Below are 144179 nucleotides of genomic sequence, written 5' to 3'. Positions count from 1 at the left end.
GTAAACAGGGGTTAACTAATTCAGATCTACTGATAGTGTCCATGAGAAATGCCACAGCTGCCTCCTCATTGAGGTTGTTCAGAGGGAGAAAAAACATGTCTCTTAACGTTAGACACTAATATTTGTTGAACATACTATTTTTTACATGGTACGGGCAAAGCATCACATAGATAACATAATACAACATATGGGCAGCACACCAGAAAGTAATGGACCAGCTTGCATTTAATTAAAACCTCTACAGGATTGGTGGGTCCCCCACGGGACACTTGAGCTAATGTAGGCTAATGCGATTAGCATGAGGTTGTAAGTAACAAGAACATTTCCCAGGACATAGACATATCTGATATTCGCAGAAAGCTTAAATTCTTGTTAATCTAACTGCACTGTCCAATTTACAGTAGCTATTACGGTGAAATAATACCATGCTATTGTTTGAGGAGAATGCAAAGTTAGGAACTTAAAGTTATAAATAAACCAATTAGACACATTTGAGCATTCTTGATACAAAATTTTGAACAGAAATGCAATGGTTCATTGGATGAGTCTAAAACTTTGCACATACACTGCTGCCCTCTTGTGATCAAAATCTAAATTGTGCCTGGGCTGGAATAATACATTATGGTGTTTCTGTTGCATTTCAAAGATGATGGTACAAAAAAAACACAAACAACTGTTGATTTTTTCTTTCTAAACTCAGCTACAAAGGACATCCCTTTTTCAGGACCCTGTCTTTCAAAGATAATTTGTAAAAATTCACAGATCTTCATTGCAAAGGGTTTAAACATGGTTTCCCATGCTTGTTCAATGAACCATAAACAATTAATGAACATGCACCTTTAGAACGGTCGTTAAGATACTAACAGCTTACAGACCATAGGCAATTAAGGTCACAGTTATGAAAACTTAGGACACTAAAGAGGCCTTTCTAGTGACTCTCAAAAAAACTAAAAGAAAGATGCACAGGGTCCTTGCTCATCTGCATGAACGTGCCTTAGGCATGCTGTAAGGAGGCATGAGGACTGCAGATGTGGCCAGGGCAATAAATTGCAATGTCCGTATTGTAGACGCCTAAGGCAGCGCTACAGGGAGACAGGACGGACAGCTGATCATCCTCCCTGTTGTAAGGCAGGTCCTCACCAGATATCACCAGCAACAACGCCGCCTATGGGCACAAACCCATCGTCGCTGGACCAGACAGGACTGGCAATAAGTGCTCTTCACGAACTATTTACGTTTTTGTCTCACCAGGGGTGATGGTCGGGTTCGTGTTTATCGTCGAAGGAATGCCCATTACACCGAGGCCTGTACTCTGGAGAGGGATTGATTTGGAGGTGAAGGGTCTGTCATGCTCTGGGGCGGTGTGTCACAGCATCATCGGACTGAGCTTGTTGTCATTGCAGGCATTCTCAACGCTGTGCGTTACAGGGAAGACATCCTCCTCCCTCATGTGGTACCCTTCCTGCAGGCTCATCCTGATATAACCCTCCAGCATGACAATGCCACGTGTGATTTCCTGCAAGACAGGAATGTCAGTGTACTTCCATGGCCAGCGAAGAGCCCGGATCTCAATCCCATTGAGCACGTCTGGGACCTGTTGGATGAGGGCTAGGGCCATTCCCCCCAGAAATGTCCAGGAACTTGGCAGAGTGGGGTAACATCTCACAGCAAGAACTGGCAAATCTGGTGCAGTCCATTCCCCTTTATTCAGGAATACATTTCTGTTAGTCACATGTCTGTGGAACTTGTTCAGTTTATGTCTCAGTTGTTGAGTATTATTATGTTCATACAGATGTTACGTTTGCTGAAAATAAACGCAATTGACAGTGAGAGGACGTTTGTTTTTTTGCTGAGTTTATTATCTTTTACCAGATCTAATATGTTATATTCTTCTACATTAATTTCACATTTCCACAAACTTCAAAGTGTTTTATTTCAAATGGTATCAAGAATATGCATTTCCTTGCTTCAGGTCCTGAGCTACAGGCAGTTAGATTTGGGTATGTCATTTTGGTCTAAAATGTAAAAAAAGGGGCGGATCCTTAAGAAGTTTTTAAGCTAGCTAGCTACTTATCCCGCCTGCTGTGTACCTGAGTCCTATCTTGCTCACTAGCTAGGCAGAACCCAGTGTCCTAAAAGCCTGCCAAACTACTGCCCTCACCAACAGCGGGAGCGAAGAACACTGTTTACCGTTGTCCTAGCTAGCTAGTTATCGTTGTCACCCCGCCTCTTCTTGTGTGGGATTTATCATGGTTGGTATCCAATGTTATGGTGCATTACCGCCACCTACTGTACTTGAGCACCCCTGCCTCTAGCCTGTGTACCAGAGTCATAGCTTAAAAATGGACCAATAGAGTATAAAGAGGGGCTCCTGCAGATGCAGGAATGCCCGAAATTGCTGGAGGCAATTGCACACTTCTCAAATTTCTAGGCAGGACGTCAAAATTGGCATATCCCAATCCCATGTATCCTTTGCCGATTAGGCTATCCCATAACACCTGGCGGCGCAGCAAAAATGTGGAAATATTTTCCAGGAGAATAAGGAATAACGTATTTGCGTATTTGTTCACCAAATTATGTTCAAATTACTTTTGTATGAAATTTGAATTCAAATGTTGAGGAAATGGTGTTAATCAGCCCGTTCCCAAGCTAGCTAGCTAAGGCAATCTCATCGTGAAAATTGGCTTTTTACAGATGAACAACTAAACTAACTAATCAGAGTTTCTGCAATGTGTCAATTGTCAAGACCCGGACAGTTTTTAAATCATGAATCAGTGAACTTGCTAGCCAGCTAAAGACATATAGCAAATTGTTTTTTCCCCATTTGTTTTCGGGGGCTAAAGTCGGCACCTGATCGCCTTTCACACTATTGCATTTGGTAATGCATTTAAACAACATCTGATGAAAAGCTTAGGAAATGCAGGCAGCTGTGTTCTGTTCAATCTAGGCTTACTAGCCAAGTTATTATTTTGTGCATTCTGTTGATGTGTCTGTTTTACTAGCTGCATGCAGTGTCTGTTTACCTAGCTAACATTAGCTAACTTTCTCTTGCCACTTTCCCTTCCCCTATTGTGTTGCAAATCAAATCAAACTTTATTTGCCACATGCGCCGAATACAAGTGTAGACTTTACCGTGAAGTACTTACTTACAAGCCCTTAACCAACAGTGCAGTTAAAGAAGAAGAAAATATTTACCAAGTAGGCTAAAATAAGTAATAATAAAAAGTAACACAATAAAAGTAACAATAACGAGGCTAAATACAGGGGGGCACCGGTACTGAGTCAATGTGCAGGGGTACAGGCTAGTTGAGGTAATCTGTACATGTACAGTAGGTGGGGGGGGGGACAAAGTGACCATGCATAGGTAACAAACAAACAGCGAGTAGCAGCAGTGTACAAGAGGGGGAGGGGGTGTCAATGTAAATGATCAGGTGGCGATTTTTATGAATTGTTCAGCAGTCTAATGGCTTGGGTGTAGAAGCTGTTGAGAAGCTTTTTGGTCCTAGACTTGGCGCTCCTGTACCGCTTGCCTTGTGGTAGCAGAGAAAACAATCTATAAATTCTGTGACTGGAGTCTCTGACAATTTTATGGGCTTTCCTCTTACACTGCCTATTACATAGATCCTGGATGGCAGGAAGCTTGGCCCCAGTGATGTACTGGACCATTCGCACTACCCTCTGTAGCGCCTTACGGTCAGATGCCGAGCGCAGTTGCCATACCAGGCAGTGATGCAACCGGGTAGGATGCTCTCCTTGGTGCAGCTGTAGAATCTTTTGAGTGTCTGGGGACCCATGACAAATATTTTCAGTCTCCTGAGGGGGAAAAGGTTTTGAGGTGCCCTTTTCACGACTGTTTTGGTATGTTTCAACCATGGATAGTTCGTTGGTGATGTGGACACCAAGGAACTTGAAACTCACGACCTGCTCCACTACAGCACCGTCAATGTTAATGGGGGCCTGTTCGGCCCGCCTTTTCCTGAAGTCCACGATCAGCTCCTTTGTCTTGCTCACATTGAGGGAGAGGTTGTCGTCCTGGCATCACACAGTTCTCTGACCTCCTCCCTATAGGCCGTCTCATCGCTGTCGATGATCAGGCCTACCACTGTTGCGTCATCAGCAAACTTAATAATGCTAAGGATCAGCATGGCAGATGTATTGTTGCCTACTCTTTCTTACCAACTGGGGGTGGCCCATCAGGAAGTCCAGGATCCAGTTTCAGAGGGAGGTGTTTAGTCCCTGAGTCTTTAGCTTATTGATGAGCTTCGTGGGCACTATGCTGTTGATCGCTGAGCTGTAGTCAATGAACAGCATTCTCACATAGGTGTTCCTTTTGTCCATGTGAGAAAGGGCAGTGTAGAATGAGATTGAGATTGAGATTGCGTCATCTGTGGATCTGTTGGGGCGGTATGCAAATTGGAGTAGGTCTAGGGTTTCCAGGAGGATGCTGTTGATGTGAGCCATGACCAGCCTTTCAAAGCACTTCATGGCTACTGACGTGAGTGCCACAGGGGGGGTAATGATTTAGGTAGGTTACCTTCGCTTTCTTGGGCACAGGGACTACGGGTGTCTGCTTGAAACATGTATGTATTTCAGACTCAGTCAGGGAGAGGTTGAAAATGTCAGTGAAGACACTTGACAGTTGGTCTGCGCATGCTTTGAGGACATGTCCTGGTAATCCGTCTGGCCCAGCGGATTTGTGAATGTTGACCTGTTAAAAGGTTTTGTTCACATCGGCTACCAAGAGCGTTATAACACAGTCATCCAGAACAGCTGGTGCTCTCATGCATGTTTCAGTGTTGCTTGCCTTGAAGCGAGCATAAAAGGCATTCAGCTCATCTGGTAGGCTCCCGTCACTGGGCAGCTTGCGTCTGGGTTTCCCTTTGTAGCCTGTAATAGTTTTCAAGCCCTGCCACATCCAACGAGCGTCAGAGCCGGTGTAGTAGGATTCAATCTTTATCCTGTATTGAGACTTTGCTTGCTTGATGGTTCGTCTAAAGGCATAGCAGGATTTCTTATAAGCGTCCGGATTAGTCTCCCGCTCCTTGAAAGCGGCAGCTCTAGCCTTTAGCTCGATGCGGATGTTGCATGTAATCCATGGCTTCTTGTTGGGATATGTACGTACAATCACTGTGGGGATTTTTTATTTGTATTTATTTCACCTTTATTTAAACAGGTAGGCTAGTTGAGAACAAGTTCTCATTTGCAACTGCGACCTGGCCAAGATAAAGCATAGCAGTGTGAGCATACAACACAGAGTTACACATGGAGTAAACAATTAACAAGTCAATAACACAGTAGAAAACAAAGGGGGGGTCTATATACAATGTGTGCAAAAGGCATGAGGAGGTAGGCAAATAATTACAATTTTGCAGATTAACACTGGAGTGATAAATGATCAGATGGTCATGTACAGGTAGAGATATTGGTGTGCAGAAGAGCAGAAAAGTAAATAAATAAAAACAGTATGGGGATGAGGTAGGTGAAAAGGGTGGGCTATTTACCAATAGACTATGTACAGCTGCAGCGATCGGTTAGCTGCTCAGATAGCTGATGTTTGAAGTTGGTGAGGGAGATAAAAGTCTCCAACTTCAGCGATTTTTGCAATTCGTTCCAGTCACAGGCAGCAGAGTACTGGAACGAAAGGCGGCCAAATGAGGTGTTGGCTTTAGGGATGATCACTGAGATACACCTGCTGGAGCGCGTGCTACGGATGGGTGTTGCCATCGTGACTAGTGAGCTGAGATAAGGCGGAGCTTTACCTAGCATGGACTTGTAGATGACCTGGAGCCAGTGGGTCTGGCGACGAATATGTAGCGAGGGCCAGCCGACTAGAGCATACAAGTCGCAGTGGTGGGTGGTATAAGGTGCTTTAGTGACAAAACGGATGGCACTGTGATAGACTGCATCCAGTTTGCTGAGTAGAGTGTTGGAAGCCATTTTGTAGATGACATCGCCGAAGTCGAGGATCGGTAGGATAGTCAGTTTTACTAGGGTAAGCTTGGCGGCGTGAGTGAAGGAGGCTTTGTTGCGGAATAGAAAGCCGACTCTTGATTTGATTTTCGATTGGAGATGTTTGATATGAGTCTGGAAGGAGAGTTTGCAGTCTAGCCAGACACCTAGGTACTTATAGACGTCCACATATTCTAGGTCGGAACCATCCAGGGTGGTGATGCTAGTCGGGCATGCGGGTGCAGGCAGCGACCGGTTGAAAAGCATGCATTTGGTTTTACTAGCGTTTTAGAGCAGTTGGAGGCCAAGGAAGGAGTGTTGTATGGCATTGAAGCTTGTTTGGAGGTTAGATAGCACAGTGTCCAAAGACGGGCCGAAAGTATATAGAATGGTGTCGTCTGCGGTGGATCAGGGAATCGTCTGAGGTGGATCAGGGAATCGCCCGCAGCAAGAGCAACATCATTGATATACACAGAGAAAAGAGTCGGCCTGAGAATTGAACCCTGTGGCACCCCCATAGAGACTGCCAGAGGACCGGACAGCATGCCCTCCGATTTGACACACTGAACTCTGTCTGCAAAGTAATTGGTGAACCAGGCAAGGCAGTCATCCGAAAAACCGAGGCTACTGCGTCTACCGATAAGAATATGGTGATTGACAGAGTCGAAAGCCTTGGCAAGGTCGATGAAGACGGCTGCACAGTACTGTCTTTTATCGATGGCGGTTATGATATCGTTTAGTACCTTGAGTGTGGCTGAGGTGCACCCATGACCGGCTCGGAAACCAGATTGCACAGCGGAGAAGGTACGGTGGGATTCGAGATGGTCAGTGACCTGTTTGTTGACTTGGCTTTCGAAGACCTTAGATAGGCAGGGCAGGATGGATATAGGTCTGTAACAGTTTGGGTCCAGGGTGTCTCCCCCTTTGAAGAGGGGGATGACTGCGGCAGCTTTCCAATCCTTGGGGATCTCAGACGAGATGAAACAGAGGTTGAACAGGCTGGTAATAGGGGTTGCGACAATGGTGGCAGATAGTTTCAGAAATAGAGGGTCCAGATTGTCAAGCCCAGCTGATTTGTACGAGTCCAGGTTTTGCAGCTGACATCATCGATGCACTTATTGATGAAGCCAATGACTGAGGTGATGTATTCCTCAATGCCATTGGATAAATACCGGAGCATATTCCAGTCTGTGCTAGCAAAACATCATCTGACCACTTCCGTATTGAGCGAGTCACGGATACTTCCTACTTTAATTTTTGCTTGTAAGCAGGAATCAGGAGGATAGAATTATGGTCAGATTTGCCAAATCGAGGTCGGGGGAAAGCTTTCTTTGCATCTCTTTGCGTGGAGTAAAGGTGGTCTATGATTTTTTCCCCCCTGGTTGCACATGTGACATGCTGGTAAAAATTTGGTAAAACTGATTTAAGTTTGTCTGCATTAAAGTCCCCGGCCACTAAGAGAGCCGCTTCTGGATGAGCATTGTCTTCTTTACTTATGGTCTTATAGAGTTGGTTGAGAGTGGTCTTAGTGCCAGCTTCGCTTTGTGGTGGTAAATAGATGGCTACGAATAATACAGATCAGAACTCTCTTGGTAGATAGTGTGGTCGACAGCTTATCATAAGGTACTCTACCTCAGGCGAGCAATACCTTGACACTTCTTTAATATTAGACATCGCGCACCAGCTGTTATTCACAAAATAACACACCCCCACCCTTCGTCTTACCAGGGGTAGCGTCTCTGTTCTGCCGGTGCTGGAAAATCCAGCCAGGTCTATATTGTCGATATTGCACCAGTCGAGTTGGTGTTACTAGTTCAAATTAGAGGCTAAATTATTTTACTCTTACTGTAAACAACTTGACCAAGCCTAAAAATATGCAAAACTGTTAACAAAACGATTGAAACTTAGTATAGGTAGTTGTGACTTCAGCAACTTTAACCAGCACTGAAATTTGAGCAGTGAAGTGAATTTCTCTCCCCTTGTCTCTGCTTGTTCCAGGTTGAAGGAAGTCCCACCCTGACACCCTGTAGATGTAAACAACTTGTTGTGAATCTCGCCACCACCAGGATAATCCCAGGATATTATTCAGGAATGTGCACCAACATCACAAAGTTAGATAGAAATAGATTCACCCATGTTATTGTTTATCATGCAGATTTGTCAGGACATTGTAACTTATTAAACTCATTCTAAAATACTGACATTATTTCTGTCCCAGGGATTGCACGGTGTGCAAGTCTTCAATTTTAACCACAATTAGTTGAATTGGGTGTTAGTGAAGGGCTAGAACAAATACCTGTTAACTCCTGTCCTGTCTATTAAAAGAAAACTGCTGGTCATGATCAAATTGTGCCTCATGTACCGAACAAGCTTATGAATGTTCGAGGTTGATCTCCTTGATGTACCTCACTTGGGAATTACTTATTTTGTGCAATGGACTGTGTTTTAAGGACTAATGCACAGATACAGGAAAATCAGTTCAAATATTTTAATTTCTAAAATAGATGATGTCTCCACATTTTTCTGGTTTTGAGGCTTGGGTATCTGGTGACTGCAGTTCCGAAGCGTGCTGCTCAGACCAATGCACTATGGCAGTTCACAATGCTCTTGCAAGCCGTGAGAATACTTGATGACACCCGATGGTATGAGGTCGGTTGGTTTGCAGAGCCTTCCCCAAACCATAGCCCCCTAAGGACGATACTGCACTGTATAGCCCACAAACACTGCTTCAAGCTGCACCCTGGCAGCGATTCTAAATATTAAAAATGAATTCTCCTGCTGCAGGACTATTTTCCTCCTGCAATGAAATGGGTCATATTAAGATCCAACATCTGTAATGCGTGACTCATGCCTCTTTGATGTCTATTTATGCAGATCGTGATCTGGTCTTGCCAGTCTGTGTGATCTATATTTCCATGCCTAGAATTGTATAATTGCAGGCTATGCTGTTTCTATTTTAGATGCCTCTTTAAGCCGTGATGGCCCTGGGAGAACAAATGTAGACCATGCTGTAAAGAACCACCCAAACTGACTGAATAGGGAATATACTGAAATTACTGTACATCAAAACACAGCTTCAACATAGAAATGTGAGAGTGCTTTATAGTGATTGAAATCTTTGTTGGCTGCCATACATTCTAAATCCTTTCAGTATTGCCATTCAACCTTGGATGTGCCTCAGCACGATGTTTGTTTGGACTACAGGGGAGAGCATTTTTAATGGTTTACCCACTTGGCACAGACATAATTTCCATATCTAGTTTTGATTTATATTTGGTTGAGTTGTCAGCTAACATGAATTCAAATACTTATGGTAATATATATATATATTTTATATACATGTAAATAGAAGGTTACATGTATATAAAGTAGCTATAACTATATGTCAAGAATCAACGAACATCAGTGTAGTGGTAGTAATACATTTAATCTATAATCATTTTAGCAACAGCATATGTGTGTGGGGGAGCAGTAGTTCTTAGCCAACAGTCTTATGGCCAGGGTTAAGAGTGTGTTGGTCTGAGCCTTGATGCACCGGTACCGCCTGCTGGATGGGAGCATGGAGAGCAATCCATGTCTCGGATGGCTGGAAATGTTGTGATTTTTTGTGTGTCTTTCTCAGACACGGCCATCCGCACCACCCTCTGTAAGACCATCGAGGGCTGTGCAGTTGCCATACTAGGCGGTGATACAACCAGTTAGGATGCTCTCCATGGTGCAGTTGTAAAAGTTCCTAAGGATCTGACAGGACATGCCAAATTGTTTCAGCCTTCTGAGGGAGAAGAGGCACTGCTGTGCCTTCCTCACGAGTGTGCTGGTGTGAGAAGACCATGTTAAGTCCTCAGTGATTTAGACACTAAGGAACTTGAAGTGCTTGATCCTCTCCACTGCAGCCCTGTCAATGTGGATGATGGTGTGCACCTGCCCCTGTTTCCAGTGGTCCACGATCAGCTCCTTGATCAGCTCCATGGTCTTGAGGGAGAGGTTGTTGTCCTGGCACCACACTGCCAGGTCTCTGACCTCCCCCTGTCTCATCGCCGTTGTCATGTCATCAATAAACTTGATGATGGATTTGAAGTTGTGCATGGCACGTCATCTTATGTGAATAGGGAGTACAGGAGGGTGCTAAGCACACACCCCTGGGGGGGCCCGTTAGGAAGTCCAGGATCCAGTTGCAGAGGGAGGTGTTCAGTTCCAGGGTCGTAGCGGGACTTCTTGTACACTTTTGTGTCCACAGCCGTAGCCCAGGGGTTGGCTGCGATTGCCCTGTGATTGGTATATCTGTCCTTCAGCTAAGCGTGTACCTCTGACTTCAACTGTATATGAACACATGTCTACAGCCAATTGCTGGCTTCCAATACAGGACGTTAGTATGAGCCTCCATATCAACATTGCCTCCGGTTGTACTCTATATAGAGAATAAAACGTTGGCAGTATCCAGGTTTTTCTTCAGACACCCTGCTATAACTCTTGTTATGATAAACAGTCTTGGTGTGTCATTGTCAGGGAAGATTTCGTTCAGCTCAATCTCCCCTGGGACCAAAACAAATCTTCATCTTTAGATTTCTACTATTCAGCAAGTTGTTTGTGTTTTCCACCACAAACGGATCCAATTCTTCTCAGAAAACCGCTCCAGGGCATTTGTCAGATGAACATTCAGGAATCCCATTGTTGCAATGACATAAAACAAAATTCAAATGCCCTAATGTAAATACATGGCACTTTATCTATGTATTATGTATTATTCCCCGTTATAATGAGCCATAAAGTCAACAGCATCTAGTGAAAAGCCATTGGAATACTAAGGGAACAGGGTTTGTATTCTAGAGCCTACACCTGCTGCTCTTTGCTGAGCTCCATCATGAATGAGCCGGACTCAGACACCACAGGACCAGGCACGTACTGTAGAGATGAATGTACATCTCACACAGTGCATTATCAAGGCCAGACCTCACTCGATTGAATTTCAACTCGGCACTCGCTGATAGCGTCTGTCAGTTTTAATTGAGTTGTTTAGTATCTTCAAAATGGCAATTTAATCCTGGTCTGGATGTGAAAGGCTCGAAATGAGGAGCCTGGCCTAACTCACCGATTAGGAAATGAGGTATCTCAGCTATGTTTTAATTGGATATAATTATAATTACGGGCTGAACTCTTAGGGGGGTCAGGGGATTAACATTTTTGTTGAGCATTTAATTGAAATGGTCACTCTTTGTACGTTCACACAGAGAATAAGTCTAAATTGATTGTGGAAAACAAACAGAACCTTAATCCTTCTTAATTATACAATACTTCTAAATAAGATATTGGCCAGTCAATTTGATTCAGGGCAGTTGCTTCATGCGGTGTTATTCTCTGCGACAGAACCACAAGGCTTTTCCTTTCAAACTGGATTGCTGGTGCAGGATGTTAGCCATCTTATTAACGTGGCGTGTCCAAGCAAACAGTGAATTGATCCCACCACTGCAACCTCCCCAACACCCCACCGACACCCTCTCCCTCACCTCTGGGAAATGTAATTGGCTGGGTGTCAGGTTTGCTTACACTCCTCTGTGGGCTGTGGTAGGTGTATATCAGCTGAGAATTAATAGCACACGGAGGTCAACCCATAATCACCCTGATGAATATGGAAGAGGACCCTTTGGGTTTACACGGGATGGCTGCCAAAAATGATAATGACCCCCTTTGTGCCTCTTCTGGGGTCTATATGTCCTCATCTCAAGGTTGGGACTGACACACAGCCACTGGCTTAAGGGGAATGGACACTGTTGCCTTTTTAGTAATCTGTTGGTGGCCATTTTGTTAATTTGCTAAGAAAATTAAAGATGTAACCTGTAACAGAATGTGTTCATAAAAGTATTAGCCATGCAAATCTAATGACTATCTCATGGTTGGATGAGCGAAGTGTAACAGTCTATACATCTCTCATCACAGGTTGCGAGGAAAACTGTAGCATACCAAAGAGGTGTGATCAGGGGTCATCCATTTTTCGGTTGATTTTGCCAAGCTACCGGTAAAGTAGGCGGCTGTGCCAGATCAACTGTGAGTTATACGGGCTAATTAATGTGGGCGGCGTGCTGTGACAGGCTGAGCGATGGTGTCTCTGGGCCCAGCCATTCCCCCTTATCTCCATCAGCCACTCCTGGCCACTCATCAACTTCAGCCTGCTTATTCATGCACCCAGATGAGATATATATTAGGCTGGGTGAAAGCGGTCACAGCTGTCCCAAATAGCTCCATGAAGATACTACTTAGCTGCTACCATGCCGTCCTTCTGTCAGCCATTTTGAGACGTTGACTTGTTGGAAACTAGAGGGCTGGTAAAACTGGCTAGACTCCTCCTGACCGGGTAAACGGTTAATTTCCTTCCAATTCTGCAACTTCATGAGGTGAATTAGAATTCAGTTTGCTTGCCAGCCATATTCACATATTAAATTGCCTTCACTCTGCTCCAGACTATCAAGAGAAACATTAAAGATGTCGAGGTCAGCACCTGCATGACCCACGTCGCTTTCCATTTGAAAAGTATTCTCAAGGAGAATATACCAAGCTTCAAAGTCCTACAGATGAGACTCTGATGGGAGAACTCATCACCTTCCTGATTAGGGAATGAACTTTATGAAGTATATGGCTGCCAATGTCAATAAATGATGCACCGAGGAACATGACTATAATCAATATTATCAGCTGATGGAAATGGGGCGTTTGAAGGGCTAAGGTAGCACAGTATGTGCACCAGTGGATTTACACTAGGATAACTTCAAGCCAATATTGTGCCAGGGAGGAAGGTTATAGACACAGGAGAATCATTTTGCAGTAGTTGACATAACGTCAAAGCAGTTCGGTTACATGCTGCAAAAGTCCCCATGCTCTTTTGTCTAAGAAAAACATGCATTGGGACCATCTTCTTTTTTTGTGTCTGGTCGGAACATATTCTTACTGTGCTTTCGGGGGTGTCCCATCTGACTACTATCACATGGCTTGGTATGTAATTAGCTCTGAGGAAATGAAAAGGCCTGGCCCCCATCAACAGATGAGATGCCCTGTCAGGGTCGACCACACACAGGCCTCCACCACCCCACCCAAAACAAGCCCTAGTCACACTAAACATGGTTGCTTTTTTGCTTATGTCTCCCTGTTGTGATATTTCAAAACACTTACTCTGTCAATTATTAACTGAAGTGTCCTTGTTGCTGACTATACTGAACAAAAATATAAACTCAACATGTAATGTGTTGGTCCCATGTTTCATGAGCTGAAATAAAAGATCCCCAAAATGATCCATATACACAAAAAGCTTACTCTAAAACTGTTAGTGAGCATTTCTCCTTTTCCAAGATAAACAGTCCACCTGAGAGGTGTGGCACATCAAGAAGCTGATTAAACAGCATGATCATTACACAGGTGCACCTTGTGCTGGGGACAATAAATGTGCAGTTTTGTCACACAACACGATGCCACAGATGTCTCAACATTTGTGGGAGCGCACAATCGGCATGCTGACTGCCAGAGAATTGAATGTTATTTCATAAGCCTCCTCCAATGTTTTTTTTGAGAATGTGTACGTCGAACTGGCCTCACAACCGCAGACCAAGACATCCGCAGCCCAAGACATCCGGCTTCTTCACCTGCGGGATCGTCTGAGACAGCTGATGAAACTGTGGGTTTGCACAACCAAGGAATTTCTGCACAAACAGAAAACATCTCAGGGAAGCACATCTGCGTGCTCGTCATCCTCACCCGGGTCTTGACCTGACTGCAGTTCGGCATCATAACCAACTTCAGTGGGCAAATGCTCACCTTCGTTGGCCACTGGCATGCTGGAGAAGTGTGCTCTTCACGGATGAATCGCGGTTTCAACTCTACCGGGCAGATGGCAGATGTCGTGTGGGCTGATGTCAACATTGTGAAGAGAGTGCCCCGTGGTGGCGACGAGGTTACGGTATGGGCAGGCATAAGCTAAGGACAGCGAACACAATTGCATTTAATCGATGTCAATTTGAATGCACAGAGAGATCGTGACGAGATCCTGAGGTCCATTGTCGTGCCATTCATCCGCCACCATCCTCTCATGTTTCAGCATGTACACATTTCCTGGAAGCTGAAAATGTCCCAGATCTTGCCTGCATACACACCAGACATGTCACTGGATCCATGCGCTAGACTGATGTGTGTGACAGCGTGTTCAAGTTCCCGCCAATATCCAGCAACTTCGCACAGCCATTGAAAAGGAATGGGACAACATTCCACAAGCCACAATCAACAGCCTGATCAACTCTATGCGAAGGAGATGGGTCATACTGCATGAGGCAAATGGTGGTCGCACCCGATACTGACTGTTTTTCTTATCCACGCCCCTACCTTTTTTCTAAGGTACTGTATCTGTGACCAACAGATGCATATCTGTATTCCCAAATCAAATCAAATCTTATTGGTCACATACACGTGATTAGCAGATGTTACTGCGAGTGTAGCGAAATGCTTGTGCTTCTTGCTCTGACAGTGCAGTAATATCTAACAAATTAAACAACATATACCCAATACACACAAATCTAAGAAGGAATGAATTAAGACTATATGCATATGGACGAGCGATGTCAGAGCGGAACGGACATAGATGCAGTAGAATAGTATAGAAAACAGTACATACATATGAGATGAGTAATGCCAGATACTGTATGTAAACATTATTAAAGTGACTAGTGTTCAGTCCCTTAAAGTGGCCAGTGATTCCTAGTCTATGCCTATAGGCAGTAGCCTCTAATGTGCTAGTGATGGCTGTTTAGCAGTCTGACGGCATTGAGATAGTAGCTGTTTTTCAGTCTCTCGGCCCCTGCTTTGATGCACCTGTACTGACCTCACCTTCTGGGTAATGAGTTGTGCAGACCGCACCACCCTCTGGAGAGACTTGCGGTTGCGGGTGGTGCAGTTGCCATACCAGGCGGTTATACCTGTAAAAGTTTGTGAGGGTTTTAGTTAGCCTCCTGATGTTGAAGAAGCTCTGTTGCGTCTTCTGCACCGCACTGTCTGTGTGGGTGGTCCATTTCAGTTTGCCAGTGATTGTGTACGCCAAGGAACTTGAAGTTTTCCACCTTCTCCACTGTTGTCCCGTCAATGTAGATAGGGGGGTGCACCCTCTACGGTTTCCTGAAGTCCCCGATCATCTCCTTTGTTTTGTCGACGTTGAGTGAGAGGTTGTTTTCCCAGGCACCACAATCCCAGAGCCCTCACCTCCTCCCTGTAGACTGTCTCATCATCGTTGGTAATCAAGCCTATGTGACTTCCCAGGCATGTGAAACCCGTAGATCAGGGCCCAATACGTTTATTTCAATTGATGTATTTCCTATGAACTGTAACTCAGTCACATCTTTGAAATTGTTGCACGTTGCGTTCATAGTTTTGCTCAGTGTAAATTATCATCTGTTTATTTTCACAGCAACGAAACAACCCACGAAGCCAACTGATCCTGAGAGCACAGGAAATGAATCTGACATCCGTAAATGATCAAATAAAAGTTCAACATATGATAACCATGTCATGTCTCCATGTTTGATTATGCAATATTCATGTTACAGGGTGGCTCTTTATTCAGCTACTCCAGTAACAACCAGGTCGGCACAGCTGTCCTTTTCACGCAATTATCTATTCGACCGCTGTTCAACTGTTCGAAGTCTCACCTGCTCTCCAGTGGCTACAGCACCTGGTATTTTCTTTCATCATGCTACACAACTTGGTTTACCCCTCCAACTCACCTTCGTTGTGTTGTACAGGAACAATTCAACTTGAACGCAAAACCGCCTTTTTCCAAACAAGCCCATTTTAGGGCTCGAAAAATGCCTTAATTCTTTGTGTCATTAATTACTATTTCATCAACTTATGGATCAAATATATTTTACAAGCAGTTCTCTTTGCTCTAAGAAGTAATGTGTCCTCAACAAAATGTATTTATTCAAGTATCTAGAGTCAAAATCCTTTAGCGTGTTTAGTAGGCTGAACGTAAACATATCAGACATACAGCTCCTTTGAGATAGGAAAAAGAGCCATTCCAATAAATCACTCATCTGTATCCTCTCCTCGTCCCTACCCCCATATGCACAGAGCACACAGTAGCCTTCCTCTGGGAAATAAAGGAAATGCTAAGAAAATGAAGACGTCATCAGGTGTGCTCTCTGTAGATCAGGCCAGTACCATTGCTTTGGCATTATTTGTACAAATATGTATCTTTCTTTTATGAACCCCCCCCCCAGCTCATTCTACAGTGCCCTCAGAAAGTATTCATACCCCTGGATTTGTTACACATTTAGTTGACATACAGCCTGAATCAAAAATAAATAAATAGATTTTCTATGATTTTTTATGAACAAGTGAAAACATGTTTATAGAAATATTTACGAATGTATTGAAAATGACATACAGAAATATCTAATTTACATACAGTAAATGGACACACCTACTAATCTTTATTTTTAACATGTTCTACATTGTAGAATAATAGTGAAGACATCAAAACTATGAAATATGGAATCATGTAGTATCCAAAAAAGGGTTAAACAAATCAAAATCTATGTTATATTTGAGATTCTTCAAAGTAGACACCATTTGCCTTGGTGAAAGCTTTGCACACTCTTCGCATCCTCTCAACCAGCTTCATGATGTAGTCACCTGGAATGCATTTCAATTAACAGGTTTGTCCTGTAAAAAGTTCATATGTGGAATGTCTTTCCTTCTTAATGCATTTGAGCCAATCAATTGTGTTGTGACAAAGTAGGGGTGGTGTACAGAAGATAGCCCTATTTGGTAAAAGACCAAGTCCATATTATGCCAAGAACAGCTCAAATAAGCGAAGAGAACAGGCAGTCCATCATTAATTTAAGACATGAAGGTCAGAAAATAGGGAACATTTCAAGAACTTTTAAAGTTTCTTGAAGTGCAGTCGCAAAAAACATCAAGTGCCATTATGAAACTGTCTCTCATGAGGATCACCACAGGAAGGGAAGACCCAGAGTTAACTTTGTTGCAGGGGATAAGTTCATTAGAGTTACCAGCCTCTGAAATTGCAGAAATTGCAGCCCAAATAGATGCTTCACAGAGTTCAAGTAACAGACACATCTCAACATCAACTGTTGAGACTGTGTGAATCAGGCCTTCATGGTCGAATTTATGCAAAGAAACCACTACTAAAGGACACCAAAAATAAGAAGAGACTTGCTTGGGCCAAGAAACATGAGCAATGGAAATCTGTCCTTCGGTCTGATGAGACAAAATATGAAATGTTTGCTTCCAATCGCAGTGCCTTTGATAGACACAGACTTGGTGAACAGATGATCTCTGTATGTGTGGTTCCTACCGTGAAGCATAGAGGAAGTGTGATGGTGTGCTTTGCTGGTGACACTGTCTGTGATTTATTTCAAATTCAAGGCACACTTAACCAACATGGCTACCACAGCATTTTTCATTGATATGCCATCCCATCTGGTTTGCTTTTTATTTATCTATTTAACCTTTATTTAACTAGGCAAGTTAGTTAAGAACAAATTCTTATTCACAATGACGGCCTACACCGGCCCAACCCGGATGATGCTGGGCCAATTGAGCGCCGCCCTATGGGAATCCCAATCACGGCTGGTTGTGATACAGCCTGGAAAAAAGCATTCCAGGTGAAGCTGGTTGAGAGAATGCCAAGAGTGTGCAACGCTTTCATCAAGGCAAATGGTGTCTACTTTGAAGAATCTCAAATATAAAATACATTTTGATTTGTTTAACACTTCTTTGGTTACTACGTGATTCCATGTGTGTTATTTAATATTTTTGATGTCTTCACTATTATTCTACATTGTAGAAAACAGTAAATAAAATACAAATAAAAATAAACTTTGAATGAAAAAGTCTCTAAGAGATTCCCACACCTGGATTGTGCAACATTTGCACATTATTTTCTTCAAAATCCTTCAAGCTCTGTCAAATTGGTTGTTGATCATTGCTAGACAACCATTTTCAGGTCTTGCCATGTATTTTCAAGTAGATTTTTGTCAAAACTGTATTTTTGTTAAGCAACTCCAGTGTACATTTGGCCTTATGTTTTTTAAGGTTATTGTCCTACTGAAAGGTGAATTCATCTTCCATTGTCAAGTGGAAAGCAAACTGAACCAGATTTTCCTCTAGGACTTTGTCTGTACTTAGCTCCATTCTGTTTCTTTTTTATCCTGAAAAACTCCCCAGTCCTTAACAATTGCAAGCATACCCATATAATGATGCAGCCACTACTATGCTTGAAAATATGGAGAGTGGTACTCAGAAATGTGTTGTATTGGATTTGCCCGAAACATAAAACTTTGTATTCAGGACAAAAATGTTAATTGCTTGTCCAATTTTTATTGTAGCATTACTTAAGTTCCTTGTTGCAAACAGGATGCATGTTTTGGAATATTTTTTATTCTGCATAGTCTTCCTCTTTTACACTCTGTCAATTTGGGTTAGTATGGTGGAGTAATTATACCTAACTATGCCTAGTTAAATAAAGGTTACAAAACAAATACAAAAACAATACAACTAAAATTTTGTTGATCCATCCTCAGTTTTCTCCTATCACAGTCTTTAAACTCTAACTCACGTAAATGTGAAAGTCACCCAGTAAAATGACCTGGGATGCCCAGGAATATTCTCTTGATAAGTGCGTGAATTCGACAATTTTCTTGTCCTGCTAAGCATTCGAAATGTAACGAGTACTTTTGGGTGTCAGGGAAAATGTATGGAGTAAAAAGTACATTATTTTCATTAGGAATGTAGAGGCGTAAAAGTAAAAGTTGTCATAAATAGTAAGTACAGATATCCCCCCAAAAAACAACTTAAGTAGTACATTACAGTACTTTTACTTACGTACCTTACACCCCTCCATCTACCAATAGGCGTCCTTCTTTGAGAGACATTGGAAAACCTCCCTGGTCTTTGTGATTGAATCTGTGTTTGAGGTACAGAGATGAGGTAGTCATTAAAATATCAAGGGAAATAATATTATTGCACACAGAGTGAGTCCATGCAACTTATTATGTGACTTGTTAAGAACATTTCTACTCCTGAACTTATTTAGGCTTACCAAAACAACGGGGTTGAATACTTACTGACTCAAAACATTTCAGCTTTTCATTTTCAATTAATTTGTAAAAATTCCAGTTTGACATTATGGGGTATTGTGTGTATTATTTCGACGTTCTGATTTCCTCCCTCTATGAGTTAACGAGGAGGGCGGTCTATCGAGGCAGTTTCTACTACTGCACTTACGTATTGATCCTCTTCAATAAGTACTTAAAGATGTGTCTTTGAGTCAAGATGGACTCAGGAAGCTGTGGGTTTGACATGGACGGGTGGAACTATTTGCTGTGACTGATGAGACATGTTAGCGAATTAAATAACTGCTGGGAGAGATTCGATAGATTGGTGGCAGCTAGGTCAGATGAGAGTAAAACAACATGTCTGTCCGTATTAATGTCTTATAGGATGTGTGTATAGGTGTGTGTGAGAGAAGCATAGCTGGTGACATTAGCAAACGTGATTTCACTGACAAGTGTATTAACTGGAATATTGCAGAATTGATCAAAGGAGACATTCATTATTGGTAAAGAGGCAAGAGAAGGCCTTTACATCATAGGAGCATGTACAGCATCCTTAGTCATTTTATTCCCTGTGAATCGACTCCTTGACAAGACAGTTGGTGTTATAGCTGAGTGTCAGTTATAAAATGGGCTCTGTTCTGATCAAATCCAGCTGTTTGCTCGTCTCTACTAACAGGCGTGCGACATCAATCTTGCGAAAGGACTGAAAAATCGGATGCCGTTAGGGGCTGATTTAAGAAGGGAAGTCTTTGAGCAGCTGTCTTGCCCGAGGTACGTGCTGCTGAGTACTGGATGGGCAATCCTTGACAAATGAATAAATTATTTGTGCATCTCTCTGTACGCAGCAGTCGGGAAGCCTTTGCATATACAAACTGTCCACAATGAAGCACCGCAAGAGAGAAATTGTGGATGCTGTGTTGTCCTAGTCAACCACCACACACACACACACACACACACACACACACACACACACACACACACACACACACACACACACACACACACACACACACACACACACACACACACACATCATCCACTTCATTTAGACCACTCTCCATCACTCTGAAAGAGGAATGCTTTTGGCAGCTGTTTGAGTAGGCTTGAATCTGAACATTCGACATTTAGTGAGATAAGAGACAAAGGGAATGTATGTGCTGTTGTTTTGAAATGAGCACTTTGTGTTTGCTCTGCCATTGAGTAGATTATTGCTAACACTCTACAATGTAGTCCTGTAGTGTGGGCATGCACAATGCATATGTGAAATTGTTCTCTTCAGATAAGGAACAAAAGAACACATTCTGTGTGAAACAGAAGGGAGTTTGCTAATATGGTAGTCCAGTCCAAATGTATGTCCCTTTGAATCAAGACACATAGCCCACCTATAGCGCAGAAGGAATATCAATGGTGCCTTCCCCCTACACCTGTTAACTGTGTTTGATTCCTCCAATGTTTGAGGATGTTAAAAAGGAACAGGAGCAGGATAAAAGGTGCACTGTTCGATATCTGAATAGTTACCTCTGTTCACGCTGCCTCCGGACATATGCACCTGGCATTTCATTACACTCTTTTAATAGATGGGCTGCGTTTTCTCTCTCAACCTTAGGTGTTGCTGCCATGCTAGCAGAAGTGCAGAGGTGTCACATTGTTGCGCTGAGGGCAGAAATGATCTCTACACCGGGTTCCAGAGACCACACAGTCTTGTTCACCACATTCCACTTGCAGCGAAGCTGGTTTTGATTGACACCTGAACCTTGTGAGTCACAGGTAGCCCGGGTCTCCCTTGGTCGTCCACACAAAGACAGCCTCAGACTGCGGTAAGGTAATCCGACAGCCATCTACCCAGCCTCCCCTTCTCTCCTCCTTGCGTCACCACCACCCCGCTCACCTGGGCTGCCAGCTGACCTCAGGCTATCTTAGTCACGGAGGGCTGACAAACACACACACACACACACACACACACACACACACACACACACACACACACACACACACACACACACACACACACAGAGGCAACTGCGAGTCATACACTTCAGCCAACGCGTGTATCTCATCGCTCCTCTTGACAACACGAGAGATGCAGGTGACTTGTCTTTCTGAGTCCTCAATCAAAAAGCTCTCACAAATGTTGATGCCTAAGGACCCGCACAACGGCCTTAGGGATGAAAGAACACTTTCCTGCTGTTCACAGGGGCCACTGTTACTGAATACTTTATCATGTTTTGTGTAAACAATGGGAAAATCTCTCCTTTAATTAGCAAAGGAGCCTGATTTGCCTTGATGACAGTTGGCTCAATGGACCTAATTGTGAGTAATTTCACAGAGGAAAAATGAGTTGCTTGGCTGATGGCCCGAATGCGTCTATTTTACACAATTATGAACTCTCTGTTCTCTGTAATGGAAAAATGATAATACAATAGTGTTTCTCCGGAGTACACCATCTTGATAATAACCCACATCCTTCTTTCACAGAGTGAAGAAAACAATGCCATGAGTTCAACGCTAGTCACTTAAACAGTGATTAAGTCACTTAATCGACTCCCAAAGGCAAATGTTGTAGAATGGCAACACTGTATCAGAAGATATGCTTTGAGGGACATATTTTTTGCCATTTGATTTGTGTGGTCTGGTCAGATTGCAATTGCTAAAATCCATGTGTGGGGTAACAAGAAAAATGCTGACTCTAAATGTCACGGTATAAAATAAATAAAGAGAGTCACACACACTATATACAGTGCCTTGCGAAAGTATTCGGCCCCCTTGAACTTTGCGACCTTTTGCCACATTTCAGGCTTCAAACAAAGATATAAAACTGTATTTTTTTGTGAAGAATCAACAACAAGTGGGACACAATCATGATGTGGAACAACATTTATTGGATATTTCAAACTTTTTTAACAAATCAAAAACTGAAAAATTGGGCGTGCAAAATTATTCAGCCCCTTTACTTTCAGTGCAGCAAACTCTCTCCAGAAGTTAAGTGAGGATCTCTGAATGATCCAATGTTGACCTAAATGACTAATGATGATAAATACAATCCACCTGTGTGTAATCAAGTCTCTGTATAAATGCACCTGCACTGTGATAGTCTCAGAGGTCCGTTAAAAGCGCAGAGAGCATCATGAAGAACAAGGAACACACCAGGCAGGTCCGAGATATTGTTGTGGAGAATTTTAAAGCCGGATTTGGATACAAAAAGATTTCCCAAGCTTTAAACATCCCAAGGAGCACTGTGCAAGCGATAATATTGAAATGGAAATCTACCAAGACCTGGCCGTCCCTCTAAACTTTCAGCTCATACAAGGAGAAGACTGATCAGAGATGCAGCCAAGAGGCCCATGATCACTCTGGATGAACTGCAGAGATCTACAGCTGAGGTGGGAGACTCTGTCCATAGGACAACAATCAGTCGTATATTGCACAAATCTGGCCTTTATGGAAGAGTGGCAAGAAGAAAGCCATTTCTTAAAGATATCCATAAAAAGTGTTGTTTAAAGTTTGCCACAAGCCACCTGGGAGACACACCAAACATGTGGAAGAAGGTGCTCTGGTCAGATGAAACCAAAATTGAACTTTTTGGCAACAATGCAAAACGTTATGTTTGGCGTAAAAGCAACACAGCTCATCACCCTGACCATACCATCCCCACTGTCAAACATGGTGGTGGCAGCATCATGGTTTGGGCCTGCTTTTCTTCAGCAGGGACAGGGAAGATGGTTAAAATTGATGGGAAGATGGATGGAGCCAAATACAGGACCATTCTGGAAGAAAACCTGATGGAGTCTGCAAAAGACCTGAGACTGGGATGGAGATTTGTCTTCCAACAAGACAATGATCCAAAACATAAAGCAAAATCTACAATGGAATGGTTCAAAAATAAACATATCCAGGTGTTAGAATGGCCAAGTCAAAGTCCAGACCTGAATCCAATCGAGAATCTGTGGAAAGAACTGAAAACTGCTGTTCACAAATGCTCTCCATCCAACCTCACTGAGCTCGAGCTGTTTTGCAAGGAGGAATGGGAAAAAATGTCAGTCTCTCGATGTGCAAAACTGATAGAGACATACCCCAAGCGACTTACAGCTGTAATCGCAGAAAAAAGTGGCGCTACAAAGTATTAACTTAAGGGGGCTGAATAATTTTGCACGCCCAATTTTTCAGTTTTTGAATTGTTAAAAAAGTTTGAAATATCCAATAAATGTCGTTCCACTTCATGATTGTGTCCCACTTGTTGTTGATTCTTCACAAAAAAATACAGTTTTATATCTTTATGTTTGAAGCCTGAGATGTGGCAAAAGGTCGCAAAGTTCAAGGGGGCCGAATACTTTCGCAAGGCACTGATATATACATAGAAACTCCTAGTAATTTATTGAGTAAAACATCAACGTTTTGGCATCACTGTGCCTTCTTCAGGGTTATGTCATGAATGCTTGAACCACAATAGTGAGGGGCGTGTCAAGGTATAAATGTCACGGCAACAACCTAATAAACAGGTAACAACCTAATAAACATAATACTAGGATTACATTTCACCAGTAATTACATACTACACATACTGTACAATATTGGCATTAACCTACGCTGACATATAATGCTACACAAACCCTAGTCCCTCAAAAGAAGTTTAATAGACAAGGGATCATTTACTGAGACTCCATCGGAGAAAATATGATAAACGTCCTTGTTTCAAGAACAATAGCTGAAAATCAAATGTATTTATAAAGCCCTTCTTACATCAGCTGATGTCTCAAAGTGCTGTACAGAAACCCAGCATAAAACCCCAAACAGCAAGCAATGCAGGTGTAGAAGCACGGTGGCTAGGAAAAACTCCCTAGAAAGGACAGAACCTAGGAAGAAACCTAGAGAGGAACCAGGCTATGAGGGGTGGCCAGTCCTCTTCTGGCTGTGCCGGGTGGAGATTATAACAGAACATGGCCAAGATGTTCAAATGTTCATAGATGGCATTCATATTTCCCAACAGTTCATAATGCACACACTAATGTAGCTACATATCACTATGCAGATGTTTCTCAAAGAGGCACAACAAGAACTTACATCCGATACTTAGTACTATTGAAGCGGGGACATGAAAGCTGAATTACTATGGAAAGCGCTTTTCTTCAACAGCTTTATTATTACAGATTACAGCTGTATGAAATTAACTATGAAAATAGTGCAGCGAGGTAAGATATCTTGCTGCATCTCACTGAGGCGTGAAGAAGCATCTGATAGAGCACAGCTGTTTTCACATTGTTGGACATGAAGAATGGGACTGAAGATACACTCAAAGGCAAGAGGGTCTACACCTTTGATCAAAGAGATTCTGTACAAGCAATGCATTCAAGTGATTAGAGGGTTTTGTGTTTGTACAGTGACATTGAATCGCAGTTTAGGGATTTTTCCAAGGAATGTGAGAGAGATAAAATGAGATTTGTTACATGATACCCATCTGCGTTATGGTGGGAGTATTGCATATTATTGCCCCCAAACCAAATGAATTTCTTTCAGAGACAGGGGTGGAAATGTCTCTTCAAATTCTTATCTGTTTTCCAAACGAAACAAAACAGGCTGTCATTAGCATTGAATTATATTCACCCAAATTCACCTTCTGAACCTGTTCCGAGTCACAGTGTTCTCCATTAGCTAGTGAAGTCAGTCTGTCAACGTCATTTAGTTCAGAATAGACATGAGGTTGTTCAACTAAGCATTCAGCCTTATAGCCGCACTCTACAGTATATAGCTTTTGGCAGTCGTGGAGACAGATTTTGTGCACATAAGTTCTCTATGTCCAGGGGTTTGTCACTATGTCGACAAACATAAAGTGAAGCTAAAGAGGAGGAAGCCCTCACAGAGGCCATTATTGCACCTTACCCAGTGACTTCTGTGGAGCATGTATTTAATTAGAGACATGACAAGGAGGACATGAGGGAGTTCAAATGCACAAGTTTGTCATCTGATGTGGAAATCACACCCTCACCACAGGGCAGGCTGAACACATTAGCCGGGGGTCGGAAATTACAGAACATCTCCCAACCTCAATGGAACTCTGCATGCGCTTGCCAAACTCCTGGACCCACTTCCTGGACTCACTGAAACTCCTGTTTCCTTCACATTTGGGTAAATAGAGGGCTTTGTCCAGACATTATTATTGGCTTATTGACCAGAAATGTGATATTTATTTTGCTTCGTACAGTAGCATGCCAAATTTGATCTTATTAATTGATTTCTATCCTAATGGCACTTTTAAAGTTCATGGAATGTTGGCAGAATGTCCCGTTCATTCTATCTTTTAAAAAATGTGTTGGGTTGCAGTACATTTGACACCGGTGAAACTCCAAAAATGCTTACATGGTTGAACATGGCTCAGTGGAGTGCCTCAGGGATCAGTTCTTAGCCCAGCGCTTTTTCACTCTGCCACCAGTGAGGATATGTGATCACTGAATCAGGGGAGACAGATCAAAGGATCCTTTCTTTCCTATGAGACTTGTGTGCTTGCCCCCACAGTCAGCACATTAAAATAAGGCTCTTGGGCACAGCTTTTCCATGGGTGTAATATTATCAAAGATATTACATTCCTCCTCGAGAAATATGTAATACATTTGTTGGGTGATTGTAGAACTGTGGGACATTATGAAAAGGAAAAATTGAATAAAATGAAGCAGAAAATAACATGAGGCAATATTTGAATTACGTGAAGGCTTTTAACCATCATAACACACACATAGAAAAATACGAATTGCACATTTGAATACTGAAAAGGTAGAAATATGGACACAAACAACACAGCGCTTCCATCTGGGTGAGAATGAAATATTTCAAGCTCACGGCCGTTGATGAATAAAAAGTGCTGTAAACACCAAAGGTGCTGTACTTCTATCATCAACAGTTGAATTGTAGACATAATTGCTCAGACTTCTACACTATAACTATAGCAGCCTTAATCATAACCTGGTCCCCTGCCACATTTCAATCAGAACCTAAACGCAGCGTTAAGATTACAATCAAAGATTTGTATGTGTCATTAAACAGCCCTAAAAGAAAACCCCTTAATGCAATATCTTTATGGCTTGCAAAATGATGCCCTCGACTTGGCATACTACAGGTCCACTGCAGTTTTCTTCATATCAAATATATGTGGTAGTGGTGGGGTGGTGGTTTATGACACCAAGAACTAATTTGTATTCCTGCAAAGTAAAGCATTTACGAGCTGCGACGAAGCCTGAAACCTACTTACAGATGGGGGGGGAAAAAAGACCCTTAAAAATCGATTTGCATGTCTCCTGCGATCACTCAACATCTCCAACAACTGATTCAATTTGCAGATACTATCCTCAAACAAAATGAATACATATAAAAGGAAGCATTATCACGCTCTCAACTGGATTGAGAATACTGGGAAGACAATGTCTCTCCATGTACCAGCTCTCCGTGTACAGTTTCTCGTCTGTAGCTCCTACTGTGAGGTGCCTTTGAAAATGTTACCTTCTCCTTCTTTTCTGTCCCATTGACTTTGTAATACAATTCACATTCGTCTCATTATCAAGCCACTAGCCCCGTTCATACCTGCCCGCTAACGTGCGTCCTTCATTCTGATCTTGTCCCCCGATTTTGTCCTGATCATGCCCGTTTTTTTACATCAGAATCAGTTCACAGTGTGTCTCTCAAGTGTCTACACCTGTCTAAAAATGTGGACAGGATCAAAATGTGGACAGGATCAGGACAAAGGACAGGTTAGAACGTGTACTTGGTCACTGGAGCTGCATACATTAGAACTTGAACATAACAGTCGGTAAATCTAATCCTTACGCTGCACCTCAGGTTAAAAAAAAAAAACTGAAGTTCTACTCAAGGGTTTGAAGTTTGAAAGGACATCCAAGGAGTCCATATTATCCACCCCCAACATGAGTGTGAAATGGATACGTACTAAAAGAAGAGAACCCCACTCCAACTGAAGCAATTTGTCACTGTCCTCCTAAATCCTTTGAGGCTGGCTTTAAAGTTTCAGATTATAATTCAAAGGGATGACATACTGTGATCTGTATAATCGTTGTCATTATCTTATCTTGAAATGTGATCATTCTTGTGAACGGAGCAATTAAAATTACATTTCTGTGCATGGATGGAGGCCTGATAAAGATGACAAAAACATTCCAAGCACACCACCCTCTCCGTTATTGTTTATGGAAGCATGAAGTTGTTTTGCATGGTGATACAATGGTGACATCTGGTGGGTAAATGCAGACATAGTGATTTAAAAAAGACATACATTGACCTAGGCAAGTCAGGTAGGAACAAATTCGTATTTACAATGACGGCCTATGAACAGTGGGTTAGGGGCAGAACAACATATTATTAAATTGTCAGCTCTGGGATTCAATCAAGCATCCTTTCAGTTACTGGCCCAAGGCTCTAACCACTAGGCTACCTGCCGATTTTGGTACGATATGGATTTTCTTTAAGATATGTAGGCCTACATCAAGGCCTACATCAAGGAAGATCTACTAATGAATAATATTTATATATGAATGGACACTAAGGCTCTTGCAACAAACCAAAACAAATCTACACATTTCCATATCTCCTCCAGTCCACAGAACAAATGTCTGTGCAATGTTAGACAACACAAGTGGGATATCTCTCCAAAATATGACCACGATATTGTGGCTGAGGATCTCTTATACCTGCAACGCACATGTATTCCACCGAGTTGGCTGATTGACATTCACACGTACAGTATATCCCGGTGCTGAGACCCACTAAGCACAACCGGCCAGGGAGATGGAAATGAATGGTTGTGCATACGCAACGGGAGAAACAGAGCTTGTTGGGTAACAGAAGATGACAAATTAAAACCTGGAGGCATGGTAAACAAATAGAGACACGCAATAGATCCACTGTCAGCGTTAGATCCTTGCCATTCACAAACGGATTTGAAAAGAGGGACTGCTGTTTCACTGGCTCGCACTTCCTGGTTGTACAACAATCTTTTTTTTTGTCATACAGTGCCATTTTTTTTTGTCATTTTTTTGTCATACAGTGCTTCAAAAAGTCAATTCAAAGGACTTTCACTTGAATTTATTCGGCCGTTGCCTGAATAATAAATGGATTATTCTACTGTGCAACGACTGTGTCTACTTAAAGACTGAGTTGAAAGAAAGCCTTGAAACTATGTTCCATTCATTTGAATGGAAATACTGTGAATAGAATCTTATGAACAATACATTTGCACTTGTATCTGTCGTTCTCCCATTGAGTTAACTCCTCGCTTTCATTCCCGTTCTGTCTGCAGTTTTCAATGAGGCACATGTCTGTTTTGGATTACGGCACTCTTTCATCCTCTCATTGACTGCTGCATTTGATCTTTATTACTGGGCCTTGGCTTTACAGTATGTTGACAGATTTTACGATTACATGTACTGCAGGGTTGTGCTCATGCACCTTTTTTTTAAAGGAAACAGGCTACAGTATTCCAGTCCTTGAGGGGGTCCAATGTAATCAGATTAAGGGATTTTACTTTTGATTCTGAGACGATAGCTGGAGAAACATCTGTTTTAAGATGTCTACAAATATGGTGGTAATGTGTTTAGATTCAATAGCCATGACGATCAAACAAATTATCACTGTGATAAGATGATATCGCCTGTGCTTTTCCAAAAAAGTACACAATAAATTGTGCACATTTGGATTGAAAAGTCACAGAAGCCAAAGTCAACGCTCAAATAACAGAATCTGCATGTTGCTGAGGTGTTTAAAAGCATTTAGCTGCCAAGAAATGTAGCCAAATAGTAATATATATTGTCGAAGGAGTACATTTTTGTTGGTTTGTTTGGGTCTTTGAACACTGAGCCATCTGAAGCATTTCTGCTAGGCCGAATTTCCAATTCTACTATGTTCCATTGAGGTCTCAACCATTTTGGATTGAGATGTATTTTATATTAAGAAGGGGGATCGCACATTTTTGCGTTTGGAGTTGTTTTTTTGATCGTGGACTAGACTCTGATTGGATTTTAGACTAACTTATTTATTTTAGATTTGAACTTTATGAACTTTATTTTGGACTCTAATTTTTAATTGGTTTTACTTGTCTGAAACTCTGATTGGTGACAATATGCTTCTTTTGCTCTTCATAACACTTTGTTTGTTTTGTTTTTGTTGCTCTAATATTGACACAGTATTTCCTTGAACTTTAAACTTGTAACTCAGTTTGAGATCCAATCTGATTGTTACAAGAGGTAAGACTTGGGTCAATTGGTCATCTGGTTTTGAAGACCCATATGGATTGAAAACCGGCAACTCTGAAGTAAAAGATGAACACATCAATCCGAGCTAAAAATGTTTTGCATAAACACAATAACAAGATGATTTTTTAAAAATATAAAAAGCATCCTGCAAGCTTCAGGCTTAGCATAATCATGTTAACTGGCTGGCTGGCAGGCAGGAAAGACAGCGTGGGAAGCTAATCTGCCTTGATACTGTTAGTCTCTGTCTGTTAGGCTACTGGAACACTGAATGGGTGCGTGCATTGGCTGTCAGTCCATGCTGTCTGTGCCAACCTTCCCCTGTCTGTAATTCAATTAAGATGGTTGAGTCATGTCCTCTCTGATTCTGCTGCACAGCGATGTCCTGATCACGACCTCATTGTGCAAATGGTCATTGGTCACATACGACTGCCACGATTGAGCAGACAGTTATGGTTCAAAATTAAATGTTTTAGATGTCATTCAGACACTTTGAAGATATATTTAGTCACTGACAAGCTCATTTTTTAAATGAATTTAAAAATCGGTTACACACCATTTACGTGTTGGAGTCATTGCAGTCATTAATCTATTGGAGACATCTATTCTGTCACTTAAGAATACAATTTGAACGTTATTAACCTGCAGTATATGCGATATTTTATCTGCATTTTGCCTTGTATCATCACCCATAGGTGGAGTATCATTGTCCAAAACATTAAGGCTGCTTGATGATTAAATTAAGACACTAGAGGGCGCAACGTACCCATATGTAAAATACACCTCATAAGAAGACACATGACACTGATACATTTCCAAATTGCAATCCTGTTTCGCATTTTCATCGTTAGGAGTAACAACAAACATAAAACCGTTTGCGATGCATTACGAACATCTCTGTTTAAAACGTGTGACAATGAGAAAGGCTATTGGTAATCTTTCTATTCAGAGTTTTAAACTAGATACCTTTCTAATGAACCTGGCCTATGGGATTTAGGTGGGTAAATACATTCCAGATTGAAACTTTATAGGCTGGATTTGTTATCAAGTTACCGGAACGTGATAAAGTCAGAACAATGTAAGAAAATGTAGGCCTACATTTAGGCTACTTTGATGAATGAACACATTTTGAAGTAACTAAACTTTTTTTTTAATGACAATACTTCTACAACACATTTGAAGTAGACCTGTGTTGCAGTTATCCTAAACCTGTCACCTGTCTCACATGCCATAATGACTGATATTTGCTTTGATTGACGTTCTCCTCCACAAGCCACGACAAGGGCTCCGGTTTACAATAGAAAGGAATGGCAAGTAGGGCGAGCAGAAGCACTGTTATCCAATGGGATTACAGGTGGGAGGGAGTTTGCCTAACTCTAGTTTTGTTCTAAATTACTAGGGACCTAAGCGTATGGCTGGAAGCTCCTGCACCGTTATTCCATGGGACATTGCATTGGTAGCCTACAGCTGAGATATTTGTGCCTGGCTTTCCGTATTCTATCAATACAATTATTGAATTACTTTTAACTTTTGGATACACTTTTGACAACTGAGAGGAGATATTCACATGTATGTTTCACTTTTCTATTTCCTATGATTCGGGAACTTTATTGCGCAAATTAACCATCACGAATTGCCGCTCACAGATGCGTTTTGCTACAGGGGAGCGCAGTGGTGAAACTTCATTGACAAGCAAGGGGACAGAGCACTGCAGATTCAATTACTACATCAAGATATTCTAACACGGGACAAAATAAGAGTCCTACTTCAGGGTACTCAAACTGTGGAAATATCCTTAATCATCGCTGGAATTATGAATAATTAGTGCATTTTTGGAATACAATGCTTTAGTGTTGGCCAAACTCGAATAAAGTTGATGCATCTTCGTCATGGACTTTTTCTAATAAAGGTGGACTGGGATTTTGACCATGGCGTTTACAGGTAGGGGCTTAGGCCGGTTCCATTTGATTTTATTAATGCTATGGACTTTGTCGCAATATTCTTCATCCAGTCAAATCCGTCAAGAGTTTCGGGTATTGGAGGAGCAACCGATTGGTACCTACGTGGGGACGATAGAGACGAAGCCCAGCTTCGCCTATCGCTTCAGTGAAAACCACAAACTTTTTGCAATTAATGGCACCACTGGAGTCATTTACACCTCCTCTGTGATTGACAGGGAAATTTTGCAAAGTAATGTCATCAATGTGGTGGTCCTCTCCAGCCAACCTACTTATCCTACCGAAGTTAGGATTGTTGTACTGGATATAAATGATAATTCGCCAGTGTTTCCCGACTCATCAATTGTAGTTTCGTTCAAAGAGGACGCCAGCAGTGGCAGACAAGTGATTCTGGACACCGCCACAGATTCAGACATTGGGAGTAATGGAGTGGATCACACCACCTACAGAATAGTGAATGGCAACGAGCAAAGGAAATTCCGTTTGGATATCACAGTGAATCCTAGTGGAGAGGGGGCATTCTGTCACCTCGTTTCAACTGGAGGCTTGGACAGGGAAATAACTCCCTTCTTCCAACTCTTGATTGAAGTAGAGGACAAAGGAGACCCTAAGAAGTTTGGGTACATGCAAGTAAATGTAACTATCCAAGATATCAATGACAACCCCCCTATGTTTGATCATGATCAATATCAAACAAGTGTTTTTGAAGACACAGCAGTTGGTTCTAGTGTTCTGCAAATAACAGCATCAGACCGAGATGAGGGCGCAAATGCAGACATCAGGTACTTTTTAGACGAGGGAACACCTTTTCAAATTGACCCCAAAGCAGGGACCGTCATTATAAAAGAAAGTTTGGATTATGAGCGTAAGAAAGAATACTCTTTGACTATTCATGCTATGGACAACGGGGTACCTTCTCTGTCAGGTAGGTCAGAGGCCACTATCAAACTACTGGATGTCAATGATAATGACCCAGTTGTGAAGTTTAGATATTTCCCCACCACATCTAAGTTTGCCTCTGTTGATGAAAATGCTCAGATTGGTACAGTAGTAGCCTTATTGACAGTCTCAGATTCCGACTCGCCCACAGCTAATGGTAATATATCTGTCTCAATATTGGGGGGTAATGAGCAGAGACACTTTGAAGTGCACACTTCCCCAGTTCCCAACCTAAGCTTAATCAAAGTGGCTAGTGTTCTAGACAGGGAGCGCATTTCCTCCTACAACCTGACTGTGTCGGTATCAGACAATGGCAAACCCATGGCCAGGTCCTCTTTTGCCAGCCTGGTTATTTTTGTGAATGATATCAATGACCACCCGCCCATATTCCAGGAAGCCCTGTACAGAGTAGATATCAGTGAAGACATTCCAAAAGGCAGCTATATTAAAGGGGTCTCTGCAACAGATGGCGACTCCGGGCAGAATGCCAACCTTCGCTACTCCCTGGTGTCTGGAAACGGTTTGGGCTGGTTTGCCATCAGTGAAAACAGTGGTCTGGTTACCAGCGCCGCTTTGTTGGATCGGGAAGTAGCATCTGAAATAGTGCTCAACATCAGTGCAAAAGACCAGGGGCTGCAACCCAAAATGTCCTACACTAAATTGATAGTCAACATAACTGATGTGAATGACCAAGTGCCCACATTTACACAGAGCACATATCATGTGTCCCTGGTGGAGCACTCTCCAGCCGGTGCTGAGCTCCTATTGTTGTCAGCATCAGATGATGACCTTGGAGCCAATGGAACTATCAGGTTCTCTTTTGACCCGGAGACCCCATCTAATGTACAAGAGTTGTTCCGCCTGGATGTTGTATCAGGCAGGTTAAGCACAGCCACAGAACTGGACAGGGAGGACCAGGGGAGTTATTTACTTTACATCCAGGCTACAGACTCCGGTTGTCCCCCTCTCCACTCCATTGGTAAAGTAAACGTCTCCCTGAGCGATATCAATGACAATAGGCCAGTTTTCTACCCAGTCCAGTACTTTGCCAATGTGAAAGAGAACGAGCCTTCTGGCTCATTCGTAACCACTGTATTAGCCACAGACCCTGACCTGGGGAGAAATGGCACTGTAAAGTATATCATAACTGCTGGAGACACATCTAAATTCCACATTAATAGCAACTCAGGTCAAATCACCACCCAGGTGCCGCTGGATAGAGAGGAGAAGACCGCCTACCAGCTGCAGGTGACAGCAGCAGATGGCGGTGGACTCCGTTCACACACCCAGGCCATCGTCACCATTAATGTCATAGACACACAGGACAACCCCCCTACCTTTAGTCAGAACGCCTACAGTTTTGTCATGTTTGAAAATGTAGGCATTGGCACAGTTATTGGCACTGTAGCTGCCACCACTGTCGATCTGAATTCAAACATCACATATTTAATCACCTCAGGGGACCAGAGGGGGCTATTTACTGTCAGTAGTGCAACAGGTCAAATCAAAGCATCCAGTCCGATAGACCGAGAGGAGCAGTCTTTTTATCAACTCAAAGTCATTGCCAGAGGTGGGGAGGTAACAGGCGAGGCCCTCGTCAATGTCACAGTGAAGGATTTAAACGATAACGCCCCCCATTTTATCCACGCCGCCGAGCATGTCAGTGCAGTGGAGAACTGGAGCACAGGGCACCTGATATTCCAGGCCAAAGCCTCAGACCCTGACGAGGGTACCAATGGCATGGTGGTCTATAGCCTCACGCAGAACCCCAAAGGCCTCTTCCACATCCATGAGAAACATGGGCTTATCACACTGACCGGGCCACTGGAGCTCACCACCAGCTCCTACCAGGTGGAGGTCCTGGCCTCTGATCTGGGGGTCCCCCTGCTCACATCCCGTCTACTGCTAACAGTCAGCGTGTACGACGTCAACGACAACGCTCCCGTGTTCGATCAGCTCTCGTACGAGGTCATTATTTTAGAGTCTGAACCTGTCAACAGTCGCTTTTTCAAGGTGGAGGCCACTGACAAAGACTCCGGCCTGAATGGGGAAGTGATGTATGACATAGTTGGCGGGAACACAGGCGATGTATTTGGGATCTTTCCGGATGGGCAGTTGTATATTAAAGCTGAGCTAGACAGAGAGGTCCAGGACAGATATGACTTAGTGCTTGTGGCCACAGACAGGGCAGTAGAGCCACTAAGTGCCAGTGTCAATGTCAGTGTAATTCTAGACGATGTGAATGACAATCGTCCCCTCTTTAACAGCACTAATTATCTGTTCCACTTTGAGGAAGAGCAGAATAGAGGGTCACTGGTAGGGCGAGTGTTTGCAGTGGATAAGGACTTTGGCCCCAATAGTGAGGTCAGGTACACATTTGAGACTCCACAGCCCAACTTTGAGCTGAACGCCATCACAGGGGAGTTGACCAGTACTCTGCAGTTGGACCGCGAGTCTCTCATGAGACAGAGAGGCGCCACAGTGTTCAGCTTTACGGTCATCTCCTCAGACCAGGGGCTCCCCAAGCCCCTGAGAGACCAGGCCAAAGTGCAGGTTTACATCCAAGACATCAATGACAACCCGCCCAAGTTTACCAAAGACATTTACCAGGCCTCCATCTCCGAGTCGGCCCAGAACCTGACGCAGCTACTGAGGGTGTCTGCCGTCGATGTGGATGAGAGCAACAACGGACTGGTCCTCTACCACATAAAGGAGGGCAACGAGGAGAGCCAGTTCACCATCGACCGCAGCTCTGGACAGGTCACGCTAGTGGGAAAGCTGGACTATGAGGCGACGTCCTCCTACTCGTTAAAAATGATTGCTGTGGACTCTGGAACCGTGCCCCTCTCCTCCTCCTGTATGCTCAGCATTAGCATACAGGATGAGAATGATAACTTTCCCTCTTTCCCCAAATCTGCCATAGCTGTGGATGTTCTGGAGAATATGAGGATTGGAGAGCTGGTGGCCTCTGTGACAGCCACAGACTCTGACTCGGGTCATAACGCTGACATAACATACAGCATCACAGCCACAAACAACCACGGGACATTTAGCATTAGCCCCAACACAGGGAGCATCTTCCTTGTGAAAAAGCTGGATTTTGAAACTCAGTCTTTTTACAAACTGAATATCACTGCAAGAGACAATGGGAGACCACCAAGGTCCTCAACAATTCCTGTGGTCATCCATGTCAGAGATTTCAATGACAATCCTCCTATATTTACCCCCGGTGACATTTTTAAATCCATTCCTGAAAATATGCCCCTCTCTGCATCAGTAATGACAATCACTGCTCATGACACAGATGCAGACATCAACGGACAGCTGGAATACTCCATAGTTCAACAGACACCCAGGGGAGGTCACTTTAGCATTGACCCCAGCAGTGGGCTCATATGTACAAACAAGGAGATTGACAGAGAGTTCTCAAATCTCTTTGAGTTGACAGTTAAAGCCACCGACCAGGCAGTTCCTGTGGAATTCCGGCGCTTTGCCTTGAAGAATGTCACAATATGGGTGACAGATCTGAACGACAATGTCCCCACTTTCGTTTCCCAGAATGCTCTGGTCGCAGAGTCCACCATCGTCATCGGCTCCATTCTCACAACGGTGGTGGCGTTCGATCCTGACGAGGGCTCTAATGGCGAGGTGGAGTATGAGCTGGTGAAGGGAGACTCGGACACGTTCATCATGGACCGCTATAGCGGGGATATCCGGTTGGCTTCCCAGCTGGTGCCGTCTTGCCTTATCTACAGCCTGACCGTGTCGGCCACCGACCACGGCTCGGACAGGAAGACCTCCAGGACCGAGCTTACCATAATCCTCCAGGGCGCCGATGGGCCCGTCTTCTCCCAACCCAAGTACATCACCATCCTGAAGGAGGGCCAGCCTCCGGGTACCAACGTCATCTCCCTGGACGCCTCCAGCCCCAGAGGCTCAGCAACCAAGGTGGAGTTTTTCATAGTGTCGGTCCGCGGCGGCGGCAAGGCCGTGGGACGCCTGTTCACCATAGGCCGTCATACTGGAGTGATCCAGACCGCAGCCGAGCTGGACCGGGAACAGGGCTCTGACCTCTACCTGGTGGATGTGTACGCCATCGAGACAGACGCCAGTCAGCCCAGGACACAGAGAGCTGAGGTTAGTAGCCTGTTTATTTCTCTTCACTTAATAGAGTTCAATGGCTCCTTCGCATTGTGGTCGATTGCTGCCAGACAGCATAAATTGAACCCGTACAGATGTTGAAGTCGTTTAGTGGGATTAAATGAAATGAGATCAAGTTTTCGACTGGAAAACCCGGGAGTGAAAAGAAAGTGTCCAAGTCACACCTAGTCTACCTAGTGCATTCGTACGCACATTAATTACATTCCTTTTTTTTAAAAACTATATTGCTAAAAGTTCTGTGTTACATTACATCTAAATTGCCTTGGACATAAGTAGGCCTTGTTTTTTTGGCAAGATAATTGTATTGTTTCAGTTCCAAAAAAAGGGCTGGCCATAACAATCCGTCTAGCGTTTTGTCTGTGTTTTCTGGGAAAGGGCCTGCGTATCCTGTGTTGTTGCTGTGCTCGTGCTGTTATGAACTTTGATATTCTTATCAGTGAATAAGAATGACACAAATCCAAATCAAACACTTTTTTTTGTTGCTGCTCATTGCTGGCGTTAATCATGCTGGGTTGCTTCTTATGATGGGCTTCCATGATAAATTGTTCTTGGTTTCTATAGATAGTAATAGAACACATAATGAAAATATTCGGATGACCTAGTGCATGTAGACTATACTATACCAGGGTCAGTATTACGTTGGTGTGGCTGTTTTGGTTTAAGGATGGTCCTGTTGTACTCTCCGCTACCACTGGGCCAGGCTCTGCAGGAAATAAGTGACCATCAAAATTGGGTGACCTCTTAAGACTGTGAAAAGATTTTTGGGAAGAGGAGAAAGGGGGAAAAATCTGGAAGACTGAAACCTAAGCTCTCTATTTCGTATGCATTATGTGATGCTGCACCTCTTGGGCTTCGTTTTAACTTTCCGTTGGGGATGGAGTTAAATTCTCTGAAGTTGAGCGCTGAAACCCGAGACCCAGTTTTGGGTGGCTAAGCCACCCCTCAAATGAAAAACAAATGTGATTCTATAGACTGTATATGTGTTTTGGGAAATTTCAACTGGAACCAAGAATTCATGTTATTACAGGCTTGATGACACAGAGTTTTCTGAGTGCAACCAAAAAGGAGCCCACTGCTGCTTTTGACAGTTTTTGTGGATACCATTTCAACCATTACAAATACTGAAATTGAAATCCAATCCAATAATAGGTGATTTGGAGGCAAACTCAGATATGATTCAAATCAGAGATTATTTGCAAAGAATTGCACTGTCATTTCACTTAATGTTAGTAGGGTCAAATGGGGATGTGAAATGCTCTCTCACTTTGCCTGCAGCACCACAGATACGGATCTCTTCAATGGAGGGAAATAATACAAGTCACATTTCTTAAGTTTTCCCTGTACAAATCCTGTTCTCAAAGTCCAGTGAAGTTTTTCACCTTTTCAGTCGCCTGAGCGATGACTTTAACATACCCTATGACTGTCACACTCTATTGTTCATTCCTAAGTGTAATAGCTAAAGCCACATTGATGGTTTTAAACGGACTTTCCTTTGGGTGAAATGGCCTTTTCATTTGCCCTACTTTAAAGCAGTCTCCGGTACTGCTCGGCAGTGTGACATAGGAAAAGGCTAAGGTTTTGGGCTTAGACTGACACATTTCAAATCAAAACGTAATATTTAAGGGCCCTTTCAAGAGGGTCTTCGTATTGATTGTAAAAAAAATGTTGACCATCACTTTTCTTGTGCTTTGCACTGTGTACAATGTTTAGGAAATACTTAAACGGAACAGAATTCTGTTGAGTATGCCTTATCAATGATTGCTATCATAAACAACCTGACATGGCGCTGAGCTTGCTATGAAACAGAAGTTGCCGCTGAAACAGAAGTTGCCGCTGACTTGTTTTGGAAATGCCTCTTGGTATCTGATTTAAGTTAGTATAAATACCATTGATTGTTGATTGGTTTCCGTCTTTTGGGATTTGGAGTTGGCTTTGATAGCAGAACATGATGTAACAACCTGCTCTAGCTCTTAACCTGTCAGCCAATATTGTTCAGGGTGTCTGGCCCGCTCTCTCTTTCTGTCTTTCACTCATTCTCTGAATCTTCCTCCGTCTGCCAACCCCCCCCTCTCTCTTTCTTTCTTTCTCTCTGTTTCTTTTCATTCTCTGGCTCTTCCTCTCCCTCCCTTACCCTCTGCCCTTCTCTCTCTCTCTCCACTCCCAAAACCACTCCCTCTCCAGCTCCAGCTCAATTGTTTTATTTTGCTCCTGGTGAAAAAGAATGGAGCTTTTAGGAGAGAGCCTGAAGTGCTACATCACTTATTTCCCCTCGAAAGCATTGTTCCTTCTGGAAATAAACACTGCCGACTCACAACAGTCCTTCCTTTGTTTTGCCTTCACAGATATAGTGTTGCTCCCCTCTGGCATTGGTTCAGTGGGCTCTGTTGTCTTATGGTCTGTGCCAGCATCATTCACTGACAGATTTAGGGTTGTGTATGGGACCCCCTCCTTTCTGACAGAGGAATAGGGAAGTTGGAGTGGGGGGGGGGGGGGGGGGGGGGGGGGGGGGGGGGGGGCTTGGGAGAAGTTTCGGATCATCTCACAAACTGAGGAGGGGAGCATCAGCATTCTGCCCGCTGGCCTGATGTTCTTGGACTGGACATAGAAACAGGGGAATACAGATGGCTAGATAGATGCCTCTTACTAGTGCTTATCTTACTCTAGACAGCGGAGTTGACCGACTTCTTTCTTTTCTCTCTCTCTCCCATCTTTAGCTCCCTCAAACTTTCTGCCCCCCCCTGCAAGGTACATTTTGTCCAGAAAACTAGCCACTCCAAAGCAAAATTAAACAAAGCAAAACCGTCTACCCTCTTGTAAGCGATGAGACAGTTGGGGAAAGACAGTTTATTTATGTTATGCTGCTGTTTTAAGCAAGCTTATTGGGCGTTAAATGGATTGCGACTCAACCTAAATGCCTTACCATGGTTGGCGTCACTGCAAATACTCTGAATACTTTAGCTGTGTTCGGTTTGAGGCTGCCTGGCACAATGGAACCAATGGAATAGACAAAGTACAAACCCCGTCCACCTGGCTCTCCCGGCAGGCTTGGTCAAACGCTCAACGTATTTGAAAGAAAACAAACGCTATTTGAACCCATAAACTCCTCTACCTTGAACCCTGAGGAAATGTGAGTAGGGCATTAGTGGCCGGTGGAGTGCTTGATGTAGTGTAGAAGCACTATGAAATACAAAACCTCTACAGGCAGGTCAACAAGGTAGAGTGAGGGCTGCGCTGCCCTGATACCATACGATATGCTTGTTGGCGTGGGGGGGATGAAGGGTTTCTGAGGCGAGCGAGACAGTAAATTCACGGGGTAAATTGGCTGGATATGTGTTTTGTAGCGGCCATCACCAGGATTCCTCACAGCCTTCATGGAGTTGATGCATATGTTGGTCCTCCCATGGTGGTCCCGCCTGAGGTCAAAGTTCAGACAGGCCAACAGAGGATTCTCTCTAAGTGCCTGTGTCTTTTACGAGACAACCTATAAACCCTTCCTCACATGCATGCAGCGGGAAAAGCACACACACACACACACACACACACACACACACACACACACACACACACACACACACACACACACACACACACACACACACACCCACACCCACACACACACACACACACACACACACACACACACACACACACACAAACAGCTGCCCTATTATTTTGTTGTTAATGTTCACAATTAAATAGCTGGATTACAAGGCGCGAGGTCAAGTTCACACACAGTATCTTCCATGCCAGGACAAGAACACTCCAGTTTTCATGCTACCACTTTAAAGCACTTCCCCTGGAAGAATGACTCTAACTGTTACAATATCAATGCTGATACAGTGATAGCATCATGGGGCACGTCCGTGGCTGTCTCTGTCCAGAGACCTCACTTGTTTTCTGAAATGTTGAACTTTTTGTTTCTCTATCTCGCCCGGTTTCAAAGCTAACGGCCACATCAGCTCACAATGAGTGTCTGTTTAGCCACGATGATACCCTCAGGGCTCAGGTTGAAAAACAAGGCTGTGGGGTTGTTATCCAGACCATGTGTCACTATGTAGGCAAGTTGTGTCAACTAACGTCATGACACCCCACCCCCCCCTCCCCTCCACAATATTCCCCCTCTTTTCCTATTCTTTCTTCCTCCCTCTCTCCCTCCCGTCTCTCTTTCGCTCTCTCCCTCTTCCTCTACAGTATATACAGCATAACATTTGCAAACAAATCAGCACATCAAACAAATATATATATATATATATATATAGATATACATATATATTTTTTGAACATAAATTCAATAGTCAATAAAGAAATATCATTGGTAATGAACGCTCTGAGCACCACATTAGGTCAACTAATGTCGACCAAGAGTCAACCTCAGACGACAGACTGGCCAAACGTTTCAAAACGGTCTTCAATAATCATTCTCCTTTCTCTGTCTGCTGCCTACCTCTGCTGTTTGACTCGGTCGTCTTCCGGAGAGAGAGAGAGAGCACACGTTTTCAGTTGGAATAAGAAATGAATGTGGCGGAAGCTCCAAAGAGCTATCATATGGCCTTTTTTATTTTTAACTTCAGAGATACATTTCTCTGGTTCTGTGGATTTGATTGTCAGGCCTCATCACTCCTCGCATATGTGGTCTGAACACAGAGGCTGAGCTAGTATCAGGCCCACTGGGGGACGCCCTGCTGCTTTGGACTCTGGGACAATTGATCAAACAACAACAGGACCGGAGGCTTAATGAGTTTGTTCTCTTGACCGGAACCTTGATGAGAAATGCTCCTATCGAGTGCACAGGAGGTTGGCGGCACCTTAATATCGGGAGGACGGCTTCTTGGTAACGGCTGGAGTGGAATAGGTGGAATGGTATCAAGTATTCCCCCCCCCCAGAAGCCTCCACTGATTTGATTGACCAGCAGTCCAGGAACTCCGTTTTACTGGGTGACTTTGAGTAGAATGTCTTGACTGGCTTTCCGGCGTAGGTGTTACAGGTTGTTAGCATCCAGCCGACATAGAAACGGGTTCAAGCTGATAGGCTGTCTTCGGGTGTTGTTTAATTTATTGATGTTGCATTCACGTTAGTATTGTGTAGTACTAGGATCTACAATATCTAGTCATCTATAATATAGGTATTGTAATAGCTGTGCTGCTCAAGTCCACCTAACTTGCCTGGTCTATGAAGGAACGGTTCAAATTCGTTTCCAGCAAAAAGATTCCACTACTTAGGCTAGTAAAAAGTTAGAGGAGTCAGACCCAGAGTGTGCTTGAGAGATTGGGAGGAGGGGAAAGTCGAGAGGGGAGTTGATTTTGGCACATTTTCACTGCAGTAATAATGGATCCCAGCTACGGAATGATTTGTTCTACACGTGACTCACACACACACACACACACACACACACACACACACACACACACACACACACACACACACACACACACACACACACACACACACACACACCAAATGTATACAGCTCCCCCGAAGCCTCTATTGTTTTCTCTGGACAAAAGTACACTGCAGCAGTACCTTTAGGCACATCTTCATTTCATCTGGAAAGAAAGACGCTTTCAGGGATTTCGATTGACAGACCCTATATCACCACCCTGTATCATCAGCACCAAGTGACAGACCCTATATCACCACCCTGTATCATCAGCACCAAGTGACAGACCCTATATCACCACCCTGTATCATCAGCACCAAGTGACAGACCCTATATCACCACCCTGTATCATCAGCACCAAGTGCCATTAAAGGAATTGCAGGAAACGGGATGTGCTGTTTTTTTTACGCGCCTTCTCTGCAAAGTCTAAACCCCCTCCTCTTTTCTTTGAGCCTGCGGTTAGCAGAGATGACCCCAAGGCAAGAAGGCTATCTCCCACAGGCAGGCAGATAATTGAGGAGCAGAGAGAGAGAGAGGAGGGAAGGGAGGAGGAGGAGGAGGAGGTGGAGGGGGGGTTGAGGTTTGAGCTGTGGGAGAGGGTCAGAGCGAGCTTCAGCACCGTCAGGCCTAGAAACAAGGAGGGATAGATTGGCACCAGAGAAGAAAGTTCACGTTATTGTTGTCTTCCCTCTTATTTGATGAGTTTTCCATCAAGAGAGGGGGAAAAAGTGCAGAGCATCCTGTATCCTGGCTGGTCAAACGGTTTTGACGGGAAGCGTGATTTATGTTTTACCTGTTTATTTTCAATTATGTATGGCGTAGTGTGCGTGTGTGTGTCTCTCTAGAGTGCCTCGAAGCATCTCTCTAAACTCTGGAGAACACTTTTTAAATTAGGTTTCATTATACATGCACACCAGCGTGTATCTGAATAGTTGTGCCTTGTTTGGCACTTGAAAAAAAGAGGAACTTCTCTTGAAAATATGTTGGCCTTTTCATATCATATCTTACATAATGCAGTATTCAAAGTGAACTGAATTGAGCAGGCAACTTTGGCTCATGAGATATTTTCAAATTCCGACCAGCTATTCTCCCAAAACAAGTTTGTGGTGTCCAAGAGTTACTGAAAAGGATTTGCTTGCGTTTTAAGGATGGCAGCACGAGTTCCATTCAAATAGTCTCATCTACATTTTTCTAAATCTCAGCAAATGTATTGCATTTGCACGGCAACAAACAAAACTTGCTTTAATAATAAAACAACACTTTTGTTTACACAATTCCAACAACTGAAGTCTCCAGTTTGAGAGAGAAAAAGAGCTCTCCTCTTTAGCTGGCCATTTCGGTGAGTGCGGCCCCCTCTGGTAAGGGCTGCCTAATTGAAAACATCTGGGTGTACATTTTTTTGGGGCAGCGATGTTCTGGCCAGCCAACGTGACTCAAGCTCTCATTTTTGATTGGGTACCTGAGCAGCTCTCTCTTGAGCTTTGTTGTCAGGCAAAAGTTCTGCTTTTATTAAACCGGACGATATCTCAAGGAGCAATGGGAAGCGTTTAGCTGTTTGTGCTCCGTACATCGTCCCGATGTGTGGTTTCTCCTACAGAAACACTTTCTCTGGTTTCGATTACACGCGTTGACATTGTGCAAATGTTACTCTTTTTTTTCAACCCCTCTCATCTGTTTCTCCTATGCAAATCGCTGGAGTGGCCTAATTAGACCAGCTGTGCTGTATCTGATTCCTTTGCCGTAATTTACTCTCACGTTGAATGTTGTCATATTTGCCATTTAGCTGTGTGCGTGTGTGCAGTTGTGTGGTTAAGTCAAGATTCCCCTGTATTTTGGCCAAAGGTGCATACAATGTCCAACAAGCAAAATGGAAAATATGCTGGCTACTTCATACTGAAACACAGTGTTCTGATACCCCCCTGGTGATAGGGACGTCCTCATGAGGTTTGCTCTTAATGGGAGTAGCTTCCCTGAACATCGTGCACTGTAGTCATGCATTAAAAGTGACCCCATACTGTATGTACTTCGATCTACTCTACAGGTCTGTGCTGAACTTGCTCTGTGGTAGAACACACAGCAAAAACCTACATGTCCTGGTGCATTGAATTGGTGTCATTTCTCTGCAATGGATCCGCCTCTCCATTGGAGCCAGGTGATTTATCAAGATCAGGCCAAGAATGGGATTTCCTTCCATATTTGTTCCTCTACCGTATAAACAGACACATACTCCCATTGCGGTTGAGTCTTCATTCCGCGCGTTGGCGTGAAATGGATTACGTAAAACTTTTCATTAACATGATTCTGGTCACGCATAAATGAGAGGGAGACGTATGTGTTGGCTCAGTCTTGGTCTGATAACGAGTTAATTCCCTAAGGGAAGGTGATGAACGTTCACACCGCAAAGGGTCAGGTTGCCAGTGAACGTAGCAACGCTTGACTTGCCCTTGGCAGAGCCTGCAGAATTTGCAGAATTAGCGGAAGCAATGTCCCTTGGCAGCTGAACCACTGCGCCAGCTGTGTGTGTGTGGTCAGTCTTGCATCTGTGTGTATGTGCATCCATTTCATTGCGTGTGTGTGTGTGTGTGTGCGTGTGTGTGCGTGTGTGCGTGTGTGTGTGTGTGTGTGTGTGTGTGTGTGTGTGTGTGTGTGAGACATTGCCCTACAGTGCTGGAGACCCTGACCTCCCCATGGCGTCTTTATGCATCTGAGACGTGTGACAAGGCTGAGACGCTGTTAATAATGATGTGGGTATTACGTCCCATCACGCCTCGCTGCAGGCCGGCCTATGAAACAGCTCCGTGTGCTCCTTTTGTCTCTGATTGGTTGCCCATGGAGCAAGTAACCTTGTCGTACGCACATCACATTATGCTCATACTCAGGCCCAGGTGCTGGGCGGAAACGTTATGAACTTTATAAAGACCTACTTCTTATACATTGATGATGTCATCCTGACATGTGTTTCAACTATTTTGTTTTCTTTAGGATTGCCTGTGGAGGCATTTGCAGAAGTTCCCTTTTCGATTGAGTAAAATCACAGGTTTTTACACCTTTCTAAGTCTTCAAACCTTTCAACATTGCATTCTGAGTGTGTGACAACTTAAAGTATTACAATTGTTTGTACGTTCTGTAGATTTAATCATTGGAATGTGTGTTACTGCTAGGTTAAATAGCGCACACTCGGTGAAAGGCAAGTTATCTCAAAGTTATCCCCAGGTCGCTACTCCATATATCATTCATATTCATTGGCTGTCTATTTCCGAGTATGAGGTCTGGCCACAATAGTAAACGCACATCAGATTCAGATTTATCTTTAAAACCTAATATACCATCCTACTGTCAAGTTTCTCGTAAGCAGGCCAACAAGTGGTTGCCCTAGCTTGATGTCTTGGCATTATCGGTCATATGGAGTCAATCAGAGAAGGCTCGTGTTTCTCCCCCTCTGTCTGTCAAATGCCCTGTCTGACCCCTGCAGTAGGTTTCATAGCAGCTTTAAAGACACTGTGCTGTTTGGCATTAGAGCCATTGGGGACTGTGGTGCGTCTTACGGTCGGGATTGTAAACGTGCCTGCCTCTAAGATTTGCAAAAACTAACACGGGAAATGTTTATCAGTGCTAATCTTGGACATGTGTTTTTGACTATGCTGTTGTCGTGATGTTTTCACCCCGTTCACTTACGCAACTGAATAGGACTTTAAAAGGAATTGTGACATGGACCTACAAAAGCATTCGGTACGAAACTCTATTGCAATGTAGGCTACTACAATGTTTGGCGAAGTATAAATTATGCAAAGATTATGCAAAGATTATGCAAAGATTATGCAAAGATTATGCAAAGAACAAGCAGTGGATACAGTAGCAACCTTCCACCTCATTTTAGATCCACTTATCTTCAAAAATACTTATTTTTCCTGCTCATTAAGCATGCTAGTCTTCGGATATCCCATTCATATCATTATTACATAAATTAGCCTCTTGGATCATTATTCTGTTGTTGTTGTTGATGTTGTTTTTCCAATCCGCATACATCATTTCGAGTACCACTTTAATTAATTTCTTACCCGAATCAGCTCTAATAAAATTATCCCAGGATGATTCATTGAGGGTGGTATGATTAGGACAAGCAGCAAAGATCAGAAGCTCTTTTTAATCCTTAGCACCAATGTTAATTCATCCTCCCCCCTCAACCCCCACCTTTTCTCTCCATAGCTTCATAATAGTCAATTCCGCGGTCTGGTTTTTATTCTTAGCGATCACTAGACCTCCATCGGAGTTGGATGGAAATGAGGCTGGCTCTCTCCGTCGCTGGGGATTTGCTGGTCGGATGGATGGATGGATAGAGACTCATCTGGAGGTCTCCTCTCCAGGCCTGTGGCTCGTAGGCCATTGAGAGGAGATTACATAGCCCAGCCGGTGGTTGTAAAACGCCGGCCGCCCTGGCAGACACCAAACGGGACTCACAGGAGTCCTTTCAAACATCACTATTGTTCGCCAGGGATTATGCTTTGAGTTGTTATCCCATTAAACACTGTAATGGTAGCTATTTTCTGCTTAGGATCCAGAGATTGTTGGGAAGCAAAAAATTCTGGAATGTTCTTGAATCATTTATATGTCATCGACAATCTGTAAATAAATAGCAGGATTAGATATTCATTAGTCATTATTTTGTTTCCAGTTATAGACCTCAGTATTCCTGCTTGTTTTCCGCCAAATCCAATGAAATATGTTTTATTTGTAATATATGATAATATCGACTGGCAGTAAAACATTGTAGAATTAGCTGTAAGACTCTTACTTGACATAAGAAGACCTTGTTTATTAGTCTGAAAGCAGTGGGAATGGATAATTTGCTTAACTCCAGACTGAAAATGGAATTCCTTAGAAAGTCAAATTCTTGCCATTTTCAGGGTAAATCATTTTTTCTCTCTCAAAGTGAGCTATACGACTCTTTCTTTTTTTTATTTTATTAAACTCTGCCGTCAACAAAGCTTTTCAAAGTAATGCTCTTAGCAGGTCATTAAGCTTTTTGAGAGTTTTTCTGTAAGTTTGCCCAAACACTAAAACCCTGTGTCTTTCACTTCTGATTAGTGACACTTTAATAAAGTCGTTTAAAGTTCAGTGGACTGAATTTCCCACCTTTTTCGAATGTTTCTATGGTCACAGGGGAACGACCTGCATTCAGGCATCTATGCCATCTTTTAAATGCAAATCCTTTAAAAGTAACTGTGTAATTCTGTGTATTGGGGACTCTCCCGACTTGGCTGCGAGAGAAAGTGTTTTTTACATTTTTTTTATATAAGGCAACCGCGGCTGTTTTTCTTTCTGTCTTCTTGATCTGACAGCAATTGACTAAACCAGCCCTTAAAGCATGACAAAAGCTTGGCAAAATCTTTACATTTATTTTCCTTTTTTCACTCTCACTGCTGCACTTTCCTTGGTCGGCCAAAGGTAGACAAAAGCTGTCTCTCTTCCACTTGATTGGGTCGTAAGGCTGAAGTGAATGTTTGGTTGAAAATCTTCTTAACATTCCCTGCATTTAGTTTTTCCTCTTCTGGGGAAGCCAGGAAGACTATGTCGAATCAGCCACAATCAAATCATTTACGGTGAGCTCACAGAGAAGGAATTAATGCATTTTATATTGGTTCCCTCCGTTGGAAATGATGGCTGTCATCCACTTCACAAGGGGAGCAGGGAAGCAGGTCATTGACTTGATTTTCATGGGAAGGCTGGTTCGGCCATTCAGGGCCTGATAGGTCCAGTATTGACAGCCTCGGAGAGGGGAGGGGAGCACGCCGCCTTCATTGTACCATGGTTTGCTGATGAAAAACAAGAGAGGTCCAGAGACAAAGCGCTCAATGGGAACAGTAGCCCCTGTGTCCCCGCTTCTGACTGCTGCCGGGGCTTGTGTCTCCCATTCGGCTGAAGTGCTACTCCCCCCCCCCCCCCCCCTTCCTTTTTCACTCACTCTGTCAAGTGGCTGCAGAGGTGTTGCAGTCGCTCTCCCTGACACTGAGTGCAGAGGTTGTGTTTGCCTTCCTCATTTATAGGGAACTTGGCATTCTTTAACGAGGTTGTACTGTTCTCTGGCTAGACTAGCCGTATGTGTATCAGTTCTTCTTCTCAGACACTGGCACTAGTTACCAGCGAGTTACTGTTAGCCACCGCTCACCGTGGCTATATTATAGTTTGGGTTATCAGTTCAGGTTTATCAGGCCAGACTTTGAAGTTAAGTGGTGGCTCTGTTTAAATACATTAGTTGGCTCGGGGCTGTGGGGCAGGACTTGCGATACATGAAATACTATCTAGTAAATGTTTTGATGTTTTAGGAAGTATCTTTATCTGATAACAAGATAAGGGTTACATATATTCTCTAATATCTCTGATATATATTGTAGGCAATCAGAATTACTTTATTATTGGAAAATACCTTTTTATAATGGTGTACAAACTCGATACAATTGCAAGAAGTTGGTCTACTCTTCTCACAAATGATCGGCTGCATGCCGTTTTCTATTACCAAAGCTGCATCTTTGTTCTTGTCAAACAAAGATTAGGATAATGGTGTTACAGTAAACAAACGGGGAGAGTTCTGAGATTATAAGAGATGATAGAGGATGACAAGAGATCACGTTATTTATTTTTTTGGGCGGTGGGGTTTAAACCGAAGGGCTTAAACCTTGTGTTTTTTAACTGAGGAGGGTAAATAACCATGACTGTGTGGGATGAACTCTGACCCTCCCTGACAGGGCTTCCGACCTCTCGGGACACTCTTTGACCTTTTTAGTTCTCTGGCCAACCCGGGAAACTGCCCTTCCCACTGACAACCAATCAACACAGACCCTATTCCCTTGCTTCCCTTTCACTCATTTGGTTACGACCCAACTGATAGCAATTAGAGGCCATTCAAAAAGTCACATTTTCAAAGAGAAATAGTTTGGGAGAGAACATACCACATACTATTTCAACATCCTAGGTCCCTGTAAGATTTTTTAGATCTGAGGACCACAGTGGCATTGTGGACTTGAAGGACACTGCCCCCCCCCCCCCCCCCCCCCCCCCCCCCCCCCCCCACACACACACATCCCCCCTACCCCCACCTCCCACTCCCACTCTGTCTAAGAAGGGGGTTCTTTTGAAGTGTGGATTTTATGGAGAAGTGTTTCTCCCAACCCCCCCCCAATCTGTCGATTGATGTATTGAGCCTGGCTTTCAAATGGGGATATAGTTCGCTCTATTTGGTCGTGAGCTCTTTATCATAATATACTGTATAAGGGAGTGCTTCCCTCTGGTATGGAAGGATTTGAGAGGGCTGGTCATGTGCTGGACTGATTAAGAAGTTGGTGGTGACCCAAGGTTAAACCCTCCAGGGGGGGGGGGGGGGGGGACGAAAGCAGAATGAATCAAGCAGTCCGAGGGAGAAGCTAAAAATGGGTCAAACCCAAACTGATCAGGAAGATGTGAAACTTCCCAGGACACGAGGGATTCCTTTTACCTTCCACCTTCACTTTCCTCGCTCTGTCCATTTACTTAGAAAAAAAGGGACTGTTTTAGATAATACCATTCAAACTAAACCTCAAGCCCCTTTTGAGTTATCAACGAGGCCCATTTTTCTAAACACTATTACTCTCTTCTTATCAAATTCCATTAATCGAAGATCACCTCTCTTTTTTTTTTATCCCTCCTCCAGCCATGGGTGTAATTCCAGTCACAGCCGGGTTCTGTTCGTAGCTGTTTTATCTCCGCAGACGATTTGGACGTCCTGAATGGTGACAGGTTTGCCAGCCAGGCTGTTGCGGTGCAGTGCGTCTGTATTGAGTCTAGCCTGTTTTTTTTGTTTTTTCTTCTCCCCTTTTCCAGTGTCTGATGGGAGTCAGACGAGCCAGGGCTTGAGTAAGTACAGAGGCCAGCTCTGTGCTCAGGCGCTGCCCGCGCTAGTGGCACAGCCTGGGACGGCCCAGATTATGTGTTACCAGGCCCGAGATGTCACAAGGTGATGGGGGCTTTTGTTGCCTTCCAAGGGAAACTTGGTCATTCTTTTGCACTATTCATTATCATCAGCATGAGGCGAACGAACAACAGGGCCAAAGAGAGAGAGCATCATGGACGTGCAACCTCTGTGCAACTGCAGTTGACATGCTCACTCATTTTTTCCATTCATTTTGTTGTTACTGGCCGTAGACAGGGGCTCAGCTAGGAGCTCTTTTTTAGGTTGCAGGATTTCCGCTTTCTTTCTGACAGTTAAATGAGTGCTGCTGTCCTTCCTGGCAATGCATTGGCATTAAAAGTCATTGACCCGTTTTGATGGTTAACGCGACCCAGCTGAGCGACGCTTGTTTCTGCAAGCAGATGTCACGGTATGTTGCGTTTCATTTGGAAAAAAAACGTGTTAAAGGCTAGTTTATTTGAACTTAAATCGTTATCGTCAGAACTGGATCGGAAAAACTTATCCAAGACAAAATGGAACTATAGAGTCACCTTTTTAACTGCGTCTACAACATAAGGTTTACAAAACCCGGCATTACGCGTGTTGTGTAGAAAAGAAGAATACATCTTAACGCTGTCTTCATGAGCCGTTTCTGCCATCCAATAAGCACTGAAAACCATGCAAAATGGAGGCACTGTAAGTGGAATTCATTAGTGACTTTTCCCTAGAAGGCCCTTCCCCCTAGCCTCTCTCTTTGTCTGTTAAAGTGAATGTCTTGCACCACGGCCCCTGTGCCCTGGCACGGGCTCGCCAAGCTCTCTCAGGTCCAACAGGTAATTCCCAGGCATTCCCCCCCCCCCCCCCCTTGTTTTGCTAAGGGAAAAAAATGCTCAGCTTCATCCCTGTGTGTTTAAATCATCAACGGAATGGGGGGGGGGGGGGGGGGGGGAGAAGGAGGTTGTGGTTGCTCTGCTCAATCCTTAATGCTCATTACTTCATTCAGAAAGGACGTATCCATCCTGGGAAATGTTTCAAACTGAGACATGGCGAAGAAGAGACGGATCTAAATGGCGTAGTCTTTTTGATGTCTGTCACGATGCACTTAGCTCTTGGTAATGGGAATACGGTTTACACAGACTGGAAAATCTATGCGTTAATCGCCCAGCGTTTCCATTTGGATTCTGTGTATATTTAGAAATAAACAGTACTTTTGATACAATCAGGCCTATATCTCTAAAGCACTGAGATGGACGACCACTCTTAAACAAAATAGCATTATTAATCCAACCAAAGGCTCAACGTTTTGTTTACAGGATCCCTTGATGGTCCATCCGTTTTACAAGAACCGCTCATGCCGATTTATCTCTTGGACTGAACGTCCCCCACCCCATCGCAGACACACTTTCACCGCAAAGAGAGGGAGAGTGCTCTTCCTTCAGTCTCCTGGTTATTCAAATACTATAGATACTTGCACCACCACAGTCTTGGACACTCTCTGTGTGGGCGGCAATTGTTTTACCTTACGACCACTGTGTGTGTTTGCGCGTGTGGGATGCATATGTTTGTATGATGTGTGGCGAGTATGTACGTGTGTAAGGCGGAACAGCAGGGGTCCTATGGGCTATGGCTGGGATCCACCCGGGGGCCCGGTGGTGAGAGGAGGATGATAAAAGCTCCTTGGTGACACTGAGCCACCGCTTTCGAGGATTTCCAAGGCCTTGAATGGCAACTGTGATAATGCAGGGACAATCCTGCCCCGGTGGTCCCCCCCATTGGCACCCCTTAATAACTATATTAGTAATTAAAGGACAGACCCCCACGGACCCTCCTCTCGCCTCCGGGAGACACACATTTGGTTAATGAGCTGTGGGAAGACTTTATCCCGTGTACCACTCCCTCCTTTTCTCTCCGTAACAGATAACCCATGCACAATAGATAATGTCCGTTCACTGTGATAATGGATATGTGCACTGTTTTCTTTCAGTCAACTTCAGTCATAGATTGGGGAGTGTTATGTACGAAGGGGGGTGGTGGAATGAATTATTGAAATTGGGTGTGAGAGTTAATATCTTCAACCCCCTGTTTCATCACTTGGAGTCACCATGAGCGATGATCTCTTTGGCCCTAGGGGATATTTTGTGGAATTATGGGTAACATTCTTTCAATATAGTAACTTGAACAATTTTAAGGTTGGCTAAATCTGCAAGAGGATCACTCGCAGGCTTAATGCATGCTCAGGCTTTTGTGTAAGTCTACCCTGTTGCACTCAAACCCCTGGTAAACGTCACGTACATTAGCTGTGTGAGCCAAAGTGCGTGTCTAACATTACACTCATGGTGACCCCTTGGCTTAGTCTCCGGTGAATAACTCTCTTGACCAGTCTTTTCCCTCGTGTCTATGTCTACGTGAGCTAAACAGTCTCATTTAAAAACAGTCTCACTTTTATGGGTGTAGGGCCTTCATGTCTCTACTTGTCTGGTTGTTGCGATACGGTTCAAGGATACATGATGTGTGATTTTTGGGACATTTTCTTTGAAAAAAACTACGACTTGAAAAGCTGTTCTGTCGTCAGCGTCAGGGGGATATTGTCATTTCTCCTCTCTGTTGCTCTGACACTTTTCGTCCGCGACCCAGACCCTTTCACGCACTCCCCCCATCCCTCCCCACCACCGCTCTGGTCAGCGAGAGTTAGAAGTTATGGATGAGCATACTGATTATGCTGACAAGCCCCCTAATAGGAACAGAGGATTCTATCCTCCTCCCCTGGGCCCGTGATTGGGTAGGGGAACAGGGATGACAAATAAAAGCTGAACTCTTGAATGGCAAGGTTCTGCTTCCCGGGGTTCTGTTTGCAGCGTGGACCCCAGAGGCCATAGCTCTGCCGCCCAGGGGGTTGTCAGTTACTGATGGCACTGTTGTTGGTTCCAGTGTGAAGGGGGCCGAAGAAGCCCCCACAATCCTGCTTGTTAAATAGCATGAATTAATGAAGTGGAGGAGCTGGGAACTTCCTACCCCCGAGCAACAAAAAAAGAGCCACTTCCTTAGCATTTCTATGGGCCCCCAACTTCTTTTCATCCTGTCTGTGTTTTTTTCCAACCCCAAACTTTTTTTTTTTTTTTTTAAGTCCTTTAATCCTCGGGATTTATGCTGGGTGGAGAACGGTAACTGATAAGCAAGTTCTCAGTAAGCACGGGTCTTTTTGCAGAGGGAGTCGTATGTAAATGCTAATGTGAACAGTGGTCATGGCTAACGGCATGAAAAGCTGAGATGAAAGAAGTCTCCGATGTGAGATTTAGTGTGTTTCTATTTTTCAACCGTACGTACACAGCCCACTTCATACTCCTAATTTATTTTGCAGTTCACTAAATGTTCATGCTCAAACTTTTAGTTTTAGGTTTTGTTTTTTTGCGTGTGTATGGTTCTGTGGTACACTGGACCACAATCCAAGCATCTTATGGTCATAGTCAAAACAACTGCAAACCTTATGCCCATGACTTTCAATAATACATTTAAGTTGCTGTTGTAATGCTAGGAGAATTAAAACGAGCCAGGCTCTGTAAGAGATATTCCCATGGCACATTGCTCTCTTTTTTTTTATGGCCATCTTGCTTTCTTCATTTACTTTATTTATGAAAGTCCTTACATTTTACTTGGCAGTTTGCAAGTTTTATGTAACTTATGAGCTGGGGTCCTAGACACCTGATTTACAGACAGGCAAAGACCGTGGAACACTTTTATAGAACTGTAAACTGGTCCAATGATGCTGATGGATTAGACTAGCAGCAGACCATCTTCAATGTAGAGCTTGACACAGACCTGGTTGATTTAGTGTGGATTTAATGCAGTCAGTATCTAGCACACAAACTATCAGGGTGGCAGGTAGTCTAGCGTTTAAGACCGTTGGGCTGGTAACGAGAAGGTTGCTGGTTAAAGTCCCAGAGCTAACTAATTTCTCCTGTAGGTCGCTCAAACTACAATGTATCACGCACCAATGTGGTACTTGAAGGAAGAACACACGGCTCAACCAATTCTACCACCCCATTTTAAAAAAATGTTATTTTGGTGTCATTTTTATGAATCTGGATTGGCCTGAGAGGCTGTGACTATGGCTGACGATGGCCTGCCACAATGGCCCCAAGTCAAGGGATAACAGAACAGAAGTCCTGCAGTGAATCAGTCCAGTGCAGACCCAGGCGCTGGACAGATAACACAGATCCCTTTGAGGTAATGCTGGTTGGCCGCCAGAGCCTAATGGGATCATGTTTATACTTTGGGTTTATCTCCCGTTTTCGACTGCGAAGACCCTCCAACGTACAAAGGCTGGAATTCGCCTCGTAAAGCGGATACCGTGCAAGCAAAATAAATAAATAAATAAATGATCACAAGGTCGACGAAACGCTCGATTGGTATCTCGCTCTGGACACATACACATGCACGCACCGTGCATTTTGCCATGGCGAGGGTTGTAAACATCATCTGAGGCTCACATCGGTTCCGCTCTGGCAGGGGAAAACACTTCTCCAAGTTTCAGACGCCGATTGCGAGCCGCGATAAGGTTTCTATTATGCTTCCTTTACGAGAGCGCTCTCTAACTGATGTAGACGAGCGGCTGTCTGGCTGCACCAATTTCTAAGGCGCGCATTAAGTGCAGCCATCAAGCAATTATATGCTGTAGAAGGATTGCCTTCGTGCTACACTGTACAGCCATGGTTTGTTAATCATGTGTTATTTCAAGCATATTAACTCTTCTTCCAGTACCCACATGGACGAAATAGCTTGATCTGATACCAAGCAAATATTCAGACTGTAATATAACTGGAAATGATACTACGCAAAGATACAGACTTGTGTGCACATAGGCTATGCAAATTTTCCATTGCAGTGTTCATATCCATCCATCCAACCCACTCCCTGGAACCCATGGTGTCACCTCAGGCTGAAATGACAAGTAAGGCAATGGGGTCTTGCCCCTGGACAAAGCACTGGAAGTGACCAGCTCAGACTCCACACAGACTTCCCCGTCTGGCCTGTGAAACTAGACTCTGGCCATTATATCCTCTCTGTTTCTCTCCAGGCTCCCCCGTGGTCTCTGTCTGACTGCCCCCCCCCCAACAAAGACCCAAGGAACTGCAGGTAGCGATGCTTTGCTTCCCCTCAAAGCCCTCGCTAAAGCAGGGCCTTTTTAAAAGGAAGCCTCATTGAGGCCTCTTTTTAAAAAGGTTATGAAATTAGTCAATTAGAATCTGCACAGGGAAGATAGAGACAGAGCGAGGGAGGGAGAGAGAGAGAGGGATGGAGGAGAAAAGCCTCTCTTACTCTCCCAAAGCCCCAGCATGGATTAATCACCCTGTCTGGAGAATGAATGGCCGCTCACATCCCCGGGCCTGTTATTTACAATTAAGTAGTTAGACAATAAAACTCACGCCGCAGAGTCTGCTCAAGCCCTGCCTGCCAGCTCTCTCTTTTAATTTTTTCCTCCCTCACCCTCTTTCTTTCTCTCTCTCTTTCTCTCCCTCTGACTGGCATTCTGACTGCCGAGAAGTAACAGAACCCGTGGAACCAGATAATGGGGCGAGGAATGTCCCGGGCCTTTATGTTTTGACTTGTATACCTTTTTTGTTGTCGTTGCATTTACTTCGAGCCCTGTAAAAGTCACACACCCTTGTGCAACACATTTCTACTAATACACTCCTCCTGGTAAAGCTCGAGGGAAGGCGGTGTCAGAAGGTGACTGGTGTCAGACATGCAGGGTCAGTCTAATCCCCCTGGAGGGAATCAGCATTTACTACAAAACAAATAACAGGAAAGCAGGCCGCTCTGCAACAATTCCAACAATCCCAACCGTGGTATTTCTCCCGCCCCTTCTCTCCTTTCTGTCTCTGTGGTGACGCTTATTTTTAGGACTTCCATAGACTCATATCCTTGTTGTCAAATAATGCACGTCTCAAGGTGTGGTCTAGATGTTTTGACAGGAGGCTGCATTGTACATTGTTTATTGTTTTATCCAGTGCGATACAGTTTCATAGGCCCAAATTTGGTTCTAAAATGGCATAGAAATCAAGTAGTTATATGATGTAGTGTCAACATACTCATCATGGGCAAGCCTGAAATAACAAAGACACTAGAGGGAATGTATAGTGAACCCCACAATCTCAGACTGGTAGCATTGGTTACAACATGAACTAAGTCAAACTCACTCCTGTTTATTCTCCTGATTTGGATGCAGCTTTGCTCAAATTAGCATCAATAGTGGTTTCATTATTCCATTTGTTTTCATGTCAGAGGTTAAGTGTGGCATAGTGCGTAACGCAAATAACAAGTGTTACACTTGTGGAAAATGACCAGAATGTACTACCCTGTAATTTGGAATCCCCACACTCAAGACAAATGAGTATACCCTCCTTGATTAACTGGCAGAAGCGAGTTAATTCTTCTCTCTGTGTTTATCTTACTCTAGATGTTGTTACCAGAGGGCTCACTCGTCTCGGTATTCTAATCATAATACGAAACCCAAAAGTTTTTTGGGGGGAGGCCTAATGTTTCATACTTAAACATAAAGCAACATTGGACAATGTCATCAAGCTCGAAATAGACTGTCGCTGCTGGCAAAGCGGAGGCGGAGAGGGTTTGGAAAACTGATTACAGGCCTTAGATTTGAGCCCACTCTTGACCAAAGAATCAACATATTCAATGTATAACGTTTCAGGAATAGAAGGAGAGAAAAAAAAGAAAAAAAGGGGAAAAAAAGCGAGAAGAAAACGTTCAACAGGAAATAGCATCACTCTTTTCGATTGCCAGTCCAACAGTGTTCGCCAAGAATAACAACGAGGGAGTCTGTAGTTAAGAGGGAGAACTCCTCGCTGGGGGAAAAAATAAAATAATATTATAGCCTTTGTTGAACTCCACCAAGAAATGTCTCCTCCTTCTGTCGCGTTCTCAATCACGATGGCTCCACTGTGTGAAATGGTTGTGGCAAAGCTCTGTTTATCTCATCTTTTTCACTTACAGAGTCTAGAGTTACCTCTTAAAAACCATATCTGCCATCTTGTGTGTTTCAGAGTTAATGTTTTACAATGTGTGTATATTTGACCTCGGTTTGACTTATAGAAGAGTAATTGCACCTGTAAACAATGGGGAGTGGACCTGGGGGAGAGAGTCAGAGATAATGCAGACTTCTTCGAGACTGAGAACTCAGATTAGGTGGAGGAACCATGTTGAGAGATCCAAATTCTGTGTTGTCTTACGAAATGGTGTTTTGGATAGCTGAAAAACATTTCTAGACTACAAATGATTCTCAGCATTCCCATTGCGACCTCGAGTGTTAATAGATTTTGTTATTTGGAGAAATAACGTGTACAGCATTGTAATGGACAGAAGTTGTACCCAAAACAAGCCAAGCATAACTTTGAGGTATGACAGTCATTGGCAAACATTCACCGTTGTGTTTTATTCCACTTTGGGTAGAGACTACAATGGATAGCGATGAACTTTGGTCGAGGCTTCAGAAAATGATCTATTGGCCAAAGACAAAAGTCATGACTGCTTCTTTTACAGTATTTACCATGGCCAAACTATAATGAACACCTGCAAAAGACAACATCTTCATATCCTTTTCCAGCACGTTCCACCCCATACAGTAGGTGAAATCACCATTCTCCTTCCCTCCCTTGCTCCATTGTGCCTCAATGACATGTCTCCGTTGGCAGTGACTAGACACAATTCATTAGTTCGCCAGAGTTTCTAGCGGTGTGGAGTCTATTCTAAACACAGAAGATGGAGGGGAAACCGAGAGCCGTTTTCATGGGCTTCTCGGCTGCCAATGCTCTAAATTTGTAGACGGAGGCCTCCGTTTGGACAGAGTAGCTGTCTCGGACCGGGTAAGTGATGGATCTCTGCAAGCAGAGCTGACGAGACAACGTGAGCTAGCTGGACCCAGGTTAGAGCGGAGAAACGCCATATATCACTCCCAGTTAAAAAAAACAACAACGTTTTCTTTTCCAAACACAGCTGGCTCACTGAATTTGGCTTATTTTTTCCCTTCCCTCACATCCCTTCTACGAAAGCAAAGACCCAGTTGGATAAATGTTAGCATCCCACCTGAAAACATTCAGTGGAGCGCAGAGGGAGAGACGATCCAGTATGGGAAGTATTATCGTCCGTGTCCACCTGCCTAACACTTTTTGACCTCCTGATCTGTCAATTACTACACAGTAGTCTAGAGTTTATGTGAAAAGCTCCGAAATGAAATTTTCGACAGATAATGGTATTCTTATGTTCTTAAGACCATCTTCCTCTAACTGTCCTCCATTGGTCTCTCTCTGCATGTTGCAGTCGGTTCAGAGGACCTATTTGATGTGCTTAACACATTTTTATTTTCTAACACATGTCCAAAGAACATGGCGTAAGTCTCTCCAGATGTCCCATGTTTGCACTGCATCCATGAACAGAAATGACATAAGCCCGTAATTTTCACTGAGACAGTATTTCGCCAGACCAAGGGTGCACTATTACGGCACTATGTCAGTCAGCAAAGTGTGTTTCTCGCAGTGAGGTTTGTGTGTGTGTGTGTGTGTGTGTGTGTGCGTGTATGTTTATGTGCGTTTCACAGAGGGACACAGCTGTCTTGGCCTATGTCTTGGAATGAAATTGATACCGCTGTGTCTAAATGTGCTTGTATCACTGCCTCTGGCGCTATTAATTGACAGAGTTTGGCAATGTTAGTGACAACAGCTCAATCCAACAATTTGTGTGTAGTAATCACTAATAGACTTTTATTCATGAATGAATAGTCACACATTTTCCACACAGAACCTTTCGCACACTGCGCCTTTGTGCACCAGCAAACAAACAATTGCTGAACCTCAGTGCTCACATGCGTCTCAATTTTCTGGTGTTTATTTCCTACAAACTTGTTTGGCCCTACATTTTATGTCCGAAGTAGGTATTTGTCTAAAGCCGAAAAAGAAAGGCAATTCACATGAGCACCTCAATTCCTACTCCACCCATGTTCTACCAAGGTTTTCCAGCACAGCTTTGACCTACTACAGTAGCTATGTTGATCTATTGTACTTCAAACAACGTTGCTTAGGATTCAAGCCTTCTCAAACAGCCTAGGATTCAAACCTTCTCAAACAGGAGGCGCTCCCACAGTAATATGACTTGTTCCGCTTGAAAGTTAAAGTATTGGACTCTTCACACACCACACTAATCCCATTCCACTACTTTTTCATTTTTTATTTTATTTTATGAAAGCAAGCTTTGCTTTTATACTTACAAGACCATCATCCTTGATTGAGCGAACTGTTTTGCGGTGGTGTAAAGTACTTAAGTAAAAACACTTTAAAGTACGACATAATAAGTAGTTATTTGGAATAGCTATACTTTACTATTTATATTTTTGTCTACTTTTACTTATCTACATTCCTAAAGAAAATAATGTACTTTTTCCTTCATACTTTTCTCTAACATCCAAAAGTACTTGTTACATTTTGAATGCTTAACAGGACAAGAAATGGTCCAATTCACAAACTTATTAAGAGAACATACCTGGTCATCCTACTGCCCCTGATCTGGCGGACTCACTAAACACAAATGCTTAGTTTGTAAATTATGTATTGGAGTGTTGGTGTGTGCCCCTGGCTATCTGTAGTATATAAGTATATTTTAGCAATTACAATTACTTTTGATACTTAAGTATATTTAAAACCAAATACTTTCAGACTTTTACTCAAGTAGTATTTTACTGTGTGACTCACTTTTACTTTAGTCATTTTCTATTAAGGTACTGTATCTTTGTATGGCAATTGGTATGGCAATTGGGTACTTTTTCCACCACTTTTGTTTTGTCTTGTAGTAATGTAATACCTACCTGTATTTCCTTAAACCTTTATTTTAGCAATACATGTCTTTGAGAAAATTATACAGTACCAGTCAAAGTTTTGGACACACCTACTTATTCCAGGGTTTATTTTTTAAATATATTTTCTACATTGTAGAATAATATTGAAGACATCAAAACTATGAAATAACACATATGGAATCATGCAGTACCCACAAATGTGTTAAACAAATCAAAATAGATATTATATTTGAGATTTTTCAAAGTAGCCACCCTTTCCCTTGATAACAGCTTTGCACACTCTTGGCATTCTCTCAACCAGCTTCATGAGGAAGTCACCTGGAATGCATTTCAATTAACAGGTGTGCCTTGTTAAAAGTTAAGGTGTGGAATTTCTTTCTTTAATGCATTTGAGCAAATCAGTTGTGATTGTCAATATTATGGCAAGAACAGCTCAAATATGCAAAGAGAAACGGCAGTCAATCTGGAAAATTTCAAGAAGTTTGAACATTTCTTCAATTGCACTCGCAAAAACCATCAACCATGAAACTGGCTCTCATGAGAACCGCCACAGGAAAGGAAGACCCAAAGTTACATCTGCTGCAGAGGATAAGTTCATTAGAGATAACTGCACCTCAGAATGCTTCACAGAGCTCAAGTAACAGACACATCTCAACATCAACTGTTCAGAGGAGACTGTGTGAATCAGGCCTTCATTGTCCAATTGCTGCAGAGAAACCACGACAAAGGACACCAATAAGAAGAATAGACTCGCTTGGGCCACCAAGAAACACAATCAATGGACATTTGACCGTTGGAAATCTGTCCCTTTGTCTGATGAGTACAAATTTGATATTTTTGGTTCCAACTGTCGTGTCTTTGTGAGACGCAGAGTAGGTGAACGGTTGATCTCCACATGTGTGGTTTCCACTGTGAAGCATGGAGGAGGAGGTGTGATGGTGTGGAGGTGCTTTGCTGGTGACACTGTCGGTGATTTATTTAGAATTCAAGGCACACTTAATCAGCATGGCTACCACAGTATCATGCGCCACCCATCTGGTTTGCACTTAGTGGGACTATAATTTGTTTTTCAACAGGACAATGACTCAACACAATTCCAGGCTGTGTAAGGGCTTGTTTGACCAAGAAGGAGAGTGATGGAGTGCTGCATCAGATGACCTGGCCTCCACAATCACCGAATCTCAACCCAATTGTGATGGTTTGGGATAAGTTGGACTGCAGAGTGAAGGAAAAGCTGTCAACCAGTGCTGAACATATGGGGAAACTCCTTCAAAAAACTGTTGGGAAAGCATTCGAGGTGAAGCTGGTTGAGAGAATGCCAAGAGTATGCAAAGCTGTCATCAAGGTAAAGGGTGGCTAAATGAACACTTTTTTCATATTTAGATTCATTTAAATTTTTTGGTTACATGTGTTATTTCGTAGTTTTGATGTCTTAACTATTATTCTACAATGTAGAAAATAGTTAAAATAAAGAAAATCCCTTGAATGAGTAGGTGTGTCCAAACCTTTTGGTACTGTAAGTATTCAAATCAAATGTATTTATATAGCCCTTCTTACATCAGCCGATATCTCAAAGTGCTGTACAAAAACCCAGCCTAAAACTCCAAACAGCAAGCAATGTAGGTGTAGAAGCACGGTGGCTAGGAAAAACTCCCTAGAAAGGCCAGAACCTAGAAAGAAACCTAGAGGAACCAGGCTATGAGGGGTGGCCAGTCCTCTTCTGGCTGTGCCGGGTAGAGATTATAACAGAACATGGCCAAGATGTTCAAATGTTCATAAATTACCAGCATGGTCAAATAATAATAATCACCGCAGTTGTCGAGGGTGCAACAAGCCAGCACCTCAGGAGTAAATGTCAGTTGGCTTTTCATAGCTCTTGCTGTCTCTGGAGAGTTAAAACAGCAGGTCTGGGACAGGTAGCACGTCCGGTGAACAGGTCAGGGTTCCATAGCCGCAGGCAGAACAGTTGAAACTGGAGCAGCAGCATGGCCAGGTGGACTGGGGACAGCAAGGAGTCATCATGCCAGGAAGTCCTGAGGCATGGTCCTAGGGCTCAGGTCCTCAGAGAGAGAGAAAAAAAGAAAGAGAGAATTAGAGAGAGCATACTTAAATTCACACAGGACACCGGATAAGACAGGAGAAGTACTCCAGATAACAGACTGGCCCTAGCCCCCCGACATAAACTACTCAGGAGACACTGTGGCCCCATCCGATGATACCCCCAGACAGGGCCAAACAGGCAGGATATAACCCCACCCACTTTGCCAAAGCACAGCCCCCACATCACTAGAGGGAAAACTTCAACCACCAACTTACCATCCTGAGACAAGGCCGAGTATAGCCCACAAAGATCTCCGCCACGGCACAACCCAAGGGGGGGGGCGCCAACCCAGACAGGAAGATCACGTCAGTGACTCAACCCACTCAAGTGACGCACCCCTCGTAGGGACGGCATGGAAGAGCACCAGAAAGCCAGTGACTCAGCCCCTGTAATAGGGTTAGAATCCCAGTGGAGAGAGGGGAAGGCAGAGACTGCAAGGGCGGTTCGTTGCTCCAGAGCCTTTCGGTTCACCTTCACACTCCTGGGCCAGACAACACTCAATCATATGACCCACTGAAGAGATTAGTCTTTAGTAAAGACTTGAAGGTTGAAGTTTTCATAACAATCGGAAATCGGTATTTTTGGGCGGCAATTTTAATTACATTTTTTATTTATAAATATTTTTTTACACCTTTATTTCATCTTTATTTAACTAGGCAAGTCAGTTAAGAACACATTCTTATTTTCAATGACGGTCTAGGAACGTTGGGTTAACTGCCTCGTTCATGGGCAGAAAGACAGATTTTCACCTTGTCAGCTTGGGGTTCCAATCTTGCAACCTTACAGTTAACTAGTCCAACGCAATAACGACCTGCTTCTCTCTCGTTGCACTCCACAAGGAGACTGCCTGTTACGCAAATGCAGTAAGGTAAGTTGCTAGCTAGCATTAAATGTATCTATAAAAAACAATCAATCATAATCACTAGTTATAACTACACATGGTTGATGATATTACTAGGTATTATCTAGCGTGTCCTGTGTTGCATATAATCTGACTGAGTATACAAGTATCTAAGTATCTGATTGAGCTGTGGTAGGCAGAAGCAGGCGCGTAAACATTCATTCAAACAGCACTTTCGTGCATTTTGCCAGCAGCTCTTCATTGTGCGTCAAGCATTGCGCTGTTTATGACTTCAAACCTATCAACTCCCGAGATGAGACTGGTGTGACCGAAGTGAAATAGCTGGATAGTTAGCGCACGCTAATAGCGTTTCAAACTTCACTCGCTCTGAGCCTTGGGGTGGTTGTTTCCCTTGCTCTGCTGTTTCGATGTGGTGGCTGTTGTCGTTGTGTTGCTGGTTCGAGCCCAGGGAGGAGCGAGGAGAGGGACGGAAGCTATACTGCTACACTGGCAATATTAAAGTGCCTATAAGAACATCCAATAGTCAAAGGTTAATGAAATACAAATGGTATAGAGGGAAATAGTCCTATAACAACTACAACCTAAAACTTTGTACCTGGGAATATTGAAAACTCATGTTAAAAGGAACCACCAGCGTTCATATGTTCTCATGTTCTGAGCAAGGAACTGAAACGTTAGCACTTTTACATTCTTCTCCAACACTGTTTTTGCATTATTTAAACCAAATTGAACATGTTTCATTATCTACTTGAGGCTAAATAGATTTTATTGATGTATTATATTAAGTTAAAATAAGTGTTAATTCAGTATTGTTGTAATTGTCATTATTACAAAAAAAAAAAAAAATATTTGGCCAATTAATCGGTATTGGCCTTTTGGTCCTCCAATAATCGGTATCGGCGTTGAAAAATCATAATCGGTTGACTTCTAGTTGAGACCGAGTCTGCGTCTTTCACATGGGTAGGAAGACCATTCCATAAAAATGGAGCTCTATAGGAGAAAGCCCTGCCTCCAGCTGTTTGCTTAGAAATTCTAGGGACAATTAGGATGCCTGCCTCTTATCACCGTAGCGTACATGTAGGTATGTACGGAAGGACCAAATCAGAGAGATAGGTAGGAACAAGCCCATGTAATGCTTTGTAGGTTAGCAGTAAGACATTGAAATCAGCCCTTGCCTTAACAGGAAGCCAGTGTAGGGAGGCTAGCACTGGAGTAATATGATCAATTTGTTTGGTTCTAGTATTCAGACACTTTACTCAGTCTTCTTGGCACAAATGTTTCTCTCAAGCTCTGTCAGGTTGGATGAGGAGCGTCGCTGCACAGCTATTTTCAGGTCTCTCCAGAGATGTTCGATCAGGTTCAAATCCGGGCTCTGGCTGGGCCAATGCATCCCTGCATTGTCTTGTCTGTGTGCCTAGGGTCATTTTCCTGTTGGATACCTCTGGAGCAGGTTTTCATCAAACATCACTCTGTACTAAGACTTCCATCTGAAAGCTAAGGCTTCCGTTTGTCACCACCATGGTGCCAGGTTCCTCCTCCAAATGCTAAGGCTTGGCCACTCTACCATAAAGGCCTGATTGGTGGAGTACTACAGTGAGGCTTGTCCTTCTGGAAGGTTCTCCCATCTCCACAGAGGAGCTCTGGAGGTGGAATTATGAAGGCCACTGTGTTCTTGCGGACCTTCAATGCTGCATACATTTTTTGGTACCTCTCCCCAGATCTGTGCCTCGACACAATCCTGTCTCGGAGCTAGTTTTTAGTTTTAGTTTTTGCTTTGTGATTATGGGGTATTGTGTGTAGATTGATGAGGAAAAACATTTATTTAATACATTTTAGAATAAGGCTGGAACGTAACAATATGTTGAAAAAGTCAAGGGCCTGAATATTTTCTGAATGCAGTGTGTGTGCGTGTGTACACTACCATTCAAAAGTTTGGGGTAAATTGTCTTTTAAATAAAAGCAAATTTTTTTGTCCATTTAAAATAACATCAAATTGATCAGAAATACGTTGTAAACATTGTTAATGTTGTAAATTACTTTTGTAGCTGGAAACGGCTGATTTAAAAAAAAATGTAATATCTACATAGGCGTACAGAGGCCCATTATCAGCAACCATCACTCCTGTGTTCCAATGGCAGGTTGTGTTAGTTAATCCAAGTTTATAGTTTTAAAAGGCTAATTGATCATTAGAAAACCCTTTTGCAATTATGTTAGTACAGCTGAAAACTCTTGTGCTGATTAAAGAAGCAATAAAACTGGCCTTCTTTAGACTAGTTGAGTAAATAGTACCTGCAAAACACCAGTCTCAACTTCAACAGTGAAGAGGCGACTCAGCTACTATAGTCATTTATAACATTAACAACGTCTACACAGTATTTCTGATCAATTTGATGTTATTTTAATGGACCAAAAAAATGTGATTTTCTTTAAAAAACAAGGACATTTCTAAGTGACCCCAAACTTGTGTGTGTGTGTGTGTGTGTGTGTGTGTGTATTTGAGTTAGGTGGGTGCAGAAAATACTCTGAAAACGAAATTGCTAACGACCCTGTTAAAAATCCGGGTATGTGGTTCTCGGTAACAGCCGGACGGCTCATGACGAGAGTTGGAGATTGTTTTGTGTGCCTCCAATCAAAGTTGTTTTTCAAATTTCCATCAACATTGGTGTCATATTGGCAGAGATATGATAGGTATATTTCAATTTAACATTTAGCTTCAACCAATAATATCAGTAATGAGTATATCTCAAAGGTTTCCTATGTATGCTGCTTTCAAGGTGGGTGCTTTTGACAATGCCATTCCCCGTCTGGCTGACCTTAATCTGGATTAGTCGTTTCCTTCCTTGGATTACTGTAGTAGCTTCCCATTTAATTGAGCAGCATGTTGTTTATTGAGTTTGTATCAAGGTATTGCAAAGAGCCAACAGCTGCATAAGCTTTCAGAGAAAGACGAGGTAAGCCACTTTATGCAGTTTAGCCATCATATTAAATCCACTTTATGCATTTTAGGCATTATATTAGGGTTTGGTGGTATCCAGATATTCACAATGTCATACTGTACTTCTCTCATTCCAGGATTTATGGTATTACTGGTTTAGTACACAAAGGGGAGCCAAAAAACACAAAAAAACACCATTGGTCGTCTATTACCAGAATGCTAACAAAATTAGTACAAGTAATAGCGAATTTCCATGGAGGCTGCTAGTGCAAATGAAAATAAACAAATTGCAAAGAAAGGCAATCCAGCTCATAAAGTTATACATAGGTAGGAGCTACCGAATGTCATGTTTGATGAGTTTGGACAATGTGAACAAGCTTTACATATAACGAATCCAAATGGCTTTGAATTCTCAAACACGGCAGAAAGATAACACAATATGATGCCCCGTCACCTTATTAAATTCAGCCACTTGGCCTCCCGAGTGGCACACTGGTCTAAGGAATCGCAGTGCTTGAGGCGTCACTACAGACCCGGGTTCGATCCCAGGCTGTGTCACAACCGGCCGTGACCGGGAGTCCTATAGGGCGGCATACAATTGGCCCAGCGTCGTCCGGGATAAGGGAGGGTTTGGCCGGGAGGGGCTTTACTTGGATCATTATGCTCTAGCGACTCCTTGTGGCGATATAGGCACCTGCAGGCTGATTTCAGTCGTCAGTTGAATGGTGTTTCCTCTGACATATTGGTGCAGTTGGCTTCCGGGTTAAGCGAGCGGGTGTTAAGAAGCGCGGTTTGGCGGATCATGTTTCGGAGGACGCATGACTCGACCTTTGCCTCTCCCGAACCCATTGGGAAGTTGTGGGGATGAGACAAGATCGAAATTGTGGAGAAAAAGGGGAGAAAATACCTCAAACAATATATAATTTATGCCACTTACTTAAACAACTAGCAAGTTAAACTTCAGGGTTGCGTAAAACGCATGAGAAATATCTTGCTGCATTTGCAAACGCTGATCTAAAATGCTTCTTATTGTAATTTCTGCTCGGCAACTGACACATTTTGTGCTTCAGTTGCACTTGTACACTCTGATGAGAATTCACGAACAAGCATATTATCAGCAGACATCGCTTGGACTATTCTCCAGTACGTTTCAGTGTAGCCTACTTTTCTCCCGAAAATTTGAAAGATTAACTTTAGGCATAACATTAGGATATGTAGCTGGTTACCAGTGGTCTGAAGTCCTTAAGTAAAAATACTACTTCAGTAGTTTCTTGGGGTATCTGTACTTTACTATTTCTATTTTTACTTACTTGTATTTCACTACATTGCTAAAGAAAATAATGTACTTTTAACTCCATACACCTAAAAGTATTCATTACATTTTGAATGCTTAGCAGGACAGAAAAATGGTCATGGTCATCCCTACGGCCTCTGATCTGGTGGACTCACTTAACACACATGCTTCGTTTGTAAATGATGTCTGAGTGTTGGAGTGTGCCCCTGGCTTTCCTACATAGGATCATCAGCTAGATTCAGCCACAGGTCAATTTATTTTTGAGCGAATGGCCGGCACATAATACTAAATAGATTTTTAGACTGCATATTGACCCCATGAAGCCTAAAGAGATATACTATTTGACCAATGTAACGAGTGCGCTGAGAGTTGGGAAGCAAATTTTATTTGTCACATACACATGGTTAGCAGATGTTAATGCGAGTGTAGCGAAATGCTTGTGCTTCTAGTTCCGACCATGCAGCAATATCTAACAGCAAGTACATGGAGTGAGTGTTTTAATAAATAAACACTAAACACAAACAACGCACCGACATGAAACAGAGTCAATAACACCTGAGGAAAGAACCAAGGGGAGTGACAGATGTAGGGAAGATAATCAAGGAGGTGATGGACTCCAGGTGAGTGTCATGAGGCGCCGGTGCGCTTGACGACGGTGACAGCAGCCTGATGACCTAGAGGCCGGAGAGGGAGTATACGTGACAACTAAAGCATCATTTCAAACCTTGATTACATTTGGGGACATTGACCTGCGGCGGGTTCCGTCTTTCAGATGGGACGTTAAAACGGGCGTGCTGACTCTGTGGTCATTCAAAATCCCAATGTTAAGGCTAAATTCCCAACCTGGCCATATTTCCATCATCGCCACCTAATCATCCCTTTCATGCCTAATTGGCATATGTCACTCCTCACCTCTCCATATGATAGCTGATGTTTTGCGTTCTGGGACAAACATGGTTGCCGTGCATCACTGAGGTGGATGAGGTGAGTTTCCCCCTGCTATGTAAAGTGCTTTGAGTACCTAATTTGGTAGAAACCCATGATTTAAATCCAATAAATATATTATGAAATGTTACTATTTGTATAAGATCACATACGGTATGTCCCTCTAAGCATGGGAATAATTGGGAACCGAGTTTCAAAATTAAAATAACTTGGAGCTGATTTCCTGGTGTTTTTACAGTCTTTAATGTCCAACAATGAAAATGTTAAATAAATGTTATTTTTCAAGAGTAGGTTTAGTATGCAAACCTTTGTAATAATACGTTGTCATTCAGTTATGCAAACCTTTGTAATAATACGTTGTCATTCAGTTAAGCAAACCTCCTTGTCAGCATGTAATGAATAACCTTTCCATATTATTTTGCTGCATTACCAGCTCCTTTTTTAAACCAAGGATGAAAAAACCAGGCCCTCCATTACTGTTGTGAAAGTGAAGGTTTTGCTAGGGATATCCCAAGTGAAAGCAGAGATCTACTAAAGTGGAAAATAGTATAGGGTTATTAAAGAAGGGAAAGGGATGAAGAGTAAAAAGGAAGAGAGGACACTATTAAGGAGAGGAGGGGACAGCTGAGAGGAAAAGAGAGAGGGAATAGACAGGAGAAAAGAGGGTTTGAGGACACAAAAGGCGAAAGGACCAGAAATAATGAGAAGGGTTAAGAGGGGAGGGGTAGGGGGGGAGGAAAGAGAAAGGAGGCTAGGGGACGAAAGAGGAGTAGGGCCCATGTAAATGTGTCTCTGGGCCTCCCTCTCCCTCCCTTACTCTCTCTCTCTGGCCAGTGCCAAGTAGTGGTTTCGTGCTTTGCGTGCCGCGGTGTGGGGGAGGTGGAAGTGGTGATTGCTCCTGTCTTTGACTAGATCATATGTGACACTGTTAGCTCTTTTACCCCAGCGCATCTCTTATTAAACCCTCTGACCTCGACTGATTGACAGCGACCAGACGATCGGATTAAACCAACCCTTTTTTTTTGTGTTTCCTCGAATGTATGAAGTGCAACTTTCTGCTTGTGTCTGCATCTTAGTGTTCTTAACTTTGGGTTACATAGATATTAATATGGTGTTAATTGTTGCAAAAGTCATTTTTGTGTCAGTACAGTCATGGTTGTAACGCGACATGAACATGGTAGCCATCTTTGATTTGGAGTTTTCTCACAGTATCTCAAAAACCTGATTTTTTTATTTATTTTTACAGTAAATAATGTAAGGGAATACCCCAGCCTTTGTCCAGCCTCTAAAGACACATACTTTATTTAGTCTTATCTTAAGACCGGAGACTAAACATAACTCACAAAGGTTGGGGGCAGACAATAATTGGTCATCCTTTGTGTGTACTGCCGTGCAGGTTGAGTAAATGTTGAATTAATAAGTAAATGGCCGTGGTCCATTTGTTTATGTGGGGCGTGTACATACCAGTGCATGTTGGGATATGCTTTCTCTGTATCTTGGATTGCATATCCCAAGGAACATTCTCTGTCATTGTCATTGATAATGACTTTCCGTATTTGTTGCCAGACTAAACAATTCCTTCATTACTAAACACAACTTTATTTATTTGTGACGGATTAGCCTCCCCGCTACGGAGTCACCAGAGGGACAATTGGAATGAGTCTTTTGTTGTCTGAATATTTCTGCTCAAATTCTCTGTAAACCACAAACCATTCCTTTTGTGTAGTTTGTCTACATGCTGAAAGAAAGGGGGATGGTTTTGGTGAATAGCAATACAAATGAACATAACCAGTCCCCCACCCCCCTTTTCCTCCATCCTCTGGAAAACTGGAGAATGGAGGAGTGGACGCACAATAGAGACACAATATAGATGTCAGGGTCGGCATTGAAGGTCAACTAACAAATGACAGCATTTCGCTAAACGGGGGTCCTGACCCCCAACTACCCAGGAGCTCCCACAATGCCACTGCTCCAAGGGATTAATCATCACCTTCTGACCCCCTGAAGTGACCCCAAAACCCCCCAGGAAGCCCATAGGTGTTATGGGATGATAGCAAAGACATAGCGAGGAGAGCGGTAGCTAGCTAAAGCTCAGTAGGAACGTATGGGTGGCTTCCTCCCCTAAGGATTGTTCTGTGGATTTATGAGTTCACAATTAATCGTCTATATACGTTTCTTGAATGGGAATTGAGATGGATTGTCTTGGGGCCATTTGGCTGCAGTCAAGCACGCCACGAGACAAAACAGGGTGTCTGTGAAGCTGGATCTTTTTGAAACGTTTCCTTTTTGTTCCTCAGACAGGCCCAAAGGGAAGCCCCTACAGCGGTAGTGACCAAGTCGGCTAAATGTATGCCAAACTCAACATGCTAACGAATGCTAATTCAAATAATCCAACATTTGGCTTCTTAAACCGTGTTTTCTGGTTTGAAACCGGTCCAATTGAGTCTGACATGTTTATTCTAAACAGACAGTAATTATATTTACCTATTTGACGGGTTCCTACAGGACATGGTGTACATGATTTATTTATGCTATAGAGACAGTGAGCCCTTCATGCTACAGACAGTAAATCAAAAGGAGAGTCCTTCAAATTAGGGTTACTCAGAATCATTTAGAATGGATGGTATAGTGTAGTGTTTCAGTATATGGAAGATGTGCATAGGAGCAAGGATTTACATTTTACAAGGCTTATGTATAATTAAAGTTATTGATAGTACTAAACAAAACAAGATAATGAAATGCACAGGCAACATGATGGGGCCGTATACATTTTAATCCGGTAACGATTTCTCCGTGCTTTGAGAGCTCCTCTTTAGCCAGTCAATTGCTTTCCATGCTAGCATTCACTGCGGCTGATGTGCATACAAATGGAAAGTTAATCAAGACGGATGGTATTCCGAGCGAGTCCGTCTTCATGATAAAAAAAAAACAAGTGAACATTAAACATGTGAAGCTTACAAATCTTCCTTGTGAGGGAGGTTTGTGAGGGAGGTTGAAAAGCAGTCTTCAGTGGATAGGAGAGGCTAGCTCCAACCCTTAGTCTGTTCCTATGAATGGTCTAGGTGGGGGGAAACCATCTCTTGTTGTCAAGTTATTTGGCAGAAGTCTTTTTTATATATATTTTTTATATATATATTTTATATATATATTTTACGCAGCCTCATGTTAAATACATCAACATTTCTCTTTCCTTTTTTTTGCACCTCTCAAAATGTCTTTGGATCAGGCCATCTTGCCAAATGTTTCCTGTCAGGTTTCTAAATGACCGACACAGATGTATGGGACGCGAAATGAATGATAGCTGCATGGCCACGGAAGAGGAGAAAAAAAAATAGGTTATTCTTTTGGATCAGAAAGGACAATGTGGGATTTTATGATCGAAGCAGTGTTCAACTTGCGCTAGCTCTTCAGTCGTAGCTGCAGTAGGAGACTAATGTTCCCTCAAACAAAAATCTCAGCCCTCAGTGCACATTTCTATCTGCAGTTTTGTCAAAATGCAGTTATCGACATAGCCTTGTTCCGTTCAATGTTCTGTACCTGTGTAGTACTCTAAGTACCTGAATAAATACATTAAAGATATGTACCCATTTGATTCTTACAAATGGATCATGAGCTTCGTTCAACTGTACCCCATCAGAACACAAAATATAATAAGCTTGTTCTACTTCCATGTTTGTAAACGAAGCAAATGTAAGACTGTATTGCCTAAAAACATGGTTAAAACTACAATGTTGATATCATGGACGGTCAATCCTTGCATCCATAGTTCTGTCTTTGAATTTGAGAGTGGTTACCTTTCTTTTTCAAATCAAATCAAATCCAATTTTATTTGTCACATACACATGGTTAGCAGATGTTAGTGCGAGTGTAGCGAAATGCTTGTGCTTCTAGTTCCGACAATGCAGTAATAACCAACAAGTAATCTAGCTAACAATTCCAAAACTACTACCTTATAGACACAAGTGTAAGGGGATAAAGAATATGTACATAAAGATATATGAATGAGTGATGGTACAGAGCGGCATAGGCAAGATACAGTAGATGGTATTGAGTGCAGTATATACATATGAGATGAGTATGTAAACAAAGTGGCATAGTTAAAGTGGCTAGTGATACATGTATTACATAAGGATGCAGTAGATGATATAGAGTACAGTATATACATATACATATGAGATGAATAATGTAGGGAACATTATATTAGGTAGCATTGTTTAAAGTGGCTAGTGATATATTTTACATCATTTCCCATCAATTCCCATTATTAAAGTGGCTGGAGTTGAGTCAGTGTGTTGACAGCAGCCACTCAATGTTAGTGGTGGCTGTTTAACAGTCTGATGGCCTTGAGATAGAAGCTGTTTTTCAGTCTCTCGGTCCCAGCTTTGATGCACCTGTACTGACCTCGCCTTCTGGATGATAGCGGGGTGAACAGGCAGTGGCTCGGGTGGTTGCTGTCCTTGATGATCTTTATGGCCTTCCTGTGACATCGGGTGGTGTAGGTGTCCTGGAGGGCAGGTAGTTTGCCCCCGGTGATGCGTTGTGCAGACCTCACTACCCTCTGGAGAGCCTTACGGTTGTGGGCGGAGTTGCCGTACCAGGCGGTGATACAGCCCGACAGGATGCTCTCGATTGTGCATCTGTAGAAGTTTGTGAGTGCTTTTGGTGATAAGCCGAATTTCTTCAGCCTCCTGAGGTTGAAGAGGCGCTGCTGCGCCTTCTTCACGATGCTGTCTGTGTGGGTGGACCAATTCAGTTTGTCTGTGATGTGTACGCCGAGGAACTTAAAACTTACTACCCTCTCCACTACTGTTCCATCGATGTGGATAGGGGGGTGTTCCCTCTGCTGTTTCCTGTTTTTACTGAAACAGTGGTGGGGAGAACACTTTGTGTATTGTTTTAACTGCCGATCGCCACTTTAAGTTCATAAGAATACTCAATAAAAATAGCTGACACCATTGAAACAGTGAGGGTTCGGGAACTTTCAAGCCAATTAACTCAGAATCATCTTTTTGCAGATATTACCTTAGTGTCCCAAGCTCTCGATGTTATTACTGCTGTGTAAACATGAAAAGTAAATGTAATTGTTAAAATATACTTAAGTATCAAAAGTAGAAGTATAAATCATTTCACATTCCTTATATTAAGCAAACCAGAAGGCATTTTCTCCACTCCAACACTCAGAATGAAGCATTTGTGTTTAGTGAGTCCGCCAGATCAGTAGGGGCAGTAGGGAGGACCAGGGATGTTCTCTTGAGAAGTACGTGAATCGGACCATTTTCCTGTCCTGCTAAGCATTCGAAATATAACGAGTATTGGTTGTCAGGGAAAATGTATGGAGAAAAAAGTAGTCCAAAATATAAAAAGTAAAGTACAGATACCCCCAAAAAAACTACTTAAGTAGTACTTTAAAGTATTTTTTACTTAAGAACTTTAAACCACTGCCTGTTCGTGTCTAGTAAACACATAAAGGTACATGTTTATGTTCTTGGAGAAACTGTTGGCCAGAGAATGTGTGTGTCTGCTCAGTCCGACCTCCCTCTAAGGCTGTTAAACAGTCGGGGAGCTTGGAGTGTCACCGGCATGCACAACCATTCCTGATTAGGTACCGACCATTGTTACTGTTTTCTCGGTTTTCACATAAACAGAGGCTGCAGGGGGTTCCCAGATCTGTTCTCACACAGAGTTGGTCCTGTTTTAGATTTAATCACACAACACACACACATACACATTAATGCACGCACACACACACACACACACACACACACACACACACACACACACACACACACACACACACACACCGCCCTCCATTCACCCGTGTAGAATAAAATGCACACAAGACTTCAGTAGGCTGTCCTTCCTTCCACCCACCGCAAGCCCTTGTCCCTTTTCACCTTCTCAATCACGTTCTGTTAGTGGACCATGGAAAGGTCATGAGGTCAACTCTTGCCTCCCCTGGTGCCCTCGAAGCCTCATCAGGGCCCTTACTTTTTAATGACCTTTTCTTCCTTAATAGTTTAACAGAGTGATGTACGTCACCGAAAAGAAATAAGCAACCTCTGCAGATTTGTCTGTCTTTCATGCGTAGTTTGGCCAACTCCAGATGAGCATATCACCAGTGCCTTTTCTGCTCCCTGTGCCTTAAAGTTGTACACATTAATCACTGGTGGACAGCTACTATTAAATGGATGCCGGAATAGTCTTTAAAGCCAGGCCTTCTCCTTCCAGAAGACTTGGAGACCGACTTTGGCTTGAAAGAGACAAGCCTTGTATCTGTATCCCTTAGATTTAGTAGTTCTCTTGTTGAAATCCCCTGGGTTGAACTTCAAACTGCAAGCAGGGGCACTCAGTATTATCTTCCACACTTAAATATTTATGATGACTCTGAATCATACAAATCACATCAGTTGGCAATGGAAAAGACAATTGTATTGTTCTCTTGTTCTTTCTTACCAGTCAGAAATAGTTTTTTTGTGAGTCTTTTTAAATGATAATTTAGCATAGTGTTTTATCAGCCCTATTTTTACTTGATTACCCCTATTTCCTGCATGCTCGACGTGGTTTAAATGCAGTAATGGTGGATACGCTGTAGTGATAAGGCCATAGACTCACGCAGGGCTTGTAGCTCCAAGATGGAGATGGACACCCGTGACGGTCTCTGTCCGTTTTGTCAAAGCATACTTTTCGCAAATCTTTTTTTACCTTTACCGTTCTCTCTTGGGGAGAAATGAGGTGTGCTTGTTTGATGTTCTTAATTTTTGTATATGTATAGTAGTTAGTGGGCTATGGTTGTTATGGGGATTGCTTTGTATTGGGCTGGAGTCTTGGAGAGGTGAACGTTGTCTCTCATCTGTTCCATTAGCTCTGCTATAGCTCAACTAATAATTCAACTTTCCACCCAACTCGTCCTGGTATCAGCAAGAGGGAAGAAATATTACCACATTAAATACAACGACAATTCATCATGATTTGTTTCAAGGGTTTATGTAGGGAGATGTCAACAACGAGTCCAGCAACTCCGTGAAGAATACTCTGGTCCAAACAGACTGTGGGTTATTAGTTTTGCAGGGTTATATATTCCTCCTGAACACATTGAGGGTGACCTTGCTTGACAGAGGCTGCAGGGGGCTTGGAGGACCAACTGTAGACAAACTATCTTTTAGCAGTTCTCCTTTGAGAGGACTGTGATCCCATTTATTAAAACCACTTGTCCGGCATTGTCTCTCCTCCACCCGTTGGTTTCATAAGAACTAGGTGCTTTGTGATCGTTTGCAGGCACTCCTATTTTGTTTAGTTTCGTCTCTGCATGTTTTTTTTTCTGGCTGGAGAAGATTTGGAAGCTCGGAGGACAGGACCCTATCCTGACTTCTCTCCGGCACTGTTCGTTGGGGTCTGGCAGTGTTCCAGCTTTGTCTAGCTTTTCCCGAGCACATTCCCCATCCCAGCACGGTCAAATTCTCCTCTCCAGAGCACACACTGCCGACTGCGGTCAGAAAGATTGATTGTTGCAGGGGCTTTTGTTTGACAAATCAAGCGGTTCAATGATTGCGTATGTGTAAAAAAAAAAGCAGGTGGATCAGATAATTTATACCTGATCCCATTGCCTTTATTTTTTTGCTTACATTTCCTTTTGCTCTTAAAAATGGAGACTGGAATGGTACTTGGAGTTCTTAAGCCAGCATCACCATAAATCTGAGGCCCAAAAATCCCTGACGTTATATCTAAACAGTTAAATGAGTAAAGGAGAGATGGAGGGAGGGAGAGAGAGAGAGAGAGAGAGATAAAGATGGTCTTTGTAAGCGAGTCTCAGGAGCCCCAGGAAATGAATAATGTTGAATGTGCCGTTATATCACCCCAGTCCGCCTTTACATTTCTCTGAGCTATAGCAGGACATTCATCAGACTTGCACGGATCATGCCATACGCTTTTCAGATTAAGCAATGCAAACATAGACATCGGGCCTGGGGTTTTTCTAGAGGGTTCATCCATTCCTCGAATCAGGAAGATGACAGATCCCTTCAAACAATGCAGTGCCTCTTAAACACTACTGGATCTTATGGAAGGGTATGATTTTACCCACGCATAGGGTTGCTTAGAGCTTCGGAAGGTTTATCCATTGTATGAAATGACCAACTTTGTTTGTGTAAGTGTCCTGGTAGACCTTAGTGATGGGTGTGGTATAGTTAGAAGGTCTTAGAGTTACTGAAGTGAATGTGAGAAGCTCCAGTGAAGGCTCCTTCCTCTCCCTCTGGGAAACATGGCAATAAATTGGATCCCTTCTCTGTAATGTGTTTTCCTGGGGACTACTTGTCACATAGAGCAGTGGTTCCCCAACTTTTTCACTCAGGGCCCCTCCACCAGCATTGGGGAACATCCCGCACCACACATTTTTGCAGCTTTGGAGCTTATTTCTTGCAATACAACACATTTTGCCATGTCTAATGTGTGTTTATGTGATATTTGAGTGACTCAAAAAAGAAGGAAAAGGAGAAAATCGATAGCTGACATGGGCTAATTGATCTGGACATTTCTGACAAGTTATAAATGTCTCTCGAAGGTATGCAATAACCAACATGAAAAGAGGAACCGATGATGCACTATCCAATTGCACGTTGTGCAATCTACTATTGCAACTTTTAAGAGTAAGTTTAAAGCTGGACTGAGTTTCTTTAAAAAATATATATTACAGTACCATTCAAACGTTTTAGAACACCGACTCATTCAAGGGTTTTTCTTTATTTTTACTATTTTCTACCTTGTAGAATAATTGTGAAGACATCAAAACTATGAAATAACACATGGAGAAACCAAAAAAAGTATTAAACAAATTCAAATACATTTTCTATTTGAGATTCTTCAAAGTAGCCACCCTTTGCCTTGATAACTGCTTTGCACACTCTTGGCATTCTCTCAACCAGCTTCATGAGGTCACCTGGAATGCATTTCAATTAACAGGTGTGCCTTGTTCAATGTTAAGTTGTGGAATTTCTTTCCTTCTTAATGCGTTTGAGCCAATCAATTGTGTTGCGACAAGGTAGGGGTGGTACTGTGTACAGAATATGTCCGTATTTGGTAAAAGACCAAGTCCATATTATGACAAGAACAGCTCAAATAAGCAAAGAAAAATGACAGTCCATCATTAATTTGAGACATGAAGGTCAGTCAATCCAGAACATTTCAAGAAGTTTGAAAGTTTCTTCAAGTGCAGTTGCAAAAGCCATCAAGCGCTATGATGAAACTGGCTCTCATGAGGACCGCCACAGGAAAGGAAGACCCAGAGTTACCTCTGCTGCAGAGGTAACAGACACATCTCAACATCAACTGTTCAGAGGAGAATGCGTGAATCAGGTCTTCATGGTCGATTTGCTGCAAAGAAACCACTACTAAAGGACACCAATAATAATAAACAGCCTTACTTGGACGAGGAAAGGACCGTTGAAATCTGAGATTTTTGTTTGTCTCTGTGAGACGCAGAGTTGATGAACGGATGATCTCTGCATGACTATATATATATATATAAATGTCTTCTGCCAACCCCTTGCGCCCCCCTCCCAGTGGAGATGCCCCACAGTTTGGGAACCACTGAGATTGAGGACCCAGTATTAATCTCTCCCAACATGCTCTCTGTCCGTACGCCAGCTAACTTCAAGGCCCTATTCAATGATTGGCCAAATGTGATCGCGGATAAATGTCGTTTCACTGCAAATAAATAGTGCATTCTGCCTATCAATTTTGTCTAATCATTTTTTTTTTATAGAATCAGCATGTTTGAATGGTTTTAGTGTTGAGCTCATTTTCTGGCATTACAAACATTCTTTGTATTCTTTTATTTAATTCCGAGCCAACGTCTGAGTAATTTCTTGTAATGGCTCGTGATTTTGGCCCTATGCTATGATGAAGTGTTACAGTAAAATAGCTCTGGTGATCCAGGTTTTGACACATTAGTTCCAAGTACTCTGCTGCTACGAAATCCTTTTTTGGTGATGCAGAATGGAATTGTTCAATTTTCAAAAGGCCAATAGATAATTAGTGTTGGAAGTTGATACTTCCCCGAACTTTCACCTCAAGTCGTCAACAAGGTCTAATGACACATGTAATCATTTTGAAATGATTATTCTCGATATGAGACGCACCCTTTTCCATTTTTTATGATCACATGAACCAGATTTAGCTTTCCGACATGTTGCATCAGAGGTTATAATGTGTTTTGGTTTTGGAACTCTCTCTTAGAAAAGAGACGATACTTTGTTGATGTTTCATTTACTCTGTTCAAGTGGAGTCTTCGTGATCACAGCAATGAGTAGGAGAAATTGTGTCGTGTATTACCTCATCTTTAATGCAGACCAGCATTGAGTTAATTAATTGGCGCTACCCACTGGTAGGAAATGCTGACTGACTCAGTAACTCACTAAATATGTGCTTACTATAGGGGGTCATGTTCAAAGACTGCATATCGTTCCTCCATGACCCCCCATCCCCCATCTTCGTGCAGTCATCTTGGCATGACTGCGAATATGATTGGGGGAAAGTGTACGCGAATCACTGCCAGTGCTTCCACCTTTTTAAAATAGGAGGCCGATAATAAGGGAAAGGGCATGTGCACCGGGAGGGAGTGGCCGTTTCAGAACATTCTGTCACTGTTAGGGGAAGAGAAGTGAAACAGTTGGGAGTGTTCAGTGTCTGCAGCCTGAGTCTTTTTTTTGCTTGAAGATATGGCTTGTTGAGATGGCAAACTGAGTTTGTGAAGGGTCTCAATCCCACAAATGCCAGTTCCTACTATCAATGGATGACGTGTGTGTGCAATTCCTCACTTTTAATTGGAAGAGGGCTGGAAGGTTTTGCCAGGAAGTTGAATGCAGTGGTAGATAAGGAGGACAAGGTCGATTTTATGAATGAAATCATCTAGGGGTATAGTTAGTCGAAGTCTGAACTTTACATACACCTCATCCAAATACATTTCAACTCAGTTTTTCACAATTCCTGACATTTAATCCTTGTAAAAATTCCCTGTCTTAGGTCAGTTAGGATCACCACTTTTTTTCAAGAATGTGAAATGCCAGAATAATGGTATAGAGAATGATTTATTTCAGCTTTTATTTCTTTCATCACAGTCCCAGTAGGTCAGAAATTTACGTACACTCAATTAGTATTTGGCAGCATTGCCTTTTAAATTGTTTAACTTGGGTCAAACGTTTTGGGTAGCCTTCCACAAGCTTCCCACAATAAGTTGGGTGAATTTTGTCCCATTCCTCCTGACAGAGCTGGTGTAACTGAGTCAGGTTTGTAGGCCTCCTTGCTCGCACACACTTTTTCAGTTCTGCCCACAAATGTTCTATAGGATTGAGGTCATGGCTTTGTGATGGCCACTCCAATACCTTAACTTTGTTGTCCTTAAGCCATTTTGCCACAACTTTGGATGTATGCTTGGGGTCATTGTCCATTTGGAAGACCCATTTATAACCAAGCTTTAACTTTCTGACTGATGTCTTGAGATGTTGCTTCAATATATCCACATACTTTTCCTTCTCATGATGCTATCTATTTTGTGAAGTGCACCAGTCCCTCCAGCAGCAATGCACCCCCACAACATGATGCTGCCACCCCCATGCTTCACAGTTGGGATGGTGTTCTTCGGCTTGCAAGCCTCCCCCTTTTTCCTCCAAACATAACGATGGTAATTATGGCCAAACAGTTCTATTTTTGTTTCATCAGACCAGAGGACATTTCTCCAAAAAGTACGATCTTTGTCCCCATGTGCAGTTGCAAACCGTAGTGTGGCTTTTGCACTTTCGCGCTAGGAGACAGAGTGCGTCTCCTTCCTGAGCGGTATGACGGCTGCGGGGTCCCATGGTGTTTATACTTACGTACTATTGTTTGTACAAATGAACGTGGTACCTTCAGGCATTTGGAAACTGCTCCCAAGGATGAACCAGACTTGTGGAGGTCTACAATTTTTTTCAGAGGTCTTGGCTGATTTCTTTTGATTTTCCTGTGATGTCAAGCAAAGAGGCACTGAGTTTGAAGGTAGGCCTTGAAATACATCCACAGGTACACCTCCAATTGACTCAAATGATGTCAATTAGCCTATCAGAAGCTTCTAAAGCCATGACATCATTTTCTGGGATTTTCCAAGCTGTTTAAAGGCACAGTAAACTTAGTGTATGTAAACTTCTGACCCACTAGAATTGTGTTATAGTGAATAATAAGTGAAATAATCTGTCTGTAAACAATTGCTGTAGAAAATCACTTGTGTCATGCACAAAGCAGATGTCCTAACTGACTTGCCAAAACTGTAGTTTGTTAACAAGAAATTTGTGGAGTGGTTGAAAAATGAGTTTGAATCCAACCTAAGTGTATGTAAACTTCCGACTTCAACTGTAGGCATCCCACTCACAGTATCTTAGTCGATTTGACAGACTAGACTTTGTGAACAATTCCTTTCAGATAAGAAATCCTCTGGCCATGTTGCAGGCGTAGACAGGCTTAGACCCTGGCAAATAGTCCTTGATCACTTAAGGTATCATAATCGACAGCACCCGTGAGCCGTTCGGCCTTTGAATCATTCATGTCAGGCATAAATAATGGAGCCTATCAGCCAGTTATAGCAGCTGCAACTCGAAACAGTAGTGGCCTGAAACACAATCTTTTCCCCTGTAAACTAATGTGTTTCACCTGCACCACACTGGGGTGTCTGGGCCTGAGTGACAGGTTGAGCAAGGGAACTAAAAAAACTCATTCCTCCCTCCCTCCCTCCTGACCTTGCTTCCTCTTCCTCCGATGAAATGTTTCACCAAGCCTCTTTGATATCTCTCCCCCAGGGGAGCTTGGGTAATGTAAACTATAAGCGCAAGGCGTAATTATTTCTCATAACCGCACTTCTTCTCTAATTAGTTCACTCCTCAGAAATGGGCCGTGCATTTTTTTACACATCAAGAGGACACGGGTTGGAAGATAAATATTCATTGTTTGTTGACTTTGCCAAGTCCCTCGGCTCTGGAAGTGCTGTCGTTTTCCGTCTTGTTTTTACATGGTACATAGCGCCCCGACCGGGATGGCCGGCAAGGCCCCGCGTTAAATCTGATCCGTCTTTTTTTCTCTCCTAATCATCTGGATCCAGGGTCAGATCCACCACATCCTCATCCCAGACAGAGACCACTGAACAGCCCTAACCACTGATTCAGGATCAGATTAGTAAGCGGTCACCGTGGAGACACATTGTAATCATAGGCTTATGAAAGCTGCTCTTGGTTTTGGACAGTGTTAGTACGTATTCAGACTTAAAAAAATTATTTTCATCTGGCTGGGAATGAAAACAGTTATAAAAATAAAAAAAAGCAATTATAGCGCTTAAGTCATCAATAAGAAGGTTCTCAATTCAATTGCCATACATGAATCCCCGCTCTCTCTCTAGGCATCTCAATGGCTTTCCTACTGGTTCACCTTTAATGGACTGCCGCGCTTGAAAAGGGTCTGGATGTTGGCATTTGTTGGTAGTTCCAGCATGCTGCTTGTTTCAGAGTGGATTTGCAGGAGCACGTGAGGTCTGTTTTTCCTGTCAATGGCAGGCCTGAATAGACTCCTGTATCTCACCCCTCTTGGTGGTCCTGTGGCCTTGAAGCTCATTGTCTGCACGGTAAATGCCTGTGAGGGGAAACTTGGGTTGGTTAAAAAAAACTCAGCCAGTCCCATTGTGGACGTGACACAGCTGTTCCTTTTCCCATTTCCTATTGCGCCTCAGCAACCCACATCAACCCGCACAGCGGCAGAACCAACTGGAGGACTGAATAAGACTGAATAGGCATGCTCAGGAGAAAGCAACTCGCGGTTGAGTTTTTATGTCTAGCGAATAATTACCATAATCACTGTCAACATTAATGGAGATTGCAACGCTGGAGAATTCAAACCTGGCTTTTTATAGAAGCCCTAAACAAAAATGGAAAGGCAAATGTCTGTTGTGATTTAAAGCAAACACTGTTTACTGGCGTTGAAATGCATATTTGGGTTAGGGGATGAGATGTGATTGCGGAGTATGAGTGGAAAGGCAGTATTCCTGGGCTAGACACAATTTGACACCGTAATGTGTAGGTCTCTTATCTTTATTTATCTTTCTCTGTTACTCTGTCTGTCTCTCTTTCTCGGTCTCAGTCTGTCTCTCTGTCTCTCTCTGCCTCTCTCTCTCTGTCTCTTCCTCTCTCTCTCTCTCTCTCTCTCTCTCTCTCTCTCTCTCTCTCTCTCTCTGTCTGTGTCTCTTTCCGTGTCTCTCTGTCTGTCTCTCTTTGTCTCTGTCTCTGTCTGTCCATCTCTCTCTCTCTGTCTGTCTCTCTTTGTCTTTGTCTCTGTCTGTCTCTCTTTCTGGGTCTTTCTGTCTGTCTCTGTCTTCTCTGTCTTTTCTTTGTCTGTCTCTGTCTTTGTCTGTCTGTCTGTCTGTCTGTCTGTCTGTCTGTCTGTCTGTCTGTCTTCTGTCTGTCTGTCTGTCTGTCTGTCTGTCTGTCTGTCTGTCTGTCGCTCTCTCTGTGTCCGTCTGTCTCTCTGTCTCTCTTTCTGTCTGTCTCTCTTTCTCTGATCAAATGAGGTAGATGCAAATAAGAAGTGTGTCTCCGGGCAGTAGTTAGACACTGTCTGTACACTGTGTAGACTAAAGTAGGGTTTGGCAAGGGTCCACAGATCCTCAAAAAGTACTGACTGGTGGGCATCACCGGCTGGTATGGCAACTGCTCGGCATCTGACCGTATGGCGCTACAGAGGGTAGTGCGTACGGCCCAGTACATCACTGGGCAAAGCTTCTTTTTTTTTTTTTTTACCTTTACTTAACCAGGCAAGTCAGTTAAGAACACATTCTTATTTTCAATGACGGCCTGGGAACAGTGGGTTAACTGCCTGTTCAGGGGCAGAACGACAGATTTGTACCTTGTCAGCTCGGGGGTTTGAACTCGCAACCTTCCGGTTACTAGTCCAATGCTCTAACCACTAGGCTACCCTGCCGCCCCGCTTCCTGCATCCAGGACCTATATACTAGGCGGTGTCAGAGGAAGGCCCAAAAAATTGTTAGACTCCAGTCACCCAAGTCATAGACTGTTCTCTCTGCTACCGCACAGGAAGCGGGACCGGAGCGCCAAGTCTAGGTCCAAAAGGCTCCTTAACAGCTTCTACCCCCAAGCCATAAGACTTCTAAACAATTAATCAAATGGTCACCCAGACCATCCCCTTGTTTTACACTGCTGCTACTCTCTGTTTATCATCTATGCATTGTCACTTTACCTCTAACTACATGTACAAATGACCTCGACTAACCTGTAACCCCACACATTTACTCGATACCGGGCCCCCTGTATATAGCCTTGTCATTGTTATTTTAATGTTACTTTTTATTATTTTGTACTTTAGTTTATTTGGTAAATATTTTTCTTAACTCTTTCTTGAACTGCATTGTTGGTCAAGGGCTTGTAAGTAAGCATTTCCCGGTAAGGTCCACACCTGTATTCGGTGCATGTGACTAATAAAGTTTGATTTTGATTTCAACTGAATATGATCTGTCCGATTTAGAATTCTAACCGTGACGTCTATGGTGTGTTCGAACACACAACTGCATGCTCTGGATGGAACTGTCCCAGTCGAACGCATTGATAAGTCCATTCTACTCTTGGCACCGGACTAGCGTTGATCTCTACAGTGCACCCGGGGTCAACGTAAGACTATGTATACAGTATGTGACTATGAAACACGTGACATTTCAGCAGCTCTCCTCTCTCTGCAGTGTTCTGAAGAGGGGTAGACGCAGGACTTGACCCCTGCTGGGCGCGTATCTGTCAGAAAAGCCGGCTAGGACGTGTCGCAGTGAACCGGCTATACTAGTTGTTTCTGTTCATGGGAACGGTTGTGTTCTTTGTTTCCCTCCAGGTGGAAATTACGCTCCAGGACGTCAATGACAACCCACCTGTTTTCCCAAACGATCTTCTTGAGGTGACTGTCGAAGAGAACGTCAGCGACGGCTTCAAGATAATGCAGCTAACAGCCACAGACGCAGATGAGGTAAAGTCTCCCAGGATTGGCCTTTTAAAAATATATATATATTCTGTCTGTTTCTTGTTTGAGTACAACTCTGGGAGATACGTTCCCTCTGTCCCCTTTACACAGCGATACCATCGGTATCTCTGTGTTACCATCAACATGTGTTTTCTGATGTACATTATGACTAGTGTGTAAAGACAACCAGGGCTTAAGGGTGCATGGGTGGCGTACCTACACCTACAGTGCCCAACCTCCCAAATACATTCCAGTGCTCTTATCTGCGTGTATTGACCTCAAATCTGGAAATGAGCTGATGTGATCCTCTGTTGGGGGGTTTTCAAAGAGACAAAAGAAAGTGGCTGCAGGAAGATTCTTCTTCTTCTTCTGATACCCACCATTTTTTTTTCAGTCCAAGTCATGCGCTCTGCAATTCTCCTACCAAGTATTTGACCACAGCTTGAAGTTCTCTTGAAGCAGTCGGAGAACTTTTGCTTTCCCTCTCTCTCTCACACACACACACGCGGCCCCCAGTGATCGTGAGTTTTGACGTTACCTCAGAGGGGCCACGAGTGTCACAAAGCCCTGAGGAGAGCGGCTAAAGATTGTCTCCTCACACCGGGCAGATTGTCCCTCCGCGGCCTCTGTAGTTCACATTACATCATTGGCTTCGCCCTCGATTAGAAAAAGGCTCCATCTTTCGCAGCTTAGGCAGGATGTGGACATAAAATCCAGCACTGAGCGAAAATCAGGCCCTCCCAGCATCTCCAAGGCCTGCGGTTACTCAGCCCTGCCAATGAGACAAGGGAACTGAATGGAAAGAACTGGGGCCATTGTGAGGAGGGATTAGTGTGTGAGAGAATATGGACTCATACTTAACATTAACTTATGAGGCCACACGTTTTTATTGCACAGCTGTTACCTCACCAACCTCGCCAGTTAGAATGTGAGACAAATCATGCACAATCCATTTCTGGAATGGTCATTGTATTCGGGAAAATAACATTGACTGTAACTCCTAGATTTAGGTCAATATTTTGACTAATATGGCATTTTAAGGGCATCATTTGAGTACATTGTTTTGGACTCAAGTGAACTTGACCTCCGAGCTCTGATGGTGAAGGATGTGATATATGGTATCGAATTGGATGGCCGGTTTCTGTGCGTTTCCTTCTTCCCCTTTGATTTTGACTATGAGGAAAAAGGACTTGAGCTGCGTTTCAGTAGTATCGAATAGCTTCCTTGCCTTGCTTCCTCTCCTTCCCGACCACTGATCCAAAAGTATCTTCAGGGAAAATCAATATGATGAAACCTATCCAGTCCTTTTACCTATTATGAGTCATGAAGACAATTCTAGAAAGGAAAAGGCACTAGTTTAGAGTATTGGGACGCAGCCTCGGACGAAGTAGTGGCACTCCGATATGATCACTAAACAAACTTCGATACAATATGGACTTACTATGGCGAAAGAGACGTTTATCCAGAACTTAAAGACAGAAATGAATAGGTCACTAAATAGTAGGAACATAACATTTCGGTTCCAGCTATTTCGGTCCAGATAGGGCCGGCCAATTTCTGCCCACATCCTAACGCAGGAAACTTAAGTTGCCCTGACACTAAGCGTACGGAATGCATTCGGGCCCGATTCAGAAAGCCACATGTGTGATCCACGGAGGCGTAGCCAAGCGCAGCAAGCTGTTGGCCAGCTGACTGGCTGATTTCAGACATCATAATGATCCCATCCAATTTAACAGTGCTACATGTGGGATTCATGTGTGAGCGTATTAAAATGCTGTTTCTACGCATCCGTTTTTTTTATTTGCTACACCCATTTCCACCCTGGGTTGCATTCAGTTTGGAAAAGCAAAACATTTGAGAGAGAGAGAGAGAGAGAGAGAGAGAGAGAGAGAGAGAGAGAGAGAGAGAGAGAGAGAGAGAGAGAGAGAGAGAGAGAGAGAGAGAGAGAGAGAGAGAGAGAGAGAGAGAGAGAGAGAGAGAGAGAGAGAGAGAGAAAATAACTTTTTGTGGAGAGAACATTCTCGTTTTATTAGTATTTGACATAGTGGAAAATATGCAGGTACCAGGAGCGAGCTTAACTGAGAAAAGTATCTAGAACATTGGGTGCTAAAGAAGCAAAACAACAGCGGAACAGCCAAAAAGACTGCTCAAAATACAAATGAGTGTGACTGAAGTGGGTTGCTACAAGACACCGTTACTGTGGCCTTGAATGATGCCCCCCAAAATGTAAATATACGAAGACTCATTTCCTACAACAACAGTTTCCGAGTACATCGTTATGCTATATGTACATCATTAGATTGATGCGTTGTAAATAGGGGCATTAGTACACATCACCTCTCAACACGTTACTGTGAGTCAGACTTAACACCTGTGTTGTGGCTGGCTCAAACGGCCTAGTCGTGTTTCAGGAAGCTCAGTCTCCCGACAGCTCTATGAGCCTCTCACTTTCCCCTGAGCTGCTGCTGCTGAAACTCATCTGCTAAATGAGTTTCCTTGTGCCCAAGTCTGGCCCGGAACCCTGCTCTTTAATTGGTTGGTCCCCCCCCTTCTTCCCACTGTGCCTTGGGATGGCTGTAAACTAATCAAAGTCTTTACTAGGGAAGGTCAGGGGAGCGGTCAGTGTAAGGGGGAGACGATGGACCCCCTACTACTTTCCCCTCTCCTCCTCTTTTCCCCTGTCCTCCTCTCTCTCCTTTTGAATCCTATACGATAATTAATTGGCAGACGAAGGGTGTCAGGTCCGTTTTTGCAGCCCAGGTGGCTGATGGGAGTTCCAGATCCAGCATTCTGATTGAAAGGCCTGTTGGATAAAAAAAATGTAAAAAAAATTCAAAACACACTCTCTGGGTCTGGGATGGGCTCTCTGGAAATGAATCACAATTATGGGGTTTTGTCCTTGGTAAACTAGTAATAAACTGTAACTACTTTTTATTGTATATTGGCAAGATCAAAAGTATACATGAAATTAAAAATGCTTTTAGCTTTTGACCAGTCGAAACTAAAGACCTCTGTTGAAAAGTAGTAGCTTTTGAAGTGGACTCCCCCCCCCCCTCACTTAGCATCAGACATCAGGAGATGGTGGTCTGCTCTGGTATTGTCCTCAGCGCCAACCTAAATGTCAAGATCTGTCGCCGCTGTTATTGGGTTTTCATATCGCGTTCAGTCCTCTACTCCAATTGCAAAGGACCGCTATGGCTTTCACATGTGTACTGGGTTGTACTTGTCTAAAGTATCAAGGGATCTATTAGTTGCATTTATAGAAGAACCCTATAGCCCCAGAGTTCAAAGAGTAAGGCCCCAAGAGAATACTGCCATTCAGCTCCTGTGAGGTTTTTTCCCCTCACCAGTATGACCATTGTATTCTGAGGGGAGCATGCTAAGTGGAAGCCACAACTACAATGCTGTAGTGTTTAAAAAATAATAATATTTCACTCATTGAGATGTATAGTATTAGAATGTCTACTCTGCATTTATCCCTAGAATAAAGTATTTGATTCAAGTGTGAAAGCAAGTAGTGGGTGGTTGTGAACATGAATTTCACTCTCACTAAGATTGATCATATGATGTCCCGCTCCCTTTAGGACTGAAAATGAACTAACCCTATGTTAATCATAAAAGTCTCACGTTAAAACTTCATAATATAGGGGCGGCAGGTAGCCTCATGGTTAAAGCCGAAAGGTTGCTAGATCGAATCCCCGAGCTGACAAGGTCAAAATCTGTCATTCTGCCCCTGAACAAGCCAGTTAACCCACTGTTCCTAGGCTGCCTAGTTAAATAAAGGTCAAGTATAAAGTCTATATGGCGTGTTTATACTCTTAGAAAGAATAATTCACGTTTGTATTTCTCCAGGGTCCTAATGCACTGGTGACCTACACCATCATCAGCGGTGCTGATGACAGTTTCCGGATCGACCCGGAATCGGGGGACCTGATTGCCACCAAGAGGCTGGACCGGGAACGTCGCTCCAAGTATTCCCTGCTGGTTCGAGCTGACGACGGGAAGCAATCCTCGGATATGAAGCTGAACATCACCGTCAGTGACGTCAACGATCACACGCCGAAATTCTCCCGCGGAACGTACTCTTTCGACATTCCCGAGGATATGGCACCAGGTAAAAGGCTTACTGTCACATGGCGTTGCTTGTTGACTACCAGGTTATTTCATGCTTACTCAGATTGTGAAAGGTCCCAAATGAATTCCTGCGAAACGTTATGCCATTCCTCTTGAATGCCGTGTGTCTATCCAAAGGGCTTTTAGTGCAGGACATTTTCTAGTTAGCTAGGTCAACAGGGAATCAAAATGTGGCGCTTTTGAAATATGAAATATGTATTTTTTCCCCCCAATATGGCAGTTGAAGGGGTTGTTTGGCAAACGTGAGGGAATCTCAATCCAGCAATTCAAAAAGCCCTCTCAAATCCTCATTGTCTGACTGACTGCATATTGACTTGTCAGGCTCCATCGTGGCGGCGATCCTGGCCAGTGACTCGGACTCGGGGGTGAACGGTGAGATCACGTACTCCCTGGAGGACGACGACGAGTACAGGACCTTCCTGCTCAACCCCGTCACGGGGGTCTTCAACGTCACGCGGCCCCTGGACTACGAATCCCAGCAGTACTACATCCTGACCGTGAGGGCCCAGGATGGCGGTGGTCAGGCCAGCACAGTCAGGGTCTACTTCAACGTCCTGGACGTCAATGACAACCCGCCCGTCTTCAACACCACCGCCTACAGCACCTCGGTCACCGAGAGCCTCCCCCCTGGCTCCAGTATCATCACTGTAGGGGCCAGTGATGAAGATGATGGTATGTTTGTACTTTGTGTCAGTTGCTAATGTCCACAAGTGGGTAATTTGTCACAGCAATGACGTCAATGGATGGTTCACTGAAAACACTATAAAAGCCTGGCCTTTGAGGAACCCCCATTCGAGACAATTATGCCTCTTTTGGAAGTGAACATTCTAACAGTCTAATAAATAAATGGCATATATGCTATCAGGAAAATGATCCTTTGGTTGTGTCTATGAAGGTCTTAGGTAACATTGGACTACGGAAATACAATTATTTCAAAGAACGTAACAGTATTTTCATTAGATTATGTTACTGTAGGTTATATGGGAAACTAAAAAACACTAAAAACACCACAATTCAAAGGTTAAATCCATCACAAAGAAAACATAATTTAATTTTGGCAGGTCTTAAAGGGGCAGTGCAGTTAAAAAACGTGAATCCTCCCCCACCCCTTTTTTGGGATGATATTTCCTCTCTGAGGTCGAAATAACACTCTGAAATTGTGAAAATTATGACAATGCCCTTTTAGTGTAAAAGCTTTTTGGAGAAAAAAAAATGCCTTGGAATTTCATCCTGTTCAGGTGGAATGGAGTTTTTGTCCCACAGCAAAATACACAATCTGATCTGATTATTCTGCATAGAGGTCCTAAAATGACTGATTATTATCATTCCTAATTCTATGGTTTTTCTTACCAATGACCAGTCATCTTTTATTTTCATGTGTATCCTGCTTTGAAGGGGTAAGGGGGGGGGGGGTATGCCCTAGAGTCTAGACAATTCTATCTGGGCTGTGTATGTCAATATATTTACAATTGTATCAACACGCCCACACGATCAAACGGAGTATTTCAATGGCTAAGGAACCTCGGGGAAATAAATGATAAAAAATATATTTGTTATTTTCATGAGCGGTTATGATTTAAACATACAAAGACTGCATGGGGGCTTTGAGAAACATGGGAATAGGACATTTCAGAAGAACAGAGTAATGTGATCACTCTCAACTTCAAAGACTATGGATGCAAGGACTGACCATCCATGGTATCAAAATTCTGTTGTTAGGCTATACAGTGTTTGTTTACATTATTATTATTTATTTTTTGGACGAACATTGGAGTAAAACAAGTTTATATTTTGTGCTCTGATGGGGTACGACAGTTGATGTCAGCTCATGAGGCATTTATATGTTATCTTTTTCAAGAATCAATGGGGCACAAAAAAAAACGAATTTATAAGTCCAAAAATAGATGTAGCAACTGCTGACTGCCCCTTTAAGTTGAATTACATCACTAGTATTTTCTGACACATGCATGGAACAGTAATTCTTGGAAATGATATTCTGAAATAACTTTGTTTATTCAGGGCAGCCCAATTGAGACCAGGGTCTCTTTGTCAGTCGTGCCCTGAGAACAAACCATTGACAAATTGTCACCCATCAGACAATTGTCAATTTATTATTGGTCTCTATTCAATCCACATAGCGGATGTTCAGCGTTACAGCGTGATGATTGACATTTAAAGGCAATGGTCCCGCTTTAGCGGAGACTGCATTCACGATAAACACTGAATGTGTGCGGCAGGTAGCCTAGTGGTTAGAGCGTTGGACTGGTAACCGAAAGGTTGCAAGATCGAATCCCCGAGCTGACAAGGTAAAAATCTGTCATTCTGCCCCTGAACAAGGCAGTTAACCCACTGTTCCTATGGTGTCAAGAATTTGCTCTTCACTGACTTGCCTAGTTAAATCAAATTAGAATATGTTAACTCAATCTGAAATTCCCTTCAAATTTCAATCGTGGGAATCTATAACGCTTCGGCTATACAGATTGAATAGAGCCTCTTTCCTTTATGCTTACTAATATTATATATGTGAAACAGGTGTCGATATAGTTTAGGTTTAGTTTCGATGGGCCATCAGCTGTGCAGGCGTACTGCCCGGAGAATGACTGGTGTGGAATGAGTGGGCAGAAAACAATGACCTGTCCTCTAAAAACTGCAAGATGTTAAGATTCTAAGAAGGACCGTGTGTTATATAGACATATTTATGAAAAGTCAAGGGCGGAGGGGAGCATGACTTTAAAAATGGCAGAGTAATTCAAAATGTAAATGAGTTTTGTGTCCACATTATGGTCTCGGCTTTTGTAATGTTCACATGGTTTTCCAGCATGTTGGTCATTGTAGCTGTGTTACAACATTTTGCGGATGCAATTTCATCCTCTCTAGGGGGAAATATATAAACCACAATTGCATATACTATGCAAGGCCCGTAACTCTTTTTGCATGACATCAACACCTGTAATGATAATGCTGTGATGATAAGGCAGTTCACTAAACAAAATCATCTATTTGACATCTTTATTTCCTGTCACATTAGAATCACATTGTGAAATATGCTTCATTAGGCCTATAAGTGGCTTTGAGGTATTCGTCCATTTCAGGTGGTTACGGTTAGGCTGCTTCATGCTATTATAACAGCCCTTACCGTCCCTCTCCGACTGCAATTACCGCTCCAACCAGACCAGGCCTAATGTGGTTACTGTAACCCACATTCCTGGGGCAGAAGTCTGTCTTGTTTTTCCCCAACGTCAGGCTTCCTCTCTTCCACTGTCCACTCGCTCTCATTGACCCTCACTTTTTGATAGTCAGTGTTTTCTCAATGTTCTCTCTGTGTTATCAGCACCACTAAACGTCATTGTTAGCACTTCCTGAAGTTCCTCCATCCTTGACCCCCTGTAGACGTGGTTGTAAACTGGGGACTTGGCCTTTTGATAAGGGATTGCTTGTGTACAGTAAACTCAGCTGGAGTGTGGGAAGGTGCCAGGCCGCTCTCCACATGAATACCCCAATGACTTGAATTACAGCCGCTCAATTTAAGTTCAGTTTTCCCCGGCTCCAGGGGAGGACTGAGGATTAGACTAGATTTCAAGGTCTGATAGTTTGCATTTGTGCAGTTACTGTAGTTAATGATGTAATTGAAATGAATGTTTCGATTGTGAGGAAAATCTGAAATTATAGAATGCTTTCAGTAAAGGAGATGATTTTTAGTTGCTGTGCTGTGTTTCGCTGCATAAAAGCATTGTCTGTTTGGAGGAAGAAAGTGGAAGGCTGCTGAGCTGCAGTTGTTTGTGTGAAGACAATTTGTGGAAATGCATGTCGATAGCAATTATAAACTGGGTGGTTCGAGCCCGGAATGCTGGTTGGCTGACAGCCGTGGTAGATCAAGCCTTATACCATGATTATGACCAAATATTTTTTTCAAATTACGTTGGTTACCAGTTTATAATAGCAATAGCAAGGCACCTCGGGTGTTTGTGGTATATGGGCAATGTACCACGGCTATGGGCTGTATGCAGGCACTCCGTGATGTGTCGCGCTTAAGGAACAGTCCCTTAGCTGTGGAATATTGGCCATATACCACACCCCCTTATCGATTATTGCTTAAATATACAATTCTAATCCAGACATACAGTATGTAACAGTCATATCTAAGCAACCCAATATCAGTAGATGCCATTCAAAATGTTCTAGGAACAGCGCAGTATATCACGTGACATGTTCTTGGGTCTATTTTAAAATAGTCTAATCCCACGTTTTCCAGATGAATATTTTGTCTTGAAACACAAGGGTCCATTATACTGTAACGACCCCCCTACCATCAAAAATAGCTGAAGCAAGCACACAAAGATTCTTCAGAACTTCACATTTTCTAGTACAAGTAACTTCAAGATCACTGACTCAAAATCAATTGCTATTGCTTGCCTTCCAGGTCCGAATGCCCAGCTACTCTACACCATTGCATCAGGAGATCCTCAGGGCCAGTTTGACGTCACCAAGGCGGGGGTACTCCAGACCAGAAAGGCTTTGGACCGGGAGGCCCAGTCCTTCTACAACCTGGTGGTTACTGTCCATGACCTGGCCCTCGCCCCCATGAACCGCTTCACCAGCACGGCCCAGGTGTCCATCATCCTGCTGGACGTCAACGATTGCCCGCCAACCTTCACCTCACAGAAGAGGACCTATATCCAGGAGAATACTCCAGTCGACACGGTGGTCTTCACAGCCCATGCCATCGATGCAGACAGCGGGCCCAACAGCTACGTGGAGTACTCCCTGAAAGGCCCCTTTGGGAATACGTTCAGCATAGGAACTATCGATGGAGACGTGAGGCTGGTGGGCGAACTGGACCGGGAGGAGATGTCGAATTATACGCTGACGGTGGTAGCCACGGATAAGGGCGAGCCGCCGCTGTCTTCAGCCATGGATGTGACAATGCTGGTGCTGGACGTTAACGATAATACGCCCAGTTTCTCGCAGAACATCTACGACATCGAGATCGAGGAGAACATGCTGACGGGCACCGACGTCATCCAGGTGTTTGCCAGCGACGCTGATGATGGAACCAACGGGCAGATCCGCTTCTCCATTGCTGGTGGCAACACCAACTCAGATTTCCGGATTGATTCTGTCACCGGGGTGATCTCGGTGGCCAAGCAGCTGGACCGTGAGGTGCAGTCGTCTTATTCATTGGTGGTCCAGGCAGCCGACCGCGGAAGCAGCCCAAGGGTGGACCGCTCCACGGTCAACATCGTGCTGTTGGATATGAATGACTGCCCGCCGGTGTTCGAGCTCTCTCCTTACTCTGTGAGCGTTCAGGAGAATGTGGGGACTCTCCCCAGGAACATACTACAGGTCAGTGTGGTCTTTCACTTTCAGTCAACCATTCTAAACTGTTATGGTCAAACGTTATTCACATTTCTGGACTGGACTTTTGAGCCATAAACAAAGCCCTAATTGATATGCCAGGCCTAAGACCTTCAATGAGCTAATGGCTTAACTACATTTGTAGGAATATTAACCCAACAAGTATGTGTATGGTATCCATTTACAAAAACATCAAGCATGGTGGTCCTGTTTTTGCGAATTAAATAAATGATATATGATACCAATCAGTTTTCTTGTTTCACTCTTTTGAGATAAAAAAAGAATTGCTTAAGAAAATATCATTGGTATATGAAATTGTACAGAGTTAACCTGTTGGACCCATTACGATCTAAAAACCAAATTGAACTAAATGAGTTCTCGAAACAACCTGTCTCCACTTCAGTGAGTAGCCACAAAAAATGAAGTGTAGTTTGCCTGTTTACTGTACAGTACCTACGAGGAAATGAGTCTGCAGCTATGTGGGAACAGCTCCAGTTGGGTGGGTCGCCACCCAAGAACACATCCCTGTGCCAACCTGGCTGTGGCTCTCTATCTGTGCCCCAGCAGGCAGCGCCCATACTGCGCTGGCACTCACTAATGAGTCCTTTCAGTCTCAAGATTTATGCCCAACCTCGCAGCAATAGGAGCGGGGGTTGGGAAAGACCAATATCAGATTTGAATGGTCCCATTTGTCAGGCAATATTTAGGTATTGTCATATTTTTGGGAATCTCTGAAATAGTGTCTATTTTTACTCTAGGTTATGGCGAGGGATGATGACCTGGGTTCCAATGGCCAGCTGAATTACATGCTGAGCGGTGGGAACGAGGAAGGAGCCTTTAGTCTGTCGTCCAATGGTCAGCTGATCCTTACCCAGACCCTGGACCGCGAGGCGCAGGGAAAATACACCCTCGTCATCACGGCAACCGACTCGGGTAAGAACACAGCAGAGAAACCTGTGAGGGGAGGTCAAAGCAAAATCCTCGTGAAATGTGTCTAGTAACAAGACAACATGAAGATGGATAGCGGCCGCAATGTTTTATTACTTCTCGTTGGTTTTCTGAAGTATGGCGCTCCTGTGCAAATGCATACCATATTCAACATGTTAGTGTCTATCATCTCTTTGAAAAGGGAGCATATATCTGGCGAAGGATGAGCGCTCCTCTTTAGGATGCATCTGTGTTGCATCACATGGTCATAGAGCAAAATATCCTGACATAGAACACATATCTGAACAGTCTGGATTTCACACTAGAAGCTTACGCATAGTTTTTTTCCCCCCCAGAGTAAATTCATCTAAACATGCATTCTTTCAGGGTTTTTATGTACGCTGAGTGCACAAAACATTAGGAACACCTACTCTTTCCATGACATAAACTGACCAGGAGAATCCAGGTGAAAGTTATGATCCCTTATTGATGACGCTTGTTTAATTTACTTCAATCGGTGTAGATGAAGGGGAGGCGACAGGTTAAAGAAGGATTTTTAATTGAGACATGGATTGTGTATGTGCCATTCAGAGGGTGAATGGGCAAGGCAAAAAAATAATAATAATATATATATTTGTTGTTGTTGAATTTTACCCCCTTTTTTCCCCAATTTCGTGGTATCCAATTGCTAGTAGTTACGATCTTGTCTCATCGCTACTACTCCCGTACGGGCTCAGGAGAGACGAAGGTCGAAAGCCATGCGTCCTCCGAAACACAACCCAACCAAGCCGCACTGCTTCTTAACACAGCACGCATCCAACCCGGAAGCCAGCCGCACCAATGTGTCGGAGGGAACACCGTGCACCTGGCGACCTGGTTAGCGTGCACTGCGCCCGGCCCGCCACAGGAGTCGCAAGGCAAAATATTTAAGTGCCTTTTAACGGGGTATGGTAGTAGGTGCCAGGCGCACCGGTTTGTGTCAAGAACTGCAACGCTGCTGGGGTTTTCACGTTTGACAGTTTCCTGTGTGTATCAAGAATGGTCCACCACCCAAAGGACATCCAGCCAACTTGACACAACTGTGGGAAGCATTGGAGTCAACATGGGCCAGAATCCTTGTGGAACGCTTTCGACACCTTGTAGAGTCCATGCTCCGATGAAATGAGTCTGTTCTGAGGGAAAAAGGACTGGGGTATGATCCTAATTTTTGGTATACTCAGTGTATATCCTGCATTTGATAGAATAGGGCCCTTCTCTGTTTGTTTGGATACGGTGGTGGAGCTTGTTTTATCCAGATAATAGGTCAGGTTGTCATTCCATAGAGGTCAGTAAATGTGCAGTTAAGTTGGTACATGTGTATCCTTGTTGGAGCCAAATCACATGGTATGGTTAGTTAAGCATATGTTTCTTTGGGCTACTCTGGCATGGTCGTCATGGTCAAAGGGTGGTTCTGTTTCATCCCTGGTCTGACCATGTGACCAGCAGAAATGCTGGATATTTTTGACTTGGTGTAGACTTTGTTGAGTAATTAATGTTGAGATTCACTCTCTGTACTCCGCGATAATATGCTTGTATTGGGATATTGGATTATAATAAGGGACTTTCCTGATTGCAAGGTCTGAAATATATATGGTGTCAGACCTGGGTGGCATCTTGCCCTCATGGTTGTTTTGGAAGTGCCAAGGGCTTAAAAGCACAATCTGTACCTTTCATCTCCAGTCAAAATGGTCAAAGTCACGAAATGTAACACAACCTTGCTGATTTTGTTTGATTTGTGACTTACTCTCAAATTCAGAGACATTGAATACTATGATTCAATTATAGACAATTCTAAATGAATTATGGCAATTATTGTGGTCCTTTTTGAATGCTCCACAAGATTCTATTACTCAACAAATCCAAAATATTTGATGGAACACTTTGGAAGTTTCCCCATGAAGAAAAAATGATGCATGAAGAGGGATTTCAATAGAATATCAAAATATCGAAAAAACCATAATCATAGTGCAGTCTAAATTACCCTCACATTTTTGAGGCCGAGACACGGAGGGAAATTGTTATCCCATTTACTATCTGGCAGGACATCTTTAAGGTACAGTAGATGTTGAAGACTTTATCCCATGTTATCACTGTCAAGTACAGCTCATTTTAACACTTTCTTTACTGCAAGAAAAGGAAAAAGTTTTTAAAAAGTAAATACTTAGTCGTTTTTTAAAGTATTTTTTTATTGCACATTTCAGAGCTAGCCTTCTTGTCAAATCAATGATGTCTTTGGGTGACACACAGTAGGCCTAATAATAGTTGTGTAGTTGAAATATGGTTGATGTGGATCATGGATCATGGAATGAATTCCACTTATTTGGAAGGGCTTGTGTTGCTGCTCTATCCTGTGGCTGCCACTGTTCCAGGGCCTGTCTGAGGGTTTCGACGAAGGTAAACTCGTTAACCAGTGGCTGAGTGGAGTTTCAGGCCTGACTCTGTTGAGTGAAATCTGTCATGAAATGGATGGAAACAAAAGAGCTCTCTGGTCCTGGTTCTCATAATGGTTCCTGGCTGGAGAGCAGGGAGTTTGGCACGCTCCTGTCATTATTTGGAAATCTGCGCTCCGGCATGAAATGTGGCACAAATACAAGCTGCATAAAGGTGTTTTACAAGGAGGCTTGTTGAAGGGAAACTTGACGATCAGATCCGCTTGCAGTGGAAAGTTGTTGGCTTAATTTCTGAGGGAAAAGTGTGACCAAAAAAAGAGAGATAATAGAACTGTTGAGTCTCAGGCAACTCTAATAGCTATATGGGGCAAACATCTGGGATCAACTGAAGGAAAATCCGATTTGTATCCCTATAGAAGGCTGTAGGACAATAGAAAATCGTAAAAAGGAGGTACACACGTGACACGTGTACACACACACACAAAAAAAATTAACATTTATTGTATGACATGTTGGCCTTGTGCATGCATCGTGAACTGTCATAGCATTGCTTCTCACAAATAAAAAGATTTTAGAAGGCCATATGTTTACAGTGCAGTACTTATATTAACTCTGCAGATGTTAAACATCTCCTAAAGTAATTTACATCAAACTATAGCTGTGTCGGCTGCGGGGTTTGATGCTAGCAGTTTCTAACCATCGATATAACGTGAATGTGTTTTCAGAAAGTATTCACACCCCTTGACTTTTTCCACATTTTGTTGTTGCAAAGTGGGATTCAATGGATTTAATTGTCACTTTTTGTCAATGATCTACACAAAATACTCTGGAATGTGAACGTGGAAGAAAAATTTGAACATTTGTAAAAAATCTATTTAAAAAAAGATTTTTTAAAAGTTGTATGAAAAAAATCATGTTTGAATCACCTCTGGCAGCGATTACAGCTGTGAGTCTTTCTGGGTAAGTCTCTAAGAGCTTTCCACACCTGAATTGTGCATCATTTGCCCATTATTCTTTTCAAAATTCTTCAAGCTCAGTGAAATTGGTTGTTGATCATTGCCAGACAACCATTTTCAGGTCTTGCCACAGATTTATGTCAAAACTGTAACTCGGCCACACTGGAACATTTAGTGTCTTCTTGATTCAGTGTAGATTTGCCTTTTAGGTTATTGTCCTGCTGCAAGGTGAATTCATCTCCCAGTGTCTGGTGGAAAGCAAATTGAACCAGATTTTCCTCTAGGATTTTGCCAGTGCTCAGCTCCATTCTGTTTCTTTTTATCCTGTAAAACTTCCCAGTCATTAAGAATTACAACCATACCCATAACATGATGCAGTCACCACTATGCAATGGAGAGTGGTACTCAGTAATGTGTTGTATTGGATTTGCCCCAAACGTAACACTTTATATTCAGGACAAAAAGTGAATTGCTTTGACAAATTTTTTTGAAGTATTAATTAAGTGCCTTGTTGCAGACATGATCCATGTTTTGGAATATTTGTATTCTGTACAGGCTTCCTTCTTTTCACTCCGTCAATTGTATTGTGGTGTAACTACAATGTTGTATTGATACACCATCCAAAGTATAATTAATAACTTCACCATGCTCAAAGGGAAACTCAGTGTGTGTTTATTTTTTATTTTTTATTTTTTTCCCATCTACCAATAACTGCCCTTCTTTGGAAGGCATTAGCAAACCTCCCTGGTCTTTGTGGTTGAATCTGGGTTTGAAATTCACTGCTCGACTGAGGGATCTTGAAAATAATTGTATGTCAGGTATAGGTGATGATGTACCCATTCTAAAATACTGTGAAACTATTATTGCACAGTGTCAGTGCAACTTATTATGTGACTTGTTAAGCACATTTTTACTTAAGTCTTGCCTGTTTGTACATAGCCTTGTCATAACAAAGAGGTTGAATACTTGTTGACTGAGTCTTAATTCATTTGTAAACATTTCCAAAAACATAATTCCACTTTGACATGATGTGGTGTTGTGTGTAGGCCAGTGACAAAACATCTACATTTAATCCATTTTACATTCAGGCTGTAACACAACAACATGTGGAAAAAGTCAAGGGGTGTGAATACTTTCTGAAGGCACTGTATATGCATTCATTTAGGCTGTCCATCGAGCCATGCTCCTTTATGAATGCTTATAGCAATAATTATAATGCCCATTAGACTACCTCCTCTGTGTAAATGCTTTTTATTTGTATTTCCTGTATGACGTTGGAAGTTAGCTAGTTGTGCTCACCCTCATACTCAAGAATATCTCCATTGCCTTGAGGATCAAGCTGTCAGTGGGGGCAACAGTGCTGGGAGTTGGACTAGTCTAGTGCATGTGCGTGTGTTAAAACGTCCCCGGAGGAACATTGACATGCACGACGTTTGGTCCCGTTTATTAAAGAGGCACAGTAAATCCCCCGGCCCATGCCTGTGGTGGCAGTTACCGTCGCGTAGAGATCCCCTCTTTCACATCTCGCCATTAGGGCCGAAGTGTTTTTACTTTCTCCCTTTCAGGGCTAAATGACGCCTTAGTAGATAAAGGATTGTAATGGCCATCCCATTTGAAGACAGGATCTTTTATGTTGTTCAATGGCTTCTCATGAATCTGGTCTGTACATTTTCTTAGGTTTCTATACTATGTCCCAGCATAGGATTCATCCATTAGGAATTAGCGGTCTGGTCGTCTTAAAAATGATCTCCATCTTGGATTTATTTCTAGATCCTTTTTTAAAAATGTTTTTTTTAAATGTTTTTTGGAAATATCTCTCACCTATGTCCTTACCTAGCTTGACCGCATTAGTGTTTAGCTCCTTAGACTGATTTCAACAGAAAGTGAAGCTGACAAAGTCTTGAGAATGACTGATAAGTAATAGGTGTTGTAAAAGCTTAGCAGGGACTTTGCCAAATCACTGTCCAAATCTTGCCACAATAAATCTTTAATGGGATCATTTCTGAAGTCCTCAGCCATGCAGACTAGTGGCAACACAAGACGAGGCCAAATAAAACATCAGCCCCCCCAAATGAACTTTAACAGACCTGTAACATTCTATATCAACTCTTGAAAACCAGCACAGTAATAATGTGGAGGAGCTTTTTCCCTATGCCTCTTTTTCCAATCATGGTTTATGGTCCGCTTAACAATTTCTGGAACTTAATGTTTGTGCAAAATAGCTTTCGTGTCTGATAAGAGTCTTAAAGAGATGGTGTGGGTTGAATAATTTGTGCTCTGCGGCAGCCAGGAGATCCATGTTTTAAAAACTCTGGCTCTCTGTGACCCCGAGCAGGTCTTTTCAACCGTGATCACAGTTTGTGTTATGTGGTCTAAGAAAATATCCCAATGCCCCAGGGCAGTGATTGGGGATATTGCCATGTGTAGAGTGCCGTCATTCGGATGGGACGTTAAACGGTTGTCCTGACACTCTGGTCACTTAACATCCCATGGCACTTGTCATAAGACTCCAGTGTCCTGGCTAAATTTCCAATCTGGCCCTCATACCATCATGGCCACCTCATCATCCTCAGCTTCCAATTGGCTTCATTCATTTCATCTCCCCTCCTCTCCCCTGTAACTATTCCCCAGGACTTTGCTGTAAGTGAGAATGTGTTCTCAGTCAATTTACTGGTAAATTTAAGGGTAAAAATAAAGAATCAGTTAATCTCAAATGAGCAATTAGCTGCCAAAATAATGCATTGGCATACAATTTATGCCAATAGGCATTAAAAATTAGTGGCATAGACAGATCTTTTTCAGTTGTTGTCACTCTTTTTTTACTTTTGGAAACAACAGTCATTGTCATTGGTAAGGTTGTGTTACAATAGAATGGGGGGGACCTCTGTACGGGCTTACTGGTCGACAGCAATGTCAGAACCATTGAACAGTTCAGCAAAAACTAAACATGCTATGGTAATAACAGCACAAAAGGAAAATCACTTCATAAACTCTTAGTATGTGCCCTGCAGTAGAAGAAAATGGCAGTTTGTCTGTGAATGGACTTTTCTTGTCTGTCTGTCTGTGTCTGTCTGTGTCTGTCTCTGTCTGTCTCTGTCTGTCTCTGTCTGTCGGTCTCCAAACCCTATCCATAACATATGGGGAAAAGTATGTCAAACCGTTCAGACACGGCACTCCATAAATAATTGGAAAGTTCTATAACATTTTAGGTATAATTTGATGAATACGTCTGAGATTGAAATTGGGTTTTTGAAACAGGGAGTGGCATGTTCTGTTGTTTTATAGCTGGGAATAGCCTTTTAATATTCTCTCACTCATTAGCTGTGAGAAAAACCCTGTTTACTTTGTTACGTCTGGCAAACGCAGCGGTGGGATAGCTCGCAACCTACACACACAGCCTCACCATCCCCATTCAGGAGTGTTGGAGCGGGCGCATTAAAAGGAGCTTTGTCGCAAAGCAACAGGTTCTCAGAAGGAGAAAAATGTCAATTTTGGGGCGAGATGGCGGCCAATTCACTGTGAGTAATGATGTGTTTTATTTACGCTGTCCCAAAAGAACACAATCTAGCTGCAGTCCATAAAGCGTAATTAACCGTTTAGCCTTAAGCTCCCAGCTACAGATGGCTGTCTCATAAATTTACACATTCATCCATCTTCCTAAGTCAACCTGTCCGGGAACTTCCAACTTTAATGAACCCAAGAGTTTGGACAACGATGCTATTCTTCTGATGGAGTTTTCAACAATAGATCACTGGATGATATTGAAGGAAGAGATTATCCCCAGTGCCAGTAAGACATCCAAAACCTCTCTCTTACCACAGCTCAGACTGGCCAATCCCTGGAGGTTACAACACTTCTCAGGGTGTTGCAGCCATTTCCTCCAAGTCAACCCCCTGCACAGATCTCCATGTGTGGCATATGCTCTCCCACCATCTTCAGATAGTTTAATTGTAATTACCTATGTATTTTGTACCCCCTCCAGCCCCGAAAGTATGGCCCATGCCACCTTTTCCAGGGCTAATGTGATTTGTCCACTGGTAATGTACACTAATAAGGTGCTTAGACTCGGCCATATGTTTATGCTAGACATTGCTTACAGGGGAGGGCTTATGGCCGGCTTACAAGGAAAACTGTCTGTGTGTGTTTAAGGCCGAGCAAGCTGAGCAGATGGAACACAGCACTCCCAGTGAGTCTTCGGAGCTTGTTATTTTGAACGCTGACACCTAGGGTTATTTAGGGTTCTCCCATTCGCTCATTTGACCCCACCAATAACAGTCTTTTAAGGAGCCCAGGCTCAAATGGAATAATTGCATATTAGGGAGGAACTAAACATCGTTCTTCTCATGGCCATTAGGTATAATTTAGACATATCAAATAGACAGTTATGTTTTGGTCTCAGCTGCCCACATTTTGTCAGTGAACAAGCCTAGGGGAGTATGCTTTACGCTTAGATGGTATTGCTTTTTTGATTTAATTAAAGGGGTGAGGAATCCTCATACTGTGCTTAAGGAATTTAGCTGAGGTGTCGTGTTTCTGCGTGTGAAATGGGCCATAATGACGCAACGTCTCTATCTTTTGTTTTTGTTTTCTCCCGTACTCTAATGGCATCTACAAGGTTATCTGAATATCATCAGTCTGAATTCTTCCGTTGGAAACTAAAAAGTTAACTGTGGAGACAAGTCTCTCGTCAGGACTTAGCTTGGGTTCATCGTGTCTCAACACTATTGCAGAGCTTGCTGACTCCACTACGAGTCTCAGGGGGCAATCTTTGTCTTGGAAACACGGTACCACGAGATGAAATATTTTCTTTACTGATTGAAAGAGCACATTTCTTGGGTCCAAACACCATTTCCTCATGCTGTAATCTTCAAGACATATTTTGATTAAATATATACACTTTGAGCCAGTCAGCGCTTGCTGGCAAAACATTTTGTAATCACAGCAAAGTCCCCCATGTAGCATATACAATGTATCGCTGTGTTGTTGATATGTCCCAGTGTGACGTAAATACTGATGTATGAAAGTGTAATCATCAGGACAGGGGCACGTCGGATCAAAGCAGTTTATTTTCCTACACAACCTAAGATGAACCCCTATAGAAGATTATGCTAACGAGTCAAACTCGATTCAAATAGAGCAGAAGTGGTGTCAGATGGCTTTATCTGGTACCTTATCAGGCACCTTTCCAACTGCTCAAGCGTACCCATGGTTCCTGAAGCTCGATTTCAGCCATGTTTAATTTTTTTAATGAATTTCTTTAGTCAAGACATTTTTGGGATCATGTCTACCGAAACAGTGTGTTCCTCTAGCTATGCACCATGTGATAGATTACCAAGCCTTTTTCCCCAGTGGATGTAATGAAGTTAGGGCCTACCCTGGGGTATCACCGGAGATGGCAGGAAAAAACATGTTGCGGTTTCATACTAACTCGTAAATAGTGTCAAATACACAGAACTGCTGGTGCAGCAGGAAGAAAGAGCTTTCTGGGAAGACGTTTTGCCTATGGAAACAATACTTTTGAACCACAATGCATGGCAGCACAACCGGTTCTGCAGACGTCCCGGTGATACTTTCCACCGGCTTTCTTTCCATGGAACAATGATTGCATTTTGTCATGTGTCGGTGGGCGAGACGAGGTTTGCTTACAGCCAAACCTGCTGTATGCCGAGCTCTGCCATATCTCTCCTGCCATTGGTCACAAGTGGTGGTAACGTTCGCCATACAAGTCAGCTGAAAAGAAATCATTGATCTTTACACGCTAATGGAGTGAGATTTTTTCAACTACAAAAATGTTTCCTTTAAGCTTTCCTTTAAAACTGCATAACCTTCTCGCTGTTTTATTCGGCAGTCACAGTCAAACTAATGGAGTCCAATTATTAACTTGCCTTGTTACCAAATATGGGTGAGAATTAGGAATTTAGCATTGTAAGTATGGGTGTGGGTGATATCTATGGTCTCTTCCTCCCCTGATTCAATGTCACATAAGCAGTCATGGAACGTTTCCTCCTAACCAAAACTATGCATAATCACCATTATTTGCGTACGTGTGCATACCGGCTAAGATATTGTATTCCATGATGACTGAATCTGTGAGCCCACAGAATGTAACGAGAGAGATTTAGAACTATGTACACATTTTGACAGCAGATCCAAGAAACAGCTGCTCTTGTTATGTGATCGCAATGATCCCCGGGAGGTTAAGAAGCAGACTCTGGAGAGAGTAAGATGGTGTGAGACTGATCCACACAGAAAGATGTGGAAAATGCCTTCGTTTGAACCCTGGCTGTCAACAAGGGTGAGTTCAGTGCAGTGTCAGGGTCAGAGAGAGGAGTGTTTCATGGGGTTTAAGGCTGGGGGGGGGTGGGCTTCCTTCAGGCTTACCCACAGATTAGCTGGGGTAACAGTGTCTGTCCCTAGCGCCCAGCCCCTGATGCGCTGGGCGCTTGGCATGGGGTCAAGGGTCACACAAGTGCAACGGCTGCTTCGGTTCTCCGGTGGCGGGGCGGCAGGCCGAGTCTTTCTTCTCTCCCGAGCGAGTAAACAGGTTGTGAATTCACATCCTACCAAAAAAAGTGAAAGGTTTGGACGGAGGCCAAAAGTATCCCACCTAAAAAACAAAAACACGCTGCTCCAACCCCATTGTCTTCCGTTTTTTTCCCAAAAGGGGAACAATGCTATTGCACTGCAGTGGCTCCACTCTGACCCTCAGGGGCCAATTCTATGTGCTGGGAAAACATGCACCTTGGCTTCGGAGAACACGGTGTATTTCAACTGAACATGTCTGCATTGCACTACGTCTCCATAGGTTAAATAGATATCCACGCTTCACTCAGTTAGTGACTCGGAGACAAACACCAATTGGATTTAAAGTCGTTAAATCGGTCGAGGAGCTGCAGACCAGAACATCCTTAGCCGGCGACGTTGCAGGGCTTCTCGCAAGTTGTCTGTCAAACAGAGCTTGCCTGATAACATTGGCTCAGCGTTCGCAACCTTAAACTAATACAGATACTGACTGACATGGAATGCTGCTTAATAACCTCCTTGATTAAGAGGATCAGTTGTAGAGTGACGGCCATTTTGATCTGCTTCAATCAATCAATCAATCAAATTGTATTTGTCACATGCTATGTAAACAACAGGGGTTGTCTAACAGTGAAATGCTTACTTATGGGTATTTTTCCAACAATTCAGAGTTGGAAATAAAGATTTAAAACATTTAAAAAAAATACAAATTTAAATAGTGACACCAGGAATAATACACAGTGATTTAATGAATAACAATAACGAGTAAAAAATAATATGGTTATATACAGGGAGTACCAGTACCGAGTTGATGAGCAGGGAAACAAGGTAATTGAGGCAACTATGTACATATAGGTAAGGGTAAAGTGACTAGGCATGTGTGTGTTTAGCGTCAGTGTGCACATGTTATCTGTGTGGGCTTATGTAGTGTGTGTTGAGGTGTCAGTGTAAGTATGTGTGAGTGGAGTCCAATGTATGAGAGTCAGTTTAAAAAAGGGTCAATGCAGGTAGTCCGGTTAGCCATTTGATTAGCTATTTAGCAGCCTTGTTTAGCAGTCTTAAGGCTTGGAGTTGGAAGCTGTTCAGGGACATGATGATTCAGGGCCTGGTGCATTGGCACCACTTGCCGTGCGGTAGCAGAGAGAACAGTCTATGGCTTGGGTGGCTGGAGTCTTTGAAAACCATTTTGGGCCTGGTATAGAGGTCCTGAATGGCAGGGAGCTCGACTCCAGTGATTTACCGGGCCGTACTCACCACCCTCTGCTTCCATAACAACCCGCGAAAACAAAATGATGACTCATTCCTGTTAATCTCATCACGTTGTATGGCATTGGGTCCCGCGTCCTCATCACGTTGTATGGCAATCACATCGCACCGCTACTAGGCAGTTTGCTGACTCATATGTTTTGATACTGGTGCCACTGGTCATGTAATTGAATGAGGACAATCCAACTTAATGATATTTAGAGTTATCAGTGTTTCATGCATTTCATTTGGGCCTTGAGGGGGGGGTCTTAAAAAATCTATTACCTTTGAATGAGCGAATATGTAAGCAAAGGCTGCCTTATTTTCTACTTTGAAACACCTTCCTTGAAATGATGCACTGTATGATCATAAATTACCGTGTCATATGTTCCTTTCAAAGTCTAAGGCCTATAGTTGGTAATAAATGCAACATTGTGAACATGGTCTACTTTTCTGAAGGGACAACAACGGATGACTCATCTTTGTAATGACTCAACAGTATAAAGATTAGAGCTTGTGGTTTCTGAGCCTGGTATTTTGGGATAAAAACCTGTTTACTTTTTCCCTGTGTATGTATCATTTATTTTGTGCTGGAATGCATTTTTTGTTTGGGGCGTTTAACTATTTTAAGTGTGTTTGTGCTAACTGCTGTGCTAATCATTGCAGCTGGATGCATTAAGAATAGAGTTGAATCTGCAGGAATTAAATGCAAGTTCTGTCTTTGGAATTATTTGGAAAGGATTGTTTCTCACAGGAAGGTTCTATGACAGCAGATATCACCCCACCGCTCATTAGCTAAATATAAGGCTCCTCACTGGACCATAATCCCTTTGTCATCCAAACGAGCAGATAAGTGTTAGTTATGCGGCAAAGAGCTTTATGAGCACATGTTTTGAACGATCCTGATCTTTACAAATCAGGAGAGCCCCTCCTGGCTCTAAGGGATAAACTCCATCTTGTCCCTCTGCGTGAGATTCTGGAGTCTCTTGATGTTTTGATTATGCACAGGTTCCAGACCAAGAGAGATTATTCATGGTCACTTTTTCCAAATGTTTTTGATTATATTCTTATTAATCTGTGCCTCCGCACATTATGCAAGGTTCAAGTATTTGATGCTATTAACAGCTGAATATACATCTGCATGTGAGCCGCGAATTCATTGGTAACACTTTAAATGAACGTGCTATCTAAAGAAGGGTTTGTGAAGTGGCACTTCAAGCCAGCAGATGTTTGAATCTTTTAGAATCTCTGCATTGGAGTTCGTTTTCATCTGCTATTGATTTAAATCCATCCCTCAGGGCCCAGAGAGCCTTATTTCGTCACTCGCTTGGGGAAAGAACGGTTAAGATTTCTGCTGAAAATAGCATTTTCTGTTCTCGAATTCCACAGAGTAACTCACCGAGTGCTGCTTGCCTCAAAATAGATACTAGTACCTCAGCAACCAGATTGAATCTATGATATGCAAGACCCCAGGAAGGACACGTTCTAAAGATTCTGTTTCAGAGTTATTGAACTCGTGTTTTGTGTTGATGTGGCAGTATGGCTCAGGAAGTCGGACTTGTGGTGACCGAAGACGTTTGCTGGATTAAATGCAGGGATCTCTTGCTTGAGTCCCTGAAAGGACATAAATTGCTTCAGCATGTAAATGATAAGCCAGCACAATAAGTCATCTCATATGGTACTTTGTTGGTCTGCACTTATCCCTTAGGTCTTTCAAATAAAGCTCTTGGTCTTTTGATATGCTCTCATTCCCTCGTTCTTTTTTTTCTTCTCTCTCTCTCCTTTTATGACCAGGCTCTCCTCCCCTGAGTGGAACGGGTACGGTCACTGTCCTGGTAGATGACGTCAACGACAACGTCCCCGTGTTCACCTCGGCCACCTTCCACACCACCATCCCCGAGGACGCACCCACCGGCACCGACGTGCTCCTGGTCAACAGCTCCGACGCAGACGTGGGCCTCAACGGTGTCGTAAGGTACAGTCCCCCACCCCATTCCATCCCTAGGGTCATAAGCGGGGCTCCTGTACCCCAATCCGAACATTTGATTCGGATCCCCCCTCGCCCTGGTACCCCCAATGGGGAGGCGCAGGGGGGTACGTCAGTTTGCCCCACTTTCCCAAAACATCATAATGAGGATGTTAATTGGCTATGACAGAACTAGTATCAGGGGTTCCATGGGTTCTAGGCCTTAATGGAGAACATAACCAGTTGCCATCAGTTATTAGTTTCTATTCTCACAGCCCATTAACTTGGGCTTTTTTGAACTTCTGCTTCTGGACTGTCTGAACCACTTCTGGTTGTAGACAGCTTGGTTGTCTGTGGTCCCAATAAGTCTGTGTTCCATCTGTGTTCACACTTTATTCCATAATTTGGCCCCATTTTATAGGATGCGTTTTCAAAATATTTGCTCTGGTGAGCTGTTTGAATTAAAGCCTCTGTGAGAAGCAACAAAACACAGGAGAAAATGGAATGAGATACAATATTAAGATGAATACCTTAAGAATTGGGTAATGCTTGGCCAATACATTATATTATACATGGTGCTTTTCATCAAACAAAAACCACAGAAAATGTATTAAGTTATTTTATGTCTGTGTTTTTCAATGAAATATACTCTCTGCCTCTTTAAAGCTTAAAACAGTGCCCTCCTTAGGATTATTTTGGCAATGCTGATCAAGATATTTGAATCTGGGCATGAATAGGCAGTAGAAAGCTTACCAGTATGTGCTGCATATTATCACAATATCTAATGTAATGTATGTAGTAAACTGCTCCTCCTGGCGACAGTATAGTAACAGTATTAAGATTGTATTGACTAAAACTAATGTTCAAATATTGTCTCAAAGTAGTGTATAACGTATATACATATATGTTCCATTGAAAATAAATGAAACATCTCATCTAAAACCATGCTGTACAAATCCTATCATTTCCCCACTGTGTGTTACTAAAACGTGTCCTCTTCTATGTATCCCTACAGTTACAGTTTGACTGGAGGCAACGGTCAGTTCTCCATCAACCCAGCCACAGGCCAGATCATCACCAGCTCCCTACTGGACCGGGAGGCCAGAGCCAACTATCAGCTCCTAGTTGTGGCCACAGACGGAGGGCAGCCCCTGGGCACGTCCAGCTCTGCCACTGTGTCGGTGGTGGTGGCAGACATCAACGACAACCCTCCCCATTTCCACCACCACCCCTACGTCACACACATCCCCGCCTTCATCTCAGCAGGTGGGTTCAGATTTTATTCATGAATGTTCATTTCAAATATTCATGTGCTTACAGTATATGTCTAATGATATTATGCTTGTATAATATGTGATTATATAACTAAAGTATCAACAGTATTTATTTGACCTCCTATGAAATTATTACTTTTGTGGAAAATATTGATGATTAAGCATACATCTGCTGTAAAAGTTATTCTGAAGCATTTGGTCTCATTTTGTATTTTTCAGGCAACTTGGTATTCGCTGTGACAGTGACGGATGAGGACGCGGGACCCAATGCTCAGCTCCACTACTCTCTAACTGGCCGCAACTCAGACAAGTTCAAGATTGACCCCTTAAGAGGAGCCATCACAGCCAATGAGAGGTTGACAGGCAGCTCGGAGGTTACCCTCACTGTCCGAGTGAAAGACGGCGGAACCAATCCCAAAACAGACTTGACCACCGTGACCGTCCGGTTTGTGACTGGGGGAGACTTCCCTGTCATCAAGCTGAAGGATACTACTTTCACATTTCCAGAGAGCCAACCCACAAACACGATCATTACCACAGTGACCGGGTCCTCGACACGTGGCGGTGCCCTGTCATACTACATCGCCAGTGGAAACCTGGATAATGCCTTTCACATCGACCAGTTGACTGGAGAGCTGTCAATCAAACATTCACTGAACTTTGAACACATTCAGAAATATGTGCTCTGGATTGAGGCCAGGGACCAAGGATTCCCCCCCTATTCCTCATATGAGAAAGTGGAGATCACAGTGCTGGATGTAAACGACAACCACCCCGTATTTGACAGGGAACCATTACATGCAGAGATCCTGGAGAACCTGTCCCCTCAGCGGGTGCTCATTGTGTCTGCTGTGGATCAGGACAGTGGCCTTAACGGCCAGCTGGAATACGCCATAATCGACGGCAACAAGGAGAACAGCTTCAGCGTCAACCGGGCCACTGGTGAAATCCGAACAACCAGGCCTCTTGACAGGGAAAAAGTAGCTCAATATGCCCTTAAAGTGAAGGCCACCGACCGTGGCAACCCTCCCAAAAGCACGGCTGTTAAAGTCCTGATAAACGTGCTAGATGTGAATGATAACGCTCCCAGGTTCTCTAAGATCTTTAGCGCCACAGTGCCCGAAAACGCCCCAGTGGGGTACACTGTCACCAGGGTTACAACCACAGACGAGGACGCAGGTGCTAATGCCATAAGCAAGTATTCAATCACAGACACAAGTCTACCGTTCACTATCAATCCAAGTACAGGAGACATAACAATCAGTAGACCTCTCAATAGAGAAGACACTGACCATTACATTGCCAAAGTCTCTGCCCATGATTCTGGCTGGACAGTTAGCACGGATGTCACAATATTTGTAACAGATGTCAATGATAATGCCCCCCGATTCAGTCGGCCATCTTACTATCTGGACTACCCTGAACTTACAGATGTGGGGTCACTTGTTACTCAGGTGTCTGCGACAGACCCTGACGAGGGCTTCAATGGCAAAATATTCTATTTCATCAGGTCCCAGTCAGAATACTTCAGAATCAATTCAAGCTCTGGAGAAATCTTTATCAAACAGCATTTAAAGTATAAAAACTCAACTGGCAGCAACATAAACATAAATCGCCATAGTTTCATCGTTACTGCTTCAGACCGTGCTCCAAAGCCATTGATGAGTGAAACTACAGTCATTGTAAACATAGTAGATAGTAATGACAATCCACCCAGGTTTGAATCGTCTAGCTACTTTACACCTGTCACTAAAAGCGTCAAAGTTGGCACCAAACTTATCATGGTCATAGCTCTTGACAAGAAAGATTTTGGCCTCAACTCTGAGGTGGAGTACATAATATCAGGAGGGAACAGCTCTAGCAAGTTCAAACTGGATAAGCAGAGTGGATGGGTCACTGTCGCCGCCTCACTCACCTCAGATATGAACAAGGTGTTCCTCATGGATGTTACAGCCAGAGACAAAGGCAACCCCCCTCTGACTGCTAGAACCACTGTGAAAGTGGCAGTCACTGAGGAGAACCACCACACACCAGAGTTCTCCCAAAGCCAAGTCACAGCTACCATACCGGAGAGCCTTGCTGTGGGGACAGCCATCAGGACTCTCTCTGCCAGGGACAAGGACAAAGAGATGAATGGGCTCATCGCATACAACATCACTTCGGGCAATGACAAGGGCCTATTTGCCGTGAACAGTAAAACAGGAATCCTGTCTCTGGCCAATCATCTGGACTTTGAGGAAAAGCAAAGATATGAGCTCAGAGTGACAGCCACTGACGGGGGATGGATCGCAAAGACCAGCTACGTCATGGTTACAATCCATGTGACCGACGTGAACGATAACCCACCTATATTTGATCCCGATGAGTATTTCCCTGTGGTACAGGAGAACGTTCCCAGTGGCACCACAGTGGTGAAAATGAATGCCACAGACAGAGATTCTGGGCCCAATGCCGTCATGGCTTACGTGATCCAGTCTTCAGACAGTGACCTCTTTGTAATTGATCCAAACACCGGTGTAATCACCACCCAGGGTTTCCTGGATTATGAGGCCAAGCAGGTCTACCACTTAACAGTGAAGGCCTTCAATGTCCCAGACGAGGAGCGCTGCAGCTTCGCCAACGTCAACATTCAGCTCAAAGGGGCCAATGAATACGTTCCCCGCTTTGTCTCCAAGCAGTACTACTTTGAAGTCTCTGAAGCAGCTCCAAGAGGCACAGTGGTGGGAGAGGTGTTCGCCAGTGACCGCGACCAAGGACATGACGGAGTGGTTTACTACCTAATTTTTGGGAAGAGCAGAAGAAAGGGCTTCAGCATCAACAGGAAAACAGGACAGATCTACGTCACAGGTCCGCTTGATCGTGAGAAAGAGGAGAAGATCTCCCTCAAAGTCCTGGCGAAGAACGCGGGAAGCATCCATGGGGCGGATATCGACGAGGTCTTTGTGAACATCACCATCCTGGATGCCAATGATCCTCCTGTTTTCAGTCAGGAACTGTATGATGTTCAGATCAGTGAGGGTCTCTCCCCTGGCGGCTTGGTCACCTTCGTTAGTGCCCAGGACTCTGACTCTGTCCCAAGCTGGAGCAGATTCTCTTACTCCATAGTCTCAGATTTCAAGAAAAATGTCTTCAACATCAACCCCCAGACTGGCCAAGTGTCTGTTGCAGCTGAGCTGGACAGAGAAACCACTCCTCTGTTCAGCCTGACTCTGCTAGCTGTGGACTCTGGTTCACCCTCGGCAACTGGAAGTGCAACCCTGATCGTGAATCTGGAGGACATTAATGATAACGGTCCTACTCTGATGACGGTGAATGCAGAGGTCATGGAGAATCAGCGAGCCGGGACAGACGTTGCAACTCTTACCTCAACCGACCCAGACCTTTCACCTAATCAAGGTCCGTTCTCGTACAGTCTGCTCAGCGCCGGCTCAGCCAACAACTACTTCGGCATCAGCCCCGCTGGAGTGCTGACCACCAGTCGAGAGATCGACAGGGAGCAGATCAGTGACTTTTACCTCTCGGTGGTGATCAAGGACTCTGGCGTCCCTCAGATGTCCTCCACTGGAACGGTCCACGTAAAAGTCAGTGATCAGAATGATAACCCGTCAGAGCCACGCTCAGTGGAGATCTATGTCCACTATTTTGGAAACATGTTCCCCGGAGGGTCCCTCGGGGTTGTGAAGCCCCAAGACCCAGACATCCAGGACAGCTTCCATTGCTCCTTGACCCCTCCTTCATCCAGTCTGTTCACCATCCCAACGGGCACCTGTGATCTTAACTCCAAGGCCCGCTCAACAGATGGAACATTCGAATTAGCTGTCCGGAGTAGTGATGGTGTCCATGGCTCTGTCAGCAGTAACGTCCGCGTCTTCTTCATGGGGTTCACCAACGCCACTGTGGACAACAGTATCCTGATTCGCCTCCGTACCCAGGGGGTCACCACCTTCCTCACCAATCACTACCTCAGCTTTGTTCGCATCGCAAACTCACAGCTGGCGGGGCTAGGCACTGGAGTACAGCTGTATGGTGCATTTGAACTCAACAACCAGACTTTCCTGATGGCCGCCATAAAGCGCAGCCATGGACAGTATGTCAACCCCAGTGGAGTGGCCACCTTCTTTCAGAGCATCACAGAAGTTCTGCACAGGCAGTGCGGGGTGCAGGTAGACTCAGTGGATCATGACCCCTGCACACGCAACCCATGTCAGAACGGGGGCAGCTGCAAGAAGCGCCTTAGCGTGGGGCCAGATATGAAGACAGAGGAGAGTGTCCCGGTGATCCTTGTCACAAACCACCCCCTCCAGCCATACGCTTGCAGTTGCAGACCAGGGTACGCGGGGGCGCTGTGCGAGACGGATATAGACGAGTGCTTGCCGTCCCCATGCCACAACAGTGGGACCTGCCACAACCTGGTGGGGGGATTCTCCTGCACCTGCCCCGAGGGATTCACGGGCATGGCCTGCGAGAGGGACGTAAACGAATGCCTCTCCAACCCCTGCAAGAACGGGGCGCTCTGCCAGAACTATCCCGGTGGCTTCAACTGCCTCTGCAAATCCGGCTTTGCAGGTACTGTACAATGCCTTAGGAGTCATTTGGATTTTATGAGCAACACAACCACAGATGTTCAGCTAGGCTCAAGTATACACACACTGCACATGAATCCTGCTTGTCCAAGTAAAGTATTTGCCTCCAAACGATTGCAAGAGGTGTTGTAACCCTAGCATACAGGCCTGACTGCCAAACATTTTTGGGTTTTACGATTACTAGTTGGGGGGTATCAGCTTTGATGCGTATCATCTTGTCATGTTTACTTTAATAAAAAGGATGATGCGAAATTGAACCCAGTAAGGGCCTTAGTCTCATATAGACTCATATTCCTCTCTATGTATTTCTTTCTACAGTACTGCATATTTGAGATGTTTAAGGTTCTTTCTATCTTTCTGTTGGTCAAGTATTTAGAGGTTTAATATGTATTGAAGACTGCTCTCCCTAATTTCGAAAAGTTAACTAAATAGTACTAGCCATTGTGTAAATCACCCCCTCCCTGCTTGAATGTAATGCTAAGTTGATGATATGATGAATAAAGTAATATTACTCTTAGTGAAGGGAAAGCACATAGAGAAGCAAAACGAGAACAGTAGTTTGAATCATGTCTGTTTGGTCAGCTGCTGGCTGTAGTTGCTGAAAGACATTTCCAATGATCAACAGCAGATGTTTTGCCTTTTTTACTATGCCCTTAACAAATGACCACAAACCTTTTGCGTTTCATCAAGACAAATGGCCCTCCTGAAGAATTGCACCTATTGACATACAGTAGTTTGCATGCCCTCACGTTGAACTCCACACTTCCTGTTTTCCCTGCCTGGTTGTGGTGAAAGAATGTATCTCCTTTAAACTATTTGTCTCATGTTGCAGGAGTCAGTACCTAAAAATACATGACGCTGCAGGTCATTGTCAGTCTCGCCCCCTGCATACCTTGTTCTGTCTGTGTCTATTAATATTTTTTTTCCTTAAGTCATCATATTTTCACCATGTCTCTTGGCCTCAGAGATCCAATAAAGAGGCTATAGTTGTCAAATCTATATATAATCTCCCAATTTATTACTTTTTCACTCATGTAAGTTTCAAATAGATTATCCTATGATTTTAAGTCCCCCCCCCCCCCCCCCCCCCCCACACACATTTTCCTTTGTCATGCCCACCTCGTTCATTTGAATTTGTGTTGTTTTGTGAACCCAGGCAAAACGTGTGATTCCATCATCAATCACTGTGAGTGTAACCCATGTTTTAATGGCGGCTCCTGCCAGAACAGAGTGGATGGATATTACTGTCATTGTCCATTTGGTGAGTATTAACGTAGGGGCAACTGCTAGATGATTGAAAACTGTCTGGATTGGCAAAAATGACTGTTGCTATCCCCATTGTCATTTATTGTATGTCTCCATGTCACATTTATTCACATGTTGTTGAACTGTTTCTCTCTTCTTAGCATGATTAGCGTTAGCCTAGGATGGCAGATGGCAACAGATTCCTAGCTATGTGCTGATTTAGTAGATGCAGCATGGTGAATTATTCATGACTTCCCTGTTTGAGTTGTATTCATTCCTTTCGTCCTCAGGGGTCTTTGGAAAACACTGTGAACTCAACAGCTACGGCTTTGAGGAGCTGTCCTACATGGAGTTTCCTAGCCTGGATCCCAACAATAACTACATCTACATCAAGTTTGCCACACTGAAGAGCAACGCTCTCCTCATGTACAACCATGACAACCAGACCGGAGACAAGGCGGAATTCTTGGCTCTGGAGATCTTTGAGGGACAGATGCGCTTCTCGTTTAACTTGGGTAGCGGGACCTATAAACTAATGACCATGATAAAGGTTGCAGATGGACAGTTCCACACGGTTATTGCAAGGAGAGCTGGAATGGTGAGAGTCATTTCTATGTTATATATATATATGGATGTACCAAGATCTTTATTTGGTTTTGCACCATAAACGGTTGGGAAAATATATTTTATTGTAAGTTTTAATGGTTTGATGGGACCTTAATTGCAAAAATGTAGAGGGGAAAATCCTAAAGCCACCAGATGTACATAGAAGATTAGTTTATGATTCAATAGCAGTTATGACCTCCTGGGTTTTTATAGCCGAGAGCAGCGTCCACATTTGGCCTCGTCGTCTTTTTTTGCACCATGAGATGATAATTAAACTGCCCACACAGTGGTAGTTCTGTATAGGGTTTTCATAGTTTGTAATTATATTTGATTGCTTGTTGTGATTTACAATATAACCTCCAGAATAGCGTCAGACACTGAAATTCCTTGTATTTGAATCTAGTATTTTCTCTGCCAGTTGGCGGGGAGAGAAAAAATCAGCAGCCTGTCCAACGTTTTATACTGTAAGTCTCCTGCTGGACATCAGATCTGTCATTTCTCACCCTGCACTGGGATTTCATAGGAAACTGGTAAAATCGTTAAATTGTCCGCTTTGAGATGTGCAGAGTGACAGAATGGCATTGAGAAATGCGATGCTGCCCTTACTGCACTGCAAATATTACGCGTAGGTTGAGGAATGACCATGTTGAGGCTCTTAGCCGAGCTAGAAGAATGGAAGCAGAGCGGGCACGTGTCGTGCCTGAAGTGCCAAGTCCCTGAGGCGGTGTAAAGCGAACCTGATCAGTGTGATTGGAGAAGGTGATGTGGGTCATTGAGGTTGTCCCTTGAAGGCCTTTTTTTCCACCAGATCCTCCACTTTTGGATTCTGAGCAGATGAAAACCAGACACCGTTCGTAGTAATGTATGACGCACCGAGAGTCAAGGACACTGTTGTTTATATGAGAAGCATATTTTAGATCACCCTACTGAAATCGGCACCCCAACAAGCATTGTTTAATTGTTTATACTCTGTTATTATAGGTTTATTATTACAGCAATGGCAATGAGAATAGTATGACCACTAAGTTTAGAACACTAATATAGTTTACGTTTGTTATACAGTCCTGTCTCAATTTAACTGCAACAATTGTGGTCTCATTCTTCTCAAGGCTATTTTTGCCTTATTTCTGTTTGTCTTGTCATGAATGAGAGTGGTTTTAGGCCTCACATAAAAAAAATCTACAACTGGTTTACACCCTTTAACATCTACATTCAGTTGTTTACCTCCTCAACAAGTGTTAAACTTGACCTTTTCACACAAATAATCCAACAATAGTGTGTTTCTGTAGACAATGGCATGTTTCTGTAGTGTTCAACAGCAGCCATCTTTCTGGATTTGTCATCTAGAAGGTTGGTCATGAGAAAATGATGCTGTCCAGTGACATCACTGATTTCGTTAACCCTGTTTCATTTACCTTGTTCCAAGTTAACCAAACAAAAATAATGCTCCTGGTAGTTTTTTTTTTTTTTCAAAGGGTTATTCCTTGAGAAAAACCCTTTTCCAATCGTGTGAGACACTTGACAGTGTGTGTATGCTGCGGTTTGGCTGCAGGGACTTTGATCTGAGAGAAAGGCATTAATAAAATGCCCATCTGGCTCTGACGTGTAGGTCTAGCCCTTCAACAATAGCGACAAAGCCCAGAGACAAATGACTCTTGTTTCCCTTGTTGCTTTTTCGCTTCGTAAAACGTTTCTGTGTTAGCAATTACCTCAGGAGACCGAGAAGGGGAGGGGGTCACGCTCTCCGCCATCTCTTGGATGATTTGTGCTCACGCTCCAAGCAGGCCGCTCCGTGTTTACCTAAGATCCTGGTGTAGGTGGAGCATGCTGTCATGGTTTTTCAACACGTTCACACACTTTCCTTTTCTCTTGCCACCTCTTTTTTTTCTCCACATCAGTCAAGCTTCAGAGACACATAGGGAAAGTAGAACAATTATTAGCATTGGCTAAGGGTGAAAGTCATATCTTAAGGGAATCTCAGATTAATATTTAAGTCTACTGTACCACCCATCTTCATAATGATGGTTTCAAATACGGTATGCCATCAAACGACATTGATTGTGACGTACAAAATCAGTCATGTGGTTATCTGTAAACTGGAGTGCTCGTCTGAGTAAGATATGACCATCTGAGCTGGTACAACAGGAAGGAACAACGTGTGTGGTGATTTGTTGTGTGCTACTACAGTATATGTACTGTACAGTCCAAGGAGAATAACGTGTGTGTGTCTGCTCCCCTCGTCATGCAGGCTGCGTCCCTGACAGTCGACCTGTGTGGAGACGATCAGGAGCCAGGCTACTGTGCTGTGAGCAACGTGGCTGTGCATACTGACTGGTAAGAACACAAAGTAGAGCTTAGCACACACCCTGGCAGAGTACACACAGAAGAGAATTTGGGTATAGAGGAAGTATTTATTTCCATATGCAAATGTTCATAGTATACGGTATCTATAGTAATGAGAGAGAAAAACAGAATTCCATTTGAAGCTGTTTACTTTCAGAGTGGCTTACCACCTTCAAAATATCATCATTAGTCACTATCTAAACAATGCGGCAATATCTCAAATCTCTGCAAAGAATGGAACAATCTGTGGGCACATCCATCACCTTTACTGTTCTCAATGAACCCTTGCATATCCAGCTAGCCTAGTGTAAATCATAGTGTATGTAAACACGTACATGGACATCACTTGCTTGTACCGTTTAGCATTGTGAGAGGTGCAGAGTGAAAAGCCGTCTGGACGGCGGGGGGGGGGGGGGGGGGGGGGGGGTATGCGAGACTCTGTGCGAGCGATCTGGCAGATGAGGAATGGTCCGGGAAGGTCATTGTCATTGTGAGAGGTGCTGACCTCCAGCGGCTTCTTTTTCTCGCAGGATCCTGGACGTTGGGCCCAACAGGCTCTCGGTGGGAGGCGTCAGGTCAATAGAGCCCGTACTTCACCGCCGCGGCCAGGTTGCCACCCACGACTTTGTGGGCTGCATCATGGAGTTTGCCGTCAACGGCCGCCCGCTGGAGCCCAGTCAGGCCCTGGTATCTCATGACATCCTTGACAGGTCTGGTTCCCTCCCTCTCTCCTTCTCTTCTTCTTTTCTGTCTTTCCCTACACCCCCTCCATCCCTCTCAATCCCCCTAAAACCCCAAACTCTCCCAGCAGGATATCTGGTCATTCTCTGAAGCTCTCAACCCTCAAGAACAGCTGAAGAGCCATCTTTGATATAAATAGCAGATGTACAGTTTTTTGAAATAGTAATCGTAGAATGGAAATTCTTTCTCTTAGTTGGTTGTGAATAGTGGCGAGGATAGATCTTTTAATATGCTAATTCCCTGGATCTTTTATGGGTTTTTTTGTATTGCGGGAATCTGCCGTGTCCTATTGAGGGCCGGCTGTCCACCAGGGAGGCAGACTTGTGTGTGCCTGTCTGACTGTCTATTTGTTTGTAGATGTCCCAGACTGGAAGGAGCCTGCACAGCCAACCTCTGCAGACACGGGGGCACCTGCATTGACTACTGGTCCTGGCAGCAGTGCAAATGCATGGAGGGCTTCACCGGAAAATACTGCGAGAAATGTACGAATAATTTGGAGGGGAATTTTGTCATACACTTCTGAATTTGACCATCACTCAGAAGGCAGATGGTATCATTTCCTTTGACTTGTGCTTTTCATTCTTTTATAGACATCACGGCCGACACGGCTCTCTCACTGGATGGGACTGGACGCCTTGACTACACCATGCGCCAGAGCCCCAAACGGGACATCCTGCTGCGCCAGAGCCTCATGACCTCTGACCTCTCTGGGCCCAGCAGCCTCAAGGTTAAGTTCCGCACCCGCAGCAAGAGTGGCACCCTGCTCCACATCCAGGAGAGCAGCAACTACACCACCATCAAGGTAAAGGAAGTCTCCACGGAGTGAAACCCTGTCGGGTAACACGCCACACACAGTACAAATACTGTATGCATGCAGAGATGCGCTTCTAGTGCTAATGTGTTTGTCTGTTTTGCTTTTCCCAAACCATTCTGAGGTTTCTATACTTAGATTTCTCACTCACACGCGTTCATTTGTGTCTGTTTCTCCATCTGCCACTCGGTCCACACTTAAACATGTCACACGTACGCACAATCCTCCCTTTTAACCCCCACCCCCTGAGTCAAAGCTATAAGGGGATCTGTGTCTTTATCACCTCCTCTCATTACCCTTACATATACGCTCCTTCATTCTGCTGATATAGAGTTCAAGGCTTTGACTGATCCGGGGCAGCTGTCCGAGGGCCCAAGCTCTTATTCATCCTTTTCCTTTTTCTCCCAGTCCGCTTCCTTTCCCTCTAGGACACACCGGGTTGTGTTTTCCGGTGCAGTGCGTGTCCCCCCAGAATCCCCCCTACCATTACTACTATACGGCCCAAAGAACAATATTGAATGTACTGCTTGACCCCCACCAAAAAAAATATATGCATAGGGTATAAATAACGTGATGTAAAAGAGATAAGTTAAATTGGTTCTCCAGATCTCGTTTCCTGTGTTTTTGGCTCGTGTGATTTTTCTTCTTCTTCCATTTCCAGATTTTCATCGTGGGCCTTTAAAATCAATTCTTCCTGAAGCTACATACCGTTGCTGATGTTTTGTTTCTTTGAAGGGGAGGCAAAAGAGGTTACTTTTCCACTTTAGGCTGAAATATATGAGATTACCATATACAATGCCTGGCACACTGTCATTTTGATTAATTACTTCTATATGATTCACTCTGTTGCGTATGGATATAGTTTATGCATATTGAAGGTAATAGTATGAAAGTTCCTGCATACCTAATATGATCATCATAATAATAGCTGGTTTACTGGTATTTGGCATATGCAACCTTTACCTCTGCACTGCAACAGTCGTTGTTGTAAAGGAAAATGTGTTTTCAATCAAGGTAACTGGTATAATAACGGTACTGTAAATTAAATAGATTATTAGTATTACAAAACAAGAACAGCTCTCCAACTGAAACAAAACATCAACAACATCTCTGAGTTTGGAATTATCAGAGCATACAATCACGTCATCATGCTTATCACATTTCTCCACTCTATCCTTCTCAACAAACATGTACAATACAGTATCAGTCTGTCTGCCGGGCCTGCATTCCTGTCTGTCTGTGTCCATCCGTCTGTCCAATCCATCCGTCTGTCCTCGTCTGCCTATCTGTCCATCCATCTAACTCAGTCTCTGTCTTTTCCCTCCCAGCTGAAGAACGGCAATGTCCACTATATATCTGATGCTGGTGTAGGGGGTAAGGTGGAGAGGACCCTGGGAGAGATGGTCCTATCAGATGGCCAGTGGCACGTCCTGCAGGTCTTCAAGAACGGCTCTTCAACCTCCCTCCACGTGGACGGGGCACTCCTCAAGCTCATCCAGCACCCCACGCAGGACTTCGGGGGTCTCAACGTCCTGACCATGTCCCTCGGTGGAGTCCCCTCCGGGCCCACCCAGCAGAAAATTGCATCAGGTGAGGTGGTGATGTGTGAAGTTTCTGTTATTGTCATACAGTATGTGAATGGTAGATACCTTTTTCAATTAATATAAGGTCTTCTGTTGAATCAGACCATGTTGTTGCAGTCCTGCTCTCTGGAGCAAGTGTAAATTGTGTTTTATTTGACATTGGACAAATTGTAGAAGAGAGTTAATGTTGCTCTCTTTTACAGATCATTTCTAGACAATAACTAATGTGAAAGTAGTTTGATTAGGTGGGGAGCCCTGCCTTTGATGCTTTCATGTTATCATCTTATTGCCATGGAATCTTGTCTTGGATTAGATCTAAATCAGATCAGATGTCACATATGAAATGTTTTAGGACTCGAAAATAGTTTGGATAGGGTGAACGAGAGGGCTTCCAGGGAGAAGGGATACACCACTGTACATTTTAGACTTTTAATGGAAAGAAAATGACTTTATACAATGGACTAACATGGTAAAAAAAAGAAGCAATTTTAATGATTTGTTGGCCTCTTTCACACAATAAGGTATAGATATACTTCAAAATAAACGTGCATGCCTATGGCAGGCTGACTTGCCTAGCACGAAGATTATCTGGTCCCGGTTTCTTGGGCCCACACCTACACCAAATAGGAACTGACCCTCGCTTAATATGCATGTAGAAGCATTTGTGGTCTGGTGTGCATTCAACTAGTAAGGATCTAATGAATAGAACAAAATGGGATAAATTCAATAAACATGTGTTTACATCTGTGAGGGAACTTTGTGGAGCAAAATGAAAGCGAAGGTTTGAATTAGTCACAAAAACATTTCTTCCAGATGGATGTCTTGAAGCGATACGAGGTCTGAAGATTGTCTGGCATCCACCTCCTATGTTTTTGAAAATAATTACATTGGCTTCTCTCAGAGTTGCCAACGATTTATTTACGCATTTGAGAATGTGATTTGTCGAGGTGTTTTCAATGAGGACATTTCATTGAGATTTTGGCCGATGCTTAACCAATTTGCCGACTAAACAAAATTCCTCCAGTTCTGATTATAGCTTTCGGTTCCTGTTATTTACAAGTTGGCGATCCCAGCCACTTGGCACATTCTGAAAAGCGCTCAAAATTAATTCGGAAATTATCACTGTGTTGTCTTAATAGCCGTCCAGGAGTGCTTCCTGTTATTTGAACACCTCTTCCTCTCCCTATTCTTACCACAGGCTTCGACGGCTGCCTGGCCTATGTGAAGTACAATGGGGAAAATCTTCCCTTCAGCGGAGATCACAGCACTGTCACCATCTCTAAGACCAGCCCAGGCGTCAAGATCGGCTGCAGAGGGCCCAACCTGTGTGAGAGCAGCCCATGCTGGGACGGCCTGATGTGCGTCAACCAGTGGTACACCTACCAGTGCCTCCCGCCTGGCGAATGCGCCTCGAACCCCTGCCAGAACCGAGGGAGCTGCGTCCCTGGCCCCCACTCTAGTTACACCTGCGTCTGCTCTGAATTCTACACTGGCAAGACCTGCGAGACCCTGGTGGCGTGCCTGGGGGTTCAGTGCCCTCAGGGCACACTCTGCAAGACAGCCAACAACGGCGGCTTCATCTGCAGCCCGAGCCCCACGGTCACGGAGCTGACCTTGCCCATCTGGGCGGTACCGGCCATTGTGGGCAGCTGTGCCACCGCCCTGGCCCTGGTGGTGCTCAGTCTGATCCTCTGCAACCACTGTAAGGGCCGCAACAAGACCAACGTGCCAAAGGAGGAGAAGCAGCCCAAGGAGAAGAAGAAGAAGAAGAAGAAGAAGAAAGGGAGCGAGAACGTGGCGTTTGACGACCCAGATAACATCCCGCCGTACGGCGACGACATGACGGTGAGGAAGCAGCCTGAGGGCAACCCCAAGCCAGACATCATCGAGAGGGAGAACCCCTACCTGATCTATGACGAGACGGACATCCCCCACAACAATGAGACCATCCCCAGCGCCCCGTGTGCCCCCTGCCAGATGCCTGAGGCAGATATTGAACACTATGACATAGACAATGCCAGCAGCATCGCCCCGTCCGACGCCGACATCATCCAGCATTACAAGCAGTTCCGCAGCCACACGCCCAAGTTCTCCATCCAGAGACACAGCCCTCTGGGCTTCGCCAGACAGTCTCCCCTGCCCTTGGGGGCCACTAGCTACAACTACCAGCCCCAGTACAGCCAGGCCCTGAGGTCCACCCCTCTCAGCCACTCAGCCTGCCCCACACCCAACCCCCTCTCCAGGCACAGCCCGGCTCCCTTCAACAAGCCCTCGTCCTTCTACCGCAACACCCCCACTAGGGAGCTGAACCTGGCCCGCCGGGATGGAAGCCCCCTGGACCTGCACCACAACGAGATAGGCCAGCCGGGCGCCATGTTCAACTACGCCACCCGGCTGGGCCGCCGCAGCAAGAGCCCCCAGACCATGGCGGGCCACGGCTCCCGGCCGAGCAGCCGGCTCAAGCAGCCCATTGAGCAGATCCCTCTGGAGACAGGACCCCCTGTGGGGCTGTCCATCGAGGAGGTGGAGCGGCTCAACACACCGCGGCCCCGCAACCCCAGCATCTGCAGCGCCGACCATGGCCGCTCCTCATCCGAGGAGGACTGCCGGAGGCCCATGTCGCGGGTCCGCAATCCGGCCGACGGCATCCCCGCCCCCCCGGAGTCATCATCTGAGAGTGACTCGCACGACTCCTTCACCTGCTCTGAGATGGAGTACGACCGGGAGAAGCCCGTGGCCTACAGCTCCAGGGTTCCCAAGCTGTCGCAGGTCAACGAGTCGGACGCCGACGATGAGGACTACGGCGGGCGGCTCAAGCAAAGGCGTTACTCTAGCCGGTGGGCCGAGGGCGGGCCCGCTGCACAGGCGCCGATGACGGACCATTACACTTTGCCCCACAAACTGGGCCAGCAAGCCGGGGGCTTCAACTGGGACAACCTGTTGAACTGGGGCCCCGGCTTCGGCCATTACGTGGATGTGTTCAAGGACCTGGCCCTGTTGCCGGAGAACGCAGCTGCAAAAGAGATGGACATTGAGATGAACAGTGGGGACGGGTCAGTGACCATTCTGAATGAAGGGGAGGCCGAGCAATATGTATAAGACTATTTATTACAATCCCGTACAATATGGTATGTTCTCTGAAAGACAAACTAAGACGATGTATATAAGAAGCAGAGAACATTGGACTAGCAGTCTCCATTAATGTCTTTGTGCAGAAAGGGACACCTGTAATATTACTTTGAATGGAGTGTAAACCTCCTGGAAGAGTTTACCAGTCCTTTCCAGACCTCATACTGTAACTGTACAATCATTCATCTCTTTAAGGCGTCATTATGCGAAATACATTAACACCAAATGTTTGGAACAAAGAGCCTGTGTCTGAATTCAATTTAGGTACTGCAAAGCTCCATTTTATCTTAATCAAAATGTTTCTGGTCTGTATTACCAATAATGCCACTCCTTTGCAAGACTTCTGTTACATTCACTTGTGAGAGATAAGCGATAACGTTGAAACACGTTGCAGGAGAAATTCCAAAGGCCATAGCAATAGAAACCCAGCCGGGGTCTTTTTTTTTGTCCCGATTCTCATTTTTAAAAGGAAGCATGTGTGTTTTGATCCCACTGCACCTGTAAGCATCAAGATACAGCCCTCGGTGCGAAAATGAGCGCACCACTTTGTTCGCACGGTAATCGAGGCCTGCCAATGTTATGACACGAGCACGGTGACCACTTTCTCTGGCTGTATGTGCTCACAGATGACCGGCTAAGCACTCCCAAGACCTAAGATTAATCAAGTCCCTGCCTTACCGACATTTGAGGATGGAGAATGGGGAGGTTACTGTTGGTTCTGTTGGCTGGGGGTGGGAAGGTTCTGGGGTGAATAGTCTGGGTCACAATCCTCCGAGCTGGAGTGTTATTCGACCAGCCAAAAGGTTTGGGCAAGGCTAGCTGATCCATCCCGTTTTGACGTGACCCCCCCCCCTACTAAGACTATGAACTTGTGTAAATGTTTTTTATTCATGGGAAATCATGGTTATAGTTGTCAGTGTTTTTGTCCATTCTTTTTAAATCTATGGTTTCTACTTTTTGTACTGTTTTATTAACTTAAGTGACTTAAGCAGTGTTTAATGGATATGTTCACCTGCTCAAGTGTATGTTCTTACTTTCAGGGAAAGTAAGATCAAAGACGTATTTTTTACATTTGTTACGTATGTAACATCAATATTTTCCACTTTTGATAAAACTATAACATGCTTTGTAAATGTAAAAAGCCAATAACAGAATAAAAAGTATTTATTTAAAGGGTCTCTTTCAATACAAGGTGAGCACACCATGCGGTAAGCAATCTCACTGCAATCCTATGGGGGCTGTCTAAAAATAACGCAAACTTAAAATAGGAACCTTTGAGCTTATATAGCAGCTCAATAATGTGGGTGGTAAGGTATTTTATACTCTAAGGACTCTAAGCCTGTTGTGGGCTGAATTGAACAAAACATTTCAAAAGGCCATTGAGTACCTAAATGAAACTGAGCCACGGTGCTGGCAGCCAAGCACAACATCCAGCGGACTCAGCGACGCAGGGCCCTGTATTGCTTTCAACAATTATTTACATCTGGCTTATTCAGCAGAACAATTTTTTCGTAGCCTGGTGATCCGGTATGCAACATGCTTATCTTCTCTGTCATCGAGAAAGAGAGAGAGAGAGAGGCCATGAACCAAGCGAGGAGTGACAACTCAAATCTGGTGGATTACTGCGGGCTCCTGGAGAGGTTCTGTCCTGCCGAGGCCAATGTTGACGAAGCCTGCTTGGGAATGCTGTACCATGCTGATGCTGAAATAATAATAACACTCATAATGATCATGACAGCAAGTGAAAAAGAACCTTGAGTAAATACAAGAGAAGATGAATTCAAATGAACCTCACAGCATCTCTCTCTCTTTACTGTTTGTGAGACTGGCATGGCAGGGTATCAAATTGAATAGAGGAGTCAAAGATTGCGTAGCAATGCACTCCAACTATATGTGAATTAGAAAGGGAGACAAACCCCTATAGGTGAGAGGGAAACGGGGCTGCATTAAGGGAGTATTGTCCTACTAAATAAAACTAGAGAAATGGGGAGACACTGTATACTTGTCGTAGAAGGATTTGTTGTAGTTGAAAAGTTGCCAAAATTGTGTTGTTGAATTGTCTTATCGTAATAATTGCCACTAGCTGGTTATGAAATGGAATTGCTACAGTGTATACCGTATATTTCTGAGGAACATAATATAGAACACTGGATAAACACAGTTAATGTTATTTCAATGGAGTCAAATGGACAAACACTCGTATGGCTTTATTCAATCCGTATCGCAGAAGTTCAGCGTTACAGCGCGATTGAAAATTAGGGGCTCTCTCCAACCCTTAACGCTGACGTGTTACAGATTTTGTGACAGAAATGTGAAAGATCATTTCCGATTGAGGTGACGAATGCAGCGTTTACTGTGAATGCCGTCTCCACGGGAACATTGACTTTCAATTTCAATTGGGCTTTAACGGCTGAATTTCCGCGATAAAGATTGAACAGGCAATGTTCCCGCGCAATCCGTAACGCTTCAGAGATACAGATTTAGTAGAGGCCCCTAGTCAAGCACAACTTCACATGATTACATTTGTTAGTTTAGCAGTGCAGGTTGACTTAAGTTATCAACGTTCGCCACATGAAGTTATCAACGTGTCAAGTTAAAATTGGAACAAATTGTTTTCCAAGCGAGCGATAATGACGGAGATGCCAACAAGGCATTCCTGATGTTCTGTATCTCCCCGTGCCAAAACCTTCTTTGTCTTGACTGAAGGCGCGAAAGGAGCTAGAGGCAATTTCCCATGCAGCTTAGTGGTGAGCGAAACCATTTTAAAGTCAACAAGTGTCATCGGAATAAAACTGCCATTAAAATGCTTCACTATTTTAATATCCACAAGTGTCATCGAATGAAATTGCCATTACAATGGTTTTGATCTACTCTGTTTACTTTGACTTGTCCTCAATGTTTATAAGAGGATGTGGTGTGGCAATATTATTGACTTTATTAAATCATCCAGTTCGTTCAAAATCCTCCCAGAGCTTGTTTATAAAGATTGATTATTCCTACGACTCCGGCGTCATGAGGCACGATGAAACTATAACAGCTTTCCTTAGGCTTAAATGATGTGGCTTTTAATTAAAAGCATTGTTCAGAGGAACATAAGCCTTATTCACTAACAAGACTCAGAGTTGTTGGCTGATCCTAAAATCTATTCTGGGAAGTGGCCTGCCTATCTTGCATGTAGTTAAAGCTCAAGAGGATAATCTACTGACTGGAACATCATACGAAGAGTTTAGTTCCAAAATGCTATATCCATTCACTTTTCACATTTGTTTGTTTTATTATCAGAAATGATTGCTTATGGGTACCTGTTTTGTTTGTGAAATATATTACTGTTCTCAGATTTTTAATTCCTAGATTTTGAATGTGTATTAAAATGGATTTTGTTGCAAAACGCTATATGCTGTATACATTGCTTAGCTGGAATAGAATGTTTGTTTCCTGTATACTTTAAATACATAACTCATATTACCTGTATTGATTCATTTAAATAAATTATTTTGTTAAAATATTGACGTCACAAATGTATCATTTGTACCGGTCTTTGTTAAAAATGTGACCATTTGTCTGACTATGTCAAACCTATCAATGCAAAAAAAAAATCTCAGAGTGAGGCGTATATGTAGCGTTTTGCAACAAAACATTGATTATTTATCTCTCTGAAATGAAATGATCTAGTGATACGTTTCAAACAAATACATGTCTGTCATTGAACAACCCCATTGCCACGATTAGAAAGTGAGGTTATTTAAACAATAAAAGCTCATTTACCAACATTTCCAAAAATGGATATATAGCTTTTTGCAATTAAACTCTTCATTAATGACTAGCTTTTTGAGGCAGGTGTTCATTTATGCTTACAGAATCTTAAGGCCTTGATGGATAAAATGGAGGACAATCGCTGGCTCATTGGTGAAATACTTGCACGTGAAAAAACAGCAAAAGAGATCTACATAATGAGGAGTGTTCAAGTTCACATCTGCATCAAAGCTGTGTCATTGCCTTCAATAGTGTTCCTCAATGCTGTGCATTAACGCAGCCAAGTCGATGCCTTTCAACTGACATGAAAGCATCAATGAAATAAACTGCGGGCGAAGAGAGAAATGGTTTACATACTTTTGTATGTCTGCATCTTTGGAATATAATATATTGTTTCTATGACTTGCTGGCACATTCTCTCGTCCAAAGGGAAGGATTATGTAGGCTTATACAGTATGCAGTGGCGTGTCCAGAGGGCGGCTACGTCCACCCCTGAATTCTGATTGGCCACCCAAGTGCCCCCAGCCAGAATTCTGAGATCTGATAGATTGTCAATGAATATATTGATCATTTTGACCAAGACGTTAAAAAAAAGAGCATGACATGCCATATTGTTTTTGGCCAGACAGCACCAGATACATGGGCTACAGATACCAAGACAGAGCGGCACTGTTTGCCTCGCGAATTGAAGGAACATTATGAAACACGGATACACACGCATTGGGAAATCATTTTTTACGTTTATATTTATTTATTTTTGTAAACATTTCACTGGAAGCCTAGCTTCCCTTGGCATCCATGGATACATGCCACTTTGTAGGCCGAACATCGTGACACTGACGGCGTTCTTAATTAATGTCCCTTTCCATTCAAATGGCGGTGGCACAGTGCACTGTTGGGATGCTGGACTTATTTTGAGGTAGATGAAGGTGCTACGGTAGCCTACTTTTCGAAGTGATTAGTTTGATAATCAGATGAAAACATCATGACTGGTTGTGTTCATGACACATGAAAAAGTAATGCATTTTTACAGTTAAATAACATCTTTGCTATAAAGCCCATGAAAAAAAGGTGGTGCACGTGCACGCATAGGAGGTCCCAATAAATAAAAAAAAAGTCATGGTAGAATTCACACTCTGGATGGCACTTTCACAAAGTGAATTTACTCCTGTATGATAATGCCCTCATACAAAAATCCTGACCTTGAACGCAAACACTTTAACAAGACTTTTCAAGTTGATTTATGATTTACCTCAACAGGGAAATGTACCAAAACGAAGCATTTAAAGCGTCAAACTATAACAATTATATTGAAAAAAATCCATCTTGCATCGATTAAGGTTCAAAATGTTATGGCCCCCCTAAACTAGTTCTGTGCCCCACTTTGGTCACCCCATTCAAAATGTTCTGGACAAGCCACTGCTTATATGCCACCCTCTTGAAAACGCTACCAGAAGTGTCTGATAAGTGCTAAGCAGCAAACATCAACTGGTATCAAACATCCTGTTGCAGTGCCACTACACACGCCCTGTTTCATCTGCAGACGCTAAAAGGACAACACTTCCCATCTGGTATGAGTTACGACGTTAAACTGCTGGCTCAGCATTTTGTTTTATTTTGTTTTGTTTTCTAATTCAGGGGGATGCTGACTTAATTGCCGCCTAGCTCTCTGTGCTTGGCTAACGGTTGAACTAGTGTCCTGTCCCCTGGGGAAAAAATAACACACTTGTCTTAGATTTGGAAAGATAGTCTGGTTGACATTGATTTGGGGTGAGATAAAGGCACATTTGACTCCAGTAACTATAGTGGACATTTACAGTGCCTCCAACCTAAATGTTTGAGTTCAGAGGTTTTACTCGGAGTCGGCTATCCATCAGACAGAGGGGTCTCCTTCAAGTCATCCATGGTCTCAGCTTCAAGACACAAACATGGAAAAAGTGATTGTCTACAAGCAATGGTCAACAAGTAATCCCCAGTCAGGCCAAAGCCACAGCACATAGCACTACACACACAAACATCTGCATGGGCCAAGTCCTTACACTGCCAAGTATGCATCTGTGGGTGGGTCGCCTATCTAAATGTTTACTCACTCTGCTGGCCACCACCTCATCATATAACATTGAATGCATACTGATAGTCATTCCTCCATTTATGGAGTGTATGCTAAATCCCTTTTCATGGAATCTCTATAGAGCAAAGAAAGACAACTGAGACCAAATCAATGCTGCTACTGGTGCCAAGACCTGCCAAAGTTGGCAAAGAACACAGAACTGTAGAAACTACTCCATAAAAATTGCTTCACAGAGTTCCCTAAGTAAGTCAAGCAATTACTCGGAATGCACTATGGGAATTGGTTTATTTCATTAATCGTTGTGCGAATTGAAAAAGACACGTGTCAGTTATCCCACTCACAGGTAGTCATTTCCCCATAACTATTTCCATACTAACATGAAGACACCCGTTTTAAGTTGAGGTGCACACAGTCTCAGTGTATTGCCAATCTTTACAATATTCCCCTTTTTCAGTGATTGTGAAGCCCAGACCCGACAGCTCTGAATTATGTGTTGCTGATTCGTTCTCTCAACTACAGTAAGAAATGTAGAAACAGCTGCCTTCTATGTAGTTACCACATATTTCAGCATGGCTGTTATGTTCATGAAGTCATTCTGTAGGGGGATTTTACACACAATGACCTGCTGGCCAGCAACTATTCCAGAGGACCTTTTCAGTACTTCCTGTGCACTTGTATTTTATAGACTTGTAGTATTGTACTCTGGATGAGGATCATAATGTAAAATACCACCACGGATCATTTGTTTCCTGCGTTTGAATTTGACTGCACTGGGTTGCATCCCAATTTGACCTAATTCTGTACCCGAGGGAATTTTGTACTTCTGTAGTTGTCTACTACTTCATCAGTCCTTCTTTGACAGGCTTGCATGTATATATAGAGGGGGGTAAACAAAAGCCATGTCCAAATAAATGCCTCTCTTTAGTATGGAGGAGTGCACAGACACTTAACAGCTGTTTCAGGCACATACATTTTCACAATAACATTCATTGCCTAATTGTCGGCCTTCAATCATCGGGCATACTTCAGTCGCTCCGTATCCCCTATGGACTTTCCCATGCCCTGTATATCTTTCCCCATGTCTTAATCTTTTCATTCTGTCAAGCGAGCTCTCGGCAGCCTCAATGCTATTTCCAAGGTCTGGGCTTCATGCTAATTGTGTGTCAATGGTTTGGTTACCTCCCACCTACATAATGCACCTTGTTTCCTCAGCTCAAATCTGGACTGGACCATTTGCGGTCTCATTAGAATGTAGGGGGAGACGAAAGAGACTGTATAAGCCATGCCCCGAGCGTTTGATGTAAACTACGATACAATAAAAACGTGATTAGGGGTCTTGTTTTTCAGAGAAACGGGTAGCTTAGTTTCGGATGGGAGTCAATCACTGCATTGAATTTAAATGAGTTACTTTATTTCTCCAGAAGAAACTTCAGTTGGGGGCAAGTCAGATAGGATACAGATAAAGATATATAGTAAACATATAAACAGCAACATTCACACATGATGGGGGGGTTACTAAGCTAACAAATGGAAACGTTTTAAGATGGTCATAATATGGATCATTTAGCTATTTGAATTTTAACATAAGGACCCCTATAGGTATATATAAAAAACAAAAACATTATTTGATAAAATATTACATTTGGCCATTACTACTATAGCCCATAGAAACACATTGAATAATACATTCATAAATGGCAAATCAGAGAGTCCAAAAACAAATCATAAGAAACAAGGTTTTGAAGTGTCTATGCTATATAAAACAAAGCTTCTTTGCGCTGTAGCTCTGCCACTTTCGACAACAGATGCAGAAGGCCTACATAGGCAAATGGATTGAGACGAGGCACCATGCAAAAGAAAAACATCTCTCTAGCTTAAACGGGTGGATTTCGATGGGGATTATGCTTATTATGCTGATTCAATTTACGCACGGTTGAATTAGCATAATTGACAAAAAGCCGTCAGTTCAAATGGCAGTGCTGTCATACAGTTTCTTTTGGCATTATCCTCAATGACACCATACAAAGTAGCACAACGACTCTATTGCTAGCAGTGTAATGAAAAGACACAAGAGGTTTTAAGGTTATGAAAATCATAGCTCAGAAGTGGATGCTTAGCCCCTTCCGTGGGTTTAGTGAAAGTACCTCAGTGAAAGGCGCACATAAATTGTGCTAATTGTGTCCACGTAGACCCCAAATTGGCTGTTTTTCTTCAACCATTCGGCACTGAGACTACAGCCACGCACCATTACCATCTATTCAATTGGAGTTCCTTTGATCTCCGCAGAGGGAACAATGGGGAGCACACAGCGATAGAACCAATAGAAGAGAAAAAACATCATCAACAATTCAAATGTGCCCAATTATTGGACCATAAATAAAAGCCTAATTAGCATAAATTGCTCCCACATTATTGCTATTTTTACATTATATATTAGTTCTTGTTTTTTTCTCTCCGAATTTTCGGGTTAATGTTCACTTTAAACAATTCAACGTTGGTGTAATGTTTGCTGTGTTATCACGGAGATGCTTAATTTCATAGCGAAATAGCGGCCTAATTAAAACTGGTGGGTAAATATTTACTTTACTGCAATATCCACGTCTGCTTTTGTTTTTTTGGGACACATAACTCATGCTGTCTCAGTTGCAAAAACCAGATGATTTTGTTTCTCTGATTCATGGTCAGAGTGCTGTCGGCGAGGGCAATTATTACAATATGAAGTTAGGTATTGATTTTGACTCCTATCAGGGAGCCCTCAATGAGACATCAGTGACTATGATGTATTTCTCCTCTGATGTAATAAGCATCGAGGCAATTATAGAATGTTATGAGAGAGTCTGTGTTGACTCAATAAATGTTCCTGATTGTAGCTCTTGCCAATTAATTAATGGAGCACAGGAGACCTGACCAAATATAGATATGGAGCAATGGAAAAATACCTCTCTTACCAAGTAGACTAGAAGTAGGTGTGAAGTTAATTGTAGGCAGCTATTGAGATGAATGTGTTCTGAGCATGATGTCATGAGCATTCTAGGAGAGGACAGTAAGAGTAAATGAAGGGTTACTTGTTTGGGATGTGAAGATACCCATTCTATTGATTACCAAAATACCATTGTAATAGATGGGTTGTTTTTTTGTTTTTTTCAAATACAAAAGCCTGTCCAAACGTAAATGTCCTCAGTCAACCTCTTGTTTTCACAGACTAAACTACATATCCAAAAATGGATAAAACAGCTTTGAAAACAGCTCTATTTCCTGATGATTAATTGACCTGGATATCATTAATGATAGGGCTATATTGTTGGCTCTCCTCAAAAAGCGTGGAGAATTGCATTACGTTCTATAAAGACTTCCTTTGACGCCTTTCGGTTGAAACCTCAACCTAAAAAGATGGTCAAATGTCTACTCCCACACAATTAGACGGAGTGAGCTGAAGTTTGAGCCTTTGACTTCCTGTCTCTTTTGTTCTCTTTTGTGGGTTTGGTTTAGTTTTCATTACACACTCCGATTCATGTAACTCCAATTTATAATAACCAGTTCCAGCATGGAAGGTTACAATAATAAACCGTAATTCTTTTCTCAAGTTTGAATGTTTTCCTTGGTCACTGTTGAAGTCACCGTGCCATTAAAACGCCAGAAATGACTTCATTGTGATTTCTATCCAACTTTGGCGGGGGAAAAAAACGTATTGTTGTCTATTGCTCTACTGACATGATAATTCAGGTCGTTCTGTGGTGTAAAAAAATAAATAAATACTTTCTAAATTGTGGGATGTGTTTAAATGTTGCGTGAGGATGTTGAGAATGCATATCATACAGTGCCTTCAGAAAGTATTCACACCCCTTGAGTATTTGCACATTTTGTTGTGTTACAGCCTGAATTTAAAATGGATAAAATGTTGTGCCACTGGCCTACACACAATACCAAATGATGTCAAAGTGGAATTATGTTTTTCCTAAATATTCCTAATGAACAAAAAATAAGTATTCAACCCATGTGTTATGACAAGCTCTTATGACTCGCTCTATGTGCACTAATAGTGTTCAACATGATTTTTTAATGACAACTTACTTCACCTCTGTACCCCACACATACAATTATCTGTAAAGTCCCTCAGTCGAGCAGTGAATTTCAAACACAGATCCAACCACAAAGGCAAGGGAGGTTTTCCAACGCTTTGCAAAGAAAGGCAACGTTTGGTAGATTGGTTAAAATACAAAAAAAGCAGACATTGAATGTTCCTGGTGAAGTTATTAATTACACTTTGGATGGTGTATCAATACACTCAGTCACGACAGAGATACAGGCGTGCTTCCTAACTCAGTTGCAGGAGAGGAAGGAAACCGTTCAGGGATTTCACCATGAGGCCAATGGTGACTTTAAAACAGTTACAGAGTTTAAATGATAAACAATGGCTTTTGTTTTGCGTCAGAAATAAGAGCCAAGAAATAGAATAGGGGTTAGTTAGACCTTGTTTTGTTTTTCCATTTATGTTTTGAGGTTGCACTTCAGGACATATAGCTCTTTAGCACGTAGGATGCACCAATTGGTATCACCTTGTTAGTATGTGTTACACATGTGCTGGTTGACATCTCGTTAGTTGGAAGACATTTCACCTGTGCTGACCCAGTTGCTATTTAAGAGTGGCTGGCCCACTGCTCCTGTGGTGTTGAGAGATATGGAGGGTCAGCCCCTTTAGGTAGCTCGCCTGTTTTGATTTCTAGAAAAACATTTCTTTGTCTGATTTCCCTGCTCCACCTTTTTTGGTTCGCTTCCTGTCTTTAAGTTTAGTGTGGGTTTTTCTTTTGTTTGCCTTTTCTTGGGCAAATTAAGTGGGCGCCCATGGTTGGTGTCTTTTAGGTTCCAGTTGTTGTTGCTAGTCAACTTTCAGTGGACACCCCAATGAGTGTATTTCAGAAACCCTTCTAAAAATCCAGTATGTTTTTGTTTTGGTTGTTGGTCAGTGACTCTTTGTTAGTTCACCTTTCTTTTTGAGCGACATTTTTGGTAGGTAACGTAACAAGCACCTTCAAATGTTTATCAATGAAGGCAAACAATAATGTGAATAAATGAGTCTTAATGCTTTAGTATAGATGTTTAAAGTTCAATGCGTCTCTTGTAGCCGTGGCTGACCTGAAGCTGATCTTCTCAAATCTGTCCCATCGCGATTGCCAACATAAACAGATGACTCTCAAGACATAGTATAGCTCTGCTATTTCAGAAGAGGGTGATAAACGCATATTCAATGTGGTACTAAAACAGTAGAAATTACTTAATAATAGCTAATGAGACTCGTGCTATAAAGAGCATTGCTTTCTGTGGATTTTGGTAGCCATACAGGTTTCACAACACTGATGTTAAGGCTTGACTACACAGTTTGGAGTGATGCTTGGTCTTCAATCTGCTAGTCCTGGTTCAGGTCTTCATGTCTCCAGCTGTGAACACTCAGTCGTCCAAACTGCTTATGCGGGCAGCTTTGAGAAGATCCGTAAAACAGCATACGAATAAAATCCTCTCGAAATGGTTCAATAACACAGGTTTTATGGCATGAAAAAAAAAGCAGCAGTCTTTTGTTAGTGCTGCAAGGAGATACTCTTATCAAAAGAGTACGCTGAGCTATAAATCAAAGACATGGTTATAAAAAGTCCCAATTAGAAACGCATTGTAATCGTTGCACAGAGTTCTAAAGTATGATACAGGGCTATGAAGATATACTGTGTGTATGCCTGAATGGTCGCTAACAATGTGAAATCCTTGTTTGACGTGTTTATCCTCACAATGCTCCCCTCACCAACTGAACTGTCGAAACGCATTCTGATTCTGGCTTCTCTTGGCAAGGTGCAACAGCCTTCTCTATTTCAATTCATATTTCCTCAGCAACATTAGAAAGCCCTGATTTGCCAACATTTTTATTGAGCAATTATGGCTTAACAATTCCAAATTCATAGCAAGTGTCATTAATTACAGTGCATTTATATAGTTGTTACACCGAGGCAGGTACAATGTAACCACATTGCATGTGGACATTGTTGCTTGTAACTGAGAAACCTTTTTGGGGTTTGAATAACATTGGCATGTGTACCTGCATTGTGCTGTGGTTACATTCTACATACTTATGTAATTATTTAGCGACACTTAATGTAAAGTGGGACCAAATGGGGTAGTAAAACAAGGATACCACAGGTACAGCAGAAAATTATTTTGGATTCAATGTTGTCTTTGGCTGTGGTATGGTTCTGAAAGGTAGCCGTTCCTACAGCAATTATCAAATGACTGCGTAGTGGCAATGAGCAAGTCAGAGGTTTACCAGGGAGTGTCTTGAAGTTCAACAGGTTAGTTAAGGAGGCCTACCCCGAATATTTCCATGCTATTAAATTCAGTGGTGAGATTCTTGTGAAGAGCCTCCAAACTCTGCACCTGGTTCATATTCCATCTGCACAATCTGCTTTCTTTGGACACCACATCTTCCTCTTATTTGATTTCAGCTCTTTGAGATATAAAATACACGCTGATACTTAAGTGTCTTAGGGGACGTCTCGAGGTAGAAAGCAGCATTTTGAACCGTTTGGAAAAGTGATTTATTATATGCCTTTGGATTTAGCGTACAGAATCTCAGCATTAGAACTGTTCCGGACGAGACAGAAACACACAATGTCTGCCTTACTATACAATTACTGGGATCCATTAATGCTTTTTTGAACAAGTAAACCTTGGAGTCTGTTCAGGTATTTTTTATAGACTAGATCAAAAGATTTATGGCACCATATTTACATAAAGATGCAGAAATGGAGATTTACATATTACTGTATCAGTCTGTCAACGTTTACATCCTCTGTAATTTCCCTCGGATTTAGTGGAAGTGACTCCGAGGTTAACTGATTGCACTAAATGATGGTGCTCGGTGTTGTTATCTTGAGTTAGATACTACAATACATTTGGTTATGCTCCCTATAGTTTATGTGTCTATGGGGTGGTATATAACCACTATGAAACCAACTCAGTGACCTTGTGGGTTAGAGTGTCTGCCAGAAGGTTGGGAGTTCGATCCTTGGCCGAGTCATGCCAAAGACTGTGAAAATGGGAACCAGTGCGTCCTGGCTTGGCACTCAGCATTAAGGAGACAGACTGGGGGTAAGGTCCTGCAATACACTAGCGTCCTGTTCAGGGGGTGTAATTTTACATCAAGCTGCCTCACGCTACAGAAACAGGAGATAGGCTCCTGCTCCTATGGGCCATTCCGGCTCGCTTGTTCAAAGCTACATACTTATGTCCACCATGATAATCACTGCAGAGTGAATAACTAAATAAATGCATGTATGTGTAAAGTGTACAAGTCAATACTGTCTGTTGGCCTTGGAACTGCAGTAACCTGCTCGACTAGATGTTCAGTGGATTGTAACTACATTCAGTATCTTCTACAGACGTCTGAGAATTGTTTACAAAAAAATTGTCAACCTTTTGTGGTTTACTTCTTAGAAAATTGAGTTGTACACTGACCACAGTGATGCAATCATAGATATTTGGTCCAATAATTGGGGATACTGTGCCCTCTAAAGATTTAGCGGTTTTCCCAAACTCTGGTCCTTTGGCTTCTTAGACAAATCTGTACTATATGCTGAGATATAATCCAGCTGAATACCCAGACCAGGTCAGGCCCAAGTCCTGAATCAGTAGCCTCCTTCAATGAGGCACAGCAATTAGATGTTTCCTCATGAAGACACTGTAAGGAAAAGGGACTGCTGTTGTCATGAGTTGTTTTCTTCTTAGCCGTTCAACTTTCCCCACATCATAGCCTTTCCGTGATAGAATACACTTGGTTAAGACTGTTCAAGTGATTGTTTATCTGGTAATGTAGTTGGTGGTAAGAAGTACTCCTCTGAGAAGTGTGTGTGTGTGGGGGGGGGTGAGAGAGCGGCAAGAGGGGCAGGAAGTTTGAGAGCAGCCAAGAGGCCTGTTTTCCTGGCACACAATGACAGGAAACGCTGCCACACTATAAATGGAAGCTGAAAAAGTGGTAAAACTCAGTCAGCAAGGCCTCGTCCACCATTCTATAGGATTTATTGGTTTCTGCCTCTCTGACAACAGTTCCATTGTGATGATGAAAAGACATAAAGAGGGAGAGAACAGAATACCAGGAATATTGGGCATGCCGACCTGGTTACTCACTCTCAGTGGCCATATGTGAGTGCAGATCCTCACCTTGACGTCGATTTAATAACAGGGCCCTATGAACATTGTTATCAATCTCACGAAGTCTAACCATGCACATTGGAATTACTTACAGCCATGACCTTTGAATGACCCTGTCTTACCGTACATAAACAACCAATTCCGTTTTGAGGCTTTTTTAAAAGTTTTTTTGTGGAGTAGTCTCTCTGGCCGCCATCTCTGTTCTACAGTTTAATGGTTGACACTCCTGCTAAACGCATCACATCCCTCACCTTGGAGAAGCCCTCCCTGTCTGATGCTCTGTGGCATTCTCCCAGGAGTACATGAAAAACCTTAGAGCCTCCCCAAATGTCAAGGACAACCATAGTGAGGGGAACAGGCTGAGGGAGAGAGAATCTCCTTGGCTGAATAGCAACAATTTAAAAATACAAGGGCGAAGACAGTTCTAATGACAAGTTAGAGGGTAACAATGATTCAATGCAGAAATCAACACACTTTTTGAAGTAAGACTGCAACGGAGGGATGCTAAATGATGTTTATGTTGCCAGTCAGAGGTCTCTGAGGTGAAAACAAGTAAATCGATATTTTTGGGGGATATGTGTCTCTCATCTCTATCCCCGGGATTAACCTTTGACCTCTTATGAAATGGACAAGAAATGGAGGGGGTTTTGAAGACAGATCTTTGTCTTGGAATTTTGACATGCTTGACAACATACAGTGCATTCGGAAAGTATTCAGACCGCTTTACTTTTTCCACATTTTGGTACGTTACAGCCTTATTCTAAAACTGATTAAATTGTCAATCTACACATAATAACCCATATTGCCAAAGCAAAAACAGGTTTTTAGAAGTTTTTACAAAATTATTTTCAAAAACACGACTGAAATATCACATTTACATAAGTATTCAGACCCTTTACTCAGTATTTGGCTGCACAGCTATTTTCAGGTCTCTCCAGAGATGTTAGATCGGGTTCATGTCCAGGCACTGGCTGGGCCACTCAAGGACATTCAGAGACTTGTCCTGAAGCCACTCCTGCGTTGTCTTGTCTGTGTGCTTAGTGTTGTTTTCCTGTTGGAAGGTGAACCTTCGCCACAGTCTGAGCACTGTGGAGCAGGTTTTCATCAAGGATCTCTCTGTACTTTGCTCCGTTCATCTTCCCCTTAATCCTGACTAGTCTCCCAGTCCCTGCCACTGAAAAACATCACCACAGCATGATAATGCCACCCCCATGCTTCACCGTAGGGATGGTGCTAGGTTTCCTCCAGACGTGACGCTTGGTTTTCAGACCAGAGAATCTTGTTTCTCATGGTCTGAGAGTCCTTTAGGTGCCTTTTGGCAAACTCCAAGCAGGCTGTCATGTGCCTTCTACTAAGGAGTGGCTTCCTTCTGGCCACTCTGCCATAAAGGCCTGATTGGTGGAGTAATGCAGAGATGGTTGTCCTTCTGGAAGATTCCCCCATCTCCACAGAGGAACTCTGAAGCTCTGTCAGAGTGACCATCGGGTTCTTGGTCACCTCCCTGACAAGTGCCCTTCTCTCCTGATTGCTCAATTTGGTCAGGCGGCCAGCTCTAGGAAGAGTCTAGGTGGTTCCAAACTTCTTCCATTTAAGAATGATGGAGACCACTGTGTTCTTGGAGATCTTCAATGCTGCATCCATTTTTATAAAAACCTGTTTTTGATTTGTTATTATGGGGTATTGTGTTTCAATTGATGAGGAAACATTTTTTTTACTCCTGAACTACAAAATTCTACTTAGACAGTATGCAGATCTGAAAGCACTGTATACAGTGCCTTCAGAAAGTATTCACACCCCTTTACTTTTTCCACATTTTGTTGTGTTACAGCCTGAATTAAATTATCTATGCAATTTAGATTTTGTGTCACTCATCTACACACAATACCCCATACAGTCAAAGTGGAACTTTGTAGTTCAGGAGTAAAAATGTGCATAACAAATCATATGGGGAGGCAGGGTAGCCTAGTGGTTAGACATTGGTCTAATAACCGAAAGGTTGCAAGTTCAAATCCCCAAGCTGACAAGGTGCCAATTTGTCATTCTGCCCCTGAACAGGCATTTAACCCACTATTCCTAGGCTGTCATTGAAAATAAGAATTTGTGCTGAACTGACTTGCCTAGTTAAATAAAGGTAAAATAAATATAATATGTTTCATGGACTCATTCTGTATATAATATATTGTTTTTATGACTTTATGTGTACCCCACACATGCAATTATCTGTGTGGTCCATCAAACAAATAGTGAATTTCAAGCGCAGACTCAACCACAAAGGCAAGGGAGGTTTTTCAATGCCTACTGTATTGGTAAATAAAAAAAGCAGATGCTGAATATCCCTTTGAGCATGGTGAAGTTATTAATTATACTGGACAGTGTGTCAATACACTCAGTGCTACAAAGATACATGCTTCCTTCCTAACTCAGTTGCCGGAGAGGAAGGAAACTGCTTAGGGATTTCATCACGAGGCCAAAGTTGATTTTAAAACTGTTACAGAGTTGAATGGTTGTGATATGAGAACTGAGGATGGATCTACAACATAGTTATTCCTCAATACCACAGACATGGGTTCAATCCCAAGCTGAGTCACAACTGGCCGTGACCGGGAGTCCCATAGGGCGGCACACAATTGGCCCAGCATCTTCCAGGTTAGGGGAGGGTTTGGATGGGGGGGCTTTACTTGGCTCATCGCGCTCTAGTGACTCTTTGCAGGCTGACTTCGGTTGTCAGTGGAATGGTGTTTCTTCCGACATATTGGTGCGGATGGCTTCCAGTGTTAAGAAGCGCAGTTTGACGGGTCATGTTTTGGAGGATGCATGACTCGACCTTCACATCCCCCAAGCCTGTTGAGGATTTGCAGCGATGAAACTAGATCATAATTGGATATCATGAAATTGGAGAGAAAAAGGGTGTAAAAGAAAATCCAACAGCTGTAGAACATTTAAGATGACGTCTCGACAGATAAGCGATGAGACAAGATCATAATTGGATCGCAATTGGATATCAAGAAATTGTGGAGAAAAAGGTGGTAACATTTTTTTTTTATATCCAACAGCTGTCGAATATTTAAGATGATGTCTCGACAGATAAGGTGAAAAACAAGGGGAAATTTCGATTTTTTTTATTCTCAATTATTTTTACACAATTATGGAGACTTATCTGGGCCATCTGTTTGGGCAGCATACATTCTCTGGGTTCCTCTCTGCAGACCAGAGTTGGATTTTGACTTTGTAACTCAAGTGGCTAAATGACAGTAGCTGCCTGCAACTGGTGCCAAGGGTGGGTCTAGGTCAGTGGGTCAACTTGCCAAGTGGAGGCGCAGCTTGTCGGCCAGTGCTGTGTTAAAGCCAACAGATCACCTTGTTAAATAGGAACCTTATAGTAACCAAGGACATTGAAGTGACCAGGAAACTGCTAACATTCACCAAAAATAACAAGAAACCATAAAAGGTTTTATTTGCTTCTGTTATCACACATTATCTGCAACATCATAGAAAGCGAAAGCGATATTCTGGCACGTTTTTGCAAAACGGTAAAATATCACAGTAGCTGATGTTTTTCTCAATACATTGCAGTCAATGCGAAAAGATGAGTCTTAAAAGTTAGACGTTTTTCTCATTGATCAAATCTCTCTCTCCCTCACCCTCTCCCTCCGCTCTATCCCCATCCCTCCTTCACCCTCTCCCTCTATCCCCATCCCTCCTTCACCCTCTCCCTCTATCCCCATCCCTCCTTCACCCTCTCCCTCTATCCCCATCCCTCCTTCAACCTCTCTCTCTATCCCCATTCCTCCTTCACCCTCTCCCTCTATCCCCATCCCTCCTTCACCCTCTCCCTCTATCCCCATCCCTCCTTCACACTCTCCCTCTATCCCCATCCCTCCTTCACCCTCTCCCTCTATCCCCATCCCTCCTTCACCCTCTCCCTCTATCCCCATCCCTCCTTCACCCTCTCCCTCTATCCCCATCCATCCTTCACCCTCTCCCTCTATCCTCATCCATCCTTCACCCTCTCCCTCTATCCCCATCCATCCTTCACCGTCTCCCTCTATCCCCATCCCTCCTTCACCCTCTCCCTCTATCCCCATCCCTCCTACACCCTCTCCCTCTCTCTCCTCTTTCCTCACTCTCCCCCTTCTCTCTCTCTACCTCCTCCATTCATTCGCTCTCCCTCATTCTTTCCCTACCTCCTCTTCCTTTCATCTCTCTCTCTCCCCTCCTCTCTCTCCCCCTCCCTCCATCACCTTATCCCTCTCTCTCCTCATTCTCTCTATCACATCTCTGTCCATTCTCTCTCTCTCCTTATTTCCATCCCTGGAAGACAGGCAGACAGGAAGGCAGGCAGACAGACACAGTTTCAAGTCAATTTTAAAACATGTGACCAATATCCTCGTCAGAATTCATTCAATAATTCATAACAAGGATCTTAGTTTCTAGAACTGCAAGACCATTGGTTGACTTCAAATTTCAGCTGCTGTGACATTTGTCCTTTTTTGCAAAAACGTGCCAGGATGACATTTTTAGGCTGATAATTGGCTGCGCTACCGTATCTCTTGGGGGGATTTCTGTCCTCATCTGCCAAAGACATCTTTTACTCCTTTCACAAGAAGTTAAATTTTTCCGCCGGTTCCTCTCCATGATCTACCTTAGTGCCTCGCTAAATTACTTCCTATACTGACAGGAAATGTAGGTCTATTAATCAAGGTTATAGAGAACATTTCGAGGAATTGACCCCTCCCAAAAAGAACATGTTCAACAAATGTTCTACCACAGATAACATTGGCTGCATAAACATGTATCTACTTTGTCATGCTTTATATCTGTGACAAATTGTAACTTGATGCAAAGAGAACTGTATCATCAGCATACAAATTATCATAATTTTCACAAATTAGAGGTAATTCATTCATAAATAAATAAGGGGGGCAACACTGAGCTTTGAGGTGCACCATAACATGGTTAGGTATACAATTGGATGTTGGCTTAAAATCACACCTCTCCTTACAGCTTAAACACCCTGACTGAATCTACAGTGGGGGTTTACTTGATCTAAAAAGTATTGAATTGAAGCCTAAGTTGGTTCACATTCCCAGCCCTTAAAACTGCGTCTGGGATTGAACCAGTCTAATACCTTTCCTCGGAGTTGCTCTCCCAACGTAAACAGAAGGCTGTTATGATTACTGTTGCTGCTAATACTTTAAATAGAACCCAAAGCATACAGATTATTGGACAGGGAGTGGAATGATTATCATTATGAACGCTATAATGGCCTCCTCCCAGTTTCAACTTTGCTGAAATATTTCTATTGGAACCCACCTGTTTGCATGTCACTGCCTAATACATAACTTTTTCATGTATTACTGAGCTATGTAAGGAACAGATTTGAAACTTAAACAAGACCACATGGACCAATAGATACGCTGAAAGTAAATACGTCTTTAGTAAATGTGTACATCATCCTAAATAGGTCTCTGACCTGACCTATACATTTGCTTTGAAAACGTATTCACACAAGAACAGGAAACAAAATCTGCATCGCTAATACCTGAATTACTTAACTAAGCTTATTCTGTAAAGCACTGTGCATTGTTCACTGCACATTCTATAGAAGGTCAACCGCTGTGTTTCACTGGCCTCAGAAACCACTAGTCCTAATCAGCTTGTAAAGTGCTCAGAAAATTAAACACTAGAAGGGCTTCTCCACCATTTGTGAATTCCTAGTACTTTATTTGATGTACAGTACTGTGCCTGTACTTGAAAAGGCTCTTATAAAATATGATTGGTTCTTTAATGGGGGGGGGGGGGGGATCTGATATTTTATACACTATACGGTCTGGATCTATTTGTGTCAAGAATGTTTTCTGTAATAAAAACTAAAATGTTGTACCTGTTAAAAACAAATGCAATGTTTTTTAAACAGCATTATTTGACTTCTACTCTGTTTTTTGTGGATTTTTCTACCTAAATGAAATGGTCTCCTGTGTCAAAAATAAAAGGAGACACATACACAGAAGTAGCGCTGCTAATTTGACTCTTAAGGTGGTGCATAAACTCCTTGAATCTCCCGACTCCTGAGCTCAGCCCTACTGTACACAAGGGCCATGTCTAAAGTTTAAGCACATAGCTTGACTAAAACAAACTCATTATTTCAATTTCTCAATGAGCCCTGCTTTCTAACAGACAGCCCAGCGTGATCCATTATTTCAATATTTTTCTGCTTAATAACGCGTGGCTACGTGTCAATTATCGCGATAATACACTGGCACTTATTTTCGCGCATGACTAGGCTTGTCATGGCGATGGTTTTCACTTCATTTGGTCTCTTCAGTCCAATCTGAAGGGAAAACAATGCTCCATCTTCCCTCAATGACTTTGAACTACCCTCAAAACAAGTTTAAGATGCTGGTTCTCACACACGATGGCCTCGGAGGTGAGATTTATGAATGGAGTGTCAGATTGAGAGCCTCCGGAAGGGAGTTGTAATTAGCTCGGATGTCCAGGACACTACAGGGCTCCACACCGCCTCCGGGATACTGAGGGGAGGAGAAAAAGGGCAGTGGTTGCATATGAATACTAATATCCTGCAGGACTAGCTGGTCAAAGTAATATAAAAAAAAACATACTAAAAGCTGAATTTAAATGAC

At 43.2% G+C, this 144179-nt stretch overlaps 1 protein-coding gene across 1 annotated transcript; it reads left to right on the top strand.

Annotated features, from left to right (window-relative positions):
- The first annotated feature begins 30740 nt into the window (after positions 1-30740).
- On the top strand, positions 30741-127294 carry LOC109905240 (protocadherin Fat 4). The gene is made up of 17 exons (XM_031790203.1): positions 30741-36333; positions 83550-83681; positions 87528-87789; positions 88131-88481; positions 92230-93152; positions 93923-94097; positions 107038-107218; positions 108225-108475; positions 108703-113049; positions 114223-114327; positions 114602-114909; positions 117166-117251; positions 117791-117970; positions 118359-118483; positions 118592-118803; positions 120141-120402; positions 121594-127294. Exons 1-17 carry the CDS (start codon positions 31228-31230, stop codon positions 123492-123494), a joined length of 14907 nt encoding a protein of 4968 aa, XP_031646063.1. The 5' UTR covers positions 30741-31227; the 3' UTR covers positions 123495-127294.
- The last annotated feature ends 16885 nt before the right edge of the window (positions 127295-144179 follow it).

Source organism: Oncorhynchus kisutch, linkage group LG15, assembly GCF_002021735.2.
Source record: "Oncorhynchus kisutch isolate 150728-3 linkage group LG15, Okis_V2, whole genome shotgun sequence".
NCBI lineage: Eukaryota > Metazoa > Chordata > Actinopteri > Salmoniformes > Salmonidae > Oncorhynchus > Oncorhynchus kisutch.
The sequence above is the reverse complement of the archived record's forward strand: the minus strand, read 5'-3'. Positions and strand labels throughout refer to the sequence as shown.

Bases quoted from the DNA above. Each gene is read 5' to 3' on its own strand.
- LOC109905240 (XM_031790203.1), top strand. From the start codon at position 31,228: ATGGCGTTTACAGGTAGGGGCTTAGGCCGGTTCCATTTGATTTTATTA. The intron at 88,482-92,229 runs GTATGTTTGTAC...CTTGCCTTCCAG, and splicing joins GGCCAGTGATGAAGATGATG to GTCCGAATGCCCAGCTACTC. The intron at 118,484-118,591 runs GTACGAATAATT...ATTCTTTTATAG, and splicing joins CGGAAAATACTGCGAGAAAT to ACATCACGGCCGACACGGCT.